Here is a 144179-nt window from a genome sequence, read left to right as displayed (position 1 = left end):
ATTTGAGATATTAGTTTCTCCACTCCTTAACATCATCACCCTGTTTCACCAACAGCACTGCCACCCCGGCCCTCCCCTTACTCCTCTCCCCAAACACACACTCTTTCTGTGACCATTGCCCTTTGATATGGATGGCACACATTGGTTTGAGGATGACTAATGTATGCATGCAGAATCAGAGATGGTCCTTGGCTTTAGCTCCAAATAAGTTCTTGCAACTCATAGCAGGGTTATCGTTGTGAAAGTGAAGTATTCTAATTCAGAAGATCTGAGTATTTGGAAACTCAAAAAATGAATCTTTAAAGGAGAATAAGTCTAACATAAATTTTATATCATTTAACAGACTGAAAAGAAGAAACTACAAAGAGCTACCTTAACTTGACCTCTGCAAACAAGATGAAGGTGACTTGGGACTGAGGGAAAACAGATAGAAATCTCTGAACTTTTGAGACAGGGCCTAATATCCAGTAGCCTGAGGCTGAGAATGATAGGTTGGTTATGGGAGATGATTTTTAATAATCCAGCCAGACATGTTTCAGGCTATTGGAGAGGAGAGCTAGAGCCCAAGGAGATAACAAAGACTTTAGAGATGCCATCTGCTCCAGTATGAGTGGCAGCCATCAAGTAGAAATGACCAGGGTAGGTCTGGGCAGTGTGAACCTGAAACAGAAAAGGACTATCTCCACCCACCTCACCCTGGCCCTCAGCAGCTCAGGTCAACCCCTGACAGTTTTCTGAGCTCCCCAGGGGAGGTTAGAAGGGGCAGAGAACACACACAGAGTGTGTGCGTGTATGTGTGTTTTATTTTGTTTTGATTTTGCTTTTATTGCTTTGAACAGAAGTCTTTGAGGACTCATGTCTTTTTAAATGTATTCACCGTTATAGCAGATGTTGTTGGTGCCCTGCCCATACTATCCCAACACTCCCCATTCCTGAACATGAAGATGGCAAGCACCTGCAACTCTCCACGTGAGAGTTTTATCTCATCTTAGGAACAGGGCATGTGAGAGTGCCAGAAAATTGACATGCTGGGAGTACTAACCAGTCAATAATGTTGGAGTACAAGCTGAAGGTGTGTTCCACAGTTTCCCAGGGGTCCCAGCAGGATTGAGCCCCAGATATTCTCCATAGTGCCCTGTTTATTAACATACCTTATACTGGTTTTCACTCATCTTGTCTTGCTTTCCCGCTCCCTGACCCCTCTCCCTTGGAACATTCCCCATAAAAACCACATGCACACAAATCTTTTTCTCATAGGAGAACCCAGACTAAGAAAGTTGATACCAAGAGTAATTATAGGAAGCAGACACTCAGAATGGGATACTGATGGGATAGATGAGATAGCCCCATTACCGATAAGTGAGACAAGATTACCTCTGGCATTGCAGAGCATCACAATTTCTTAGATGTCACCTATGGTGGATTGAGAGCTGGAAACTGGAAAGTTATGTACTTGCTTATACAATAGTTTCAATGCTTGAGAGATATGGGGCACAGTTAGTTATGAGGACTGGAGAATTAGTTGGCTGTTGTTAACATCCACAGGAAGGAAAAAAAAAAAGACTCAGGTCAAAAATCCATCAAATTGGGGCATGGTATGACAACCAGAATGCCTCAGTGGCAGTGTTTAAGGAAACCTTCATTTCCTGCATTCAGAAAGCTATGCTAATGATCAGGCCCAAGATTTAAATTTAGGAGTGATGGAACTTCACAGAGGCTGATTCACAGCTTCAGTGTCTACTACACTGAAGTCAGGTCCCTGTAAACTAGGATGACTGTCAACAGCCCTCCCCCTACCCCCAATTCCTCTGATCCCTGGACCAGCTGTGGTGGGCCTCTCTCCTAGAAGAAGCAACCTTCCATTTTCTAAAGATTACCCAAAACTCTCACTGAAGTGAGTGACTTCAAGATGTTTTTGTCCTCCTAAAAACCTCTACCTTTCCCCAACTCCCTTCATTGCTTCTATACCTGTGTTTTCCAACCCAATAACCACTAGCCGCCCATAACTATAAACCAGTTAAAATGGAATTAAGTCAAGAATTCTTTTTCTCAGTCATACTAGCCAAATTTCAAGTACTAAATAGCCACATGTGGCTAGTGGTTACGATGTTGGACACTGTAGATTATGCATTTCCATTATTGCAGAAAGATCAATTGGGCAGGGCTGACTTAGACCAGAGATTGACAAACTTTATTTTAGAGTCATAAATTATTTTAGGCTTTGTAGGCCACCTGAAATCTGTTTCTACTACTCAGTTCCACCCCTGTAGCATGAAAGTAGCCATAGACAATACAAAAACAAATGGGTATATCTGTGCTTCTTAATTTTACAACAGTTTTAGGTGTCCAGCCTATGGGCCCTACTTTGCCAACCCCTGATCTATAACAAAAACTAGCATCAGATCTTAGCGTAGTGCAAGAAGGAAGCACTGAAAGAAGTCCCTGTTATAAATAGAAAGAGAATTATTATTTACCAAAGGGTTTATGTATACCAACATGTTTCAGGACAATATACCTAAGAATGTAACTTGGAGCTACTCAGAGAATATGAATATAAGTTTTGATGGGGAAGAGTGTATTGCTATGAGTGCTGGCATGATTTAACATCCTGGTAAGGACTTTTGTTGCCAGTGTTTTAGATTTTGGCCATTCTAATAGATGTGTAGTGGTATCTCACTATTGTTTTAATTTGCATTTTCCTGATGATGTATGAGGTTGAGTATCTTTTTATATTTTTATTTACTATCTGTATATCTTCTTTGGTGATATCCTGCTATCTGTTAATGTCTTTGACCCATTTTTAAAATCAGGTTTTTGTTTTCTTATTGTTGAATTTTAAGAGTTCTTTGTATATTTTGAATAACAGTCCTTTTCCAGATGTGTCTCTTACTATTTGGGGAAAGGAGAGTTACAACAGAAATACACTTCATTTAAAAACACACCCAGACCTAGCAAGGAAACCATGAGCTGTGGAGTTCAGAAAACTTCAATCAGGGTATTCAAGGCCACTGGCGTCTGACATTAGCCTGCACCAGAGATCATCCAAAAGACTGGGAGTCCTAATAGATCTAACTAGTACATAGAAATGAATTCAATCAGGCAGCCAAAATGGGGAGACAAAAAAAAAACAAGCACAAAATGAAAGAACAAAAGAAGAAGAGCTAAATGAAATGGACATAAGCAATCTATCAGATACAGAGTTCAGAATATTGATCATAAAGATGCTCAACAGCATGAGAAAAGAAATGGAAACTATGAAGGAAATTAAGAATGACATAGTAGAAATTAAAACAACAAAAACAACAACAATAAAACATTGGAAGGAACAGACAGCAGATTAGCAGAAGATGAGAATCGGATCAGTAAATTAGAAGACAAGGTTGAAAAAAATCATTCAATCAGAGAACCAAAAAGTTAAAAAAATTTTAAAACAGGAGGACAGTTTAAGGGAGCTGTTGAACAATGTGAAATGCAACACTATTCCCATCATAGGACTACCAGAAGATATAGAAAGTCAGCAAAAGGGCTAGAGAACCTGTTTGAAGAAATAATGCCAGAAAACTTCCTTAACCTTGTCAAGGAAAAAGTCATACAAGTTCAGGAAGCACAGAGAGTCCCAAGGAAGAAGAGTTCAAAGAGGCTCATGCCCAGATACATCATAATTAAATGCCAAAAATTCAAACCAAAGAGAGAATAGTAAAGGCAGCAAGAGAAAAGCAATCTATTTCCTACAAAGGAGCTTCCATAAAGCTGTCAGCTGAATTATCATCAGAAACTCCACAGGCCAGAAGAAAATGACATGAAGTATTCCAGGTAATGCAAAACAAAGATCTGAAACCAAGACTACTCCATCCAGCAAGGCTACTACTCCATCCATTCAAGACAGGTGGTTGAAATAAAGAGCTTTGCAGACCAAAAAAAAAGGCTAAAGGAGTTTATCACCACCAAACTAGCATTTCAAGAAATGTTGAAATAGAGAGAATGAGAAACAGGCATAAAGAAATAAAATGGCAATAGATAAGTACCTATCAATAACCTTAAATATAAACAGCTTAAATGCTCCAATCAAAGAACATAGTGTAGCTGAAGGGATAAGAAAACAATACTCAAATATATGTTGTCTCAAGAGACCCATCTAGAACAAAAGACTCACACAAGTTGGAAAAAAAAAACTTCTGGAAGACTTTAAAGGAGAGATCAATGACAATACAGTCATAGTAGGGGACTTTAAAACCCCACTGACTTTACTGGATAGATCTTTCAAACAAAAAATCAACAAGGAAACAGCGACTCTAAATGACACTCTAGATGAATTTAGTTGACATTTACAAAACTTTCACTCCAAAACTGCAGAATATGCATTCTTCTCAAGTGCACATGGGATATTCTCAAAGATAGACCACATGTTAGGATACAAAACAAATCTCTGCAAGTTCAAGAAGACTGAAATCATATCAAGCATCTTCTCAGACATTTATACCATGAAATACTATGCAACTGTAAAAATGAAGAATCCCTCACCCTTTGAGACAGCATGGGGGAAACTGGAGATTATTATGCTAAGCAAAATAAGGCAGTCAGAGAAAGACAAGTATCACATGATCTTGGAATCTAATGAACAAGTATCACATATATGGAATCTAATGAACAAAATGAACCAATGAACAAAATAGATCCAGAAACATAGAAGCCTGGAACAGACTGACTAATCTCAGGGAAGGCAGGGGTGGGTGGGTGGGTGTGGAGTGATTAACCCCAAAATTTAATGAATATATGCATAACCCATGGACACAGACAATAGTGTTGTGAAGGCCTGGGGGGAGGGATGCACGATGGAAAGGATTAATGGGGGGACATTTGTAATGCTTTCAACAATAAAGATACATTTAAAAATATATATGACTCTTAATGTGATCATGGTGCTGGACAGTATTGCTGCTGAATTCCTTGATTTCACAAAGTTGTATGGTTTTCTTATATATTTTGACATCAGTGATGCAAACTTTGTAATTTCTCACTGATGATGTGTGTTTTTTGTGTGTTTTTTTGTTTGATTTTATTGTTCAAAATATTACAGATGTCGCCTTTTCTCCCCATTGACCCCTTCCACCCCTTCCCTCCCCCTCCCCAGTCCCTCACCTTACTATTGTCTATGTCCTTGAGTTATGCACAGATGCATATAAATTATTTGGTTAATCTCTCCCCACTCACACATCCACTCCCATCTTCCCTCTAAGATTCCTCAGTCTGATCTATGCTTTCACGTCATTGAATCTTATTTTGTTCATCAGTTTATTAAGTTCTTTAGATTCCACATATAAGTGAGATCATGTGAGGTTTGTCTTTCTCTGCCTGGTTTATTTCACTTAGTATAATATTCTCCAGGTCCATCCATACTGTCCCAAAGGGTACAAGATCCTTCTTTACAGCTGCATAGTATCCCATGGTATAAATGTCCCACAGCTTTTTTATCCACTCATCTACTGATGGGTATTTGGCTTGTTTCCAGATCTTAGCTATTGTAAATTGCACTGCTGTGAACATAAGGTGCATATATTCTTTCTGATTAGTGTTCCAGGATTCTTAGGATATACTCCTAGAAGTGGGATCACTGGGTCAAAAGGCAGCTCCATTTTTAATTTTTTGAGAAACCTCCACCCTGTTTTCCATAGTGGCTGCACCAGCCTGTATTCCCACCAGCAGTGTACCAGGGTTTCCCTTTCTCCACATCCTTGCCAGCACATGTCATTTGATGACGTGTTTTTAATTGAAGATGGTGCTGAGCAATTAGATAATTGGATAATTATTTCTATTTCTCCGAGATAAGAAGAGTCTGATAGCACCAGTTATTATCACCAAAATTGTGTTGCACTATAAAGTAGACACTAGTCACCTAAAATATGACTAGTCTGAGATGCATTTTTAGTGTAAAATCTTAACTAGATTTTAAAGACTTGGTAACGTAAAAATAATTAAAGCATTTCAATCTTTTTCCATAATACCTGTTGAAATAATAACATTTTGGGTATATTGGATTAAATTAAATGTGTTCTTAAATTAATGTCATTTGTTTATTTTTATTGGTTTAAAGTGACTGCTACAAGATTTGAAATTCCATATGTTGCTTATATTACCTAATTGTAGAGCACTGAACTATAAGATTCTGTAGGAGTTTAGACATTGGTAGACAAGCATATGATCTGAATATCTGTCAAAAATAAAAGACATAAATTTCATTTATAGAAAAATCAATTTTTGTAGAAACAAGCTGTAACCTGAGAAAATATCATACCCACTACATGTGTCTTCTGGTCTGAAGCTGACAGAGGTAGCAAATATATTATCTGTGAAAGGTAGCTGCAATTGATTAGCACATTTGATGATGTTTCTGTCTTCATTTCCTAAAACCAATATCTTGTTGACTCTTGTTGATTATAAACTTCTGCCTCTAAGATCACTGATAACTTCCTGTCAGCTCCAATAACTATGAGCATCTGCTTCTGCTCTGAATCACTCAGCCCTTTAGATCAGCTCCCCCCACACACTTCACATGTTTTCCATTATGTCTTGCTGACCACCCTTGCCCCCTTGACTACTTCCCAGTTTGTGTCCCATCCTCCTCCTACTTGCTTACTTCAACTGACCCTCAAGGTATTTCCATCACACTTCTCTATCCTGGGCACACTTGCTCACCTTTTGCCTTCATTATTACTGCAAGCAATCTTTCCTCTCCAAACAGCCTTAAACTCTTTTAAGGTAAATGTGAATTTCCATGTGCCCCAGTATGCATTGGAATTCACTATAGTTCTTTGCTTATAACTTTCTCACAGCACTTATTATAATTCATTGATTGTATACATATTATTCACTTATTTTATCATTGATGCTAAATCCTACATTTATTTATTACAAAGTAAATGTCTAATTTTTTCCCTGTTTTCGTCATCTCCAAAATCTTCTCCAAGATATAACCAAATACAACATTTAGTACATGTTAGTCATTTAAGATTTATTGAGTGAGTCATTTTACCAGGAATTCAATAGCAACTGTGAAATTAGTTCTATTAGTAATATCTATGGAAAAAAAAAGTAACCACATACTCAAGGATTCAGATTTATCCAGCATACCACAATGATTAACATCATAGTCTCTGGAACCTGACTTGGTTTGAATTTCAGCTCCTTCATTTAAAAATATGTGAATATGGGTAAATTACTTATCCTCATAGTGCCTCAGCTTTCTCATTTGTAAAATGGGAATAAAAATATCTACTTCATGGGATTATTTACACATTAAATCAATTTAGAGCAGTAAAGCACTTAAAACAGTGTCTGGCACATAGATGCACTAAAATAGGTACACTATAAATATTTTGCAAATTAATAAATAAACAAAAAATACCCATTTCTAAATATTTCCCATTTACAATCAGCTGAATTTTGAACATACCTGAAGTAAATCTCTGAAAGTTTGCTTTCAAGGCATTAAAAAAGTATCAAAATTAAAAACAAGTAACCTTTTATTGCCTTTACAGCTGTAAAATAAGACTAAAATTTTCAAGGAGAAAATAGTTCAAGATACAGATAAGAGATAGCAAATACTTATGTCACTATACCACTTCCTTTGCCATATCACATATTCCTCATTAGTCACAGCATTGCTTCCTACTAAGCCCAGATGTGGCCTTAGATTCATTCGCAACACAGTGGTCCTGGATAGTATCTACCAGTTATCCTAAGAATGAAAATAAATTGTCATGACTGGTCTGCTGCTTCTTTTGTTTAAGGAAGGCAAAGCCAATCCCCAATTAGTAAAGTTATTATAAGTGATTTTATTCTTCACTGGAAGTCTGTTCATGAGGTATTGAAGCATGGTTTACATACAACTCTTCTCTATGAAATTACTATGACTTCTGCTTCTTTACATGTAAGGTCTGAAGCAGTCTATTCATTCACTCCTAAGATTATGTGAGGTTATATCACAAAGATGAAGGGATTTTCCAGATGTCATTAAAGTCCCTAGTCAATTGAATTTAAGTTTATCAAAAGAGAGATCAGCATGTGTGGGTTTGACCTAATTCTCTAAGCATTTAAAAAAATCTAGAAGTCAGAGTTAGAAGTTAAAGACCTGAAGCAGCAGCAGATACTCTCATGTTGGCCTTGAATAAGCAAACTGTCATGTTGTTGATAAAACCACCTAACAGATATTGTTAGACAGCCTCTGAATGAGAGCTTCAGTCTTCAAGAAACTGAATTCTGCCAACAATCAGTGAGTTTAGAAGTGGACACAACCCCATTTGAAACCCAGCTCTAGCCAATACCTTCATTGCAGTCTCCTGAGACCCTGAGAAGAGGATCCAGCTAAGCTACACCTGGACTCCTAACCCACAGAAACTGTGAGCTAATAAATTTGTCCTTCTTTTATCCACTAAATTTGCAGTAATTTGTTATGCAGCAGTAGAAAACTAATACAGGGTGTTAATACACTGTTTTTTTAGGTAAATGATGTTCTTTGGTTTGGTCTGTATACATATTTTACTTTTTAGTTGACCTTTAATGGGTAGCTTATGTCGTAGTAAATCACCTTTCCTAAATAAAATTTTTATATTTACCATGGCAGAAAAAACAATATAGAAATCCTTTAAAATGACTTCAGCTCCCTGGCAAATTGAGCTATTTGTCTCTTGATGCAATCTCTAAAGTCACTTCCCAATCCCAAGTATAAATTGACTTAAACTAGCTCCTGCCAAATTGTCTTCTCTTAAAAATTTAACTGTTAATCCTATCATTTTGCCTAACTGGGGCATGGGGAGTAAAACACTCCAAATGTTTTCCTTTGAAAAAAAAACTTATTTCCCTCAGCCAGAATAATTTAAAATAAAATTTTTAAGAATAAAAACGACACATTTCACCAAAAAAGAAGAGCCATATATGGCTTAGGCCAGTCTTTGGATGCTCAATCTTCTTCAGCATTCGATGGGCTTTTTTAAAATGTGAGTTACAGTGTTCTAATTCTCACAAGATTTTTCTCTTGGGGTCAATTTCTCATAACATCCTAAGTAAAAATTTTAGGTCAATTTTTTCATAGAAACATACAATAAGAGACAATGCTTAGAATCATAGAGACAGAATCAGAGACTATTTCATTTATTGATTCCATCTCTAAAGTATCTGTTTGAATGTTTCTGTTCACAGGGGATTCACTGCTCCCACGTCAGTCAATCTCTTCCAGTTTTAGGCAGTGATTATGAATAACTTACTAAAAAATTATTCCTTTGAAAGTTCTTAGTCTTTCTAACTAAAATGAATCCCATATTTAGTGATTAACTATAATGATGGCAAAAAATAGGTCATAGAACCTCATTTTTCTTATGTATTTCCATAGGGGAAATAAAAGAGTAAAATGTTCAATTTTTTTAACCACTGCTTGCATCTCTTTTTTCCCACTTGGTATCATTCTCAGACCTTGTGTTGGCCAGTCCAAGGCCCGAGACACTATATTAAAAATATAGTAGGCTAATAAGTAATCTAGTAATATAGCAAGTTGCTAAAATAATGGGCTAATTAAATACTTTTCAAGTTTTAAACCAATGGAAGATGAACCTATCTAAGGCAGGCACTAACTAAAATTTCTAAATTCTGTGATAAAAGCACCTACTCTGAATGAAAACATAGGCTACTTTCCATACATCAAGCAACCTAGGACAGTCCAAAGTGAGAGAGGCAAGAGTACATCTGTCATTTACCCATGTAAATAATATCTGTTTAGCATCTGTTATGCTCAAGAGAATATATTTGGCATCTCATGGAATGCAAGCATTTACAAACTACAAAATGTGATTATAGAAAAAGTTTTATGAAGACAAAATTGATTTAGCAACCCAACAAAAGACAGCATTATGAAAGAGTTATTTTACTCATTCCACCAATGTTTATTGTGTGTTTACTGTCTCCCTCTCTGAGGGGTTTTAAGATGTCCAAAGCAGTCCCTAAGAAATTTTAATTTCTTAGATTTAAATGAATTTAAAAATACATATCTCTAAATTGTGGAACATCTAAAGAACATATTCAGAATGTTCTCCAGATGCACACTGAAAATTCTGCCTTACATGCTATTCTGCTTATTTTTTGTAACAAATTTTAGGAAGGATTTGGGCCTTAAAGAAATTTGTCATTCTGGTATCACACCATGTTTATTATATTAGATTATATATTTGTATTTCTGAAAACTCTAACATTCAACTCAAGCATCTTACCTAAACAAGTCAAACACTGTCATTTCCATGTTGACCAGGACATATATCTGTTTAGTTTAACACACACATGCACACACACACACACACACACACACACACACAGTATGTCTTGAATTCTATAAAGTAATATGCTATTTTATGGTATAAATTCAAGTGAAAAATGCTCAGACAATAAGAGAAATAAGTAATATCACACATCTATCACATTTCTATGACATTTCTATGGTTTTTCAGGAAAGTGTTCTCTTACAAATAGACACTATTCTCACACATAATCAATATGAATGGCACTTAGTATATTAATTCAAAAAGCATGTCATTCATTGGTAAAGAAAAAGTTAGTACTTAAATTGGTAGCATTATAAATACAGATAAAATTGGTTACTAAAAATAAGAGTAAGTATATTTAAATAAATAATGATAATATTTAAAATAATTACGAACAATTGTAACAGCTACTATTTTTTATTTGATTGTATTTTATTTTTCCACCACTTATCTCTTCTATGCCCTCTTCCACTTCCATCCACCACCACTACATCTATTACTATTGCTGTGCTCAAAATGTTATCTTGCATTATTGCTCATTTATATTTTAACACTGTAAAAATATTGTCATTTAGCTCAGAGTAATTTAACAAAATTTCAAGATATTGAATCTGGGACTCAAACACAAATTATCTAAATTCAAAGGCCTCAAACCTACACTGTACTTTATATGGAAAAAGCTAAATATATTTTATATTAAAATGTAGTAATTATAAGAAATAAATAACTTTTGTTTTTTACTTTCCTACACTTGACTGGAAAATACATTTGAATCCCAGTTTGCCTGGATTTAGGAGCCCAGTCTGTCCCTTTACTAATTTTAAATAGAATTTTGTGATGGGAGCATTTGGGACGGAATTTCACAAATGGCCAGCTTCAATATAAATGCTTTGAACAATAGAACCATGTTACTGTTGACCTCTGGGTAAGGGAGTCACATCAAAATCATCTTTTAGCTGTACTTCAATTTTCCTCATAGTTTTATCACTAAGTTAATATCCCTTATAAAAAAATGTATTTAAATTATGGGAGTCTTCATTCTATTCTAGGATCATAGGCCACTGGAAAAAACAGCTAAAATCAGGGACTATTGTTAATGTACTTGTTATCTACAAGCCAATTCACTCCCCAGATCTCTGATTTACCATCACACTCACACACACACACACACACACACACACAATCATTGAACCTTGTGTGTTTGGTTTTGTCACCTGGAAAATGGGAATGATGGTTTGGGTTTAACATATTAAGAGTAATTTTTAATATAACATATAATATTGTACTTATGTCAAATTTGGGTAAAGAAACAGGCTGAGTGTGTCTTTCATTATATCAAGCATTTATTTATTCAAAAAATATTTAAGAAGTATATTTTAGATATAGGCCTGTTGAAGGAAACAAGAATGAGGTGGAAACAGTGAGGAATATATAAAGGTGAAACACAAGGAGACCCTGTAGAAGATGCTAAACTCGTGAATTACTCCAAAAAAACAAAAATAATAATAAAAATAAATCAAACACAATCTAGACCACATTACAATAGCTAATTTTAATTTAAAAGATAGTCTATTAATTATTTTTTATGACTGATGTGATTATGTAATTTTATATTTACTTTTCAAAGCGATAAGATTCAAAACCATGACAAGATAAACATTCTGACTATTTAAAAGAATCACCTTACTTAGTGAGTTTTAGATTCTTTCAGTTGCTGGGATATGAAAGGCCAAGGAAAGAATTAGTGTTCCCAAAACTGTTTGTGCCCACCCCTCCTTTCCTCTTCTCTCTAACAAAGTTAGTGAGAATCATGTGGGTCACGTAGGTTGAAAAAGGTCCTTATCACTGCCTGATGATCACTGTTCCAGCTGGGACAATGAGGGTTCGTCCAAAAGCACTGTTTCCTCTTTCCTATTGACAGGAAACCCTGCCTATGATGAGCTGCACAAGCTTCACTCAGTGCCTGAGCAGACAGCAGCTGGAGGCTTGGGAAGAAAAACCATCTCTAAACCTAGTATTTATGCAATAAAGTATCAAGTGTTGTGAGACAGACTTCTCCAACCTGTATAAAGAATTATGATATTCACAAAAGAACTTACATAAAATAGAAAATAAAATAATTTTTAGTCTAAGACAACTTGAAACTCGGAAACTTAGCATGTAAAGATCTGTGGTGAGGTTTGATAACAATGATAAATGTATTAAAATGGAGTAGCTCTTCTAAAGCATCTTCTAGAAATGGTTTTCAAATGCGTGAGTTCTTATGTTCAGTTTTAGAAAAGTGTATTGGATCCGATTCTAAAAATTGTTCTTAAAAATGTATTCCAAACTACCTTAAAACCATTACCAGGGGAACACTTAAAATGAAAAGTACTAGCAATTGAAGACCTGAATATGTGGTTTTCATGTATTACTTTTCAGCTATATTGCTTGAAAAAAATGCATTAATTATGAGACTTTTTTTTAGATACCTGATTGCAGACATAAGAAGAAGAAAATGAACCACATCTTTGATGTGCTTAAATTGAGAAGCCAATGAAAGAACATGAATGAAAATGTTTATTAGGTAATTAAGAATTTGGACCTAGATTTTGAGAGACAAGTCGAGGTTACTGAAACAGGAGAAAAAAAAAGGTCAAAAGATAAGAGGGTTGAAAATGAAGGCCCCCCCAAAATACCTACACTTGGGGGACAAAAAGAAAAAACAATTAATTTTACTGAATATCTATCTAGATAAAAAGAAAAACCAAAAGAATATAATAAACCTAGAGGCAGAGAGGTGACCAAGACTTAAATGACACAGTGGTCAAAAGGAAAAGAACCCTGAGCCGATCATCGAAATTGCTAGTTGGCAAAATTTGGACATTTGAGAAAACTATTTCAGTAGACTAGTGAGAGCAGAAAATAGATTGCCAGAAGAATGAAATTGCAGTGGAGAAAGTACAAATAGATGATTTTTAAAAAAATTGATAGGGAAAAGGAAGTGACAAAACCTCGAGAAGGGAGAAAGCTGGGAAGCAACTTTTCGCTCTTGAAAAAGGAAAGCTCAAGTGGTAGAAATTTGAACAAGGAGAAGGAAGGATAGCGGCCTTTATCCTCAAGGAAACAAAACTGTTAAAAAAATTAAAATTCCAAAGAACTGAAAATTAATGTTGGGCCATTATTTAACACATTCATGTAGGCCACACCAGTCAGCATTTAGGAATTCCCTGCCATTCTGAAACAGCCACCATGGGCTTAAGTCCATGATTCAGGCAATTTGCTGTTTATTTTCTTTTCCTTTGGTGGAAGTCTGAACATCCTGTGGTAAACCAAAGGTATCCCTGCCCTCTCCTGCCCTCTTTTCCCTCCAGAATCCCACACCCTTACTCCAACTATCCTTTTTTATATCTCAAGCTGAGTTTGTCTTGGAAATTCTAACCTAGCAAATTAAGATTATTAAAACAAGCTAGGAAAATACTTCTGGCAAGCAAAGAGGGGCTTATTCTACTGGAAACAGCAGCCAAATTTAAAAAGAGGGGGAGAAGGAAAGTTACAGAAGGAATGGAGATAAAACTTGAGTACTGAGAGCCTGCCTGGTGGTCCAGTTTCTTGGGTCAAGGAGCTGGTCCAAACTTGCAGAGCTAGCTGAAGTATAGAAAGCTACAGAGGCAATTAATTAAGTCACTGGAGGAGAAAATGCTTCCCAGCTTTAGGCCAAAACCCCTAGTGATGATAATGCCCTTTACTCAAAAATTGAATGCAAACATGGTGTTAGGTGGGGTCTGATGACTGTGGGAAATAATGCACTTTCTCAGAAATAGCACACAGGATGCAATTTTAACGTCCATGTACATTCTCTTCTCCCAGCATCAAGACCTTTCCCTGTCATCCCTTTCTGCTGACATCTTCCCCAACCTTAAAATCCAATTGCTACTTCCTTCATTAAATTTTGCAAAATTCACACACTAGAATCCTTTCATCCATTGATAGGAACTTACATCTATTTGGTCTGCACATGATGTCAGGAATTATGCAATGATGCTGGTATATTCCTCCTCTGCACTGCCCCTCTCTGCTCCAATCATTCTCTGACCTATATTTTACTTTGTATTTTTCAACTGTATAACATTTTTTCATTAACTGATATTATATCTATTTATTTGTTTATTGTATGTTTCTTCCTATCACAATATACAATCCATGAACACTGCGACTTTATTTCACAAATATGTGCCCAGAACTTTGAATAGTGCCCAATGCATTGTAGGCACGTCACCTACAGTCCTTATCACGCACTGCTTTGTATGCTTACTTATGTCCTAATTTAGCATACCCATAGAACTGCCTGCTCTCCAGAGACAAGCTTCATTCTTCAAATTTCCTCTTATACAATTTCTATGACTTGAAGATAGTGGCTTTTCATCAAATGTTTATTGAGTTGAAATTGAACTTTCCTATCTTAGTTATATGCAGTAACTAGATTTGTTCCACAGGTAAATCAAGATAAGTGATTTTTTTCTCTCAGCTAAATGACTATAATGCAGGACAAAGAGACAATAGTGTATCTATAAAGACAAGTGAAACTGCTGGCTGGAAAGAATCTAAACAGAATAACAAGAGGACATTCCAGGAGGAGAGGACAGTAAGAACATCAGTACAAAATCAAAAACAAAAACCACAATCACAAAAACCACAAGTATAGAAAATAAAAACCACAAGTATAGAAACAGGGAGGTTTAGAAGTCAAGGAATAGACCCATTTTGCTGGACACACTGACAGCCACTGGCATGGCAATAGATATTGGATGGTTCAATATTCACCAGAGCAAGTGAGTTCTAAACTATGGGTTCTCAATGGCACAGTTTGTGACCTGGTTTCTTTATGTACTAAATTTCTATTGCTGCTGTAACAAGTTACTACAAACCTAGTGGCTTAAATTAGCACAGATTTGTTATCTTACAGTTTTGGAGCTCAGAACTTCAAAATGGGTTTTATAAAGGATAAAATTAAAGAGTCAATAAGTCGATGAGTTTTTTGTTATCTTCTTTTGTTGCCTTGGAACTTCTGAGCTCCAAACTGTAAGATAACAAATTTGTGTGGTTTTAAACCATTAAGTTTGTGATAACTTGTTACAACAAAAGGAATCTAGCACTTAGGAGCCAGTTCACAGTCTCTACAGGCCAACTGCATTCTGTGACTAGTGAACACTTCCAGTCAAGCAACCATTCCAGCCTCTTCTTCCTTCCATATACCTTTCTCTTAGTTTGACTTTTCCACCTCTCTCTTGTTTATAAGAATCCTCATGACTACATTTGGTTCATCCAGGTAATCCAGGATAATCACTCCATCTCAAGGTCTTTAGCTTCCATTTGCATTCATTTAAATCACATCTGCAATCAAATGTTTTACCCCTGAGCTATACCCTCCACACCTGTTAGGATGTCTATCATCAAAAAGTCAAGAGATAGTCCGGCCGTGCGTGGCTCAGTGGTTGAGCGTTGACCTAGGATCCAGGTGATCGGGGTTCGATTCCCAATCAGGGCACATGCCCGGGTTACTAGCTCAATCAATGACTCTCTCATCATTGATGTTTCTACCTCTCTCTCTCCCTCTCCTTTCTTCCCTCTGAAATCAATAGATATATTTAAAAAAAAAAAAAAGTCAAGAGATAACCAATGTTGGTGAGAATATAGAGAAAAAGTACCCTTGCACACTCTTAGCGAATATATAAACTGGTACAGCTACTTTGGAAATCAGTATGAAATTTCCTCAAGAAATTGAAAATGGAACTACCATTTGATCCAGCAGTTCCACTTCTAGAATATGTTTAAAGAAAATCAAATTACTATCTCCAAGAGTTCTGTACAGCTATATTCATTGCATCATTATTCATAACAGTAAAGTTATAGAAACAACTTAAGTGCCTGTCCATGGATGAATGGATAAAGAAAAGGTCATATATATATATATATATATAATGAAATATTATTCAACCTTAAACAAAGAAATACTTCTATTTGTGACAACATGGATGAATCTGGAGGACATAATGCAAAGTGTAATAAGCCATACAGAGAAAGACAAATAGTGTATTATTGCATGACCTCACTTATACATGGAATTGGAATCTAAAAAAAAAAAATCAAACTCATAGAAACAGAGAGCAGTATGGTGGTTGCCAGAGGGGAGGGAGAGAAATAAGAAGAAGCTGATTAAAAGTTACAAACTTTCAGTTATAAGATGAATAAGGTCTGAGATCTAATATAATGATGACTATAGTGGGTAATACTGTATTGTATAATTTTGATTTGCTAAGAAAGTAGAGCTTAAGTGTTCTCACCAAAAAACAAAATCAAAAACAAAAACCACAATCCACACACACACACACACACACACACCAAAAAGAAAGAAATTAAGAAAAAAAAAAGTAAATATGTGAGGTGATGTATGTGTTAGTTAACTCGATGGCTGGAATTCTTTCACAATGTATACATATATACAATCATCATATTGTATACTTTAAATACATTAAAATTTTCTCATTTATACCTCAATAAAGTTACAAAATAAAATAAACCCCATCTGTAAAGTCCCTTTTGTGGTGCAAGGTAACATATTCACAGATTCTGGGGATTAGAATGTAAACATCTTTGGGGAAACCATTATTTTACCTACCACACCATATAACCCTTATTAGTTCCCATTTATTCATCTTGAAAAGAAATGCACCTAGGCCTATGGACCAGCCTCCTGCTTATACTTTTTCACCAAAAAGAAAGAAAGGCCCAAGGATATCCTACTTGGCCAGAGGCAAAGCACCCAGCAGTCGCCACTGTGCCCGTTTAGTGCAGGACACTCGGCAATCACTCTATTAAATGCTCCACTAAAGACTTGAAAGATATCCTGATAAATAATGACACTGCATTTCTAGCAAGTAAAACTTAGTAAGTATGATGTTGTATTTTCTTTTTGTTCCAAATGCATCATTTCTGTGATACAAAATAAAAAAGTTCTAGAAATTCTGGCATCCAACTACTTTGACAAAAGCTGTATGGGGGTTTCTGTTTGGAGAGGTTTGAAAATATTATTAAATATCAGGCAAACTATTTAGAGATGGATCTGATGACTACTGTAAAGAAATGCCATAGCCCACATCACAAAATTACAACTGCTCCAAATACTATGTAATTTTCACTTTTATCCTTGGAAAAATGGCTTGAACACTACAGAAAGTGAAAATAAATTATTTTAAATAAAAAATAAAGTTTGTGTTTGGAAAGAAACTTTTGCTTCAGATAATGATTTTAACTGATAAGGAATCTGGACATTTTCTTTCCTTGAATGGTGATTCTAATTTTCCTTAATATTTTCAAGTTTCTCAGTAGAAAATGGAAAGTCTCTGATCACCATCTGTTTATCTCATATCCAATCTCTGCAACAGAAGGTTCATGACAACTTGCCAATAAAATTCTTGAGATAGTCAAGACATAGAATACTTGCAAAAGATTGAGATTTTTCATGGTTAAATTTCTCACACACAAACTCTCACTCAGAGTACCATTGAATTCAGTAACAGAGATCAGGTAAAACTAGAAAATGCTACACAAAGAAAGCTTTCAATTATTTATTCCATAAACAGACAGATTGCTGAGTTAAAATCTCTGACTCACTCAGGTGAGAGACAGAACTCCAAGCTTCCATTTGCATACATTTAAATAACAATTAGCTCTTGGCCGGTCACATCCAACTTAACACATTCCATAAAGAATGGAGATCCAGGCCTGCCAGAGAATATTATTTATGTTGAATTCATAACAATGACCCTTCATCCTGAAACCAAACAGAGTGACAAGAAAAATGTGTAGGATCCTTTCGGTTCTGCCACCATCATGACAGTCAAGAGGCACTTTCTAAAACATGAGAACTTATTTAGTAACTTTTTTCTGAGCACTTACTAATGTGCCAGAGGCTACACTAAAAACTTCAAATATGTCACCTCAGTACATTGTTTCAATTACCCTATAAATTACATCCTACTATCTGACTTTCTCAGATGGAGAAATTGAAGCACAGGGGTTAAGTAATTTGCCCAGAGTCAGATGTTTAGTGAGCTTGAAACCAGGATATAAACTCAGATAGCTTCTCTGGGATGTCCATATGCTCAACCACTAGGCTTTGCAACATTTATACCAAGAAGCTGCTGTTCCTTTATGAAGGAATCACTCTTAACACAACACTGAGTGGATTTTCCAGGAGGTGATGAGAATGGATTTACAATGATCTATCCACCCAAACTCAATCAGTCTCAAGGAACAATTTTGCAAGATGACTGGCTGAATCTGGATAGAGTTGTTGGTTCCAAGCCAGGGTAAATTTACTGGCTCACTTGAGAATGCATCTGAAACTTCAATTCATTAACTTGGTGCTTTAATGAAATAAACTAGTAAGCCATAGACATTGTTCCAAATAATTTATTTGATTGTGCAAAGAAAAGGAATAGTTAATTAAAAACAGAAATGTTCTCTTCTTTATAATATATACAAGATGAAACCTCATAGTTATATTTTTCTTTTATTTTTTTCCTGGAGCCAGCAAGTTTCCAATGATGCTCATATACTGAGTTCTATTAGTGAGAACTTCAACAAAGAGATAGGAAAAAAAATATGGAATAAAAAACATAGAAAAGAACCAGTCAGAAATGAAAAATGCATTAACTAAAAAAAAGAATACATTGCAGGGAATCAACAGTGGAGTAGATAAAACAAAGGATCAAATCAGAGATTTGGAAGAAATGGAAGCAGAAAACATCCACTCAGAACAGTAAAAAGGAAAAAAAAAATCCAAGAAAATGATAATAGTATAAGGAGCCCTCTGGGACAACTTCAAGCATACCAGCATTTGCATCATGAAAGTACCAGGAGGAGAAGACAGAGAGAACAAGAAACTGAAAACCTATTTGAAAAAATAATGATGGAAAACTTCCTTAATCTGGTGAAGGAAATAGACATACAAGTCCAGGAAGCACAGAGACTCCCAGATAAGACTAACTCAAATAGGCCCACACAAAGACACATCATAATTAAAATGCTAAAGGTTAAAGACAAAGAGACAATCTTAAAAGCAGCAAGAGAAAAGCAGTCACATACCTACAAGGGAGTTCCCATAAGACTTCTAGCTGATTTCTCAACAGAAACTTTGTAGGCTAGAAGGGATTGGCAAGAATTATTTAAAGTGATGAAAAGCAAGGACCTACCACCAAGATTACTCTACCCAGCAAAGCTATTATTTAGAATCAAAGGACATATAAAGAAAAAGCTTCCCAGACAAGAAAAAGCTAAAGGAGTTAATCATCAAACCAGTATTACATGAAATGTCAAAGGGTCTTCTTTAAGAAGGAGGGGAAAAAAATACATAAAAAATATAAATAACAAGATGGCGATAAATACATATCTGTCAGGAACTGAGTTGAATAAATAAACAAAGCAGAATAGAAACAAATTCATAGATAAGAGAACATTTCAAGGGTTGCCGGATGAGGGGGGGTTAGGTGGATGGGTGAAAAGGTAAAGGGATTAAGAAGTACATATTGGGGATGTGAAGTACAGCATAATATTGTAATAAATATGTATGGTGTCAGATGGGTATTAGATTTATTGGGAGAATCAGTTAGTAAGTTATATAACGTTTAATCACTGAGTTGTACACCTGAAACTAAAATAATATTGTACATCAACCATAATTGAAAAATTTTTTTAAATATATTTAAAATAAAAATAAATAAATAAATACACTAAATTCCCAAAATTATCATTATATTGCCTTTAAGTGACTAATTCTTTCAAAATGCCTAATAAATAGTTTAATAGTTCATTGTAACATTAAGAGGAAGTTCTCCAAGTTGCCACAAATGTTGAGCTTTCCTAAGTAATATAATTTCCCACAGAAACATCATGGACAATTCACTCAAATGAATGAATTGATTCTCCAAATAAAAAAGGTTTGGTTAAAGATAACAATGTACTGCTTTTTTAAAAAGTTGTGATGGCTCTGATAGATAAGAAAGAAACAAAAATGCCACTGGATTAGTGCCTGTCACATGACGAACTGTGTGTTTTTTTTCTCACTAAAGAATGAAACAATGAATCCCATTGTAACAATTTCTTTTAAAAGAAAATTTGCCACTCATTTTTAGGGTTTACCTCTCATTTGGGAATATGAAAACAAAGAAATTTACAGTGAAGAGCATGGAGCTCCTCTTCTCCTTTCCAAAATGTGAGCAATGATGCATCTATAGAAATAGACCTCTTAGAAGGAATTGGCAACCACCTGAGGACATAATTCCTGAATGTGGAAACTTCCTCTTGAGGGCCCTGGATACTTTGATATCTGGTGAACCTTTACAATTGACTTTGTAGTAGTGCACCATTTATATCCATAAAATAGAGACCAAGTATGTGAAAGTTATCTATGATTCCTATTAAAGTAAGTTTTAAAAGCAAGCAAAACAATAGAAAGAACGTTGTCAAGTACAATGGAGGCTTTTTCCAAATGATACAGCCACACACAGGGGAGGACTGAATCCATTTATTTTTGTTTTTATTTGGTACCATGCCAGTGATATCTTAAGATAAGAGAGGGAATAAGAAATATAAATCATTTGCAAGAGACCAAACTGAACAAGAGAACAGAAGAAAAAAAAGGTAAGAATGGCCTATGACCTCCACTGGCACCACCCCAAACAGGAAACACTTTTATTTTTTTCTTTTAATTTATCTTTATTTTTGAAAGTATTATAGATGACCCCCTTTTTCCCCCATTGACCCCTTCTACCTTGTACCCACCTCCTGCCCCAGGCCTTCACCACACTATTGTCTGTGTCTGTGGGTTATGCATATATGCACATAAGTTCTTTGGTTAATCTCTTCCCACACACCAACCCCCCACTCCCTAACCCCTCACCTTCCTTTTGAGATTTGTTAGCCTGTTCCAAGCTTCTGTGTGACTAGATCTATTTTGTTCACCAGTTTCTTTTGTTCTTTAGATTCCACATACAAGAGAGATCATATGATATTTGTCCTTCTCTGCCTGGCTTATTTCACTTAGCATAATATTCTCCAGGGCCATCCATGCTGTCCCAAAAGGTAAGAGATCCTTCTTTAAAGCTGCGTAGTATTCCATGGTGTAAATGTACCACAGCTTTTTTATTCACTCATCTACAGATGGGCACTTGGGCTGTTTCCAGATCTTAGCTATTGTAAATTGCACTGCTATGAACATAAGAGTACATAACTTCTTTGTGACTGGAGTTTCGGGTTCCTTAGGATATATTCCTAGCAGTGGGATCACTGGGTCAAATGGCATGTTAATTTTTAATCTTTTGAGGAAACTCCATACTGCTTTCCATAGTGGCTGCACCAGTCTGCATTCCCACCAGCAGTGTACTAGGGTTCCCTTTTCTCCACGCCCTCACCAGCACTTACGGTTCATTGATTTGTTGATGGTAGCCATTCTGACAGGTGTGAAATTATATCTCATTGTGGTTTTAATTTGCCTCTCTCTGATGATTATTGACCATGGGAATTTTTTCATATTTCTCTTGGCCATCTCTATGTCCTCTTTAGAGATGTGTCTATTTAGGCCCTTTGCCCATTTTTTTTTTTTTAATATATCTTTATTGATTTCAGAGAGAGGAAAGGAGAGGGAGAGAGAGAGATAGAAACATCAATTGTGAGAGAGACCTCATTAATTGGCTGCCTCCTGCACACCCCAGATTGGGGATTGAGCTGCAATCTGGGCACGTGCTCTGACCAGGAATTGGTCTGCAATCTCCTGGATCCTAGATCGATGCTCTATGGCTGAGCCATGCCTGGCTGGACTTTTGCCCATTTTTTAATTGGATTGTTTGTCTTCTTCTTGTTGAGGTGTATGAGTTCTTTGTATATTTTGGAAATTAGCCCCTTATGCAATGTACCCTTCGCAAATATGTTCTCCCATACCATGGGGTTATTTTGTATTTTGAGGATGATTTCTTTTGCTGTGCAGAAGCTTTTTAGTTCGATATAATCCAATATGTTTATTTTTTCCTTTGTTTCTCTTGCCCTAAATGATTTATTGGTAAAAATTCCACTACGTGAAATGTCTGTGACTTCACTGTCAATGTTTTCTTCCAGGATTTTTATGGTTTCACACATTACATTTAAGTATTTTATCCACTTTGAATTTATTCTTGTGTATGGAGTAAATTGGTGGTCTAGATTCATTTTTTTTATGTACCTGTCTTATTTTCCCAACACCATTTATTAAAATCGTATGATCATCTCAATAGATGCAGAAAAAGCATTCAACATCCAGCATTCATTTTTGATAAAAATTCTCAGCAAAGTAGGAATAGAGGGATCAAACCTCAACATAATTAAGGTCACATATGACAAACCTACAGTCAGCATCATACTCAATGGTCAAAAACTAAAACCATTTACCTTAAAAACAGGAACAAGACAGGTTGTCCACTTTCAGCACTCTTATTCAATATAGTACTGGGAGTCCCTGCAGCAGCAATCAGACAAGAAGAAAAAATTAAAGACATCCAAATTGGAGAGTAGGAAGTAAGTCTGTCATTATTCACAGATGACATGATATTGTACATAGAAAATCCTAAAGACTCCACCAAAATACTACCAGATTTAATAAATGAATTCAGCAATGTAGGACACAAAATTAACATTCAAAAATCAACTGGATTTTTTACACCAATAGTGAACTCTCAGAAAGAGAAACTAAAAAAACAACAAAGAGAAACATTTTTTATTGCAACTAAAAAAAATAAGATACCTAGGAACAAATTTAATCAAAGTTATAGAATACCTGTACTTGGAAAACTACAGGACACTGAAAAAATAAATAGAGGAAGATAATAAACAAATGGGAGAATATACCATGTTCATGGACTGGAAAAATTAACATCATTAAAATGTTTTACTACCAAAAGCAATTCAGATTCAATGCAATTCTTGTTAAAATATCAATAGCATATTTCACAGAACTAGAACAAATATTCCAAAAATTTATATGAAACCACAAAAGACCCCGAATAGCTGCAGCAATCTTGAGAAAGAAGAACAGAATTGGAGGGATCACTTTACCAAATATCAAACTATGCTACAAAGCCATTGTAATCAAAACAGCCTGGTATTGGTACAACAACAGACATATAGATCAATGGAACAAAACAGAGACCCCAGAATCGACCCATGCCATTATGGTGAACAGGAAACTCTTTTGATCTGTTTCTCAAGCCCCAGTGGCTTCACCTTGCAAAGCTTGCTCCTGTATAGAAGATGGCTGATTGCACCCAACTTGAACCTGCTGCACTCCTCCTGGGGGAGCTACAGTTGGAAACTCTGGCAGAGGTTGAGTGGTTTTTCTCTGGAATAGGGGCCATTTTTCATTCATTGAGTGCTTGACTGCACAGCCCCCAAGTAAGGGAACCATTAGCCTCATACTCCCAACTCCACTTTTACCACCATACAGAACTCATGGCCTGTGGAAAGGTCTGTGGGTCACAGCCAGCCTGGGCCTACTCTATAGCCTTTCTTTACAAGGCTCTGGAGAAAGACTAGGTAACCCTAGGGGGAGGCAGAATAGCTGACATGTAGAGGTGGATCTCACAGAGCTTAGGACCTTTTATATTCCTGACCCCATTCTAAGCTGGAAGAAGCTTACCCTTTTACACAAGTTGGCCCCTCCCACACACACCCAGGCCCAATAGATGCAGCCACAGTGCATAGTATGCCAGCTCTAAATAGGTAGCTCAGTGCCAGTTACACACAATATCTGACATCAACCTGTACCTGAACCCCACCAAGTTGAGCAATAACCAACACAATCAGTGGTGGGATTTGGACCACACCAGAGCTCAACCCAACTAGTGACATAAGTACACACCCAAAAGGGGATTCCAACAGGCACCAAACCCTGCTGTGAACAACTCAGCCTGTGGGCAACCACTGCACAGTGACTCATACACAGAGATCGAGGTTTTTCCTTATAGTAAGCCTGCCTGAAGGGTTTGCTGAACCCATGAAAAGGCCAACTGCATTCAAAACTCAACTACAATGAAAGGGTGCACATACCCTCAAAAAACATTACTAGACCTCCAAGCTCAGGAGTTCTGGAAGATTGTGCCATGGAGACCAAGATACCTACATCATAAAGCAATCACAACTTTGGGAGTCAAAGCAGATCTACTCAATACACAGACAAAAAAAAAAAAATGGAGAGACAAAGAAATATGCCCCAAATAAAAGAACAAGAGAAATTACCAGAGAATAGAATTAAATAAAAGAGAAACAACCAAAATATCAGATGCAGAGTTTAAAACAATGGTTATAATAATGCTTAAGGACTTCAGGGGAAGAATGGATGTTTTCAGTGAGAACTTAAAGAGATAGTAAGCATTAAAAAGGACATAGACACCATAAAAAAGAACCAGTAAGAAACAAAGAATACAGTATATGAAATGAAGAATAAACTAGAAGGAATCAACAATAGGTTACATGAAGCAGAAGACTCACTAAGCAATTTAGAGGACAAGATAACAGTCAGCACCCAAAAAGAGCATCAAAAAAAAAAAAAAAAAGAGAGAGAGAGAGAGAGAGAGAAAGAGAGTGAGGGAAAGTAAGAATTTTAAAAATCAGGAAAGTCTAAGGGATGTTTGAGATAGCATCAAGTGTAACAAAATGTACACAATAAGGGTACAAAAAAAAGAAAGAAAGAAGGCACAATGGATAGAGAAATTGAAGAAATAATAGCTGAAAACTTCCCTAACCTGGTAAAGGAAAAAGTCACACAAGTTCAATTCACAGAGAATCCCAATTAAAATGAACCCAAAAAGGCTAACACTAAGACACAGCATAATTAAAATGCAACAAGTTAGAGACAAAGAGGCAATCTTAAAAGCAGTAAGAGAAAGACAGTTAGCTACTGACAACAGAGCTCCCATAATATTGTCAGCTGATTTCTCAACATAAACATTTCAGACTAGAAGGAATTAGCATGAAATATTCAAAGTGATGAAGAGCAAGAACCTAAGACAAAGACTGCTCTATCCAGCAAGGCTATCATTTAAAATTGAAAGCAAAATAAAGAACTTCCCAGACAATAAAAAGCTAAAGAAGTTCACCATCACCAAACCCATATTGCAAGAAATGTTAAAGGGCCTGCTTTAAGAAGGAATATGTGTATGTGTGTATAGAAAGAGAGAGAATTAAAGAATAAAATGGCAATAAATATGTACTTATCTATAATCACTTTATATGAAAACAGCTTAAATGTTCAAATCAAAAGAAATAGGGTAGATGAATGGATAAGAAAGCATGATCCATACTGTCTACTAAGACCCACCTCAGAAAAAAAGATACACACAAACTGAAAGTGAAGGGATAGAAAAAAATATTCCATGCAAATGAAAAGGACAAAGAAGCTGGGGCAGCAATATTTATATAAGACAAAACAGACTTCAAACAATGGCCATAAAAGAGACAAAGAAGAGCACTACATAATACTAAAGGGATTAATTCAACAAAACTATATAAACTTTGTAAACATACATGCACCCAAAAGAGGAGCATCTAAATACATAAAGAACACCTTGGTGGCCATTGAAAGATCAATAGCAATACAGCCATAGTAGGGGATTTTAACATCCCACTGTCATCACTGGATAGATCTTCCAGACAAAAAATCAACAAGGCAACAGTGACCTTAAGTGACACACTGAACCAGATGGTCTGAATTGATATTTACAGGACATTTCATCCCAAAGCAATAGAATATACTTTATTCTGAAGTGCATATGGAATATTCTCAAAGATAGACCACATACAACACAAAATAAGTCTTAATAAATTCAAGAAGATTGAAATTATATCAAGCATTATCTTTGACCACAATGGGATGAAGCTAGAAATCAACTATATTAAAAAAACCTGAAAAACATTCAAGGACATGGAAGCTAAATAACATGTTATAAAATAATAAATAGGATAACAATGACATAGAGAAAAAAATCAAAAGTTACCTGGAAACAAATGAAAATGAACATGTAACAAACCAAAATCTATGGGCCACAGCAAAAGCATTCTTGAGAAGGAAGTCCAGAACAAAGCAGGCCTACTTCAAGAAGCAAGATAAACCTCAAACAATCTAACCCTACATCTAAAAGAACTAGAAAAAGAACAATAAACAAAACCCAGAGTAAGCAAAAGGAATAAAATAGATTAAAGTGGAAATAAATTGCATATAGACTAAAAGAAGAAAAAAAACAAAACAGAGATGAAACCAAGAGCTGGTTCTTTGAAAAGAAAAACAAGATTGGCGAACCTTTAACCAAAATCATCAAGAAAAAAAGAGAGAGGACCCAAATGAATAAAATCAGATATGAAAGAAGAGAAGTAAAAACGGACATCACAGAGATACAAGGAATTGTAATAAAATACTATGAACAATAATATGCCAACAAATTAAAAAACCTAGGCTAAATGGATAAATTTCTAGAAATATACAATCTTCCAAAATTGAATCAGGAAGATTAAGAAAACCTGAATAGACTGATTACAACTAGTGAATGGAAGCAGTCATCAAAACAAAAAACAAAAAAACTTCCTTGCAAACAAAAGCCCTGGACTGGATGGATTCAAAGGCAAGTTTTACCAAACATTCAAAGAAGAACTAACACCTATCTTTCTCAATTTATTCCAAAACATTCAAGAGGAGGGAGGACTTCCAACCTCTTTTTACGAGGCCAGCATTAGCTTGATATCAAAACCAGATAAAGACACTACAAAGAAAGAGAATTACAGACCAATATCCCTGATGAACATAGGTGTTAAGATCCTCAACAAAATATTAACAAATCAGATCCAGCAATACATTTAAAAGATCATACACCATGGCCAACTGGGGTTTATTCTGGGGATTGAAGGCTGGTACAATATTCACAAATCAGTAAACATGGTATATCACATAGACCAATTGAAAGATACAAATCATATGATCATAGCAAAAGATGCAGAATAAAGCATTGGATAAAATCCAGCACCCTTTTTAATATATATATATATATATATATATTATATTATTGATTTCAGACAGAGGAAGGGAGAGAGAGAGATATCAAACATTAATGATGAGAGAGAGTCATTGATCTGCTGCTTCCTGCACTCCCCTGCAGAGGATCGAGCCCTCAACATGGGCAGGTGCCCTGACCAGGAATCAAACCTTGATCTCCTGGATCTTAGGTCAATGCTCAACCACTGAGCCAGGTCGACTAGGCCAGTAGCCTTTTTTTATAAAAACTCTCTGCAAAATGGGACTAGAGGGCTCAAACCTCAACATAATAAATACCATATATGAAAAACCTACAGGCAATATTATACTCAGTTGGCAAAAACCAAAAATGTTTTCCTTAAGATCAAGAGCAAGACAGGGATGTCGGCTTTCACCACTCTTATTCAGCATAGTACTAGAAGTCCTAGCCACAGTGATCAGGCTAGAAGAAGAAATAAAAGGCATCCAAATTGGAAAGGAAGAAGTAAAACTATCATTATTCACAGACGACATAATATTGTACATAGAAAACTCTAAAGACTCCTCCAAAAAACTACTAGATCTAATAAATGAATTTGGCAAAGTAACAGGATGCAAAATTAATATTCACAGGTTGGTGGCATTTTTATACACCAATAATGAACTATCAGAAAGAAAAATTAAGAAAACAATCCCATTTACAATTGAAACACAATTAAAAAAAAAAAAAAAAAGGTTCCTAGGATTAAATTTGAACAAGGAGGTAGAAGATTTGTACTCAAAAAATTATAAGATACTGAAGAAAGTATTTGAGGAAGATACAAATAAGTGAGAGCATATACTGTGTTCATGGATAAGAAATTAACATCGTTAAAATAATCTACAGATTCAATGCAATTTCTATTAAAATATGAATGTCATATCTCACAGGTATAGAATAAATGTTCCAGAAATTACATGGAATCACAAATAACCCCAAATAGCCTCATCCATCTTGAAAATGAAAAACAAAGCTGAAAGTATTACACTACTTGAAAAAAAAACTATGTTCCATGCCATAATAATCAAAACAGCACGGTATTGACACAAAAAGAGGCATATAAACCAATGGAACAAATAGCAAAAAAATAAACCCACGTCTTAATGGTCAATTAATATTTGAAAAAGGAGGAAAAGACATACAATCGGGTAAAAACAGTCTCTTCAATAAATAATGTTGGGAAAATTAGACAGAGCCATGCAAAAATATGGAACTAGACCACCAACTTATACCATACACAAGAATAAACTCAGCATAAATTAAAGACTTAATTGTATGTCACAAAATCATAAAAATCCTAGAAGAAAACAAGGGCAGTAAAATTTCAGACATTTTTTGTAGCAATATTTTTTTCTGATATATCTTCTTGGGCAAGAGAAACAAGGAAACAATAAACAAATGGGACTACATCAAGCTAAGGAAACCAGCATCAAAATGAAAAGGGGATCCACTGAATGGGAGAAGATATTAATCAATGATACATCTGGTAAGGGTTTAATACCCAAAATTTATAAGGAACTTACACAACTCAACCTCAAGAAGACAAACAACCCAATTAAAAATGCGCAAAGGGCCCTGACCAGTTTTGCTCAGTGGTTAGAGCATCAGCCCCAGATTTGATTCCAGCCAAGGCCACATACCTTGGTTGCAGGCTCCATCCCCGGCCCTGGTCAGGGCAAGTGTGGGAGGCAACCAATCAATGTATCTCTCTCATATCAGTTTTTCTCTCTGTTTCTCCCCCCTCCCTTCCAATTTCTCTAGAAAATTAATGAAAAAAATATCCTCAGGTGAGGATTAAAATTAAATAAATATATAAATAAATAAATAAATAAAAATAAATAAATAAATAAAAATTAAAATGGGCAAAGGACCTTAATACACACTTCTCCAAAGAGGACTTACAAATGGCCAACAAACATGAAAAAATGTTCAACATTAGTAAACATCAGACTTATGCAAATTAAAACCAGAATAGGATATCACCTCACACTTGTCAGAATGGCCTTATCATCAATAAATAAACAATCAACAAGTGCTGGTGAGGTTGTGGAGAAAAGGGAACCTTAGTAACATATGGTGGGAATGCAGACTGGTGCAGCCTCTGTGAAAAAAAATATGGAATTTTCTCAAAAACTTTAAAATGGAACTGCTTTTTCACCAAGGGATCCCACTTCTCCGAATATATCTGGAGAAAAAACACTAGTTCAAAAGAATATATGGATCCCTATGTTAATTGCAGAGTTATTTACAATAGTCAAGATCTGGAAACAGCCCATCAGTGGAAAAAAAGCTGTGGTACCTTTACACAATGGAATACTACTTAACAGTAAAAAAAAAAAAGAAAGAAAGAAAGAAAGAAAGAAAGAAAGAAAGAAAGAAAGAAAGAAAGAAAGAAAGAAAGAAAGAAAGAAAGAAAGAAAGAAAGAAAGAAAGAAAGAAAGAAAATCTTGTTCATTAGATTCCACATGTAAGTGGAGACAGATTCATGGATAGAACAGCTGTCAGAGAGAAGGAGGTTGGGGGCTGGGTGAGAAATATAAAGAGATTAAGCAAAGAAAAAAAGAGTGATGGACACATACAATAGTGTGGTGATTGCCAGAGGGAAGGGGTTGGAGGGAGGTAGAAGAGAGTAAAGGAGGGATAAATGGGGATGAAAGGAGACTTGACTTAGATTGGTAAACAAACAATACAATATACAGATGATGTATTGTAGAATTTTATACCTGAAACCCATATAATTTTATTAACCAATGTCATCCAACTAAATTCAATAAAAAATAATTTAAAAAAATAAAATTAGTTAAGTACAAAAAAAGGGAAATCTTACCTTTTGCAATGGCATGGACGGACTTGGAGTTTATTATGCTAAGTGAAATAAGCAGTCAGAGAAAGATAAATACCATATGATCTCATTTATATGTGGAATCTAATGAACAAAAAAATATAAAAGTATGGATACATGGATCAGTCTGACAGATGTCAGAGCGGAGGAGGGTGGGAGGCTGGATGAAAGAAGGTGAAGAGACTAAGCAAAAAAACATACACACACACACACACACACACACTCAACAGTGTGGTGATAGCTAGTGAGAAAGGAGGATGGGGGGGTAGGTGTAGGTGGGCAAAGAATGGGGGGGGTGATCGAAAGAGACTGCTTGGGGGCACAGTGCAGTGTGCAGATGATGTTTTATTGAGTTGTACACTTGAAACCTGTATGGTTTTGTGAACCAATGTCACCCCAATAAATTCAATGACAATTAGAAAATAAATAAATGAATAAATAAAAATACATAGAAGAGGGAAGAGAATAAATACACTGAGATATTATTTGAATTTGCCTGTGAATGATATGAGTGATTACAATTCTTTTGATAATATAATTATACATGATTTTTATTTTCTTCTTTACAAACTTCTATATTTTTCATTTTTGTACACAAAACAAATATTACTTTTTTGATCAGAAAAAAGCAACCTCTTTTAAGTGGTAGTAAGAAAGCATCCATAGGTGACAATAAATAACAGGGCATGGTATGTTCCAATAAACTTTATTTATAAAATAGGTGGCCAGACTGAAGGCAGTTGGTTACCATCCCCTGGTTTACATTAATCAAGATTTATAATCCTGAGGTAGGGAATGGGTGAGAAGCTATTGATGATGTGAGCAAAACTGGGATTCCAATAACAAACAAGAGGAAGGGTGCAGAGTTGGGATAAAGGGGAAGCTCATTATCAGGTAGATAAACAACAAAGACTGATATTATCATTAAAAAAATAATCACTGCATCACATTTCTCTTCCAAAAACCGGTATCATTTTGCTACTCAATGAAGTAACAGAATCGATATTTTTAAATCCTGTGTGCACTTTGCTTGGATTTTAACCAGACATTTGTCTCTTTATCCCTTGCCATTTTCTTTGCTCTTCTACATATCTAACCATCTGTCACTGACTAAAAACTTCATTTTCATTATCGTTGGCCTGAAAACTTAACTTTTTAACTATCCAAGTGTATTAGCTCATATTTGCCTTCTCTGTTTAGTCTAACAAATGCCTTTAGTTAGTATTGTTCTATAGTTATATTAACAATTAATAAGATCATAATTTTAAATCTTCATGAAGGTATAGAGAATTGGTTTATAGATTAAATTATTCAAAGCAAGACTGTTTATGCTTTGGCTATAATGAAGGCTGTTCCTCCCCATGCAAAAAATAACCAGGACTTGCTCTTTTCTTCCAGTGTTTTCCTCTGTCCCTGTGACAAGACCAGATGCTGCAAAAATTAAATCCTTTGTTAGCCACACATGGCTATCATCACTTGGGAAGTAACACTTCCACAGTAAGGCTATATTTGAAACAACGGGTTGTTCAGTTCAAGGGCGGCTTTAAGTACCAGGCATATTTAGTTAAGTGAGAATAAGCTCAGCACTTTTTTCATTATTGTGGAAAAGTTGCAAGTGTGCAATTCAAAGTTAGAAACTTAATCATACAAAAGGAAATTTAGTAATATGAAGCAAATCCCTTGTACATCAGTTTACCAATTCTTCCTGTATTAGTGAAATTTCACTAAATAAGGTTTATTTGTCAAAGTCATAAAGAAAAATCATGAGAAACAATTCTTTATTGGGAGAGAATCACACCAAATGCAGGAAAGACTTGAACCTGGGTTTTTCAGACCCAAAATTAGTGTTGATATTTAGGATATTGTATAGATTGCGTGCCAGCCATCTAGACACAACTTGAGAAATAATAGTGCACAAAAAATGTGAGGCATTTTCAATCTGCAAATGATCTCTTTTCTTATGAATAGAGACATATAGAGTATCATACTCTTAACTTTTTGTTGTTGTTTTTGCTTTTTTTGGTTTTGTTTTATGTCCTTATGGATTTCAGAGAGAGGAAGGGGGAGGGAGAGAGAGAGATAGAAACATCAATGATGAGAAAGTCATTGATCAGCTGTCTTCCACACTCCCCCCACTGGGGATGGAGCCCGCTACTTGGGCATGTACCCTGACCGGAATCAAACCTCAATCTCCTAGATCACAGGTCAATGCTCAACTGCTGAGCCACATCGGCTGGGCATACCCTTAATTTTGTTTTGTAAGTTGCTTTTCACATTGCTGGCTCCTAGTTTTTTCCTACCCTGCAAAGATTTTGCTGTTAGCATATTTTTATTAGTGAAATACAACCCATAAAGAGCAAATTCCACCAGGAAACAATAGCAGTGAAGATTTAAGATTGCCTGAATCTGAGGCCAGCCACAGAGAGCATTCTATTATCAACAGCCAAGTGCATGGCCTTCAAAAGGCAGTTTCTGAAACAAGATACCTCAAAAGAGAGTCAACACAAGAGAAGTGATTAACTAGAAGCAAGCAGCTCAGGAAAGGAATACTAATTGTAATGGATTTATAAGCTTACTCAGCTACATTAGTAGGAAGCTCTATTTCCTTGCAAGTCTCTGGCTTGGTACTACATATGATCATGAACTTTATTTATTATTTTTTCTTATTAATTGAGAAGCAAGCTAAAAAAGCACGGAGGGAAATCTAAATTTACTAAAAATAAGAAGTTGGTATGCCATTGTTTCTTTTTCAAGGCAGCTGTTCTATTTCATGCATATAGTTTCTTTTCATCTATATTTCAAATACCAAAGATAGACTGATAAGATTTCTAAAACTAAAGATAATTACACAGTTACCAAATATTTATTCATCCATTGTCATCTATATTTTTTTATGGTAATTGGTCTTGCAAAGAAAAAATAACACAGTAAAACATGACAATAAAATCTGAAGTAATTATGACAGTGTAAAGGCAATAATTTAAAAATGCTTCTTGTGGGCTCCAGGTGGCTGACATATAGGCACCCTATGAAGGAAGGCAGTGCTAATTTTGGAGTCAGACTATTTGGATTCTTATATTAGATTATTCACTTTTGTACAGGCCATGCCATGCTTTTAAGAGTTTTCTGCAGAGAGAACCAACATGTACATGCCTAGGTCAATAAAAATGAGCTCTGAAAATAAGCCAGCATTCACTATTTATCTAAGGATCTTTAATGAGCCCATGTTTGCCTCACGATACCTGACTACACGTTTGGTAAAATCCAGGATACAAAAGGTAAAATGAACATGTTAAGTACAAGTAATCTCATTTGAATTATCAAGACTTGTGTTTTAGCACCTTAGATCTGAATGAATCATAAATACTAATGGTGAGAGCATGCAGTGGTGCATGCAGACTGGACCAGGAACAGCAGCCTCTGGAGGATAAGCACTTTGCAGGCAGGTGGAGATAAGTGATTAAGGAACAGCACTTTAGACAGAACACAGCCAAGTACAAACTTTACACTGTACATGATTTTGCCATGGATCAGTTCCATTCAGAGAATCATATGAATATCAATTCATTGCAAAAATAAAATATTTAGACTATAATTTCTTAACAATAGGAAATTAATTTTCTCACATAAAAGGCAATCAGTAAGTAGACAGTTCGAGTTGGTCAGTTCAGGGATTCAATGATGTTATCAAGGATCCATTCTTCCCTTCAGGGTGGCGCCAATGGTTCCCCTAGTAGTCCAAAATAGCTGCAGCAATTCCACAGACTCACTACTTTTACCAACTTAGTAGATTTTGTTGAATAAATCTTTCCCCATTTACTTTATGCTCTTAGGACAATTTCCAGAAACTTTAAATAATTCTTTGTCTTTTAAATTTTTACCAGTGAAATTGTTTTTTTCTGGGGAAAGAGTCCACTAGGCTCCTTATTTAGCTATACCAGAAGAAGACCCACCTGTCAAGGTTTCTTTGGACTAGGCTTCAAAATGGTGCATAATAACTTCACTATATTCTGTTGTCAAAATTAAGTCATGAGATCAGCCTTAAATTCAAAAAGTGAAGGAATAAACTCCACTTCCAGAAGGGGAAACCCAAAGCACAGGTTATAGATACTAGGAAGTTTAGATAGCTGAGACCACAGTCAATTCACTAGTAGGAGAAACCCCTCTGAGGTTTTCTTAGTAGACTTCTCCTCTAGCCCACACAGGACTGCATCACATGCCCATGCCCTAGCTGCAAGAAAGCCTGGGAAAGCCAGAGTCTGACATTTTCAGGTCCATAGTGACTTTGCCAATGTTGAGAGATAGGGAGAAAGTGGCTGTTTGGCTGGCAACCCATAGTGTCTGCCAAAACGTACATTTTTTAACCTCAGTGTAAGATGGTAGTTCTTAGTACTTAGTTAAGAATGGGATTCCGCAGTGTCAAATCTAATTAATATAAAAAATTTATTCCAAATGTAGAAATAAATATTCTGATCCTCTGATGCATATGTTGGAAGGCTTGTGATAAGATACTGGGTTTTAAGATAAGGAAACTTACATTAAATTATATTAAGCTATTGGGAGCTAAGGAAAAGAACAGGAGAAATGTTTATTTGAATATATTTTCAAAAAATTACTATCTAGTTGGAATAAACTGACTTGCTACATGACATCAGTATGGTGATTGACACCACTCCATTATTTGTAGGATTTTTTTGTGCCCCTTCTAACTACTACACAATCTGCTGAGTGTTTTCAGTATGAAAATGCACTTGGTTATTATTTTCCTCATTTTTTAAAAAAGAAAATAAATGGAACTTCATATAAGTTGATTAACTGGTTTAAGTTAACCCAGCTAATAAAATCCATCTTCAAATGTATGTCAATCAGATTCCAAAGTGTGAAATCTTTCTACCATGTTATGCCCTCCTTACAAAACACATGTGGCTTTAAAGCCATAAGGAAAAAAGAAATGACATCACCGTGATGATACCATTCCTTAAGTTTTGTTCTGTCAGCTTTTAATAACTAAAGGGTCACTAGAAGTCATGATGACCATATGGACAACGATAACATTTGTGCCAAAAGCACTGTTTGTAATCAACACATTTCACTCAATACAGGAACATCTTTTCATTGCATTCATTATTAAATTTTTTTGTTGTAGTTGTTTAGTATTCTACTACGTGGATGTAATTTATTTTAAAGTGTATTTGCAGAGAGACATGTTCACCAAAATCTATTTCTTCTATTGCCTAAGAACGCAGCTGGAGTTTCCCAGCCTCCCATACTGTTGGGTAAGCATAGACTGTGTCTGGCCACTGAAACACAAGCTAAAGTGATCTATGCCACTTGAAGGCTCGGCATAAAGCATATTCCATTTGGCCTCCATAGTCATAAATCATCCAAGGGCAGAGGATCTCCTTCAGAGGACTCCTAGGTCTCAGAAAATGGAGAAATAATGAGATGGAAGGGGTTTGAGTCTTTGAATAACCATATGGATGTGCACTCACCAAATACACCATTTTGGAATTTGTGTGAGTAAGAAATATGCTTTTCGGTATGTTGGGTCATAAAAATTTTGGATTTCTTTTTTGTAGCAATTAGTGTTATTGTTGTTACTTATTCTAAAAAATACATGAAAAATGTTTAGGAAGGCTTTGTTGTAGCTAAGTTTTGATTAAATATCTAATTATTTAATTAGAATATAGTCTTAGAAATAGAATTTCTGTGTCAAAGAATACAAAAAAAGCTTTGTAAATTGCCTTCCAGAAAGTTTGTATATAATTTAAAACACCTACCAGCAAATCAATGAGAATTTCCTTAATAATTTACTTTATTACAATTCAATAGTGTTTTCTAACACAGGCAGATAACTTCTGTAAGGAATTTGCTAAGATTTTATGTTGACATTTCTACTAATTATTTTTATGCTGTAAAATAAATCTATGTAATATATCTATCATTTATTTATTTCAAAGATTAAATGTCATGCAATAATATATTTTTTTAAAGTTATAAAATATAAGATAATAAAAATACAAATTAGATATAAAGTTAATTTTATACAAGTAAAATTAATAGTTGTAGTACAAAATGTTTGCCCATGTAATCTTTAGATTTTCACTTTGCTGGACTATCATAGCAGGTGTTTCCCTTTTATAGTTTTTATTGGCTCAAAATGAATGCAAGCATTGGTTCAAACAAAGGTGAGAAAGTGAAATTTAAATGGGGAAGTGGTAGAATACGCACTAGAAAAGAAAAGGACATAGATCTATCAGTTGTTTGTTTTGTTTTCCTTTTAAAACTGTTGCATCTCTGCTCCTGGTTTGAAACTTGGAGCCTAGAAACTTTCAAATGGAACTTCTATCTCCCCTTGGGAGCTGCAGCAAGCCACGGTAGACCACAGGAACCAAATACCTCATCCTATTCATACTGGATCACATTTCACCATTTCTGACACATGGAATACCTTTGGAGAAGAATATTAATGATCATTGGGAGATAACACTAGTCACTTGGGGAAACAATAATTAAGCAAGTGATATTTTACACAGACTACCTAGATTTGTAAAATGTTTAGAAGCCAAAGAAAGCTTTTCCTGAGGCTCTGATCATTTTCTTATTTTAGGATAATACAGCTTAATTCTGTAGAACTCTCAGATGTAGTAAAATAGTCTACTTGTACCACGTTACAATTGTTTTTTTAAATCTCTGTAACTTTATTTTTTTTCTATAAATTCTGGAGTTATATAACATAAGTGTTATCTCATTTTAAAATATATGTTTTGTTCTCACCAATTATAGAACAAATGAGTTAGTGTCTTACAAGTGATCATGAAAGATGCTTAGAGTCAAGAGGTTCAGTGTGACATCTTCAGTAGGACGTCCAAGGCCCCTATAGTTGGTAGCAGCCACAGTGCTAGCCATAGGGCTGGAAGGCACCCCTTGGACAGAGGCACAATCATGCCTTACTGGCTAGAAGATTCTTTCACCACTTTGGTGGGCTGAAGAGGAGAAGGGTAACAAGTACCTTAAAGAAAACTAACTCTATGCTTCCAAAATAGAATATGTCCTGTTTTGTCCTAATCATTTTTTTTCTTCCCCAAATCTCATGGCTATCAACCTAAAACACTGAGGTACAAAACTAAGAACAAGGAGATAAAAGATCATGTATATTTGTATATTTTATTCAAACTCCTTGTCCATGGTAGTATTAGTGTTCAACTCCTTTTAAAATGAGTCACAATGTGTCTTAATATAACTGATGACTGAATGGATTCCCCTCTGGCTATTTTAGAAGGCCCATATTTCTGTGCTAAATTATCTAATATGTCAAATATTTGTTCTTCTATAAGAGATTAGTCACTAAAGCAAACAGTCAAAATGTTCCTCCAATAGAGGTTTCTCTGGTATAGGAGATTCTCATCTATAAAGAAAATAACAAGCACTCCCCAAAGAACTGTCCCAGGATTATCCGTGCATACATCAGGAGAAAAATCCCAGAAATACTGTGCCAGCAATAGTATAAAATATGTGAAAAATGGGAGATTCCAAGATGGTTGCAGAGTAGGTGGAGGCTGCATCCACCTCCTCCTGGCTCCAAACCAGGTTTACAGCTAAATTACAGAGCATAGAGACCAGTAAGAAGGGTGGAGATGTGGAAAAAGATAGTACACACACACAGATGTGGCAGTTGCAGAGAAGCTGGAGGAATACTGCAGCTGCAGAACTCCCTCCCCACAGGAGCTTGGGGTCTCAACCCCATGCCGGAATCCCCAACACAGAGCAACAGAGATAGGAAGAGGATCAGGCATACCATCTAGTGGTGAAAATCACTGGGGATTCAGTCCACCTGGGAGACTCAGACCATACCTTCCCAGGGAAGAGTACTCCTATTAGTATAGCACCAGCCTGGGGACTTCACTATCTGGACTCCCACGGCTGGCCAGGCCATGCTGCCACACTTGGATAATGCAGAGACTTTCAGGGTAGCTCTACTTTCTGGGGAGGCTTTTGGGGAAGACCCAGACAGTGACTAAACTGTTTGGATTGGGAAAGAGGATCAGTTTCCTCCACTTCACAGGCAAAGCCAGCGCACAGTTGTAAAAAACGATTATGAACAAATATACTGAATGACAAAATGGATAAATTTCTAGAGACATACAATCTTCCAAAACTGAATCAGAAAGAATCAGACCACCTGAATAGACTGATTAAAATTAATGAAATTAAACCACTTATCAAAAAACTCCCAGCAAACAAAAGTCCTTTATTGAATGGCTTCACAGGGAAATTTTACCAAATGTTCAAAGAAGATCTAACAACTATCCTTCTCAACTTATTCTAAAAAGTTCAAGAGGAGAGAAGACTTCCAAGCTCTTTTTAAAAGGCCAGCATTATCCTAATTCCCAAACCAGAGAAAGACACTAAAAAGAAAGAAAATTACAGGCCAATATCCCTGATGAACATAGATGCTAAAATCCTCAACAAAATATTAGCAAATTAGATCCAGCAATATATTAAAAAAATCATACAGCATGACTGAGTGAGATTTATTCCATGGATACAACACTGGTACAACATTCACAAATAAATAAAATGAAAGATAAAAATCACATGATCATTTCAATACATGCAGAAAAAGCATTTGATAAAATCCAACACCAATTTTGGATAAAAACTCTCAGCAAAGTGGGGATAGAGGGATCATGCCTCAACATAATAAAGGCCATATAGAACAAATCTACAGCCAACATCATATTCAATAAGCAAAAACTAAAAGCATTTCCCTTAAGATCAGGAACAAGACAGGGATGTCTGCTTTTAACACTCGTATTCAATATAGAAATGGAAGTCCTAGCCAGAGTGATCAGACTAAAAGAAGAAATAAAAGGCATTCAAATTGGAAAGAAGGAAGCAAAACTGTCATTATTCACAGATGACATGATATATTGTACGTAGTACATAGTAAACCATATCACATTGTACATAGTAAACCCTAAAGACTCCACCAAAAAACTATGAGAAAAGTAAAAGAATTCGGCAAAGTAGCAGGATACAAAATTAATATTAAGAAATTGGTTGCATTTTTATACACCAATAATGAACTATCAGAGACACTGAAGTAAGAAATTGAGCAATATATAAATAAGTGGAAGCATATACTGTGTTCATGGATTGGAAGAATTAGCATCAGTAAAATCTCCATACTACCCAAAACAATCTACAGATTCAATGCAAATCCTATAAAAATATCAATGGCATATTTCACAGATCTAGAACAAATATTCCAAAACTTTATACAGAACCACAAAGATCCCAAATAGCATTAGCAATCTTGAGAAAGAAAAACGAAGTTGGAGGGATCATAATACCTGATATCAAGCTATACTGTAAGACCACTGTAATCAAAACAGCTTGGTACTGGGAGAACAGGAATATGGATCAATGGAACAGAACAGAAAGCCCAAAAATAAACCCACACTTTTATTGTCAATTAATATTTCACAAAGGAGGCAAGAGCATGCAATGTAATAAAGACAGTCTCTTCAATAAATGATGTTTGGAAATTGGACAGATACATGCAAAAAAAAAAAAAAAAAGAAAAGAAACTAGACCACCTATTTACACCATACACAGAATAAACTCAAAATGGATAAAAGACTTAAAAATAAGTCATGAAATCATAAAAATCATAGGAAAAAACATAGGTAGCAAAATCTCAGGCATCTCTCATAGCAATATTTCTGTTGATATATGTCCTCAAGCAAGAGAAACAAAGGGAACAATAAACAAAAGGGACTACATTAAACTACAAAGCTTCAGCAAAGCCAAAGAAACCATCAACAAGATGAAAAGAGAACCCACTATATGGAGAACATATTTGCCAATGAGACATCTCATAAGCGGTTAATTTCCAAAATATTTAAAGAACTTATACAACACAACCCCAAGTATACAAAAAAAAAAAAAATTAAAAAATGGACAAAGGACCTGAGTAGACATTTCTCCAAAGAGACATACAGATGGCCAATAGACATAAGAAAAAATTGAAAAAATGCTCATCGTCACTAATCATCAGAGTGATGGAAATTAAAAGCACAATGAATACTACCTCACACCTGCCAGAGTGGCTACCATCAATAAATCAACAAACAACAAGTGCAGGTGAGGATGTGGAGAAAAGGGAACCTTCATGCATTGTTGGTGGGAATGTAGACTGGTGCAACCACTGTGGAAAACAGTATGGAATTTCCTCAAAAAGTTAAAAATGGAACTGCCTTTGACCCAGCAATCCCACTTCTGGGAATATATTCTAAGAATCCCAAAACACCAATTCAAAAGTATATCTGTGCACCCTATGTTCATAGCAGTGTTATTTACAATAGCCAAAATCTGGAAACAGCCCAAGTGCCCATCAGCAGATGAGTGGATAAAAAAATGGTGGTACAGCCTGACCAGGTATGGCTCAGTGGTTGAGCATCGACCTGGATCCAGGAGATCATGGTTCAATTCCTGGTCAGGGCACATGCCCAGGTTGCAGGCTCGATCCCCAGTCGGGGGCGTGCAGGAGACAGCCGATCAATGATGACTCTCTAATCATTGATGTTTCTATCTCTCTCCCTCTCCCTTCCTCTCTCTGAAATCAATAAACATATATATATATTTTAAAAAATAGTGGTACATTTACACAATGGAATACTACACTGCTGTAAATACGAATGAGCTCTTACCTTTTGTGACAGCATAAATGGACCTGGAGCTTATTATGCTAAGTGAAGTAAGCCAGTCAGAGAAAGACAAATAACATATGATCTCACTTATATGTGGAATCTAATGAAAAAAATAAACTGACAAAATAAATAAAAACAGAAGCATGGATTCATGCAACAGACTGACAGGTGTCAGAGGGGAGGCAAGTGTGGAGGACTGGATGAAAGAAGGTGAAGGGATTAGCCAAAGAACATGTATGTGTGACCCATAGACACAGACAACAGGGCAGTGATGGCCAGATGGGGACAGGGAGGTGATGAGGGCTCCATGGAGATGAGCAAAGGGGAAGAAAATGGGGACATCTGTAAGAGTGTCAACAATAAAAATAAAGTTAAAATAAAATAAAATTTAAAAAAATAAAAAATAATGTCAAAAATTCTAAGGGAGCTGGATATATTTACTTTGCTGTTTTGAATAAAGACTATGTTAAATGAACAATTTAGACTTTAATCAGAGAAAATGAGTTATTTTAAAGAATGTAATGACAAAATACTAGTTCAGGAAGAAATCCATTGAAAGAAATTATTTAAGAACAACTGCTAAAGAGCTAAAATACAAATTGGTGCTTAAATACAATATTGAAAATGCATATGGAATGCTAGATTTTATCATTGTAGTATAATTTTTATAAAATTAGAACTCTCTGGATAATGCTTGTGGCATTGCTATATTCACATCAAAGAGGTAAATTTAAAGAAATGTTTGATGAGCATTGAAATGTTGGAGGACTTAAGCTATAAATGAAGATTAGTATAGCAACTAACCAGAAATTTTTTAAAAAAATGCATAAATGCCATTAAAATGAGGAATCACTTAAGGTGGCCCATAGAGGGATGTTAACAAGGAATGGTGATTGGAAATCATGAAAAGGAAAATTGAAGAATAAACACAAGAAAAGTTTCCTGACAGTCAAACTTTTTTAGCCTCTAGGGAGTCAATGGAAAATCCATCAATTAGGTCACATTACACTGTTTAGAATATTAACCAAGTTTTGTATTTTCAATCATCAACTGTGCACTCTGGAAAAGTATGTGTTCTGACCCCAACAGCAGAGTTCTTTAGGTTTTATTTTTTGTTTTTTTGTTTTGTTTTGTTTAACAAATCTTTCATCAGTAGCCAGGAAGAATTACTAACAATGACAAGGAGCCAACATAGAAAAGAGATGTAGCCAACTCTAACCTCCAATATCAGTGGATATATGAATCTACTTTATTTTCTCAGAAAAAAGATATTGATAGTTAACAAATGATTTGTAAATAATTCCCAAGATATTATTGAAGCTATAATTTCTATAGCAAAAAATAAGAATCCATACCAGTAGCTATCTCAATTCTCTAAAATGTATTGATTAAATAGTTTTAAATTTTCATAATTAATAAAGGAAATCTGATCTCCAATTCAAATCATAGGGACTTTTATTTCTTGACAAGTGAAGTGACATTTCCTTCATGATTAAGAAAGTTCATCTTACTCTGTTTAAGAGTTAAAGTATACCAGATAGTCTATCATTAGTTACCATCTTATTTCAGCACAAATATGTCAGGTTACAATTTAATATTAATATCACTAATTATTAATGGCTTGATATCTAATAGCTCTGCTTGTTCTATGGTGACAGTGGTCTCTATCACATATTTCATAATTTTTATTAAGCAACACTTCAGAAGAGTTGGGCAAAGGGTTTCTTACCCCTGTTAAGACTATGTGTGGATTTTGTGGAGGAAAGATCTGCCCATTTTCTCCCTGTTGCAGGCTGAACTACTAGTCCAAATATTTTCCATTAATATTTGCAAGGTCTCTTGCCAATTTGGAGATGAGTAGCTACATATCCAATGTGGTTCAGGTTTCACTTGTACACATTTCATCTGCATGACCAATTACTTTCATTACTAACAGAATCTGAGCTACTAGAAAAGAATGAGATTAGAATAACCTTTCCACACGTTCTTCTCTCTTCTGTGAACATTCACTATTTTCCCACCCAAAATGATTATTCTGTATACATTTTCTCAACTTTTTTTATGGATCACCCACTATATTTAAGCCACCCTGTAGCTCATTTAAGCCATACCAAGCCTTTCCCTTTACAACTGCTGTTCCCAGCAAGCTTGGAGTCCCCTTTCTACTGCTGATCTCAAGGTGAGTTTTGTCCTTCTAGATGTGGAGCTAAAATTCATTCCCACCTTTCCCTGTCTTACTGGGAGTGGGGGACGCATAGAGATGACTAATACACACACACACACACACACAGAGCACAGTTCCTTAGACACAAAGAGACCCTGAGCTATTTGTCTTTCTGATTGTCCTATGGATTAGGGAAGAAGGGAGATGCAGAGGAAGAAGCATGCTAGGTTTTAGGATCCTAGTCTGCTTCTACTCAGAGCAGAGAGTTTATGTTCTGAGATCAGCCTGTACTCCTACTCGTTTCATCACCTGGAATGCCAGAGTGATCTCAGCAAGCATCTGTGTCTGTCGAGATGCCATTGGAAGGGGCTCTATTTGTTCATAGAAAGAGGATAAGAGACTTGAAGCATAAAAGTCTCACACCACTGTGGAAACAGTGCATAATGTGGAAGCATAGCATAAAATTTGCTTTTCTGGAAGGTGTATTAGGATGCACTCATCTACAAGAAATAGTAAAACTGGTTAACCAGGGTTTAAACAAATGGGAAATTATTTTTATTAGATAATAATTTAAAGTCTGGTGGAATGGGTTCAGTTGCTCAGTGATGTGATCACTGTTGTCTGATTCATTTACCCTTTTCCTCATGATAACCAGATAGCTGCCACAGCTATAAGCAGTATATCTCACTTGAGCAGAAAGAACAGGTGGATGAGGGGAGATCCCAACAGATGTCTGCTTATCTCTCATTAGCCACATAGCTACCCTCAGTTCTAAGGGAGGCTAAGAAAGCAAGTATTTCATTTTTTTTCAGTCTCTATAAATGGGGTTGGAGAGGAAGAAAAAGCAGTGTCTCTTGCTGAAAGGATTCCAGGCTTAATTTAAACGCTAAATTTCAGATGAGGAAACTGACATTATATATATATATATATATCATCATGTTCATTCTTTAATTATACTGTATACACAATATGACTATCATAATTACACCCCAGCCTCATTTATTTTTCCCTTTGGAATTTCAGATGGCTCCTGCAAGCCTATATGGCCAGTTAAAATCTTTATGTGTACTTCGTTTTTCCTCTTGCCTCAAGTCGTCCTCTAATTCTCACTCTACGTAACGAGTCTTTGACTTTTCTCACAGAACCTTTTGCTTTTCTAGTTATTCATCTCTCTCTTAAATCTGCCTCCCCTGGAAGCTGTGTAATCTTTCTCAAGACCACACAGTGTGTTTTGTGTGATGATGGTGGACAGATGTGATTTTTCCAGTGGGTTCTTTTTGCTTGCTTATTTATGTATTCTTCAGCCTTCAGTCTTTAGTCTGGAACAAAAATGAATCTGGGCATTCATTTCTCTAAATTTATATGGAGGTGGTTTTTCATTAATTTGAAATGATTTCTTAATTATACAATGTTTTTAATATCTTTATTGAAAATCATAGAATATACTAGACAAGGTTAAAAGACATAAGTTTATTGTTTAAAAGAAGGTTTTTGAAAAACAAGACTATAGTACTGTTTAGCAATAACTTATTTTTCACAGAACAGTTTTTATAATATTTATGCAAAATGAACACAAGTAAAAGTTTCACACACCCATGCATCAAAAAATTTCTAATTATAGCCCTGGCCAGGTAGCTCTGTTGGTTAAAGCATCATCCCGATACCCCAAGGTTGTGGGATTGATCCCTGGCCAAGGCACTAATAAGAATCAACCAATGAATGCATAAATAAGTGGAACAACAAATTGATGTTTCTCTCTCTCTCTCTCCCTCCTCCCTTCCTCTTTCTCTCTAAAATTAATAAATAATAAGGCCCTATAGCTCAGGGGTTAGAAAACTGGTCTTGTAAAATCAATCAATAAATTTTTTTTTTAATGTCCAATTATATTTATCTTTGTTGAAATGGCTGTTTTATGTTAACAGAGAATATTTGGTCCAGAAGAGAGTTTAGTAGTTACTTTACAGATGTGGATATGGAACCCATAGAAGCTGAATAATTCACCCAAGTGTTTATACAAAATATCTGAATAACTGTCAAAACATATTTTATTCCATATTAGAAGGAAAGTTGTGAGGCATTTCCTATATTTGTTCATTATCATCCCAATGCAGAAAAGTTAGCTATCTTTGGTATATGTGCCAGGTTAGTGTAATCAATGATTATTAACATATGTCTTAATGTCGAAAACCTAAGAACTGATGCTATGCCAAGGAAATCAGGGTGTAGACAAAAGAAATGTAAGGAATGCAGCCTCACCTTTTAAAGTTTTTACCAGAAACTATTTCATGAAGAAAACACTTGTATTGATATAAAAGGTTTATTTTAATTTAAGAGTATGTGGGCAGGAGATCAAGCAATGAAGGTAGCTGAGCACAATAAATGGAGAGAAATAACATAAATGCAAAAGAAGTTGTTTGTCAACCTTATGCTGACTGCCAGAGGGAAGGGGTGTGGGGGAAGCAGAAGAAGATAAAGGAGAGATAAATGGTAATGGAAGTAGACTTGCCTTGGGGTGATAAACACAATAGAATATACAGATAATATAGACTTGTGTACCTGAAATCTGTATAATTTTATTAACCAATGTTACCCCAATAAACTCAATTTTTTTAAAAAAAAGAGTTGTCTGTAAATCTGGCTGCCCCATTTTATTTTCTATTAGATTCTCCTTGGGCTTCCATTAAGTGAGTGGTTGATTGTGGTGCCAAATAACAGATAAGAATTGAACACCTCTAAATCCCATTCTTCCTCCACCTACCACATCTATTCTCAAAATGCCACCTTCTATTTACCCTCCCCTCAAAATTCTCTTCAGTTTAAAATAGTCCCTTAGAGGCACAGAAAATGGTGTTTCCAGTGTCTGTTACTTAGATTGGTTGTTTATATGCACAGATGTTAGCTATTCTCCTCATTATTTCTCACATCATGACTTCTCTTCATGTTTATTTCTCTGGTTTCACATCAGCAGTGTGGTATTATTTCTCTAAATAAAGGAAATGTGTCAAAGTATAATTTCATAGTGATCTCTGCTAATTTCCTTCTTTGCCCTCTACCTTGTCAGGCTGCTCAGTTCTAGGTTACCCTATATTCAGTGGGAACTTTTCAAGGATTCTGGGTAATAGCTAGCTGAAATTTTTGTGTGTTATATTTGGCACTATGCTAAGTGTTTTTTATGTATTATCTTATTTGGGCCTTAAAATAACTAGTGAGATATGCACTACTATTATCCCCATTTTTAAGATGAGGCAACTAAAGCAGGAAGAAATTAATTCACTTGCCAAAGATGAATCATAGAGCTTGGAACTGAGCTTGAAGAAGATTAACTCTAAAACTTGAATTCTTACCCAGTTCCAAATGTTAGTGTAGGGAGCTAGATAGTAATAAAAGAAGAGAGCAAAGGGAATCAGACATAATAAGTATAATCAACTGAGGAACATAAGCCTGTTTAACCAGGAAACTGCAGCTTCACACACTTCAGGGGATTATAGCTTTGTCCCTCTAAGGGGATTAACAACCCTCTCTCTCTTCCCATGTAGGGAGCAGCCCTTCCTCCAGTACCTGATTATCCAGGGGAGCAAGGGTGGGGGGTGAGAGAGCAAATGCACAATAGAAGTCAAAATGTGCAGGGGGAAGTGCTTCTATGAGGTATGCCAATAGGAGTCTGTCTATCCTGAGGAAAGAATGGATTGGTTAGAAGGCAAACCCAGCACAAGCCCAGTAAAGCTTGGGAAGTTGACTGATTATTTTAAAAAAGTATCTGGTCCTTCCCAAGCCCTAGATATTATATATTCAGCTAACAAAGACCTTCTCTCTGTCACCCAGTAACACCTGCTCACTCCTGTTCCTTCACCCCCATTCCTCCAACCCCATTCCTTCATGTGTTTTCCCTGTAGCAACCATACAGGGTTAGCAGTAACCTGGGGCCCATAGCAGATCTCATGAGCTCCAAAAAATTAAGCTTTAATATGAAGCAGAAACTCTGGACATTTGCTTTTTTTTTTCTTGGCCTTAATGAAGAAAAGATTGGATTTTTTCCATGGTGGGATGGATGGAGATGGGACATTGGAAACCCAGGGGCAGCCTTCTATTTCCACCTGAATAAATCTTACCACACCACAATCTCCAGTACATGGGTCCCTGGAATGCTCTCCTCCACTGGTAGCAAATATATCTGTGGTCTTTTAAGAAAATATCAAATCTGTTCAAATTGGCTTTTGAAAAATGAGAATAAAAAGCAAAAAACAACAGAGGACATATTCTCTCACCCTGCTATCCTGCTCCTATAACCCAAGTAGAAAAGAAACTTATTTAAAAATCACTAATGTACCAGCACCCATGCACTTTTCTTAAATTCATTATAATATTTGAGAAAGCCTTTTACTTTTAAAAAAGAATTATTATCAAAGACTATGTTCTTATCCAAATGTAATATTTTTCTATTTCAATCAAGGAATTGCAAGTTATCATGTTGGGAAAAGAATTCACTTACTCTCATTCATGGAATTCACTGTTATTTTTGAGGTACCCATTGGTTGGAACCCAGGTAGGGTTTCTTTCTTTACAATTTTATTGAGGTATAATTGGCATACAATGAACTACACATATATGAAGTGCACATATATGAAGTGCAACTTGAAAAACTGTGGTATATGTATACATCTGTGACATCATTACCCAATCAAAATAATAAACACATCTATACTGCAAACATTTTGTTGTGTCTTGTTATCTCTTTTTCTGCCCCATCCCTCCCAGCAACCACTGATTGGCTTCATGTTACCACACATTGTTTTCTATTTCATAGAATTTTATATGAATGAAATTATATAGTATGTACTCTTTTTTTGTCAGTCTTCTTTCACTCAGCATGCTTATTTGAGATTCATCCATGTTGTAGTATATATCAATAATTTGTTTTATTGGCTGTATAGTGTTCCATTGCATGGATATGTCATGCTGTGTTTATCTATTACTAGTTAATAAACATTTGGGTTATTTCCAGTTTTTTTATTTTTACAAGTAAAGTTGCTGTTAGCAGAAGTATATAAGATTTTATGTGGATAGAGGCTTTCATTTCACTTGGATATACTTAGGAGTGGAAAGACTGGATCACATGGTGTGTTTAACTATTTTTAAAACTGCTAAATGTTTTCCTAAGTGGAAGTGTATCAAATGTACCAGTGTTTGTACACTTTAAAAAAATTCTTAGCATAAGTGTACATTTTCATAAAGTGTACATTTCCACTAACAATATATGAGAGTTTGGTATAAGAATAACCTTGTTTTTCACAAATCATGATCATCAAGATCCAAGGAATCAAAGTTCTAGAAAATATATTGGAACACAAGATGGAGGTCTTCGATTTCTTTCTTGGTGATGAATTCTACTACAACTTGCATGCTCATCAAACTTAACGCAGCATGCCATTTCAGACTTACCTTCAGGACCTCATATTCAAATACCTAATTTACAAATCACCCAGTCACTCACATTAAAAATCCCAAGTCATTTTTGACGCCATGTTCTGCATTATACTCCACATATAAATGCTAAGTCCTGTCTTTTTAACATCTTAAAAATATTACTATCTACTCTATGTCTCTCTCCTTAGCTTAACATTTCATCATCCTTTGTAAGAGTCTTTTAAATTGTTACCCTGGCTCCAGAATTGGACCAAATCCATCCTCCACACATTCAGATGGGGAAAGATTTAGAATAAAAATCTGACCGTGCTATTCCACCTAACTCACAAGATGAGGTTAAAGCTGCCATTGCACATGTCGCCCTCCAGGTTTACCACTCACTGTTCTTTATTCCACTGAACTGCTTGTACCTTACTCACATACTATGCTTTTTTGCCTCCATGCAATAACACATTCAGTCTACTCTCTCTAGAATGGCCTCCTGCCTACTATTCACCTAATTTACTCACCTCCATTATCATGCCCAACAGTAAGTCTTCCTTAAATCCTCAGGTCAGGTGAAGTTCTCCTACTTGGTAGTTCCATATTTTCATGACCTCTTCTATTACAGCACCAGCAGACTGTTTTCAATTATGTTTAAAACCACCACCACCCCTTGAATATGATCTTTTTAGCACAAAGTTCTTTCTATCTCATTATTGCATCCATGGTGCATAGAGCCATGATTAGTGCACAGGGGACACTCAGTAAATCTAGACTGAATGAACATAAATTTCAAGGTCTGAGAGATTTGGGAACAGAGGACTTGAATAAAGTTCTGGGATTTTAGGATATACTGGGCCACAAATATAATATGAGTAGAGCAGGTACCTCCAAAAATCTGCTGTTAGATTCATTTTGACATAGTATGCAGGTGTTCTAAATTTAAAGTCTGTGTAGATTAGAAAAGATTGCCTGCCTCCACTGGAAGTGTTTTTTGGTTATTACAACTTGTGCATTTGATATAATTTCACTGAATAAATTTGATTTTCAAGAGTAGCAGCACATTGTCACAATAAAGTTATCACATAGCAAGCTTCTGTAGGAGTCTCCCAGAATCTTGTTCATATCACCCAGCTCCTCAAGAAATAGAAAATTAAGACCCAATTTCCTTAAGGGCTTTTGAACTTTATTAGAAAATTATGTGAAAATTGAAAGGTTAAGGTTGGCCGCGTGTGGGCAGGCTAAATAAGCCATCTCAGATGGTGAATAAAGAAAAATTGAATTTATTTAAGGAAAAGGGGGCTGGGAGATATCCAAAGGGAAGGGTTACACAGCACTGAATCAAAGGGTATTGGGTCCATGACGGCAGCAAAAATATACCTATGATGATGAAACAAGGAAGAGCATAGAAGAAGAAGCAGGAGAGCCTAGGCTGGGTTGCTTTGGCTCATTGAGAAGTCGGAGAGGGGGACTTGGAGACAGGTGAAGGGGGTAAGCCCGGGACGAGCTGCGGCTGTCCATTGTTCCCCGGGTTGCAAGTCTCATGGGGTTCCCTCAGAGGGAAGAAGGGGGATGGAGATGGTGCTGACATGCTCCCCTGTTAGAGGGTACATGCTAGGTCTTTCGTCCTAAGTGTATTTATCTCTTTCTTGCAGGTGGGAATCTTAGGGAAAGACTCAGAGAAGGGTTTTAGAATATTCATCAGCTTTCCAGGTGTGCTCTTTCGGGGTTGTGGTCTCCACTGATTGATAAGTGCCAGGGCAGGGGATCACTGGGCAATATAGCTGGTCCTGAGGCAGCCATAGCACCACTTACCTCCTTTCGCTGCTTTTCTGGGCCTGGAGCTGAAATACAACTGAGGCCTAGATGTTATCTTTAGGAAGGAAACACTCAGGGGGTCTAAACTACCTGACCAGCGATATGCTGGGGAAGGATAGGTTACCCTGGGGACCAGGTTCTTGTTTTCCCAGTTTTGCCCTTTGCTAGGTATCTGGGGCTTCCTGCCCTGGTGAGCTTCTGTACCCGGGTTTCAGTACCTGGGTTTCTGTAGCTGGCCCATCTAACAATTTCAGTAGGTAATAAAGTAATCTTCTGTGATCTTCACTAAAATATCTACAATTTTATACATTAATATACTCATTAATCAAATAATTATTAAAATTTTTTGAATTAAAAAGGTTGGGGGGGAAAAAGTTGAGTTAGCAGAAAGAGAGGCTCTCCACCCATGGGAAAAAAATGTTTAACACTTTAATGAAGAGTAGCTAATTTCATCTATTAGGAAACTCAGGGAATCTATTTTTTTACAAAAATATCTTCACAGTCCCTTTGAAAAGCCCAGTGGGAAATGTTGAGGAAATGAGACTTTCCTGTTTCTTCCATATGTAGATGATTATCCAGCTGTGTCTCCAATATAAGAGTGCTGGAAAATTCTTTCAAAGAGTTCCTTGCAACCCAATATCAAAGGAAATTTGCATGTTTCTAAAACTATTGTTCTTGTAGCTAATGAAAGAATTATGAGGGTTCTCCTGTTTTTGTCTCTAAGTATGGATAAATAGTTCAGTGATTTAAACCTACAGAATCTCCTTGCAGACCTTTCTCCTTTAATGATGACTGTATCATAAGCAAAGAAACTTTTGATGAGAATAAGTTTACTTCATTTACTTGAGGACAAAGGTAACTCTAAAATCTTTGTTCTACTTGTATTTCTAACTATAATCATGTTTTTTAGTGTTTTGTAAGATTTTATTAATTACTCTTTTTAATATCGTTTTGAATCTTTTAGAACTTGTTTCTTCTGTGAATATCTAAGAAAAAGTATGTCACAGTAATAATGTCATACTTTCCTTTGCTGAGCAAAATATATCTTACTCTTGTATTACACAAAATATATGTTACTCTTATATTACACATACAGGATTGGGCAAAAGTCGGTTTACAGTTATTTGTATGGAAAATAATAGACTAATTAATAAATAGTAATACAAGAATAAACTGTGTTTCAAATACTCACAACTGTAAGCCTACTTTCAACCCACCCTCCATAGATCTAAAGAAGTTTTAGGCAATCAGTCCAGGCTATTCTGTTTCCAAAGAGGACTGATGAGGCTTGAGCTGGTGACATCATCAAGACAAATATTATGGTGGCAAGATGGAACACAGTATTTGAGAGATTAAAATAGGGCAAAAAAGTGGTTGTATGCTCTGACTTCAGCACTGTGACCACCAGGCTTTCTCTCTTGGATGGGTTACTTCCTCAGAAAAATAAATGTTTACCTCAGTGTTAAATTGAAAAGTTCAAAACCATTGGGCATTTTTTATATAATGTTAAGAAATACAAGGAAGGGTAACAGTGCGAGAGCAAGTGATGAAAAAATAAAATTAATACATGCTAATAAAAAAGATGAAACTTTCTAAATGAAAGGAAATGAATTTAGCCAAAAAATGATTTAATGTAAAATAAAGAAGTTTAAAACATTGAGATGCATATTGGTATGAGATATTAAAATGTAAATCATCTTTAACTAGAAAAAAAAAATTATAAAGTTAAGAGGATAAAACAGGATGAGGGGCCCTAGGCCTAGAGAGAGCTGTGGGTCAGAATTAGAAAGATGTTCTGCAATTTAGAATCTGGTAATTTGAAAGAAAATTTGGCATCTGAGAGAGATAAAAGAGGGAGGGAAGGTTAAATATTTTTCAACAAACACTCCTAGATCAGGAATTTATGTGACTAGGTCATGATACATAACTGAAGTTTTTATATGAGTCTAAAAAGTTGTGACTAATTTCTTTATAATTTTTATGCTATATTTCTGTTCATGAAAGTAGAACAGTTTTGTCACCAAGTTTTAATAAATGGAAAGTTTCCCACAGGGAATATAAAAAATACATATTCTTCCACTTCCCTTATTTGTTCACAATTAAACCCTGGCTTTGCCCGGCTGGGCGTGGCTCAGCAGTTGAGCATAGACCTAGGATCCAGGTGATCAGGGTTCGATTCCCGGTCAGGGCACATGCCTGGGTTGCGGGCTCCATCAATGACTCCCTCATCATTGATGTTTCTCTCTCTCTCTCCCTCTCCTTTCTTCTCTCTGAAATCAATAAAGATATATATATATAAACCCTGGCTTTATTTCCCATCTATTATAGGACTGTGAGCAAATTACCAAGCCTCTCAGTCTTGATTTCCCCACCTGTAAATGGAGAGACTAATAGCAGCTATGACAAAAAGTTGTTATAATGATTAAGTGAGATAATACAGATAAACTGCTGAGCCCAGTGCCTAGAATGTAGGTAAGTCCTCAGTAAATTCAATCCATTGTTGCCTTTAAGATTACAGAGATATTTCACAGGAACAAAGTAGTGACCTGCATAGTTTGTCAACCCATGAAGGGAAAACATAACCAATGTGACAAAAGCAGGTAAACATTAGTTTCCATCAAACTGTGGTTCTAGTTGGTGATAGATTCTATGCCTGTGGAATTCAGCTGACCAACTGAACAAATACCATTCCCAATAAATGCACTTGTCTGCTGTACAGAGCAGCACTCTGTTGAATGGTGTTATCCAGTAGAACTTTCTCTGATGATAGCAATATTCTATTCTTTGTGTCTAATAATGTAGCCTCTTGCTACATGTGGTTATTGAATAATTGGAGTGTGAGTGGTATAGGTGAGGAATTGAACTTCTATTTTACTTTATTTTAAATACAAGTAGCCATATGTGGCATGGTTACCATTCTGGACAGCAGCCCACAGAAAAATACAAATAAACAGCATACTGAAGTCATATATTTAAAACAAACTTTTTCTTTCCTCACTCTACATTATTCTAATAACAAGTAATTTTTTAAAGGGTAATTTCAAGTACCTTGCATCACCCTTAAGTTACAACATACTACACCCCAGCATAGATAAATGTATGTGTTTAAATCAGCTAACCTAAACCTTAGCATAGCTGCACTTCCTAGGTCTATAGTAACAGACTAATCCTGAAGGATTTACTCAGTACTTATAACAGAGATAAGCTGAACATAAAGAATATACTATTTACTTGTTGAGATACAGTGCCAATTACAGAAGCAAATAAATTCCTCTAGCTCTGTGTATGATAATATAAATCTAGGGTTCCCTTTCTGGTAATGACTGAGGAGCTCCTATTGGATCAATCCTCCTGGAAATAACAACTCTACACAAAAAAACAACTACTTGAAAATACTGGAGAGCAAGTCAAAACAGGCAGAATCTGGACCTGGGGGAGAATTTACACAAAGAAGGATTCAGCACTGGGTTTCTCATTTTTACAGACTTTTGTCTGGAGGCAGGATTTAGTTTGACTCAGTGCTGGGTGTCTAGAACACAGCTAGAATCCAACAGTCTCTCTGAAGTAAAGAATGAGTGAACACAGATCAAGTGAACACAGCAGCTGGAAAATGAATGGTAAATCCAGAAAAGGAGAGAGCAAGAGAAAGGGAGCTCCAAATTTGAGTGCATAAATGCTACTCAAATTTCTGGCTGTGCCCTGCACTGTACACACATAGGACAGACTGCAAGCAGCCCAGTTAGGGCAAAAAGAACTAAATATGTACTTTAGCTCTTGCCCATTACAGGGAGACAGCTGAAAGTGTGTGTCTAGCCAAGTTTATTTCCTGCTAAAACCAAAAAAATGAACACTCTTTTGAGGAATATAAGAGAATCTCAGAGTCTCCAGAATGCATAATTCGTAAAGTCCAATATACAGTTCAAAACTCCTAGATGAATAAAGAAATAGGAAAACACAAACAATACTCAAGAAGAATGTCAATGAACAGAGACCCTGAGATGACCCAGATTTTGGAGTTAGAAGACAAGTATTTTAAAACAGGTGTTACAACTATACTCAATAAAGGAAAATATGCTCATGATGAATGCGTAAAAGTAATAAATGTCGGCAGGTAAATTCAAACTATAAGAGAGTAGCAAATGAAAATTCTAGAAAGGATTACTACATATCTAAAATAAAACTTTACTGGATCAGCTAATAAGAAGATTAGAGATGACAGATGAATTTTAATATTTATTTAATAATTTTGAATAACAGAAGTCAGTGAACTTTAATATAGAATAATAAAAATTATCTAATATAAAGAAAAAGAAAAAATATTTTAAAAATTCAATAAAGCCTTCAGGATCTGTGAGAAAATAGCAAAAGATTTTCTTATATTTGTAATGTGTTATCCCCCACTTCCCAGAAGGGAGAGGGGAGAGATAATGGGGCAGAAAAAATATTTAAAGAAATAATGAATAAAATTTTCTCAAATTTTGTCAAAGATATAAAGACTCCAGAAACTCAGCAAATATCAAATAGGAAGTAGACACACATGCACACACACACACACACACACACAAAACCCTAATAAATGAAAAAAATAATAAAATATAGAAAGAGAAATTTCATAGTACACACATTATATTTTATACATTAACACATCATACATGCATACATATCATTTGGTGATGTGTGTATCATCACATTGTGTATGTATTGTGGCACACCTTATTTTGTACTTAGCCTGCCTTCCAAACCAAACTGAGTGTTTCTTAAGGATAAAGATTTTATTTGTCTATTTACTCTAGTTCCTGGAACACAGTACAGGATAAACATGCATGAATGGATGAATAAATAAAGTGTCCTGGTTTAAGTCACAAAGAAATTTAGTGGTAGAGCTAGAATTAATGATTGTTTACTATTTCTCCCTCCTTTAATTCATCTTCTTTCCTTTACCTAATTAGGATACACAAACTTCCCTCGTAGAAATTTTGAGATTTGTTTGCTATGTGAAGTGAGAGTTTAACTGTTGACTTTAACAAGTAAAAGATAATGTTTTATGAAACTAATCTCCATGTTAAGCCACTGAAGTCACCTTAATTAAAAGAGAGTTTAGGTATAAATAAGCTATATACAAACTTGACCTCCTAACTGGGAGAAAAATTAAAGTTGAACTTAATAGTTCTACCTGTACATTGTATAAGTAATTTCCAAAATACAAATCATTCCCTTAAAGGGAAACAAGAAACATTCTTATTATTGAAAAGCTATCTTTAGAATATATTTTAGGTACTCAAAAACTTAAGGAGAAATTCATGTATAGGAAAGGTAATTCTGTGTTCTTAGACAAGATTAATACTTGTGAATAATTAATAAGTCACATTAGTAAGAATAAAAATAACTAACACTTAATATGTAAAGTATGGGCATTTTGCTATGTTTTGCATACATTGTTTTGTTTTAGCCTCTTGACAGGTCTCTAAGGTAAATACTATAACTATTCCCATTTCACAAGTTTTGAGAGCATAAGTCAAGTGTCCAAGGTCACCCAGTCAGTAAAGGCTGAGCCACTACTGGCACCCACTGCCTGGCCTCCAAGCCAGGTCCCTTCACCACTAAGCCATACTAGTTCTATTTTTCGAAGTCGGCTTTACCTTTAGTCCAGGACAAAACAGTCTCTCCTACTGGCACATTAAGACATGCCCTGAGCCTCACAAAGTGGTAATGAGAATATAAAGAAGATCGTACTGTTAGGGCAATAAGAAAACAGGGAGACATAAGTCTGATATACTTAAAAAATGAATCATGAAGACATTGCAGGAGACTGTTCAGGTTAGATGAATTTTGTGAAATAAAATTCTTGAAACTTTAAATTGTGTATACATTGTAGTTAAGTTGAGCTCTTGGTTTTAATTTATGAGTACATTTTATTTAGAATCGCAATTGTTTTCATAATATAGCAATAACAAAACTGTCACTCTGAATAAACAGGAATATATGTTTATGCTGTACAGCAACTTGTTCCAAGGAGTTATTAAAAGTGTAAACCAGGCTTTACAGAAGACAGAGGCAAGAGGAAAGCATGTTACTATCTTATCCTGCAGTTGTAGATGAAGATACCAAAACAGGCAATTGCCTGCCAGGCATATTATAAACTATAATTGGAGGAAACTAAATAAGGAATCAAGATATCATGCCAATACTTTAAAAGAAAACATATTTTTCAATATTTTTTTAAGAATGTCAGAGTAAAAAAACAATTAAAATTGATGGTCAGCCCGGCCGGGTGTGGCTCAGTGGTTAAACACTGACCTAGGATCCAGGAGATCACAGTTTGATTCCTGGTCAGGGCCAGTCCCCAGTCGGGGGTGTGTAGGAAGCAGCCGATCAATGACTCTCATCATTGATGTTTCTATCTCTCTATCCCTCTCCCTTCCTCTCTGAAATCAATAAATATATATATATGTATGTATATATGTATATTTGTGTATATTTTATTTAGAATCACAATTGTTTTCATAATATATATATGTATATATAAATTTGATGGTCAATATTCTTATGCTTTGCTAAACTTTCCAGAGTGTGTGTTTGCTTTCCCAATTTGCTATCTCAGAGTGTTTTGGATTAGAAGACTTTCCTTACTAAATTTAAAGCAATAATGAAATGTTAAACTGCAGAAGTATTATTTGGCTTTGTTTGGGGGAGCAATGTTGCTGTTATAAACTTTTCGATAGAAAGTTGTTTTTTTCTTTCAGCACTTTAAAAATGTCTTTCCACTGTCCTCCGGTTTATATAATTCTAGATGAGAAATCTGTTATAATTTCTGTCTTTGCTTCTTTGTACATCATGTCTTTTTTTCTTTTAAATATGTCTTTATTGACTTCAGAGAGAGGAAGAAGAGGGAGAGAGAGAGATAGAAACATCAATGATGAGAGTCATTGATTGGCTGCCTCCTGCACGCCCCCTATTGGGGATCGAGCCCACAACCCAGGCATGTGGCTTGACTGGGAATCGAACCTCGATCTCCTGGATCCTAGGTCGATGCTCAACCACTGAGCCACGCCTAGCTGGGTCATGTCTTCTTTTTAGTTGCTTTTAAAATATTCTCTTTCAAAACAAAAAATATGGCAGACTACTCCTCAGAATCAGGGCTGGCTCATAGATTTGAGTCACAGGGAAGAAAGAGGTGTTCTGACTCTTTAACTGGTTGTGACAGCAATTTTCAACCGGTGTACTGAAAGAATTTTTAAACATGCATTAGCTGACTATTTAGTCAAGGGTACTGACCTCTTTTCCCTTAGATTTTTAAATAAAAAAATGACAACAGCCAACACAACAATGGATGTCCAGTGTGAATGAATCAAAATTATACGCTGTTGTTTTTTGTCAGATTGACAAAAAACATATTTTTTGGTGTGCTGCAGAATTTTAGTACTTAGTTTATGTGTGCCATGAGATGAAAAAGGTTGGCTTATAACCAACGAAGTTTTATTTCTCCAAGTTCTGGAAGCTGGAAGGCCAAATTCAGGTGTCAGCATGGTCAGGTGAGGGCCTTATCCCTGGTTCATAAACAGTTGTCTTCTCCCTGTGTCCTCATGTGGTAGAAGGGGTGAGGGAGCTCTCTGGGGTCTCTTTCATGAAGGATCTACTCTCATTACCTGATCAGCTCCCAAGGCCCCACCTCCAAATACCTCGGGGAACACAAACATTCAATCTATAGTGCTGCTCCTCCTTCCTCCCTTCCCTCCATCCTTTCCCCCTCCATTCCCCACCACTCCTGCCTTAAAAAAAAAAAAAGGTTGTAAATCTCTGGACTGTGACAAGGGCTCTTGGCTAGAAACCCATGGAATAAAATAAATAAAATATTCTTTTTCAGTGGTTTTCAGAAATTTGATTATGACCCACATTGATGTATCTCTGTTAGCATGTGTGTGTTCATACTGCTTTGGGTCCATTGTGCTTTTAGGACCTGTGCATTTATAATTTTCACCAAATTTGGAAAATTTAGAGCCATTTTTCTTTATTTTCATATATTATTTTTTTATTCCTATAAGTTTTATTTGGTTCTAATTTTTATTGTTGACAGTATTACAGATGTTCCCATCGTCCCCTCTGCCCACCTTCACCCAGCCCCTGCCCCTTGGTTCTTTTTAATAGTTTACATTTCTGTCCTTACTATGTTCATGTTTTTAACAACTTTGCTAATTCTAACACCACTGTCATTTCTCTGCTTTTTCTACTGACTAACTTGTTTTCTCGTTATGGGACCCATTTTCCTTCTTCTCAGCTTATTAATTTTTTATTGTACACTGGATATTTTGAACATTATGTCATTAAGTGCTTTTACGTTGTTTTCTTCCTTTACAGAGTTAAATAAGTTCTAGACCAGTTTCATCAACTTTGAGGTCTATTTGTACATTTTGCTAGAGAGGGTCTAAAATAGCCTCCATTCAGGGTGTTAGTTAACTCCTGCTTCTAAGGAAGAACTTCTGGGGTCTTTGGTACATTTTCCAGATGATGACCAAGAGCTCTCCATTCTGGGTTGTCAGAACTCAAATGTCTCCCTTCCCTTTATTGAGCTTTGGGAATATTTCCATTTATAGTTCCATGGTCATTCTTTGTTCATCTTTGTGAAGCTCTGTTCTACGCATGGACAGCCTAGTCCTTGATAAAGACTAAATCCCATGCACATTTATGGATTTTTTTTCTGATAGAATGCCTCCCTTTCTAACACTCTGGCCTGTAACTTCCAACTGCCTCAACCTCACCAGACTGATTTCCATCTTCTCAAGTCAGCAAGGCTTCCAGGAACTGTTTGGGTTTCCCTTTCTGTGCACACAGCTGGTAACTGACCTTGGATAGAAAGCCAAGAAGATCATAGAATTTATAGTTACTTCCCTTCTCACAAGGATCACAGTTCTGTGCTGCTTGTTCTCTAACCACCAAAAACAGCTGTTTCGCTATTTTGTTCAGTTGTCTAATTGTTTACTATGGGAAGTTAGAGCTGGTCTGTGACGTTTTGTTCTTTAACGTAGTCCTGGTACAGGATTCATTCCTGGGTGGGACTATATGGTGAGTATAGACTCAGACTAGGTAGAATTTATGTAGCATCTTCGTCCATAAATTGCTACCTGAAGCAATGTGCTGTAATTACAACTTGAATGTTTCAACAAAGACATTTACTGTCATGTCATAACTTGTTGTGAACAATCACCTCTAACTGAACACTAAGCTCAAAAGTCCCATACATCCTAAACAACAAATATGACCATTTAAAATTAATTTAATTTAAAAGTCATTTTATAATAAATGTATTATTCCAAAGAAATTCATAATTTTAAGTTACACACACATACATATACATTTATTATTATAGTACAAATAAATTGTCACTTTGTTTCACCAGTGTGTACATGTATGTACCTAAATTGTGATGGCTCCATTAAGAATGCTAACCTACTACAAAATGTCATCTGATTATTTCTAATACTCCCGAATGGATGCCACCAATATTTTCATTTGACCAATTTTCATTAGCTATAGTCATCTAGTGGCAACATCCTCTTTCCCACCATTTCAATGAATCTTACTAAAGAACCTTAAAATTGCTCCTAATGGTGATGCCCACCAACCCTAAATTTGTGCCAAGTAGGCTGATTCCTGCAGTTCTCAAAAACATTAAACTTTGGGATACCAAGCAGGACTGAATTTCACAAAAAGTCAAGGAGAATGATTCCCAGAGTAGTTCTAATATGACAGAATTTTACAAAGCTTTTCATGAAAACAGCTTGTACAACTTCTAGCTCTTCCCTTCTCATTCCAAGGGCCCAATTCTAGTCCAAAAAGCCAATATGCCATGACATCCTTCCATCCTCCTGCTTGCTCCATTTCTTATGATTCCCATCCTTCAAAACAAACTTAGAGCTTGGCAGCAAAATAGAAGTTCCATGCATACCAACAGATCATAGACACACTGGTGTGTGTGTGTTTGTGTGTGTGTGTGTGTGTGCGTGTTGACTGAGGAGTTGGAGGAGTGTTACAGATGTTTTATACAGCAGAAATATCTGCATCTCAATCCAGACAGTGAAAAATATCATTTATAGTGTATTAAATACTCACTGAAATTTCAGAGGTCATAAAAAAGGTGCCCAAATATTTTACATTTCATAATGTATACATTTTATTTTTCAAATCCCTTTAACATTGTCAAAATCCCAAGGACTCTAAAATATCCTAAAATAATTATCATTTTAAGACACTTAGAGTACGAATCTGCTCAATAAGATATCATTTTAATACAAGTGACTATAATGGGTTAAAGAATGCACAAGTTAGAAGAAAACAAAAACGTGGAAAATACATTAGAGACAATAACTCTTGGAGTTATTCTACAATGCCATAATTAAAGTAGATAAATACCAAAATTCATCATTCTATGTAAAATATGGAGAACATCTAACATCTGTTTTGCAAAACATATACACTGCTTACAGAAAATTTATTATTCATAAGAATCTTTTAATAAAGATTAATTAATTTTATAATAAATGTATTATTCCAAAAAATATTAAAATTTAGGTTACACACACACACATACATATATACAAACTTATTCATAATGTTAGTGTTATATTACTGTTAGCCACAATCTGGTAAATAGAAACTCCAAAGAAAACTATAGTCATTTATTCACCCACGGATCTAAGTAAATCAAGAAAATGGGAATTTATGATAATATATATTGTCTTAAATATAAGCAAGCTTAGTACATTCATACTAAAAAACAAAATAATTTAATTGATACAATCAGGTTATGACAAGAAAGGTCATCACACGATTAACTGTAAGATTGCTGAAGAACTGGGAGGACAAGAACACAAGTACCCTGTTCTGGGTTTCTCTACTTCACTTCTCATGATCAGCTGGCTAGACACCAGGTTTGCTTCATCCCATTTACAGTGTAATTTGGAATACTGCCCCTTATCCGATCCACACCAAAAGCTCGCTCCGGTCACAAAAATACACCACTCAGATCTTCTGCTATTAGCAACAGATGGCCCTAGTTGCTGCTTTCTGAATCTGAGAACACACTTCCCACTGATCATCCCCAGACAATAACTGAGCTTGGGAATACTGAGACTAATCAAAGCTTTCTTATAACTCTGTCACAGTCTGAGACTGTTCCTAACCAACTCTTCTTCCCATCCTATCTCCTTCATATTGCACTGTGATCTGACCAATATCCCCACCACCTCGAGGCTTCCTTTCTTTTTTTTCTTATAGGCGTCCTTTCCCCATTTTCTCTTCCCAGAGGCTTAAAAGTGCTGAGCTCAGCTGCATAACGAGTTCAGGTTGGGTGAGAAATATGCATTTCTTTGGTATAAAATGTAAAAAGAGCAACTTTGAAAGGGGAGTTGGGAAAGGAAAATGACAGATGAGTTATCAAGCAAATTGATTTTGTCAGAAGATATATCGAGGTGGAACAAATGAAAACTGATATCCTTAAAATTACTTTTGCTCATGTCCCCCTTGGTAAGCCTCCAAATATTCCCAGTAGAACCATGAATGTGATTATACTTGTCTTAGTGATAGAGATGAGAAAAACTCCCCACTTAACTCTATGAAAATCTGTGCAACACCCTGCCTCTACAGGGAATGACCCCAACCCCCTTATCATAGGGATGCTATTTCATGTAATCATCAAGCTTTGTTAAACTATGAATTTTAAAAATTTAATTTGGCAAAATTCCAATTACTCAATAGTTGATGAAGTTTATTTTTTGTGGATATCGGTTCAGTTATTTTCTTAACTTTAAGACAATTTAAACCAGCCTAGCAAAAATGAGCAATCAACTGAACTAGTTGATAAGCAAATTCTCAATGAGCCCAAACCACATACTCAACTTTGTATTAGGTACTGAAGGGACTCAAAATAAACAAGAGGCAAAGACCTTGTCCTCTGAGAGTTGCAATTTTCCTGGAGAAAATAATATATTGCCCCCAGAAAAGATGTAACTAATAAGACAGTACACTATAACTTAATATAATATACAGGGTGGGACAAAAGTAGGTTTACAGTTGTGAGTACACAAAACACAGTGTTTATTCTTATATTATTACTTATTAAGTATTGTATTATTTTCCATACAAACAACTGTAAACTTACTTTTGCCCCACCCTATATATAAACATAATACAATCTAATGCAATATAATCAATACACTATAATTTAATTGCTACATGACAGATCCAGGGGAAAGACATAATTATAAAATATGAATTATATGAAAGAAAGAACTGTCACAGTTGAGAAAATATTTTGGGATAAAATTATTCAAATTTGCATTTTAGAAATCCAATATTGCACCCGAAAGGCATATATGTTGGCTAACATTCTGGACAAAAAATGAAATCTATAATTAGCAATCAGAAAAATTACAATTAATGAGTGTGATGATCTAAATGTTTGTGTCCCCCAAAAATTCATATGTTGAAATCCTAATGCTCAATGTGCTAGTATTAAGTGGGATTTTGGGAGATACTTAGGTCATGAGGGTGGTGCCTTCATGAATGGGGTTAGTGTGCCTATAAGAGAGACCCCACAGAGCTCCCTAACCCCTTCCACCATGGAAGACAAAGCAAAAAGAAATGTCTATGAACCAGGGAGCCCTCAGTAAACACTGAATCTGTGAGTGTCATGATCTTGGACTTCCCAGCTTCCAGAAATGTGAGAAATAAATTTTGTTGTTTATAAGTCACCCCATCTATGGTATTTTGTTATAGCATCCCCAAAGGACTAAGACAACGGATACACTATAACTTAAGTGTTACATGACAGCAATCATCCACTAGGATGACTATGTTCGAGAAGATAAATAACAAGTGTTGGCGAGGATGCAGAGAAACTAGAATACTCACACACTGCTGATAGGAGTGCAAAATGCTGCAGCCACCTTGGGAAAGTTTGGCAGCTCCTCAAAAGGCCAAACATAGAGTTATGATATAACCAAGCAATTCCACCCCTAGGTATATATACAAGAGAAACAAAAACATGTCTCTACAAAAACCTGTGTACAAATGTTCATAGCAGCACTATTCCTTATAACTAAAAAGTGGAAACAACGCAAATGTCCACCAACTGATGAATAAATAACATTACTAGAAGGAAATATTATTCAGCAATAAAAAGGAACAAACTACTGATTTGTGATGCAACATGGATAACTTTTGAAATATTATGCTAAGTGAAAGAAGCTGGTCTCTCTCACACACACACAGAAGACACAGATTGTATAAATTCCTTTATATGAAACACACAGAATAGGCAAATCTATAGAGGCAGAAAGTAAATCAGTGGTTGCCTAGAGCTGGGGAGACGAAAGGACTGGGGGATGATAGCTAATGTGCAGTTTCTTTTGGGGTGATCAAAATGTTCGAAAATTGATTGTGGTGATGGTTGCACAACTCTGTGAATCAAAAACACTGAATTGTAAGCTTTAAATTCATCAATTGTATGTTATGTGAATTATAGCTCAATAAAGGTGTTACTTTAAAAAAATAAACCTAAAAATGTCTAAATATTTTTTCATATGAATTCCATATTCCATTTAGACCATTCTCCCAAATCCTGCAAAGTACATGTATTTTCTTCTACTCTTTTAGTCCAGTGTTTCTTGAGGCACTTCAAAGCTATTTGGGCTGAACCTGTAACAATGTGGGTGGTCCCTTCCCTCCCTGTGCTTAGGGTCAGCCCTCCTCCTTAGAGAGGCATGAGCCACTCCTATTGACTTGGAACATTGTCCACCTATTTCCCCTTCTTTCCTTTGTTGTTGAAGAGCTAGCAAAGTTCTGGCTACTAAGCTTCAAAGGTTTTAGTATTAATTCTCACTTTTTCTTGCTATCAACTGCAGAAGGCACTGAAAAATAATCCTAAACAATAGTTCACCTACAATATACTTTTATTTGCCTTTGAAATAATTTATGTGCTTTTTATCACAGATTGAAATTATTAATTCTATTTTGGATGTAATATCAGAATTCTCAGAGCATAACTGCTCTTACTGAATAGAGAGTTGAAGGAAAACTATCTGATGTATATCTAGCATTCAGGGAAAAACAACTGCAGAAATGCAGATAATGAAAGGTTTATGGTTTTATCCTTTAGCTATTTCCAGAATTATATCAACACCTCAGTTGTGTCAAAAAATAAAGCATGTCATACAAACAAATACACCTTAAACATTTTATTTAAATTTTTATTCAAATCAGTGTACTACCTCAAGCCCGGAGACCAAAGTTAATACCCCATCCACTTACCAGAAAGAGTCAGGTACAACCTGACATGTTGGGGGGGGGAAACCTGGACCGAGACTTGGATTTACATCCTGGTCCTAACATTTAATAACCATGGAAACTTTCTGTGGGCCTCAGTTTCTTTGTTTCTAATATCAGTATAACTATCCTGTCTTACAGGATAGTTCTTAGCAGCAAATGTAAAAGTGTTGAGAAAAAAAGTATGGAGAAAATCTAAAAGAAGTAAACAATATTAAGAATTATGAGTTGGGTGAGAGAATTGGACCTCATTCAGTATGAGGTCACATCCACTACTTTCAGTTCTCTTATCTGCAAGCATTGACTCTCTGAGGAGGGTAAAATATATTGAATATCTTTTCTGGTAATGGCAGAGCTAAACACTTTTTCCTGCATTTTATTTCATTCATATGTCATTACCATTTTACAATGAAGAACTCAAAGATAAGAGAGGTTGAGTAACAGTTAGTGATTTTTAGACCAGGAATTAAAACTCATGTTTTTTGGAGGGAGTGATTCTTCTTTCCTTGATCTCCTGAACAACCCCCATTTCTTTAAGGCAACCAAATTACAGTGTCCATCATCCATAGTCCCTGGAAATTAGGAAAGATAGTCAGAGGACTGTTGTCGAGCTTGATGGCAATAGGTTCTAATTTTCCCAGGACAGTCTCTGTCTATGCTGGTTGTCCTGATGTAATATCAACAGAAGCCTCCTTTCACTCTCAAAAATATTTTGATCTGCCCAGCTGGCATGGCTCAGCGGTTGAGCATCGACCTGTGATCTAGGAAATCGAGGTTCGATTCCTGTCAGGGCACATGCCCAGGTTGCAGGCTCGATCCCCAGTGAGGGGCATGCAGGAGGCAGCCCGTCAATGACTCTCTAATCATTGATGTTTTTATCTCTCTCTCGCCCCCTCTTCCTTCCTAACTCTGAAATCAATAAATAAATACTAAAAAAAAAAATTTTATCTGGACCTGAGATGCTAACACTGTCTTTACATAATGAGGGTTAATCAGAATCATCAAGAAATTAGATCAGTGCTTCTCAACTGTCATCAATAAACATCAAAATTGTAGTTTGTAAATGTCCCACTGATTTATATTTTTAGAAAACATTGTATGCAGCTAAGCTAAGAGAGAACATACATGTCTGGTGAAAATAAAAGCCAGGTGAGTAATTAATCTTAAGAGAGAGCAAAGACAAGAGAAATAGAGAAGCCATGGATATGTAAGTGAAGAATTGTAATACTGGACATGTCAACATATTCAGAGAAAAACAATCTTCTCACTCATAATAAGATCTTTAAAAGACTTTGTAAAAGCAAGATGTCTTCTCTAACACAATATTCTTTCTTCTCAGGAAGCAAGTGGAATAAAGAAAATGCATTTTACACTCCACAAAGGGACATTTTAGCTATGTTGATTATTTTGGCTCCTGTGTGTTCCTGTGAGTTAAGTTTCTCCAGTGACCAACACCTTGAAAAGAATATTAGTCTCAAACAAATACCTGATTTTGCTTTTCATCTACTTCCTGATTGTAGGAGGGATCTGTCACCTTTCACTCTTCACCTTGTCAACCTTAATATTTTCTTCTATTCTTGTTGAATTATCTAATTTTTTAAATTGTTTTTTGCCACTTAAAATCAAAGTTGTATGTGCACATGCTAAGCATAGTGAGCAACTGGAACGCTCATTCACTGCTAGTGGCAATGTAAATTAGTATAATCACTTTATAAAATTGGAAGCATCTACTATAATTGAACATACATTTACCCTTTAACTCAGCGAATCCTCTCCTAGGTATAAACCCAACAGAAACTTGTCCATATCTGCACCAAAAGACATATTCAGAAATGTTTATAGCAATATTATTTATAGCAGCCCCTAACAGGAAATAACCCACATATCCATCAACATTAGAGTGGGTAAGCTGTGGTATTCATATAATGAAACACCATACAGCAATGAAATGAGACAAAATGAAAATGAAAAAATGACTCCTCTATACAACATGGGTGTATCTCATAGTCATGTTTCATAAGATGAACTGAGTGTATGAAAAGAGTGTATTATGGCCCTGGGCTGTGCGGCTCAGTGGTAGAGCATTGGCCAGTACACCTTAGGGTCACAGGTTCGATTGCTGATCAAAGGCACATATCTAGGTTGCAGGTGATCCCAGGCCCAGTTGGGGCACATGTGGGAAGCAACCGTCGACGTGTCTCTCACATTGATGCTCTCTCTCTGTCTTTCTCTTTCCCCCTTCCTCCCTTCTACTCTCTCTAAAAATCAATGGAAAAAATATCCTCAGGCGAGGATTAACAAAAACAAACAAAGAGAGCATTATTTATGATACCCTTTATGTAAAATGTAAAGCAGGCAAGTCTAATGCATCTTGGTAAAGTTCAGTTACTCTGGAGGAGGAGATGAGAGTAGTGACAGACATAAGATAAGACAGATTTCTGAGGTCTGGTAATGCTCCACTTCTTGATCTGGGTGGAGGTTATAGAGCATCTTTTCGTTGTGATAGCTCACTGAGCTGTACATTTACGATTTGGTCAGATCATATATATATGTGTGTGTGTATATATATGTATATATATATATATATATCACTTTACATATGTGTGTGTTTAATATATATATATATTACTTTAACAAGGATATTCATCAAATTGTGGGCTCCTTTTTTCCCCCCACAATAAGTCTAGTTAACATCCATCACCACAGTATAAGCATTTTTTCTTGTGAGGAGAACTTTTAAGATTTACTCTCTTAGCAACTTTCAAATACATCATACGGTATTATCAACTATAGTCACTGTGCTGTACATTGCATTTCCAGGACACATTTATTTTATTACTGGAAGTTTGACCACCTTCACCCACTTCACCACCTCCTCACCTCTGGTAACCACCAATCTGTTCTCTGTATCTATGAGAGGAGTGTGGTTGGGAGAAGGGTGAAAAAGGTGAAGGGATTAAGAAGTACAAATTGGTTGTTACAGAACAGTCATGGGGATGTAAAGTACAGCATAGGAAATATAGTCAATAATATTTTAATAACTATGTGTATATGATGTCAGATAGGTGTGAGATTTTATCAGGATGATCACTTAGTAAGTTACGTAAAGTCTAATCACTAGGGTATACACCTAAAGCTAATACATTGTATGCCATCTGTAATTGAAAAATAAAATTTATTTAAAAATAAAAAAAGAATCTATTTTGTTCATCAGTCTATTAAGTTCTTTAGATTCCACATATAAGTGAGATCATGTGATGTTTGGCTTTTTCTGCCTGGCTTATTTCACTTAGCATAATATTCTCCAGGTCCATCCATACTGTCCCAAAGGGTATAAGATCCTTTTTCTTTACAGCTGCATAGTATTCCATGGTGCAAAGGTCCCACCACTTTTTTATCCACTGTCTTACTAATGGGTACTTGGGCTGTTTCTAGATCTTAGCTACTGTAAATTGCACTGCTATAAACATAGGGGTGCATATATTCTTGGTGTTTCAGGATTCTTAGGATATATTCCTAGAAGTGGTCTCATTGGGTCAAAAGGCAGTTCCGTTTTTAATTTTTTGAGGAACCTCCATACTGTTATCCACAGTGGCTGCACCAGTCTGCATTCCCACCAGCAGTATAGAAGGTTCCCCTTTCCCCACACCCTCCCCAGAACTTGTCATTTGTTGATTTGTTGATGGCAGCCATTCTTACAGGTGTGAAGTGATACCTCATTGTGGTTTTAATTTGCATCTCTCTGATGATTAGCAATGAAACTAATGAACAGAATAGATTTAGTGACATAGAAACATGGATCAAACTGCTGAATCTCAGAGGGAAGGAGAGTGGTGGATGGAGGTGGGGAGAGATTAATGGAAGAATTTATATGCATATATGCATAACCCCAGGACACAAACAATGGTGTGGTGAGAGACTGGGGAGGAAGGTGGGGCAGGATGGAAGGGGTCAATGGGGAGAAAACGGGACATCTGTAATATTTTGAACAATAAAAATTAATTAATTAAGTTAAAACAAAAAAAGAGAGAGAAATGGCTAAAGTAGTAAGTAGGAAGCAGACTTGAAGGGTCTTACAACCAAGAAAAGTCATTTGATAAGGGAATGGAGAGCATCAAAGTATTTAAGCAGCAGAACGACCTTGAAAAGCACTCTGGCTACAGTGTGGAGGGAGGATAGCTACAGTGTGTGTACAGGTTGGAGGTAAGGAAATCAATTTGGAGGCTGCTGCAGGAATCCAGGAACTAATAAGAGCCTGAACTAAAACAGTAAGGAGAGAGCGGAGGGAAAGAAGGGAATTAGAGGCATGTGAAAGCAGGATTGACAAGGATTGGTGACAAAATGCATATGGGGCTAAGAGAAAGGGTCATCCCGAAATCCCTGGTTTGAGCAGCTCAATGAAGGTACATTTTCTAAGATAAGAAATATAGGAGGAAGAAGAGATCAGGGCAAGATGATGATACACCACTTATTTGACATGTTGTAATTCAAGTGTCTATGGGACAAGCCAAACACATGTTAAACAGGCCTGGAGCTCAGGAGACACCCCCACAGGGGCTTTAGTTCAGTTAAGAAAAGATTTATGGAGCCCGGCCAGGCGTGGCTCAGCGGTTGAGGTCGACCTGGGATCCAGGCGATGGGGGTTCGATTCCCGGTCAGGGCACATGCCCAGGTTGTGGGTTCAATCAATGACTCTCTCATCATTGATGTTTCTATCTCTCTCCCTCTCCTTTCCTCTCTCTGAAATCAATAAAGATATATTTAAAACAAAAAAAGAAAAAGAAAGATTTATCGAGCACTTGGAGTAAAAGGTTGGTGCTCAGAAATGTCAGTATCACAGAGGACTGAGAGATGAGTGTACAAGTCCTATAGGGACCCACACAGGGAAGAAAAAATACTAGGTTTTAAACCTACAGTTGTAATGACCTAGTGATCCCACTCCTAGGTACATAAAAATAAGATAATGTAGTATTCTTGCTTTACCCTGTACCACTCAGAACCCAGACCATGTGTTACACTTTAAGTGTGATTTTTGAGACATGGAACAGGTTCAGAGAAAAAAATTATAATAAATATTTGGAAATAGTGAAATGTGAAGAACAATTAAAAGAAATCAATCTGGCTAGAAAAGGGACTCAGTAGGTTCAGGGGGTGGTGTTTAAAAACTACATTCAAACACATTAAGAGCTGACATTTTACACTTAAAGAAAACTGTAGAAGGCAGAAGATGACTAGTGCGGAGAGAGAGAGAAAGAAAAGAAGGAGGGAGAGAGAGGGGGAGGGGGAGGGGGAGGGGGAGGGGGAGAGGAGAGGAGAGGAGAGGAGAGGAGAGGAGAGGAGAGGAGAGGAGAGGAGAGGAGAGGAGAGGAGAGGAGAGGAGAGGAGAGGAGAGGAGAGGAGAGGAGAGGAGAGGAGAGGAGAGGAGAGGAGAGGAGAGAGAAGAGAGAAGAAGAGAGAAGAGAGAAGAGAGAAGAGAGAAGAGAGAAGAGAGAAGAGAGAAAGAAGAGAGAAAGAAGAGAGAAAGAAGAGAGAAAGAAGAGAGAAAGAAGAGAGAAAGAAGAGAGAAAGAAGAGAGAAAGAAGAGAGAAAGAAGAGAGAAAGAAGAGAGAAAGAAGAGAGAAAGAAGAGAGAAAGAAGAGAGAAAGAAGAGAGAAAAAGAAGAGAGAAGAGAGAAGAGAGAAGAGAGAGAAGAGAGAAGAGAGAGAAGAGAGAAGAGAGAGAAGAGAGAAGAGAGAGAAGAGAGAAGAGAGAAGAGAGAAGAGAGAGAGAGAAGAGAGAAGAGAGAAGAGAGAAGAGAGAAGAGAGAAGAGAGAAGAGAGAAGAGAGAAGAGAGAAGAGAGAAGAGAGAAGGGGAGGGAGGGGAGGGAGGGGAGGGAAGGAGGGGGGAGGGAGGGAGGGAGGGGAGGGGGGAGGGAGGGAGGGAGGGAGGGAGGGAGGGAGGGAGGGAGGGAGGGAGGGAGGGAGGGAGGGAAGGAAAAGTGAGAAAGAGAATTTTAAATAGATGATACTGGCACAAGTAATGAAGAATTTTATAACAAACATACTTGGGTTGCTTTATAAAATAATTCCCCTTTGCTAAATATTCCAACACAGGCTGTAGGGTCACTTAATCGAGTCATTAATGGATGGTCACTGATCTAGGACCTCTAAAAATTTTCCCAACCCTGAGATATTGTTAATGAGACTGTGACTGGGAAAAATAACATTTTGGAAAAGAAGAGATTAAGGAAGCAAGAAAGAGAGAGAAAGGAAGAGGAGGGAAGGGGAGGAAAAGGGAAATAGTTCTACCATGGAAACACTTTCTCTGGCAGGAAAAAACACTGAAGAAACTTAGGGGGAAATAAGATCCATGACAGGAGTGTGAGCTTCTAAAGTAGGTTTTAATATCCTAAAACATATCTCTAAACCTAAAAGGAACTTAACTACATTTTAATATTTTCCTAAAGGACAGTCCAACTCTGATAATTGGCATCTTATAGTTATAAATAATTTAAACCTAACAGTCATTCGTCAGCTCTCATTTCTTCTATTATATTTTTAATGAAAAATACTTGTAATATATGCAAGTGAAATTGGATAGACTTTTACAAAATGATAAAATAATGACTATTTTTTTGGTCCAAACATTTAGCTATTTTGCCCTCTACTCCTTCAAAAAGTACTTTGCTTTCAAAATAAGATTCTTCAGCAAGAAAGAGAGAGAAAGGAGGAGGAGGAAAGGGGAGGAAAAAAAACTGTAGCAATTTGAGTAGCACGCCCTTTAAAGCAACAGTCCGCAAATTCTACTATTTCCAAGTGAAGTAGTTTTCAGGATCAGCATGTTTTACTATCTAAGTTTATTTTCAATGACTTGTTTGTTCAAGAGCTTCCAATGATCACAATAGTTCTTAGAAAGGAAAAAAACATACTTGTTGGTAAATTGTGAATGTATATAGAGTGATAACAAGTGACCAGCATTAAGGAGGAAATAGTCACTCTGTCTATTTGGCAAATAATTGTTATCATTTCCCAAAAGTTAGATGGTGACATAAATACAAATGTTTTGGGAAACAGTGTATATTTCAATGAAAACTTGTTTCTCTTAAGGTTAGCATGATGAGAGTATCCTGAATGCTCTGAAGGATTCCAATTTTTTAAATAAATTCAAACATCTACTAAAATTGCTTTTTTGAAATAAGACACTTATTTGCTTACTAATTGTTTAATTAAAGAAGAAATATCTTATTCAGACACACAAGAATGTTCATAGTCTTAATTATAATGTATTTAATAGGGTAACCTTTTAAATATCTACCTTTAGATCCAAACCTCTCACTGTTCTGAACAAGGAACCTAGAAGTTAATAAGCAGTTGGCAGATAGTGAGGGCTTACCTAGGCGTCAGTGGCCCAGAATGAATGGATACAGACACTTAAATTGTCTAACCTATTTTATGCCCTTAAGTAATGTAAAAATCTGCTTTATAGTTTCATGTAACCACAGAACAAAAATAAACACTCTTTTAGTAAACTTTCTGGAAACAAAATTCTTCCCAGATATTCACTGATAGGAAAATATAATCTAAAAGTTCCATGAAGCCCCTTGGCTGCATCCCAGTCTTGCTCTTTGCAGTTGGAGTCCCTTTGCTCTCTCTCCCAGGCCACTCTCTCAAGCAGTAGAGGTCACCTCATAGGCGCCACACAGCAGTTAAGAAGAACCAGGTAGAAATCATTCTATGAGTTTGTCCTTACCCTTCTACTGGAAATATGCAATAAGCCAAAAGCTTATAAAAATAAAACAAAATAGAACAAAACAAAAAACTTCTTATCCTTTTATCTCTTGACTAATGTAGATTAGCTATGTTATTTTTTTTTTAATGAAATTTACTCTAAATGAAAGTAGAACATTTGTGAAAAGAATTACTAGAGAAAACAAAGACTTCAGATTGAGCTATGATAACATTTTTGTCCAAAATAAAACCCTTAATCAAGAAATCAACCTCCAGCTCTATTGTTTTAGTAAACGAGTAATCTTATTGTGAACACTTCAGTTAGTATTTGGAAAACATTTAACTACACAGCTTTGCAGAAGTATGTTCCCATTTGAATAGAGGAAGCTGTACTTATTAAGAGTTTAACTTGAAAGTTAGTGCTCATTGAAAGTTAATTAGTGCTTTTTTCATGTTCTGGAAAGACAAAATAGCAAAGCCCTATGGAGATATTTTATTATATACACAGTATTCCAGAAATCAGTGGGATATTCAAAATATGAAATAGGAACATATTTTACTTTTAGAAAACAAGGTAAAATAAATTTAAAATTAACTGTCATACATTATTTCAAATGAAAGTGGAATGGCTTATCCTATCAGCTCTAATCATGAATATAGACTTTTCAAGAGTGTACGTTCTTCCCCATCTATTTTTAATAGCAAAGTGTTTCCAAATAACAGTTAATTCTGAAAATTCTTGTGTATGAAAAGAGGTTTTGAGAGGCGGTGCTATTTGAAACAGCCAGAAGATTAAGTTGGCACCAATTACAAAAAAGCTACTGTGCCTTAATATTAAATTAAGAATTCCCTGGTTCACTGGTACAAGGCTAATTTTACCCAGAGTGTGGACAAAATGACAAGTGATAGGTAAGAAAAAATAAATGAGCAAACTTTCATTAAATGCCATTAAACTCTCTGGCACAATTCCACAAAAGTTGATTACTGAATAACTTTAATAACAGACTCTTTTTTACCTGTTCCTTTAAACATTTTTGTCCTGTGCATTGGGTAAAGGATAACTGCCAGGTGAGGGTGGAGTGGGGAGGAGATGAAAAGATATATTGATGAAGAAAGAGTAGGGGGTTAGGAGTTATGCAAGAAATAGTTTATGCAAAGCTCAGTCTCCAAAGCTACAGGATACTACAAGTTTTCCCAAATTTCTCAGGCTTTGTCCTTGCTGACAGCAAGCAAGTCTGGGAAGGGATACTTAAAGGAAGCAAGAAGTCAGTATTATTTTAATTAATAACAAATTTGCACAAGGCAGTTTGTAAAACAGACCCTGCCTAATATTGTATGTAAACTATACAAGAAAAAGAAATGGCACATTTGTAATTTGAAAAAAAGAGAAAAAATTAGATAGTTTTATTCATAAAAGTAACCACCTAGTTGTTCCACTAACAAGCCCATAAACTTCTCAGTTGAGGTCACCTAAAGATACTCAGTTGCTAAAGAGTATCAAACTTACTAAATTTTACAGTCCTGAAATGGAATCAAGAAATCCCAGATCTCTCTTTCAAACCGTCCTGGCCTTTGTGAGGGAAGTGTAGGAAGCTGCAAGGTAACCAGGGGCCTAGCAGCTTTTTTGATGGTCTCTTAATGAGGTATATGTATCCTTCAAATAATAACATCATATTGAAAAATTGTAACTAATCGATTGTAACTGGTTCTTCAAAAAATACTACGTGGCAAACAAATATCCTTAAGCTTAATTTCAAAAATCCTTGGAGTTTCTAACAAATTAGTATTACAATTCTGAGATTTCAGCATGGGTTTGTAAATAGACAGTTGGACCTTGATTTTCCCCTTTCCCCTTTAGAAATGTTTCAACATTGCCTTATGCAATGGTTTTCAGACCAGGAAAGGAGGGGAAGGTGATTTTTGGCCCCCAGGGACATCTGGCAATGGCTGGAAACATTTTTGGTTGTTATGACTGGGGAGTACTATTGGCATCTAGTGGGTAGAAGTCAGGGATGCTGCTAAACATCCTGCAATGCACAGGATAGCCCCTTAACAACAAAGAATGGTCTGGTCCAAAATATCAATAGTATCAAGACTGAGACAACCTGTCTAATCCCAATGCTTTAAATGTTATTAAACCATAATGGTGAAATGAAGAAATTTGCACAAGGCAGTTTGAAAAACAGACCCTACCTAATTCTCTGTGTAAACTATACAGGAAAAAGAAATGACACATTTGTAATTTGAAAAAGAAAAAAAAAAGAGAGAGAAAATAGATATTTTTATTCATTAAAGCATTTACATACAATTTTCAATGAACCAGAAAAATACCCCTCTTTCTTAGACACTATTCTGAGAATAGTGAGGAACAAAATAATTATAAACTATCCTACTCACAAATACTAATCTATTATCAAGCTGTTAATCTTTAAATATATTAATAAATCATCTGAAAACCAGCCGTCTTGTCAGAATCTATCATAACAGCCAGAAGATGAGTGCATTGGTATAGATTTATTAAAAAGGGGCCACATGCTAACCTGACTAGCTCAGAGAAGGTCTGCATGGCAGCCTTGCAAGCTCAGAGACCTAAAGTAACCACAAAGGATGGTCTAAAATTAGAACTTTTTTTTTAACTAAGCAGTTTATGGTGGGTAGTCATGTCGGTGGCCGGTATCGTCCCTGACAAAGGTCAGTCTTTACCTTAACTGAGGCTGTCTATTGTCATTTTGCACCTGAAGATAACATATCTTCAGAATGTCAAAGTAATTTTCCTTTTTCCAGACCCTGCAAAGCACAGGCACCACTCTGCTGAGACCTTATTGTTATAACAAATCCCCTTATTGTTATTGAGTTAATTGTTGACTGTTAACTATCCTGCACCCACCTAAGTAAAAGAAGTATGTGTCTATCATTTTACTTTTTATCCAAGCCCAGAGGTTTTGCCAGTTTGCTTTCTCGCTCCTCCATATCTACCACCAATGGATTTTATGTATCTCACGTACATCTCCTCTTTTGATTGTAATGTATAAAAGGTGCAAAACTACCATTCTCCAGAGCATTATCTCAATTCGCTGAGATTTTGCTTCCCAGCAATTTTCAACAGTTCTGGCTCAAATAAACTCACCAAAATTTTTCACAGGTTTGAATGTTTCTTATGTTGACAGTTCCCTTGGTCATAAGGCAATTTAAAAGTAAAATTAAAGAAGGCTTATTTGGAGAGTAAGCCTGTAGTGTGAAAGATACTAGAGTGTGCTCAGACATGTAACTCCAACCCACCTCCTCTCTTCTCCCTTTCCTGGTAGATCTTCCCTCTAGTTAGTGGAGACAAGATACCCTTTGCAATGGTAATCAGTGGTTGAAACTCCTTGAAAACAACAGTAGGTAACATTTTTCTAAGCATTTACTAATAGGATAAGCAAAATCATTTTGATAGCTCCTCTCAAAAATATTATGTATTAAAATGGTGAGTTGGACAACTAGGAACCTCACACAGACTAAACCCATTGGGGTGGGGGTGGGGGTAGGGTGCTCAAAAGCAAATTTGTAAATGAATGGATTCTTTCATACATCCTACTCTTCTAAGTTCTATGGTACATGCAACAAACCTAGATGAGTTTCAAGTTTTAGAGACACTTTTTCATAGATAGCTAACATTTTTCAAATAAATCTATAATCTAAACTGTTTCATTAAAACCATGTTAATTTCACCTTTTTGGCCTCCTAGCCCACTGCCTGAAATAATAATAAGACAATTGTGAAAAAAGTACTTTGTGAAAATGATTGCAAGTGTTTTACTAATTCCATGAGAAATGTAAATGGCATCAGAGGAGAGAAAACAACAAGGAAAGAAGCCCTAATGTCAGATTTTCAGCCACTGCTTAAGACCACTCTAACACTCAGGAATGACTTCTTTGGATGAAACATCTTAAAATATGAGGTTATAATTTAAACAAAAATAAATTTTTATGAAATGTTAGTTATCTGTAAGCTCACTTCTTTTCCATGTCCTGGTAATTGCTATTACAGATTTCTTTACGGATTAAGGTCTTCTAATCACTTTGATAAACAGTTGTTGGGCAAATTCTCTAGAAGAGTCCCAGTTCTCAGAGTTGACCTGCGTGGGTGGATAGAGGGTGCAGGGAAGGACAGGAGAAGCAATAAAGAGAATGTTTAGTTCATCACTTTGTAATTCTGAACATAAATAAAATTGGGAAAGAAAAGTAAGAAAGAAGGGAAAGGGTAAACAGAACCACTCCTGGAAAGAAGGAGCTCAGTGAGCATGAGATCCAAGTGTAACACTACAGTGTTTCAACACTGCCATCCATATGCGGCGGCCCCTAAACTTTTAACTTAATCATTAGGAATACTGAGGTTTGGCTCCAAAATATTTTTCCAATTCAAATCCTGTGTGTTTGTTTTTAATAATTGTTATTGTTTCAAAAATAGTCATTTTCTTTCAGAAGAGGTAATTCTTAAATCCAGTTCACACAAGGGGATTCGGTAGGTACAGTGAGTTCCGAAGGCTCTGTGTTCAGCAGCACATAAAAGGGCGCCCACCACGCCCTAGGCTCTGAGCAGGCTGCGGGCACCCCCTCAAATCTAGGACCCATTATTTAGCTTTTGGCAATTCTTCACTACTCCTTTTCCTCCCCAAACACGCATCTAAGTCCACCAGTCCTTAAACCCTTTATGAACACTCAAACCCGTCCTTCCGAAAGCTTTCCAGCGCGCGGTCACAGCCAGGCTCGCTCCTGCAGTGTGGCTCTCGCGCTGGGGGTTGTTCACGGTTCCCGCAAAGCCGGTACCGACGCGACTGCGGGAGTTTTTGAGCAGGGTCTGATTCAAAGGGAACTTGAGTTATAATTTAGGAAAAAAGAATCAGACCTTCCCTCCTGGTCTGAAACTGCAAACTCCTACCCAGTTCCGTCCCCTCACACACTGGGTGCGGGGACAGCTGAATAGCTGAGGCACCTGGCACCCAGGGGTGTCACGGCTCCTCACCTCGCCGCGCGACATCAACCACGTGGTTGTGGGAGCCTGCTGTGTGTTAGGGGCAATGTAAGAGTTTTACATGAATTAACTCAGTTCTCACGCAACAGCTCTGGGACGCAGGTACCGTTCCTCCCGTTTTATGAGGAAGCAGCTGAGGTTTCTGGGGGGGGGGGGGGGGGGGCTCACGCAGCGAACCGCGGAGACGAGGGGAGACGGGCTCCGTCGCGCAGACGCTGCACCCGCGCCCTGCACCTCAAGCCGCCTCCCTTCGCTCGGTCCGCCGTCCCCGCGAAGCCCGCCAGCTCCGCGCGTCACGGGCCCGGGGCCCCGCGCGGCGACCCAGGCCTTCCGGCCCCTCCCGTGGGACCAGCGCGGGTCCGCGTCCCCGTGACGCGCTTCGCCGCCCGGGCGGGTCCCGACGCGCCCGACTGGAGCGGTTCCCGGGGCTCCGGCCCGGGGGTGGGCGGGGACCCGGCGGGGGGCGGGGGGCGGGGGGCGCGGAGCGGGAGCCGCCCTCCCGGCCGGGCCGCGGGGCGGCGCTCGGGCGGCTCCCGGGACCGGAGCCCGAGGCCGCCGCGGGAGCCCCCGCGGGAGGCGGCCGCCGCCCGGGCCGCGCGGGGGGGGGGGGGGGGGCGCGCCGGGAGGCGGGGCGGGGCCGGCGCGAGGGAAGCGGGGGCAGAGCGGTCGGGCCGCGCCTGCTGCCGCCGCGCGGAGCCGCGATGGGGCTGGAGACGGAGAAGGCGGACGTCCAGCTCTTCGTGGACGACGACGCGTACAGCAGCCACAGCGGCGCCGGCCGCGCCGACCCCGAGAAGTTCGCGGACTCGGGCCTGGATCGGGACCCGAACCGGCTCAACTCGCATCTCAAGGTGAAGCCCGGAATGGGTCCTAAACGGAGCCTGAGGCTGCTCCAAGCTCCCGCCTGGCTTGAGGGGTGCGGGTGCCCCCTCTAGCCCTGCCCCAGCCCCAACCCCCCGCCTCCGGGCCGGCCGTGCGGGGGTCCGAGGATCCGGCATACGCCAGCCGGCAGAGCCAGGAATTCGTAGCCAGATTCCTGTGCGCCAGCCGTGACCCCAAGGGAAGGTGGGGCGCCCCGGGCAACCCTTCCGTTTTGCTCCCCCCACCCTGAGAGGCCCCGGTTCCCACGGCGGCAGGTTTGGTGACCGGTCGGAGCCCCCGAGTCTTGTTTCCGCAGGTGGACTTCGAGGACGTGATCGCGGAGCCCGAGTCCACGCACTCCTTTGACAAAGTGTGGATCTGCAGCCATGCCCTCTTCGAGGTCAGCAAATACGTGATTTACAAGTTCCTGACCGTGTTCCTGGCTATCCCCCTGGCCTTCGCTGCTGGAATTCTCTTTGCCACCCTCAGCTGTCTGCACATCTGGTGAGAAGGGGCACACCGGGGGTGGAACCAACTTTCTGGAATGTTCTCTGCCACACGCCACCTGCCACCTGCCCTCCCCTTCTCCCAGGTGGGCTTGCAGGGGGAAGAACCCACATCGGCTCCTGATACTGTGGCAAGAATGGGAGGCCTTGAAAGGCAGTGTGCTTTCTTTAGAATCATAGGTTGGAGGTGCGGAGGTGGAGAGAATTGTAGGTTGGGTTAGGAGTTTAAACAGAAGGAATGTCCCTCGGTCCTCGGATGTGATTTTCCTTTGAACGCTGGAGCCCAGCTGCCCGTGGAGATGGAAACCTGGAGGCCACATTGCCTGCCACAGGCTGCTGCTCTCTCCTGGGGCTGTGTTATGACTTGTGCCTGTGGTTTTGGGCAGGGCTCTTTTTTTTCATCGCCTTTTATGCAGTCTCCACCTTTGCTTGGGGTAAAACAAGAGTGATCTCTGAGCAGAATGCCAGGGACGAAATCACTGGGAAACGATGTGAGGCCTGGCTAAGCTGTGCTGTGGAGGGGCTGCTCCAGCTCTGCCAGGGCAAAGGCAAGGATGAGACCATGTGAGTGAAAATTCAGACCGCAGGGTAATGAAGTGAGAAGGCCTCCAAACTATTTCACCTGTACGGAACAACTCTAGTTATAGAAAAAATATATAGAAAACTGCTGGACATTGGTAGGATGCTTTGAGTAACTTTATTCACACTCAAAATGCATCATAAAGCTTTGGAGAACAGTTTTAAGCATTAAAAAAATTTAAAGGAAAATGTCATATTTTACCAAGAAGTTTTTTTTCTTGTTGATTTTTAAGTTACCCACTTTATTTAGAGGCAACAGTTGCCAAGCTTGTGCTTTAGGGCCATCGTGGTGAAATAATATGTAACCCCAGATGCCTCCATGCCTTTTCTAATCACTTTATATGGTATTGCTGCACCCTAACTTATAATGTGTTCCTTATTAGAAGTTACAAAATTATTCTCCATTTCCCTTTATCATCTGAATCAATTTCTTTAGTCAATTAGCTAGCTGTTTAATTCAATCAAGAAAATTTATTGAATGCTTAGTTTGTGCAAGGCACTGGGCCCAGGATGAATAAGATGCAGGATCTGCCTTCAGCTTCTTCACAGTACAAGGCAGCAGGCTAGGTATAAAGGTGGGTGCTGAGAAAACACTTAAATCTGTCGAGGAGGAGGGAGGCACAGGAAAGGCTATTAGAGAAAAGAGTCTAAAAAGGATAAATAAAAATTCACCAAATATGTAAAGGATAAACAATGAACATCAATTCAGTTTAATCACTGAAGATTGTAAACAACTATGTTGAAAGTGCCAAAAGATTGCCAAATGAGTGAAAACCTTTGCCTTTATATGTTAGCAGATCCACAAAGGCTAGGTGTATAGCTAGTTCATATTTTGATATTAGTACATGAATTTTTTTTTAATCCTCACTCGAGGATATGTGTGGGGCTTTTTGTGTCTTTTTATTTTTAGAGAGAGAGGAAGGGAGAAAGAGAAACATCAATGCGAGAGAGAATACTGATGGGTTGCCTCCCATATGAGCCCCAACCAGGGATTGAACCCACAACCTTTTGGTGTATGGGACAATGCTGCAACTAACTGAGTCACCCAGCCATGGCAACACATAGATTTTTTTTTAAAGATACCTAAATCAGCATATAAAATTTTGAATTCCTAGTGAACTAAAACCAGTCATCTAATCTCTATGTTAGTTTTCTCACTTCCAAAAATGTGAAAAACTGAGTAACCACATAGCATATTGTGAAATGTTGGCTATGAAGCTATTTGGAAATACAGAGTGCCATGTTTATAGTCAACAAAGCCAGGTTTTCCTAAAGCACTTTTGGAAGACTTGAAAACAAAAAGGTTTTCATTTTCTAAATGGTGGAAAGATATAAGTAAAACTACAATTAACCAAATGATGCTTCTCTCCCCCGGCTCTCCTGAGAATGATAGGTGTTTTTGTGTAGTGCTTCTAATGGTGAATCATCAAACCACTTCTTTTTCAGCCACATAAAATGTATTATTTAACTTCAGCTTGTTTTTCAGATTACATTCATGTGGGCCAATATTTAACCATCACACATTTGTCATCACACAGCTGTGATTGTGAGTAGAGAAGTAGCTTCAGACAAAAATGCTTAAATTAGTTTATACCTTGATAAAAATAGATTTATCATTAGTAGACTGCATGACATGATAAGAATGGATCAAGTAGAGGCTTTAGAGAAGAGCAAACCTATTCGAGTAAGCTCTGTCTCCTTTTCTTTTTTTCTTTTGGCAGCGAGTATGTGACCAAATCTATGAAAACATGAAATAGTAGGTCTTCAAACCACATCACATCATCACAACTGGTGTGATATTTATTTATTTATTTGTTTGTTTGTTTGTTTGTTTATTTTAACTGGTGTGATTTTTAAATTTTTTAAACAAATAAAAACAACAGCAACAAAAAACACCCTGAACTCAGTCTGGCGATGTTGTATCCTAGGCCAGACTACAGGTCATTAGGATCCAGGGAATTGGTTTGATTCCTCACCACAGTCAGACTGAGATAGCCACCATTTGGCAATTGCAAGTTATTGGTCATAAATAAATCATACCAAAGAAATGTGGCTGGAGCTCCCTTACCCCTTATTTTTTCTGGGATACAATTCAAATACCTGGTTCCACTGATGGAAATCCAGTAGTATCAGTCTCATTTTCCAGAAGGTTTTTTAAGATAGCAAATTACTGTGACAATGCAATCCACATGACACTATATTTAATACAAAAGTAAATAAAAGTCTCTGTCCTAAGAGCTTTATTATCCAATGGAGGGATATATAATCTTATAAGATTTATTTAAGAAGTTTTGGGCCCTGGCTAGTGTCACTCAGTTGGTTGGAGCGTTGTCCCATACACCAAAAGGTGGTGGACTCGATTCGCCATCAGGACACATACCCAGGTTGAGGGTTCAATCCGCAGTCAGGGTTCCTAGGAGAGGTAACCAATCTATGTTTATCTTTCACATCGATGTTTCTCTCTATCCCCCTTCTTCTCTCTAAATCTATTTTTTAAAAAGAAGAAGTGTTTAGGTTGGCCACATTGAGCCTCAACCATTTTGGGTTATTCCAAATTGCCTGAGTTTCTGAAGGGGTACTACTTAGGATACTGGGGGAAAAGTTTGTTTGATATCAGAGAATAATTGGATTCTTTGATCCAAAGTGAGAGAACAACAACTTTAAAGAAAATAACATTAAAATGAACTCACCACATCCTATGAATTAAAGTCCTCAAATGTGGGCTACTGCAGTCTGCTGAACTGGAAAATCCACTTTTGTTGTGAGTTTAATTCCTTCTTAGGACATGGACATCTAATTTATGGGGATAGAACATTTCTTAGACTGAGAGAGAAAGGAAAGTTAATTATATTCTGAGTGAAGTGGATTTGGTTAAGAAGCTTTCTGATCTGAACTTAAATCTTGTAGTATGTCAATTTGAGATTATTTTGTTATAATTGTTTTCATTATATATTCTGACTTCAAAATAATTCTATTTATTATAATGACAACATCATCTGGACATTTCAAGGGTGCATAATAATGTCAGTCCTGAAAACCACTCTAAGATTTCCAGGTCATACTTTAATTTGTAGTGATTTACCCAAAGCCACACATAAAATGAGAAACTAATGGAATAAGAAGTCAAACATTGCTGTCTGAATGAATTGAATAGTTTCAGTTCAACTAGTTAGCTCTGAAACACCTAGTAATTAATTTTCTTTAAAGATTGCTTCAAGTCTTTAGCACTAGAATAAAACACAAGATAAATATAATCTGTGTAGTAAGCAGTCAATATGAATAATTCAGTATCCTAAAATATTGCAGTCAGACAGTTGCTTGATCTTTCTTTCACTTTGAACTAAGTACAATAGACCTTTATTTAAATCACATTTTAATAGCAAGCCAAGGAAATCAACCTTACTTTCTTGTGCCCACCCAGGTAATAATAAAAATTCCATTGAGGCTATCAGCAAGGCCTGAGAATTCACAAATACTGTTTTGCTCAAAGAGCACTACTGCAACAGAAAACATTATTCAGATGGTGACATAGAAAAGCCAGCCTGAGGAATATGAGAATATGCAGTTATCTTAAGAAAAGACATATGAATAAAACAATTTCAGTATAGTCTAGTTTTTCTTGTCTAAGAGTTCTGATATAATTGCAGGGTTCTTCTAACTATACCATACAACCCTTTTCAGTATATGTAATTACTATGAAAAATTAAAAATATAAACCATAACAGAATGCTAAATTCACTTTACGTCAAACATTTACTAAGGGTCAAGGATGACCTCACTAAAATAATTTCCATTCTAGTAGGAAAGACAGAAATATAAGCATGTATTTATGATACGTTTTTATAAATTTGAGGATTAAGAAGTTTGTTTCAGTATGTTAGAGGCACACACACAAAGTATTCAACCCAGCTTGTCCTAAGGGGAAGGGAAGTTGAATAAGACAACAGGAAAGGCTACCAGGAATTAGAATCACAGGGAAATATGGAGAATTAGGCAGATTAATGTTTAGGAGTAAAGGTCAGATAAATTTATTGTTTGATTTATTTTTTGTTTTACTGATTCAGATAGCATACTGCCAATAGAAATAAGATTACTGTTTATCATTTTCCTGCCTCTTTATTTTTTAAGCAACATAACTTCTGTGTATCTTATCACTGTGTGGGTCACTTTTTTTTTTATTTGTTTCAAAAGTTCAACCAAATTTAGGTGAAGTAGGCCATTATATCTTTTCACGCATGTGCAAGTGTCAGTGGCCTTATTTGGTAACACCAATAATCCTTACACATCTCTTCCTCCATTCCAGGATTATAATGCCTTTTGTAAAGACCTGCCTACTGGTCCAGCCTTCAGTGCAGACAATATGGAAGAGTGTGACAGATGTTGTCATTGCTCCATTGTGTACAAGCGTAGGACGCATCTTCTCTTCTGTCAGCTTGCAACTGAGCCACAACTGAACACTGGGACCCAGGTCTGGAGATTTGGATACTGTAATACTACTTTGTTGTTATAGCATAAAGCAACTACTGTTCTGTTCATTGCCTAGCTATTCTCATTAAGAAAACTATTAAGATGGGCAGCCACATTTAGAAATGTTTATTGGCAATTTTTTTCAAATAATTATTTTATAATTAATAACCAAGGATTTCATATCTAACTTTATAACCAGAATCATACAGTAGGTTGGAAACACTGATTTTAAAGGCAAACGCTTTTTGCTTTAGTACAAAAGTATGTATTTTATCATGATGAATTTATAATAATCAAAGTACATTTCTCTCAAATACTACAATGGTTTTGTGCACAACTGCACATAAAAATATGGGATTTCTTATTTTTTTTACTCTGGAAGTAATACTTTTAAATTACCCTTGCAGATAAAGCCATAGGGATACTTAGTAATAAGATATACAAAGATTCTAGAAATTGCAATAATGAAAGCATACAGCAGTAATAGAGGCTATCAAATAAATAAAACAAATGTGAAAATTGATTTATGCAAATGTGTTCCTTAAAATAAGGTATTGTTAATCGACAGTCCTATTTAACAAGACATTTCATTTTACTGTATATTTTGTACTTAATGTAAATGTTGCTCTAATCAGATTGCTTTAAAGTACTTTTATTGTATTTGTGTTCTTGTTGAGCTAATATATAAAATGAGTAACTATATCTCCCACAAGGAATTTCTCTGCTGAGATTGCACTGCCTTGATTATGTAAGCATATCTATCTTCTTCGGGAACAGAATGTAAAAGACCAATGTACTTGCTTTTCCTTCTAACTTTCCAAGCAAAACCCTGAAATGTTTTATAACTAATGTTTATCTTAAAATAATCTGTATCTAATTCTTATTTTGTCTAGGAGATGCTTTCTCTCTTATAGTTAGAAATTAAACCTATATGCTGAATTCCTATTAATGTTTCACTTTACCTTCAAGTAATATTGGTGCTAATTGATAACATTTTACAATAAAGGCTATTTCTTACACTTAAGTACAATTTCAACTACAGTGATTCATGTAGAGAGACTTCTAAGAAAGTTGTCAATCTGTTGGGTTCTTGCTACTGAGCTATTATATATAAATTAAACACTAACAGCTATAAAATTTTAATATGTTGTGTAACATGGGTTTTGTTACACAGTATAGAATTATTCGTATCATTTTGAACTGTACAATCCTATTTCAATGTTATGAGTTGGTGTTGTTTTAAAAATCTCATTATTCCAAAATGATAGCGTACACAAACTATTTCTATGATGTGAGTGGTTACTAATTTACATATCTTAAAAGTATAAACATGCTCAAATTTCAGAATTACTATAAGAACCTGAATTAACATTCCTTTGAATATCTTAAAAGATGACAAATCTTCATTCAAATATTAATTTTATTTTTCCAAATTGCCAGGATTGGTGAAATAAAGCATGATCAAACTGGAATACTCTTGGAGACCAAAGCAAATGAATGATTAAATTATGAAACTTGTATTTTTCTGAAGGTAGTCTCAAAAGACACTTATAAAAACTGTCTTAGGCCATTTTAGCATCTGTAGAAAAGACCCTCATGATCATTACCTTAAGGCATTACCACTCATTTGGCAAGTTTTAAAGCCAAAATACATATACTTAGTCATATAACAAAACCAATTAACTTTTAACAAATGATAAATATGAGCTCCTTATTTCTGAATAGCACTGGATACTTTCAAAGTGAATTTTTATTGAGATTTGCCATTAACTATTTCAAAGACTGAAATTTTGTACCAAGTGGATCCAGGTTTCATGTGCAAGCATGTTTGTTTTTTAGCTGGGTGTGGGTGAGAGGTTCATGACTTGGAGACTTTCCGAATATCCATAATAAACTTTCTAAAAACCCATAGATACATTCATTGCTTTTCTTACATTAAATATAGAACTGATCAATAGACAACCTTTTCAAACTCATAATAAATTAAAATATACATGAGTTATTGCTTACTCAGGAATGTATTGGTAAAAAAATATGAGATTGGTAATTTAATTCTTTGTTTTCCCAACACTTAAAGAGGTCCCCTACTAATTTTTCTATCATTTGATGAATAGTATGGAATAGCTTGTTCATAAACCTACCATATTTCATCTTTATGAAATAAAGTCTCTTGCTAATCCTAAATAAACTGATATTTCTGTTTTCAATTTTTTAAATGAGAAACTAAAACAATATAAGTTACATGTTCTTGGATACTGGTACCATGAAGCCAGACTAGAGTCTAAAATTATTTTTGGAAAGTGAGTATGTGAAGAGTAGTTGCGGATATTGGCATAGATTTTTTGGTTGTCAGTTTATCTGGAAAATTGGCCAACCTCTAATAATAAAGCAGGTGTCTGGCTTTTAAAAATGCTCTTTATAGTTTCAAAGAACTTTGAAAGTCCTCCTTTTCAATCATTGTCCACATCCCATGAATTTATTTAGAGGCCTTTCTTGGGAAGCTGTTGGAATGTAATGAAAAGAGCCCTATCCTCAAGGCCAAGCATCTTGATTCCAGTTTCAGCACTCCTGTTACTGAGGTGTGTCACCTACTGCAAATGGTTTAATCTCGGGGGATCTTGATTTTCTTATCTTTAAGGAAAGTATTGAACTAAAAAAAAAAATTTCCAGAGTTTTCTAGCTCATTGTTTTCTGTGGCTTCAGTAGGATGAAGACTTGGCTATGTATATGCAAACCAATCTATCTGTTCAGTCCAGGAATTTTTAAAATCATGAATTTTCTATCAGTTAAAGGGTTGGTGTGCTATAAATATAATACATGCATTCGCTTTTTACTCTTCAGTTGATTGTGAAACTGTGTATGTGGCTTTGATTCTTTATGACAGATATTCCTAGATTTGTAACAATTTTAATCTTTATCATTGTGACATTTCCCCTCAAAATAATATGTTACTCTATATTTTAAATTAATTAAAATTTATTTTATTTGAAGATTTTTCTACCAAAATCACTGCTATAGTGCCATAATCATTGCTGTCTTCATCTTTTGCTAGCTAGTTGCTATAGCCTGCTTACTGGCCTCACTCCCAGGCTTCAATATGACCTTCTCCAATCCATCTTCCCCTTCAAAACAAAAGTGATCACATCAAAACTTCCATGTCATTCTCCTGCTTAAAACTATCAATTGTATGTGATTGCCCTTACAATAAAATCCAAACTCTTGAACAATATATAAAAGGCCTTCACTATCAACCCATTGTCATCTTCAGCCCTCACTGAAGTGCCCAGCTCTCTCCTCTCCCCATACCAGCATCACTCTTCTTCTCCTCATGGCTGGTCTAACCCCTCCTGTTTCTAAAAGTTTTCCTCATTAAGTGCCTCTTATGTGTCTTCATATAAAACCTTGTACAAACCCCAATTAACACTTACCACACAGTAAAACTAACCTTGTTAACTAACCCCACTAGACTGCTTAGTTAGATCTAAAAGCATGACTTCATCTTTGTTTCCTGGGATTCTGAAATGGTGCCCAGCACTTAGTGAGATCAATCAATCAGTATTTTCAAATGAATGACTATGTGAATAAATAATTGAAGAAAACTTGGGATTATTTCAGAGTCGGAATGGAAATCATCTTCTGACTTCATAATTTCCTTCATTTGCAAGAGGAGTTGAAATGTACTAATTCTAATAATTACTTCCAGTTCTCTTATCTGAAATTTATTTCACATCTTTGGGGATATGAAACACCTAATATTTAGAAACTTGTTTGGAAGCATACTTTCTGGCATTTTAGAGTGCTGCTATTTCTTTAACTATCCTATTTCCCATTTTGAAATTTATAATACTAAAACATTGTTTTAATAGCATTTTACATTTTAGAAAACAGATCCGTACATTGTCTCACTTAAATCCAGGCCAAATTAAATAGCATAATAGAGAAATCATATAAAAGCTCTATTTCTGTAGCTTGAAACTTTGTCATTTTAGAATGTTTATTTAAAATGACAATAGCTTAAAGAATTTTTACAAGGTTACACATTACTCTAAGAATTTTTTTTAAAGTATGTAGTGCTGCATTGAAAAATTACCATCACTAATGCAACTTATCACAAATCAGGATTTGGTATATTTTTCCCTTCAAGGTGTATATGTATCAGGGAGGACAAGGGAAGGAACCGGAGGAGGGAGCACAGGATAAGGCTATACAAGATATTCAGGTTACAGTTTTTAGGAATAAAAATAATTTGGGCTTCCATAGTTTAATCAACCTAATTCCCTGCCTCTCCCCGTTTACCCCTTAATAGCCAAATGAGCAGAAGAAGACACCTGTTGTATTTTTAAAAACATTTTGTGCCCACCCTTCAGCTACTTTCTTTGGACTGTATCTGAAACGCCACCATTGGGACCTTACACCTTGATGCTTGTTTAAGTGAAAGATACCGTTTGGGTGGGGTAACATTTCAATCTATTACAGCTCCATTACTTCAATGTGAATGGATGATCTGAGAAGGGGATATTGAAAAACCACATAAGGGACCCAAGCATGAGGGCCTTGGGCTGTGAACCATATGAGAGCACCATTCACTGATCAAAAGCATGCTACCAAACAGAATTTCAGGACAGCAAAGGGAAAACAGGAGTTTCCAATGATGCAATCTTCACTCTTCACAGGTTTGCTGTTGGACACCCCTGTCCCAAACTCCAAGTGAAGGGGGCAGTGGAAATTAAACAGAGATGAAAGGAAATGAAGTCAGCTAAAGGCTTTTCCATAAAGAAATGTTGCCTATGTCTTACTGAATAAAAAGGGCCTTGGGAAAAGGTGTGAGGACCCTGCTAGAATTATGTACCCTAAATGCAATGGTAGAAAAGCAAAATTTAAAATAAAAACTGAACTACAACTTGTGACCATCCATCTCTCTTCCTCCTTCCTTCTTTGTGCTATTGACTGTTGCAGTGTGTCTGTGGCAAAGAAAGACCATGCAGCAGTTAGAGAAATCAAAGGACACTTCAACAATTATCCAAAAATAGAACAGACACCTACCTGCCTATGGTAGGACATGTTAGGTTACTCAGCTTGGCTGCACAACCCAAGAAAGTCATTTTGCCATTATAGGAAAAGGTAGGCGTGGAGAATAATGAGAGAAAGGAAGAAACATGACTCAGAGTGGGAAACAGCACATAACCAAGGACAAATATTTCTCCCAGACATAACTGGATCAGGAAAAGATTGAAGAAACAGGCCATCTTTGGAGCATTCTTTTCTTTCCCTGACTGGGTAGCTTGTCACTGAGCACCTGCCTGTAACAAAGGGCGAGAGAAGGGCAGTAAGCAGGACCTGCTTCTCTAGCTGAATGGCACACCAGTACCAGCCAACTGCTGGCTCAGCTAACTGGGACAGTGAAACAAGGAATCATTTGGAAAGTTTCAGGGATAAACACACCATTTACCAGTTAGGCAAGTGGCAAGGATTAGCATGCTTCTTTTACAGAGCAGGAAACAGGTTGGAATCCTGTTCTCTGGTACAAATAATAGCCTTTACATTTGTTGATCATGTATTACCTGCTGGACATTTATTTAATCTGCACAATAATTCTATGATGTGGGTTCCATTATCATCTGCATTTTTCAGATGAGGAAACTGATGCTCTGAAGTTAAAGAATTTTCCCAAGATCACTCTGGGACTTGGGATTTGAGCCAAGAGAATCTGATACCAGAGTTCAAGCTCTTGATCACTACAGAGATTATCTGTTATTTCTAGAATATGTGTATAGCTATTCCAATGACTTGTTCTCCCTTCTTTTTCACTCATCATTCAGTTTTGTCACCTTTCACCCTCTGAGAAGCACCATTTTATCCCTTCTTCCACCAGTGGAGTCAACTCCATGTCCTCAGTGGTGAAAGCTCCCTCCTCACTCTGTCCCCTGCTAATGCTGAACCCTCCCCTAGCCCTATACCCTGCTTTCCTGGGCACACCCTTTCCTTCCCTATATGACCTGTGCTCTAGAGCCTACATTCCAGCTAATGTCAAAAAATAATATTTTCAAATGCCATTATTCCCATGTTTTGTAAATGTCATAAAATTTACTGCCTTTAACAAAGACTTTTAAAATATGTATCAAAAACACAATGATGATATTTCTCCTCAATACTAGACAACTTCACACATGAAATATAATTATAGTAATAATTTCTATTTAAACTAAGCATATATTTTTCTAGAGGCCATATTTTGTATGTTCCTTCATTTAGTTGGAAATTTATTGCCAGTTTGTACATCTTTTAATATGTGATCCAATCTTATTGTCAGTTATTTTATCTTGGAAATCCTAGGGAAAATCATATACAAATGTATTTTCCTCCTATGGGATAATGTGCTCATAATAAATTTTCAAAAACAGAAAAAATGGACTGAAGTAAACAATTATATTAATGGCTTAGTTATATATTGCCATAGGTTTTTACAATTTATAATTACAATAGTATGTGTGATGGTTTCTCTACACACTATCAGCATTTGTATGTATATATGTGTAACAGTAAAAATGTATATATTTACATTTCTATATAGACATATATAATTTTTACTAAGGTATTAGGTGATATTATAGAACATCACAGTATTCCATTTTATACATATAAAAATGTAACAAACATTCTTCTATAGTGTTAAAAATTTAATAAACATTTTTCTATATTATTGTGATGCCCATACTCATTTTTCCCCCTGATTTTTCATTCATATCTAATATAGTAATGCTCTCTGTTCTTTGCAGCAATGATTGCATTGGCCCCTATCATAGGGCATAGACTTTATGTTTCCCATCACTGACACGGGCTATCCACTCGTCCCCTCTTCCTTTCTTCTTTCTCCTCTTCACTGCCCTCATTCAGCTCAGTTAATTTAATATTTTAGATAGCTTTGAAGGGAAAAGGTTTATAATATTTTGCTATGAGACAAAGAAAACTAATTGGACCATACAATATTATCATAATACCTTTAGCACTTTATCTGAAATGATCTAGTTTAATATTCTTTCTGATTGAAACTTTATAAACTTCAATGCTCCAAAATAATCACCAAATGAAAATGCCCGTGACAGCAAATATTTTTTATGTACATGCTTTTCACAAAATGACAGAAGTAAATATCAAAATAGGCAGCAATATTGAAAATGAGAAGTCATGACACTGGAATATATAAAAAGAAGCATACAGTGCAACCAACCTTTCCTATCCAGTTTCTATACAACCTTGCTGAGGCAGTCACAGGAATAACACACATTATTTAGAGTTACATAATATAAACAAAATTAAAATCTCAAGAGTATCTAGCATATTCAATCAATTTCATGGACTCTGTGTGCAGAGGTCATGAAGGGGATGGAGGAAGGAGTGGGGGAAAGGGCATAAAGCATTGGAAATAAAACACACACAAAAATTTGTTATCATGTAGAAGAAACAAGTGAGCAATCAACTGATTTATATACATTTTATTTAAACAAGAGGAAGATTCTATGATGATTAAAAAGAACCAGAGTAGTTGGTATTATTTGTTCTAAAGGCGATTAAACTGCCACATGAAACATTAAAAAAATGTACAAAAAGGATTTTATTAAAAATTTTTTTTCTAAGAGAAAGCCTCAGTGGAGCTATTTTAAGTAATAATTTTATTAGAGTAGGCACACAAAAAATGTGATCATAAATATATTCAGACCAGGGGAAATGGCAGAAAAAAGATTGTAAAATATTCCTGGAAGAATTTTAAGAATGTTGAGCATTAATCTATTTGAGACAAATCAGAAGCAAGCAGATCCTGTGCTGCATAATGAACTAGGGTTTCATTTAAAGAGTTTATGATTCTTAGAGTTGAAGAAATACGCAGAATTAGAAAGGAAAATCCCTAGTCCTAAAATCTGCAATGAAGTCTGCCCAGCATGAAATGCTTCGCAGTGCAGGATGGGTTTGGGCTACTTTGAAGCAATCCCTAAGGAACAGAGCTGTCTTCCTAAAAAGTTAATAGGCCAGTGCTGCTTGCCTTGGGCCAGTACCTTAAGGGTGTGGTTAATATGAGAGTTTAATATAGCTGGGGCCCTTTTGTAGAAAAAAAATCAGCTTGGCTGCTGCCCAGTTTGTAATTCTTGATTTCACATTCCAAGAAGACTTCAGTTTATGGAAATTAAAAGAACTGCCAGTTCCCTGCAAGCAACTTGGCCACCTTAGCTTGTAGCATTCCCCCTTAAATGATGCTTCCTTCAATTTGCTTACAAATATTTCTTTAATAGTATGTCACTTCCTCTTGTGGAGTTGGTATTCCCAGCAAATCATCTAGGCTGCAGTTCTACTGCTCTTCCCATGATGTAAAGTCTCTTTTATGCATATATTTTGGGGGAGTTTTTCTTCATTTATGGTTCTTACATAGGACAGTGGTATTTGCTGCCATAACCTCTGCCTTTTAAGTGTCTTCAGGAAATGTTTATTTTCAAGGTTCCCCTAGATCACTGCTTCTCAGAGTTTAATGTGCATACAAATAACCTGGGGATGTTGTTAAAATGCAGGTTCGGATTCAGTAAATCTGGAATTGGGCCTAAGATTCTGGTTTCTAACAAGCTCCCAGGCCATGCTGATGATGCTGCTGCAGGTCTCCAGACCATACTTTGAGTAGCAAGACCCAAGTAACCAGCCTGAGCAAGACGTGGAGAGAGATGAAGATAAAGGGGTTTCAGGAAGAGAAAAGAAGAAGCTCATTATCTGATTATAAGAAAGTAAAGTTTTCTATAAAGACCAGACCACTTAATGACCAGTCAGTATGAACTTATGTATACATTTTAAACAGTGAAATACTTTATGATTAAGCATCATTGCCTCAAAGGTAGATAAATTTCCCCCAGGCAAAAGCAACTCCTGATAAATAGTTTATTTTCTAGGGAAAGGGCCAAAAGGAAAGACAGTTTCCTTTGTTAAATAATGGAGCTCTGATTTAAAGCCAGAAGGGTTACTACAAAACAATGAACTTTCATGGAAGACTCCTCCCAAATATTTACATTCATTAACTTAGGAAAAATGCAGAACTTTTATATATAATTTCATGTTACTACTCAGCAGTTAATATCATTTTTATTCTTTATAATTTCATTATAGTTAAATGTTTAAATTAATTATTTATTAAAATAAAATGTGGTGCTTCTAGTATGCTATTTAAACATTCTATTAGTTTACTATAAAATGGTAAATATATCAGATTATATTATAGTACATTATATCATACCATATTATATTATAGTTTGTTGTCCTATTGAGTTTTCTGAGAGTCACACTTAGGATAAGATTTATGGAGTTTCCATATTTTTAAAGGGTGGTCATAATTTTGTTTCACTTGACCAGAAGGAAATATAGTCATTGTCCACATGTCTAAAATATTATATTTCTTTCACTAGATGTAATGTAGTAATCTGTTTCACCACATGATCCCAATTTTTTTGAATATTGATATTATCAAGTGTTATGTTAATTTTTTTTCAGTCTTGGATTAGAGCTGTGATTATTATTTTTACTATTGATATAAATCTACCTAGATAAAAAAATTATGCAAAATATTTATTTACCTTTCATTTCATGCTTTCTGAATGTATTATCTCTTCATTATGTTAGTGTTTGGACTAAGATTCCTCTTTTTAAAGAATGCCAAAACAATTATTTTGGTAGGGCTACTACAATCCAGTTATTAAAATAGTCTAGGTAGGTAGATCACTCAATTTCGTGGCAGTATGTTTTATTTCTTATATGTCATCATGATGAGATAATGAATTGAACTGGAATTTTGCATGGGCTTTACACACAATTAAAAAAGAACTCAATGTGATTTGTGTTTATCATTTAATATTTTTTCAATATTTAAATATACTTGTATGCTAACAAATCAGATTGTGTTATAATTTTTTTAAAATATAACTTGTGGAGGAAATCTCAAAGAAAAATTTACAGATAAAAGAAAAAGCAAGTCTGAAAATTCTAAATACCCATTTTCAAAGAAAATTACAACTTTCATCAGATTGAGTTCTAAGTCCAAAAAGAGAATAACGGCAATGACAATAATGGTCAATGACAATGATGGTCTAATTTTTGAACGAAGAAAAAATTATCAACAACCTTGAAAACTCACATTCTGTTTTAAGGCAAGAGAATATATCTTGTGATCAGAACATGTCCTCTGTCGTGCATCATATTTGAGAATCCTCATATAAAAGTTTGCATTTAATTTAAGATTAAGGAATTTTTTTATTACCACTGTTTAGTGGAAAGATTTTTAATACTATATAAAGCTTTCTGAGAATGAAATAAAAGATGGCAAAAAGGTATATCTCAGAAGTTAGAATAAAACATAGAAAATTGAAAGCCAAAACCCAGCCCCTGATGACCAACATTTTATGTAGATTTGGGCTCTTCACACCTTGCTGTATTCACACTTTTGCCAGGGACTCATCATGAATTCACTTCCCCAACCCTTGACTTTATGTTGGGTCACATGACTTTCCTTGGCCAACAGAAAGGGGCAGAAGGGATGGTGTGCCATTTCCAAATCTAGGCTTTTAGGAGCCTTGCATATTTTTCTTTATCCCCTTGTGTAACTGCTACTTCTTGGATCATGAGAAGAACCTAACCTGACTAGCTTGCGGGTTCAAGCAGGATAAGAGACATATGGAACAGAGCCTGCATAGACCAGCAATGAGAAGCTGAGCTGCCCCAGTCATTTCAGTCTAGATCAGCTGAGCCCCAGCTCACCCAGTTCATAGATCTGTGAGAATAAATGGTTTGTTCATTAGAGCCACTGAGCTTTGTAGTAGTTTATTGTGCTGATTTACTATGGTAATAATTAATTGATACACCTTAAAATTCAGTTTTAAAATGTGTTGGATATATATGACAAAATGTGTTGGTCACGTCACCTTTCACTTTTAATTAACTGTAAAACTTCATCTGCACTGATTTTGTACTTAACTGAAAAGAATTGTATTTTTCTACACAAAATTTGCTACCCAAAAGTTTTCCCAAGAATTAACTTTATTTCAATTATATTAAATAACCAGAGATATTAATTTGGTCTTGAATAACAACAATTTGATAAGAAAATTGTAAACTGACATAGTGATAGCTAAAGGCCAGATATATTATTCCACTATCAATATTTTTATTTAATTAGAAGGATAAAAGCCTTAATGCAAAGCTATCGATGAAATATAAATATTGGCAGAAGTTCTAAAATTATATGTTTGGAATTTGACTTTGAAGGATTTTTATAATTCAGAAATACCAGGTAGCTCTTAAGAGATGTTACTGGCAAAATCTTTGCAGAACAGGGTTGAAGGAAAAGAAGAAAACTGGTGAATGATACTTCTGAAATGTTTACTGATGTTCTTTTTTAGATGCTCCTAGAGCCTTCCCCTAACCTATCCATCCCCAAGCCTAGGGAAAGATTGTTACAGCTGAAAAGTAGAGATGAGGAATTTCTTAATTCCAAAAACCTTGGTCCTGGTGGGATTCAGGGCATTAAAAAAAAAAAAAAATGTTGGGTGATGTACAAGTAACGTTTCCTGCTCAATGGAAAAGAAATTGGGAAAATAAGCAAAGTAATTTTTTACATACATATGTCCCTATCATGGGCTGAGATAAGTTAGGAGGATCTAAGAACAGAGATATGTGTACCTTCTGCTTCTGGGTAGGGCCCATGGAGGTAGCTACCTCCTGGAGTTTCTCTGTACCATGGCATGGTGTTTGTTCTGCTCTCTACACCACACTCACATGGGAGGCTCCATGATGCTGTGCCCTGCCTGCCAGTCAGATTCATCAGACTTGCACAGAGCCCCAAGAGAAGGACAGAAGTAGCAAAAGTGTCTCAAGCCTGAAGGGTCATGTGGAATAAGCATGAAGGACATTGTAGCAGTGTCTTGAATGAACCAATGACCAAGGACAGAATGATGTACCTATCAGCAAATCCAAGATACACATCACCACCAAAAAAAAGCCTCTTTTCAATAGATCCACCCAGGGATTCCTTGGCAATTCAGAGTCTCTGGAATGTAGAGCTGCAATAACAACAAAATTGAAGAATCTAGGAATTGACTGAGATGAAGGTTCTGCCACCTGAAGGAATGGGAGGTTGCAAAAGAAATTAAATTCAGTTACAGAAAAAGAGAAAGTTACATCTCACAAGGAACTTCAATAGTATCTATAATGTTTTCCACTTTTAAAAATTCTGAAGCAAATAAATCAAAATTATTATTTGAGTAAGCTTGATGGCAGGTGTTCATTATACTATTTGCTGTATCTTAGATGGTAAACTCTTTTACAATAAAAACACTTTAAAGTAAAATATATTTCTTCTAATCCTGAATCTGTGGACTGAAATTTGTACCTTTAATTCTTATCTGTTATGAGCTAGGCAGTATCTTCAGTACTTTAAATGTATCACCTCATTAAATGTTCACAGCATCCCCATTGGGTAGATATAAACTATATTTTTAACTTTTCAAATGTAAAAAGTGGAGCTAATTTTTAAAAACAGCATGAAAAGAATACTTTCTTAGCCACCTTGTTCAGAAAGATTTTTAAAATATAGAAATAGTTGTTGATTTTTTTTAGGAAAATATATATTTTTTAAAACATTTCAAATACTCAAAATGGAAAAGCTCAAACCAAGGAAGATTCCAGTGGGGCTTTCAAGCCAGAACAGAAATACGAAGGGATCAGGTGATAAAGCAAGTCTTAATCTAGAAAGCAGTATCTTTTCATGTATAAAATGGAAGATATGGAAGAAGTATGGTAGGTATGGGAAGCAGGCTGGAATGGAAGTGAATAGGGGTGACTAGGGGAAGGTGTGTGAGGTGATGATGGTGATAATTAGGGTAAATATTCAGCTGAACACACAGATTGTAAAAATACTGACATTTGTGTACTTGCATGTAAACCAGCCACTCTCTGAAGTTCTCCCCATCTCCTCCCCTCTCACCCTTCCCCGAAGGGCCCCACCCTCCCAAAGAGCCTGCAACTAGCCAGAAGGACTCTAAGGCACAGCTCCAGAACTGGGACCCAAGTCTGGAATGACTGCTGGGTGCCTCTGTCAGACTGGTTATTATTTTTTATAGTATATTTAGTAATAACCCTATTGATAATCTAAGCTAAACTCCCTTTTCTGAACTCATTAACAAAGCACATTTGGGCAGTCTCAGACTTCCAAGTGTTGGGAAGTGCTGGAAGAACGCCTGCTTCTTAAAACCTTGATACCATTTTAAGTGATCAAACCTTAGATTCCTAATCCTAAAGTGGGAGTTAGATGGAACCACCTAAAAGTATGAGGAGGACCTAGGGTGGTAGAAAGTGAAAAGGAAGCTATGCCATGGGGTAAGGCGTGCTTGAGAAGATGAAAGAATACAAAAGGCAACTAACTTCACAATCTCACTGGACTTACATAAGGATCTCATGCCCTGTAAATTGTTAACAGGTGCTAGTATTTATCAACTTTAAAATGTTTCATTACCCTACAAAACTCCTTAAGAACAAATAATATTCATGTATTTAAACTTCAGTTTTCTCATCTCTAAGATGGCTGGTTTCCACGATCTGTGTCCCTTTTAGCTCTATATTTTTAGTAACATATAATACGTGAGCTGACTTTTCAGGCTGCCTCTTAAAAAAAGAGGGCAAATGATTGCCATTTACCCATTTTTTTAGTAAATGATTTGGAGAAATTTATTAACTTGCCTCCAAGGCTAAAGTTATCTATGTGGGTATCAAAGAAAAAAACATTTTGTTTTTCTTATATCATCTATTCTTTTCAATTCTACTACTATGCTAACAATGTTCTTTATCTTTTCTTTATTTCTCATGAAGTTGGAGCCAATTCTCCAACTTGGCTATTATAACCACAATAAGATCTGTTTCTCTTTTGTGCCAGCTTCTTGTTGAGGCAGGTTAATGAAGATTTGTGGGTTTTACTCTCATTAGGAATTCATTTTGGCATTGACAACGCTTCACTGATCATTATGATTCCTTGTACTGCTGTTGATTCCACTTACACGTAGACTTCCCCAGTCAGGCTCCTTCCCCTCGTTTTAGTACTAGTTAAGCATTCACTCACAGGCCTCCCCAGAAAGTCTGTTTCTTGCTGGAATGCAGGACATGCTCTCTCCCTGTTCCTGTTGACATTTTTCACAGTTAAGATTACTCATCACAGCTGAAGACTGAATAACAATAGATGGGAAACGGTTCCACATTTTTCCATAGAACATAACCCCAACTTCTTTGCAGCCCACATTTACGAAGGAAGGCAAGGAGGAACAGACTGGGCACTACACAACACACTGAACCTCACACAACCCTTTTCTAGCATTTCATGTTTGTTAACACACAATTTGTTCCAAGACTATAGAAATGAAATTTGGTAGAAATAACATTTTTAAAAAACAACTTTTGTAAGATCTTTAGCATTCTAATGATGATTAGCCAGCATAATTAAAGTCATGTCAATATTTTCAACATCTTCCTTGCCACGTAGTTAAAACTGATCTGTTTCCAAAAATTGTATTACTTTTTTGCTATCAACGATAGGCTGAATTTTGTAGCTCTCCTTTATAGATAATCAACTCTAAGGGTTCCACTCCCCCTTTCCTCCTCTTTTTGTGCCTTCCCCACAGTCCCTTTTCTAGACAGTGCTTTTAATGTAACATGTGCCCCTTCAGGTATATTCCCAACTTTTTTATTTCACGTCATAATTTGACTTTTGATTGCATATGGAAACTTAGGTTAAAAAAAATCCTTTCCATTTTTGGATAGTAAATTTCCTGACTTATTTTATAGCCCAAAGTGAAAATGACTGATTATTGTTTAATTCATTTTGTGCTACTTTGTAATGAGGCACTTTATAATAAGGTAAAGAGAGAAGCCCCATATTCAGAAACAGATAAAATATTTTAATTACTAACAACTTAAAATATTTTATAACTATGGCATAACATTTTGACATAAATTTCCTTTGTTCCAGAAAAGATCAGTAATAAAATTACAGAAACTTTTAATATTTCATTTCTTATTTCAAATTATTTGGAAGACATTTCAGAAGCAGTTGGGAAACGTTAAATTATTCTGTATGCCTGCTTCTCCAAGTTTTCATCCACACCAACTTGACTAGACGTAAACCAGTGTCACCAAAGCACACTGCACATGCACCCACGCGGATCCCTCCTTGTGTTTAGATGCGACATGCATCTACAGGTTCCGAGCCATTTTCTCATCCCTCCCTCTGTGAAACAGGGAGATAGTTGTGTCTTAGGCAGCGATGGAACATGGACGATGAGAAGAAATGGCTTATAACGGCAGAATTCTTTCTAAAGCTCGGGTGGCCTTACTGGGATCTATCCTGCAGGCAGTGTCGGATCCCTCCGCTTCCCACCCCTGCTGGGAAGATGCACTGAGAAAACATTCGCTCTCCCACGCACGCCTCTTAGTGGTTCCTAGCCCGGGAAAATGTTGCCCCGGGTTTAAAACATCTGCCCAAGCAGCTCAGCGCTGGTGAAACGCTTTCTCTCTGCTCTTTGCTCCCAGCGGGAGCTCCCGCCCTTGCTTGGAGAACTTTGGGGATGTGCCTAGACCAGACACATCGCAGGTCCTAACCAACCCGGAGCGGAACAAACCCTTGGCGGGCGGCCAGGAGACTCCCTTCCAGCCACCGCCCCCCCCCCCCCGCCAGCTCCGTTTTCCCCCGTACAATACAAGATCTTTCTTCCTCTGTTCCCTTAAATCACAGCCCAGAGAAATCTCGGAGCCTTCGTCCGGCCACCGGCCAGCATGTCTGGGGGCAAATACGTAGACTCGGAGGTAGGCTCGGGCGAGCGCGTGCCGGCCGGGGGCGCGCACGGAGTGGCTGCTTCTGCTATCTGCCTCTCCAAATGCTCCGGCTGCTTTCCTCCCCAGCCCTCTCTCCACTTCGCAGCACTTCTCTCGCGCCGACGCTGCTGAGGAATGGGCCTGGGCGGGGAGGTGGAGGGGAGGCAGCAATAGTTTATGTTCTCCTCGCGGGAAGGAACCCTGCGGGAAAGGCGGTCGGATTCTGAAGTTGGGTCTCCCCGACTGAGGACGAGTTTCTAGATGGGTCCAGGCGCTGCCTCATTGCGGGACCCGCGGGTGGGAGCTCCTTCGCGCGCGGCCGGGACGGTCGGGCGACTCCCAGCCGGGCGTCCGGCCCCGCTGGCCCCGCGGCGCGCGCTGTTTGCACTTCGCAAAGCTCTTGGGCCACCTCAAGAACTCTTCCTGCATCTCGGCGCCAGGCGGGGTGTTTGAAGAGGGACGGACCTCCCTCCGCCCAACTACCACCACCCCTTCCAACCACCCTCCAGCCCGGGTGCGGAGACGTCGTTTTCCCAAACGCAGCCGCTGTGCCGCCACAGGCCGGCAGCCGGGAAGGGGCCTGAGGGTGGGCCCGGGTAGTCGTGCAGGTGAGATACACTAGGGAGTGAGGGGACCTGACACTTGGCTCCGCCTGGAGGTTGGGGCGTGAGGAACTGTAGCCACCCCGGGGGCTGGGAAAGCTGTGGGGGGACAAAGAGGGCAGAGAGTGTGGAGGACGCGGACAGGTGCCAGGGAGACGCTGCCGGGAAGCTACGAAACGGGGGCATTCCATGAGTGCGGGGGTTCAAGTTGAATCTTAAGGATGAAAGTGGAAGAATTATGGAGAGAAGGGGATTAGGCAGGGCCCAGGGATGATGCAGTGGAGTAGGTGAGGCACTCGGGGCGAGAAACAGAGGGGCTGGAGAGAAGTCAGAGGTCGGGTCGCGCGGCCGCGGGGTCCAGGCGGGCCCTTCGGGCGAGGCGGGAGCTGGGCGGGGGCCGGGGAGCGGCTGCGGGGCTTTGCGCTGACCCCTGGCGGCGGGCGCGGGCGGCGCGGGCTCCCTGCCTGGTGGGGAGGGGTGTGGTGTCTTCTCCCCGATTCTCTTAAAAAGCTTGCTGCGCCTGGGAGCTGACTGCGTGCGGAGCCACTGCTGTAGAAGCGGTTAGATCGACTTTGAGCCTGGAGGTTTGCTCGGCCGCCAGGCTGACTTCTCATCACTTGTTTTTCTTTTGGAAAATTTCTTCCGCCCGCTGGTGCCACTCTCTCTCGTGGCTGTCCGCCCTCTACAGGGACATCTCTATACCGTTCCCGTCCGGGAACAGGGCAACATCTACAAGCCCAACAACAAGGCCATGGCAGAGGAAATGAACGAGAGGCAAGTGTACGACGCTCATACCAAGGAGATCGACCTGGTCAACCGTGACCCCAAGCATCTCAACGACCACGTGGTCAAGGTAAGGAGAGATGGCCGGCCCGGAGGGGACGTCTCCAGAGGGGGTGCTGTCAGGGCCGGGACAGCCCCCTCTGGCCAGCAGCCTGTGCACGCTGCTCTGCCTTTGCCCACACAAACTGTTTTCTGGGTTTGATGCGCGATAGCTCCCGCGGTCGTCAGAAACGCCTCATCTCCCTCCCCCATCCTGCTGGTTAGTTCAGCTGGAATTTAGCTAACTGGAGCTTTGCGAGCGTTCATCTAACTGCACTCTTCTCCTGGCAGATGAACCTCCTTATCCTAGCCACAAGCCCTCAGTTCTTGAAAGGGTGAGATGGTTACGCTACACACAGGTCATGCTCTCTCGGGTCCCAGGTTGAAAGTCTAGTGAAGGGTGGTGCCCACTGCATAAAGAATTAAAGCAGCAAGGTCATTTCTAAGGTCTTGTGCCAAAGGTGAAAGCTGAAATACAGAGTGGGCATGTTCCCCTCAGCTAAAATTGAATAACTGAAGTGATTTTCTTAAAAATAATAAAGTGGGTCGAAATGCTTCCAACTAAAGACAAAGATTGTGCAAATATACATACATATATACTCAAATATATCCATATCTATGAAGGGCATTTTAACTGGAAAAACATGGCACTTGTGCACAGCTAAACGAAATTACAAAATCGAAAAAATGTGCACCTCTGGATTTCCCCCATAGACACCTCTAGTTAGATGTGGAAAGTTGCTTCTTTGGTGACTACTTGGATCTGCTTTCCCTGAGCTAATGGGACATTCCAGTTGGAGTTCCTTTTTATACTTTAAGGATGTACTTGGTGAGATTAAAAATAGGTTAATTGAACAGGTTGTTGGTCAAACTTAGATCTGACTTGGTGGTTAGTTTTTTATTTCAGTATGTTATTTAACTTTCACCCTTTCAGCAAATCAAGTCAGATAAATTTATTGTCTTAACCCATCTGGATTGTGAAGTCATGAGCATGAGCCATCCTTGGCAGAGAGTTTTCTTTGAGGTACTGGGAGGGCCAAGGAAAGTCCTGGCCTGGAAAATAGAATGTAAAGACTCAGTTCTGTACAACCCCAGAGCAGTCAATGGAGTGAACAAACAATTTCACCCACCAGGCCTCCTGTCCCTGGATGGAAGAAGCTGTAGTTCAGAGACTGTTCACATTTATGAATAATAAATTTCATATAGGGGAACAATTTAATCTGTAACTAGAAGGAAAATGTAACTGTCAGAATTGACTCTCTTGGCTTGTTGGTAGAAGGAAAAGGAAAGTTGGAGTATTAGCAGGTTTTTCTACTAGCCAGATCACGGAATATTTAAAGGCAGCAGCAAGAACAAAAGTAGCTTATAAACTGAAAATTAGAATTTCTATAAACTATTTACTAAAAATGTTACCTTAAAGGTGGTAAGGACATTTTTTGCTTTTTTCCCTTCTCCTGTAGCTTTGGACAAGGAGGAGAAATGCTAGGAAAAGAGGCAGATTTCAGAAAGGGCTGGCTTCTCTGGAGCCTCCCTGTTGTGCCACCACAGTGTGAGTGGGGTTCCTGGAGCAAGCAAACCTTCCAGATGAGTCAGAGAGGCCAGTAGTGTGGATGTGGCTCCCCACACATAGCATGACTAAGTTGAGAAAGAAAAGCCCGCTGGGAAAAGAGACTACAACGCAGATGGAAAAAGGGCATAACAGGCTTAGAGGAAATAGCAGTTTACAAAATAGCATTTCAGAGAGCAAGTATTGGGATCCTCATATTAAAGAAATTAAAAGGAAAAGTTAGAGCAAGCTCCTGCTGGCTGGAGAAAGCAAACCCCGCCCACTTGCTCATAGAACTGTGAGCAAAACAAGACAGTCAGACAGAAAAATCCACCTTGAGAAGAATTTCTTAGGCCCACTTACTCAGATGCCCCACTTAGACAAAACTTCAAAATGCACTGCAGAGAGAGAGAGAGAGAGAGAGAGAGAGACCCAACTAGTGCCATGTGCCAGTAGGGCAGAGGAAGAGGGCCTATACCCTACAGAAACTCCTAGGTCTTTGAGTACAAGCATAAACATAATGACAGAAACAGGGATGATCCTCTTTATGTTACCATGACAGTAAATAATGAATTTTCCTAAATTTTATTTTGCTGGCATAGATTTCTTAAAATAATAAAGACATCCAAAACTTCACTGTTAATGCATGGTAGCTTAAAACTTCACTTGCTAATAAAGAAACAGTGAGCAATTGAATCCACTACTGAAGGTGCCAAATCAGGTAGGGAAAGTTCTGTTCTAAAGGCAAGCAGCTCTGTAAAAGCAGCTCTGTCCAATTCTGTATTCACTAGCCACTTTAAATTTAAATTTCAAGTAATTTACATAAAATAAAATTTAAAATTCAGTTCCTCAGTCACTCCAGCCACATTTAGAGTTCTCAACACATGAGGCTAGTGGCTACCATACTGGACAGCATAGATAAAGAACATTTGGACAGCACCAGACTAGAGTGTTTCCTGCATTTTACAAAGATTCCTCTATGAAGTTTAGAATAACAACTGTAGATGGAGAAGAAATTAAACCCTGATGTACAGTGTGAGGAACAGCATAGTGTCATCTGCATAGTGTTCTCTCCATCCCATAAAACAGCTGTTTAGGGAGGGGAGGAAAACTCAGAAGCTGTGTGTGTCATGAAATTATATTTTAATAAGGTGTTTTATCACCTACTCCACTGATAATGGCATAAATTAGTCTATACCATTTAGTTCCACTGAATTTGTTTCTTATATTACTAAAGGTTTGTTGCTCCATAAGATGAGATATCTGTATAGATACTCATCCAAAAATAGTGGGCTATGAATGCTTTTTTAATTTCCTTTAATTAAAGTGATCACAACTTCAGACCCTTCTCCCTCCAAGATTTCTAGGTCTTCTTACGTCCACGTTTTCATTCATGTGTTTATTATGCATATATTTCGAATTTCTAGATAAATAAAATGGCTTCACATTTATGACTCTGATATCACATTAGCCATCAATCAATTCATTTATTAAAGTCTTATCATATGCTAAACACTGTGCTAGATACTACAAAAGGTAATTCCTAAAGTAATTCCTTGAAATCACAAAGATTAGAGTTATGAGATAAGATGCATACAGATGAAAAGTTCTAAAAAATACACACACATACAATATCACAACAGTTAGCCACTGCCAAATGGTAACTAATGGGTTCTTTTTTGGTTTGACTGCCAGGAAACATATAACTAGATTTTTAAGTTTTATTAACTCATGTTACTTATTCTTTCCCACATATGGATTTGAATTTTCACTTTCATTTTCAACTGGCATGCTGTTGTATGTAGCTGTTATTGTAAGCTCTCTCATCATCATTTTGGAAATAGACCAAATATATGCTATAATAAATCAAAAGTAAGTAGTATTGAACATTGCATAATAAGGTTTTTAAAAAGTGAATGGTATTATCTTGATCTTGGTAATCATTCTGCAATGTAGATGTAAATCAAATGATCACATTGTACACTATAAATATATATAATTATATTTGTTAATTATTCCTCAAGAAAGTTTTTTAAAGTGACTGGTACTACCTGTTAGGGAGACTCTACTATGGATAAGGCATTAGGGAGAAAGAAAGTGTATGCATTAGAGGTAGTTTAATGGAGAAGAGCATGAAAGAGATGCAATCTGAGTTGGGTCATAAAGGACAGATGGAATGCAAATAGCTAAGAAAAGCTAAGGAGGCCATTCTAAATGAGCAAAGCATGGAAATGGGAATGTCGCATTCAGGGCATGAGCCTGAAATGTTTAATAGCCCACTTTGATTGGAATTAGAGTTCCTGTGACAGAGTGGTGGTCATAAAGATGAAAAGACTCATCATGGCCAGATGGCAGAGTACTGAATCCATTACACGTGATAAGTTTAGTCTTTTCCAGGTCAGCAGTGAGAAGCCAGGAGCACTTCAAGCATAAAGGTGGCATGCTGAAAGTGGGCATTTTGGAAGATGACTGCTTAAGGCACAGGATTTAATAAAACATAACTAGCCTGGATGAGTAGAGAACAGTTACAATGTAATTGCATGAAATGAGGAGGACAGTATGAAGTAACATTGGGAACAAAATCACATAAGCACAACATGACAGAATTTTAGAATTAAAAGAGAACATAATGATTATATGAGGCTAATTTCCAATTCCTCTTCTTTAACATTAACAGGGATTTAAGGGCTAAAGAAGTTTAACATTTTATCTATGTTTTCACATGGTTACAGTCCAAAAAGATATTTTGAGGTATATCACAAGGGAAGAAAAGATAGATTGTGTGATTCTCATGGACTGTTGTTATGAGGGGAGAAATGAGTTAATTCTGATCTTAGTTCTGAGACAAATCAAGACATCTGAGAGGAGATCTTTGTTGGAAAATAAAAATATGCATTTGTAATTTTATTTTCTCAAGCTTGAATGTAATGATTCTTAAATATACACAAAATTTTTTTAGCAGTCAAGAAAAGGCATGCACATGGTAATCAGATCTGTCTTTGTTTCAAAATAACAGCCTCTGTGATCCCATTCAACTTGAAAGCATTCTAGATGATTGATGATTAATATCAATGTAATAGTAATTTTTAAGTTTATTTGATATAGCTATAATTAAAGCATAAGATTTAAAAGATTGGATTGTCTCAGAGCACTCAGCACCATGGTAATATCCTCTTCTGTTGAGACCATGTGTTTGTTTGCTTGTTTGTTTAGGAGATAATGATTGATATTCTGCCATATATGAGATCATGCATGGAATTCAGAATCCCTAGCTTATAAAAGAGCATTGTAGTTATCTTTGGTGGGAAATTATCCTCACATCACTGAGCAAAGAACTATACTAAAATGGGGGGATATTATTCATTTATAAGAATCTGAAACACTTTAAAGTTCAGCAAAAAATGATATATATTTTAAATGCTTATTGAAAGTCTTTTTTATCTTCTCTACCTCCTAATTGTGGTAAAAAAAAAAAAATTGAAGAATTATCTCCACTTTGGTTCTTACTGAATAGAATATCATATTATTTAAGACAAGATATACCAAATATCCTTGAATTGTGAAAAAGTTTGTGATGTGGGTAATTCTTCCAATTAACGGCAGTGATAGCTACATTTTAAAGGGGCTTAGTCCTGGCCTGTGTGGCTCAGTGATTGAAGCACTGAAGGGACTCTGGTTCAATTCTCAGTCAACGGCATATAGTTGGGTTACAGATTTGATCCCTGGCCCCATGAGGGGCACATGCTGGAGGCAACCAACTGATATGCCTCACATCGATGTTTCTCTTTCTCTAAAAATCAGTCGAAGTGTCTCTCTCACATCTCTTTCTCTTTCTCCCTCCCTTCCTTCCACTGTTTCTCTCTAAAAATCAATGGAAAAAAATATCCTCAAGTGAGGATAAATAAATAAATAAATAAATAAATGCCATAAAGTAAAAACAGCTGCAATAGTAACCAGCATCTGGAAAGTCCAGTATGCAGCCTGCCCACTCAAGTCCATAAAAATAACAGACACTTTCATATTCCAAATGAAATTGCTTTTTAGTTCACCCTAGTTTCAACATAAGCTGTCTATGATGAAATGGTCAGAGAGAATTGGTCCTTAGGAGACTGGGGCTGCGGGCACTTGTGGGGTTCTGGGGCTTTTCATGATTCAACTGGCTGGGTTTGCAGTGGGGAAAGGGCAGGGCTGCTATTTTCATACAAAGATGGTTTATGCCAAGAAACACACTCTTTCTTCTTCCATACTCTGGACCTTGCATATATATTATCTTCATTAGTGTACATAAGGATCCTAGAGAGAAAATTTGCATTTCTTTTAAAAGAAGTTTCTAAAAAATAAGCCCTCAACCCCTAGAAATATCCCTAATACATAGGTACTCAAAGGCACCCTGATAGAGTGGAAAGAGTGTTGTGCCAAAATAAGAAAATATTATTTGCAACTTTTTTTCTCTAAAACTTGAATGTAATGATTCTTAAATATGCAGGCACAAAATTCTTTTTCTTTAACAGTCAAAAAAATACATGCATATAGTAATCAGATAAGTTGGTTTCAACATAAGGGCCTAATGCTTTTGTGGTCTCTTTCAACTAGAAAATTTGGAATCCCATTAGTGTGGGACTGGACACCAAGGAAGGAGGGGTGAAGGATGTTAAAACAATAGATTTCTCTTCTGTAATCCCTGAGGATCTGGCTTATAAACAGGGAGCAATCTTGTTCAGGTATAATAAGCACCAGCCATAAAAATATTTTGAGCAAGCCATTTTATCTGTCTATGCTTCAATTTCTCCAACTATAAAGAAAAGAATAAGAGTCATTCTCATATAATTGGGTGTTTATATATCCTAGGTTGTCCCGTATAGACCAGTTAATACTGGTCAGCCCTGACTAACTATTAATAGTGCCCCTTTCACGCTCAGAAGTCCCAGTTTGGAAGAAAAATTATATGGTCACAAATGGATTGGCAATGATCTGTTACTGACTCCTATACCTGGAATGCACTGGAAGTCCCTACATACTCTATTTTTTAGCTGAATGGGCAAAATTTCCACATTTCTCTCCACTGCCCAGTGTTACCTCTCTCCTGCCCTTCATCACAGCCATCAAACTGCACTAAAACTTGGAGGAGGAGCTCTTAACCACCAGTCTACTCTATCCTCAGACCTTAGTTTCTTTCCTTGCAACACAGGGTTAATAAAACTGACACCCTTCCATCACATATTTTGTCAACTACTCATTCAAAGATTAAAATGTTTAAAATAGTTTAAACTATTTTTCAATTAGTTCAGGAAACAACAACAAAAATGGCATGTTTTCATATGAACCATTGTTTAGGGTGGAGGAAGTGTATTTTAATTTTGTCTTAAAGGAAATCTGCATGACCCATGTACTGTGCAACTACCAAGGGAATTAACTGGTAGAACAGATTTACACCTGCACAAAATACATATTTCCTGCCTCTCACAGGAACATGTTGATGTTTCAGATATAAAATACATCTTGTTTTCTTTATCAAAACTTGAGAAGATGTTTCTTATTGGCCATTATTTCAAAGCAGAGGAAGCTCATATTCCTAAAGACACAACTGAACTTCCTCTTAGCCACTGTGAGCTGTTTAGGGAATTAAGAGCCAGGCACTTTTAATTTTGTGGAGGCTAAATACATTTTGATTGTATATCTATATGCTTAATCTCATAGCAATTTAACAGTACAGTTTTAAAAAGTGCATGCAGCACAGTCGGGCATGGCTCAGTGGTTGAGCATGGACCTAGGATCCAGGCGATCGGGGTTCGATTCCCGGTCAGGGCACATGCCCGGGTTGTGGGCTCAATCAATGACTCTTTCATCATTGATGTTTCTATCTCTCTCTCCCTCTCCTTTCCTCTCTCTGAAATCGATAAAGCCATATTTAAAAAAATAACATAAAATAAAATAAAAAAATAAAAAGGTGCATGCAATAAATAAACCTTTCCTGAGCCCAGCAAGACATTACAATACAAATGGACATTGATAGATTCAATGCATCTAGAGACTGCACTGGGTCATCTCATGTATGTTGCAGATATCAAATGCAATTACATTTTCTTATTTACAATGATTAACTGGAAAATATTCTGATTTCTAGACCCAAGTCATGAGAAAGTAGGAGATTGGGAGGAAAAGAAGCAAAGATAAAGAAAAACTCACAAGGCCTCTTCTCCCTGTCCTGCCACTTGCTTTGTGCTGGACTGGACATTGCACATGCAAACATCAGGATCCCCACATCCATTACTTTGCACAGTGCTGCCATGTGATGACATGATCAGGCTCAGGCATTGACTGAGTATTAACTTACTACTCCTGCCCCCAAGAGGTTTAGAGTTTATCCGGAAGCACACATGTAAACACATCTGAATGAAGTCATGTAACGAAGGGTCAGCCAAAATTGGGCACAAAGCAGAGAATTTTCAGCAGTCTCCAAAGCCAAACACAAGTTCACCAGGCACTAGAGGCAGTAAAGGGGTCACTGTTTTGGTCCAACAGAGAGAACCGCAGGACCAAAAAGGCCCAGAGACCTGAGGACATTTGTCATGTTCTGGACACCAGTAACAGGTCATTGTGGCCAGGACAAGGGACACAAGCAAGAGCTAGATCAGCAGGGCCTTTGTGCCCCACCAAAGCATCTGTCCCCTTGCAGGTTACAGCAACTCACAGAGTTCTTTTTAGACCAGGAGGTAACCTGATGAGCTATAGCCTATACTAGTTAAAAAGCCTAACTTCAATGCAATGGGGAAAACCAAGTGGTGCTAAATGTGCAAGTGGAAATGAAACAGGAGAGGGACTGCTCCCTCCAACACTTTCTATAGGCGAGCTCAGGAACAGATTACTTACTCCTCCCATGGTCCTTTGCAAAGGGTGCTATTGTTATTACCCACAATCATATTCATTTTGTAGATAGAGAAACATAGGCTTAGCCATTTGCTCAGGATTACACAGGTAGGTGGTAGAGTCAAACTCTGATTCAGAGTTTCAATCCAGACAGTGAGACAGACCTCCAGGGCCCAGTTTCTTAAGCACTGTGCTACCGTGCCTCTCTTTAATAATTGTTTATGATCCAAGCAAATAGTGATGTCACCACGGTTTTTTTACAGTGAGTGGGAAGCATTTAGGAAGGGGAATTCTAGAAGTCATCTGTTTTGGGAGTGACAGGCCTGCAGTTCTAAGGCCAGACTCTAGATCCTGGCAGGTGGGTTGGGGAATGAGTAAAGGACCAATGTAAAGATGAAGGTAAAACCCTAGACCTCAAGAAATGTAGATGCTGGGTGAATTCCCAACAAGGCAGGAAAGATCAAGTCCCAAAGACCAAAAGTGGGGTACAAAGTGGAGTGTGGATAGTGATTAGAAGTGGAACATGCTCTCAGAACCAGATAAGCTGCAATGCTCACTTGTGTTGAATCGCCTGAGTCTTTTATTTCATTTTTCAGTCCTCACAGAGAATATGCTTTTTTTATTGATTTTGAGAGAGAGAAACATTGATGTAAGAGAGAAACATTGATCGGTTACCTCCCATACATGCTGCATCCGGGATCGAACCTGCAACCTAGGTATGTGCCCTGACTGGGAATCAAACCCACAACCTTTTTGGTATATGGGGTGTTGCTCCAACCAACTGAGCCACCCAGCAGGGGCTGAATCACCTGAATCTTTTAAAGCACCCTGATTGCCTAGGTCACCACAGCACCTGGGGTGCGGCTGATCCTGTGTGAATGTGGGTAGGTGTCAGAGAATGAAGCAGGTCCTGATGGGTACTCAGCAAGAACAGCTTCATTTAAGGTACTGTTTGCCTGTTGGATTTCTACAGGCATCTGTGCCATTACCCCAATATGTTGTAAAAACAGGAAACAATTGAGGAAAACCTTAGTTTTATGCTAGTGGGAGAAATGCATATTTAATTCTAAAAGTAGTTTCTCTGGAACTTCCTCCCTAGTTATAACATATTCGTTCTCAAAAACAAATGCCAGAAGTAAAGGACAGACTTAATAGTGCATTTTACAAGGTACTGTTAATCTCTCAGAACAATTAAAATGTTCCATCAATCCTAGCTCACTATTTGCCTTTTCTATATTATTAGCAGTAATAACATAAAACTGGAAATGGGCATACCAATATATGTCAAGGAATTGGAATTGCATTCATTGGATTTCATCACCAGTTATTTTGGTTAGATCAACAGACCTCTCTTCCTTGCTTGTTCCTGAGCATCAGGCTTTTTAGTAGGGAGAGAAATTGTTTACCAAACTGTTTTGGGTAATCCCCCCTGCCTACTCTAGTTATAAAGGTAGAAATGAGAGTCATTCTCAGATAATGTGCTTCCCAGAAAGGCCATACAACAAATACAGGTGTCCCTCCAAAATGCATGCACACTTTAACAGCTGATAGCTCAAATTTGAAAATGAAATGTATTTTAATAAACACTGTCTTTATAATTATTCAAAGTGTGTGTACACATTTGGGGGGGATACCCTATATTTAGGAAGCACTTACTCCACACCAGGCATGGAGTAGGTCCTGAGTCCTGGTGCCCAGGAGCCTACCTGACAGAACCATAGCCACCTGCCAAGGCTCACCTCAGATATCTGGGCCTCCCTAAGCCTTCCCTGGCAGCCCCTCATCAAAACTGGTCATCTCTTCTCTTGGCTTCCACCACATATTGTTTTTATTTCTATTTATTCAAAACCTTCTAAGTATTCGGCTTCTCTTCCCCATGCCTCTCTCCCCACTTCTCTTCCTATTTCATCCCTGAGTCCCTCAAAGCTTCCCAGTGCCCACCGCCGGGCGCCACACTGCGTCTCGTTAGAAAATGGACACCAAGTTGAATCTGCTGAAAGTAATCTGAAATTCCTCTTTAAGTAACTGAAGGTCACCTGTAAGCAAAGACAGTAGGATTCATTATTGAGTGTCTTCCTTTATCCCTTTTCTCTTTATAAGCCACATTTAAAATCTTATAAGAAAAAGTATATCCAAATAATTAATAAAGGAATCCAAAAGCATTCATTCTATTTACTAATGAAACGAGAAAATGTGTTCTAATATGTGTATATATTTATTAAGATTTTTGTTTTAATCTCCATTTTGAGGAGGACACAAATATGTGTGTTCGGTGACATCCCAGGGCCTGGAGGACAATGCTAATTTCCTAAGCATCTTGGAGCCAGGCAGGCAAATTCCCAGGATGCCAAGAGATGCTATCTGGCTGCTTCTTATTGCCCCCTGGTGCCAGAGGTGTGAAGGCTGAGAGTTGCTTCTCAGGCCACATGAGAACTCCCCTGCCAAGAGAGACATAAAAGACTCCCTGTTGAACCCCCCATGTGCTCCCAGACAATGGCAAACATTAGAGGAACATCTAAGTCAAGAGACATCCCTGAAGAAAAAATCTAAAATCTTCTATGCCTGAGGGAGACAACAGCTGTGAGTACCTGAGGCTCTTCCTTCTTTCTGGCTTTACTGCTTCTAGATGTTAATTGCACAGAGCTCTGAGATTTTACTAGCTGGGAGGCAGTGACCATTAATCCACTTTTCCAACAACATAGAAGTTTCTTTGTACCTCAGAAGTGGTCTCTCATAGATTTCAGATCGCTTCTACAAAAAAAAAAAAAAGAAAGAAAGAAAATACTTAAATGCCTCCAAAAGGGGTCAGACATTATTCACTTCGTTATTGATGTCTGTGCCAAGTGAAGGGACCATTAGCTCCTTTTCCAAATGTGTTTCTTTTCTCATCTCCTATGATAGGGGGTGGATTTACTGTATAAAATTAAACTTGTCAATTTGATGCCAAATAGTTATCCATCAACAAGCTAAGTATAGGAAATCAGGATCAGGATTCAATTAAGAATAGGTAGGACTCAGAAGCAGCCATCAAAAGAGGGCAATGATGTGCAATGTGAATCTCGGGTGTGACTGCATCTAATATACAGCCAGGACCACAGTTTTTGCACATGTAATATTTTATCAATGACTAGAATGAAAAGTTAAGGACTCTCAACTTACAAATGACACCAATTACAATGACCTTGTTAGTATCTGTGACAAAAACAACATCAAAGTGATTTTGACAAATTGCAAATAGCCCATAAAAATAAGATAAAGACCAGTACAAAGTAAGATAATGTTTTGTGAGCAGAAATAAAACATAGAAATACTGAGGAGGAAACAAATAGGTAAATACATGAAAAATAAGAAAATACCAGGAGAGGGTTATCATTTCTGTGGGAGCTTGTGATGTGGGAAACCAAGATGCTTGGTAAGCATGATTGTAATAATTCCACAGCCTCCAAGACACCAAGGTCTCTAGGGTGAAATCACTATTGTAAATTCATCCTTAAATGAATCCACCATGCTTCATACCCCTTGGGCAACAGGGAAACCCAAACTAAGTCTATTGATTGTTCCTGACCATTAAACATAGCAATAATTTAATGATATTTTAAAGGAAGTGTAATGAATGGAATCAAAAGGACAGATGTGATCAAAACAAATGTCATATATAAGATTCTCTGCTTTATTTGCTATTGGTCAGACATTAAAAGTAGATTCCTGTTTTGATCTTATGAGGGAGGCAGATGTGCTAGAAAGAGCAAAAGGAAGGAGATAAGGGATAAAGAGAAACCCCTTGCTATGCCTGGGGCAGGACTGTTTTGTCTGAATGATTTGTTAGAAGAGTCGGAAGGGAACATGGAATGACAACTGCTTATGGTTATTGCGAGGTTATTATGAGACTTATAAGAAAAATACCACTCAGACACAATCACCATTCAGACAAGGAAAAAAGAGGAAGGGGTGTACACTTTTTTTGTGTGTGTTAAGTTACATGGTAAAAGAAATTCCAGGTCATAAGTGGCTAATCCTAGGACTGTGTCACAAGAAGTGGTTTTGTAACAGTTGTGTGTTAAAATCCCTTACTTGTCTGCGTAACTTCTCACATCTGTCGGTGTGTAACAACGTTGACACAGCCTCATAACTAAGCATAGGCATATGTATGGACACTTCCCTCTTTTCCCTCAAGATACCTGGTTTGTTTGGGGCAAAGAGGAATTTATGTGGCAACTCAACTGTGACTGAGAATGCAAGTGGTAAACATTTGAAAGTAGAACACTGCAAAATGCATGCATTGTATGTACCAAAAGGTCAGTCTGAAACATCATCTTTATGGCAGGCTTGCCTCCACTCCCTCCTACACATTGCACATTCACACAGTTTTTCAGCTTGTATAAACCCCTGTTGTTACTAAATTCATGAGAGAGTGCAGTTTCTGGAAAGGGTGGCTGTTTTGTGACTTTAGACTAGTGGTTCTTTACTCTGGTGGCAAATCATCTGGGGAATGTCTATAAATAGTGTTGTATACACCCCATCCCTAGAAATTCTGATCGTATTGATCTATGGTGGAGCCCAGGCCTATGTATTCTTTTTTTTCTTTCTTTCTTTTTCTGAAAGCTCCACAGATGATGCTAATGTACAGCCAGAATTGAGCCTGGTTTGACTCTCAGAATAATAAAACTATGTGCCATCATAAAACTTTCAGGAATGTAACAGCCACAGTGAGGAAATTATTACTTCTCATTTTGGGGACTAAGCATTTTTATTGGGATATGATATTTGTCATTCAAATTCCCATTACCAAGACTACTTTCGGGAACTCTGCTGTAGCAACAGCATAAGGCAGACTCTGCATGTGAGGTAAGCCGCATGCTCCTTGTGCAATCTACTTGTTTTTCCTCTTTCTTTTCTCGTTCTTCTATTCCCTAAGAGGAAGATCAGATTGTTAGAGTGTCAGAATGTCGTCTCCACGCCCCTTTTCCTACCTTGATTCATGGCTCAGGCATACTAAGAATAGAGAAGACAACATGCACTGTTTTTTCCTAATGGTCCAGCAACATTCCTGTGTTGCCAGTGGTTACACGGTCTCACTGGACCTGGACACAAGCAAGTGTCCTTCATTTCTCCAGTGCCTGGCACAGAGAAGAGACCCCAAGTCACTGACAAGTGCTTTGCTGATGCCAGTCACTCCCCAGAGCAGATGGAGAAACTAAGCTTCAGAGGAAGAAGTTTCCAAGACACTGATACTGAAGGTTACTTTGGGCTTGGAAAAGTCACTGTAGCATCTAGACAGCAGTTTCTTCATCGAGAGCAATCAAGAAGTTGAACCTGAAGATCTCTGTCACTTTCCTTCTAAAATCTTTCATTCTAATTGACCAATATTCATAAAAGAATGGAAGCCTGTAAAAAACCTGCTTTTTAGACTTTACCAATTGTCATTCTCAATCTTAATATTCAGGCTGTTGGGCTTATTTAAGTCATCTTTGAAATACTGAGCTATCAAAGGATGGAATGCTGGCTGCAAATATACCACAAATAAACATTTGGCTGAAGATCAAGAGGGGGAGTCCTCTTCCTCTTCACATCTGGGCTCAGAACTCTGCGGTCTTCCCTGTTATTGCCCTCGCCTCCGAACTGGCTGTTTGTGTTCCAAGATGGATCAGAAAATCAGTACCAGAAGTTGGTTACGAGCTTTCAGTACTTTTTTTTTTGTAACCAGCCAATTCCTCTTAGTTCATTTAACAGAGAAGTGCATAATTGCTTGCAACTTTAGTTAAAGCAATGGTCTTAAACAGTTCTAGCTGGACAGAAAATGCTGGCTTTCTGAATGCTGACGGTTGTCACATTCGCCTGGTTCATGTGGCCACATTTCTGAAGCTCCTTTTTATTTTTTTTAGTCCTCACCTGAGGACTGTTGATTTTTAGAAAGAAGGGGAGGGAGGGAGAGAGAGAGGAGAGAGAGGGAGAAACATCTATGTGAGAGGGAAACACCAATTGGTTGTCTCCCATGCCTACCTCTATAGGGGATCAAACCCAAAACCTAGGTGTGTGCCCTGAACGGGAGTCAAACCCGAAACCCGTCAGTGTACAGGAAGATGCTCCAACCAACTGAGCCACACAGGCCAGGGCTGAAGTTCCTTTAACAGGCCACCTGTGAGCAATAGGATCAGATGACTGCAGGTCAGAAACACTGTTATTTTGAGACAGATTTTCCCATTACCCAGCTATAAAGAGTTAGTTTTTCTCTGACTTATATGAAGTTTAACATTGAGGACCCTGTATGATTTCAATCCCATCACTTAGCACCCTAGCTATATGATTCTGAAGGTAAACATAAAGTTGTTTGAATTCCAGACCTGGACATTCTTAGGGAACTCATCAGCTCCCTAAGCAAAGCTATGCCCAAATCTATAGGTTTGAATCCAAATTTCACGATAAGCAACAACTGAATTTACCTTTCATTTCATTAGTAACCTTTTGTCCACTTTTACCAAAATTACTGTGACTGGGTTAAAGTAAATGAATGCAATCAATGTACGCAATTACTAACTCTTAAGCTAGAAAATAACACATTCAAAACTTTCTTTTCTAAAGGAGATTTTATCAGGTTGGTGCTTGAGTATATGGGAAAAAGAAATATAGCTTAGCAAATGGTAATGTTCACTAAGTCATTCATTTATTCAGCAAATATTAACTTAGTACCTATTAGATTCCAAGGAGCTTACAGTCTAGTAACAAAAACAAACAAACAAAATTACACACATACATACATACACACACACAATCACAACATTAAATACAGGCTGGATGAAAAAAAAGTCCAGGTAAGAAAAACAGGTGAGAACCAGAAAGAAGTCTTTGAAAAAAGGACATTTAGGTTAAGACATTACAAAAAATTCAGAGTTTAGACAAGTAAAACATGATGGAAGAAGTGATCCTAGGAAAATCAACAGCAAATGGGAAAGCCCTGAAGTAAGAAAGTTCGTGGGCCATTGTCCTGGGAGAAATTACTCAAGATTCCAGTCTAAATTTAAGAGGTCAGTGATTTGGGAAGGTACAAGAAAGTGACTTCCTCTATTACCTTAAAAGTAAGGGAGTGTACTAGGGAAGGATACCTCCCCTCCATGGTAGTGATTCTTGAGTGAACTTCAGCAGCCAGAGGCTGTCTCTATTTTATTTGCATTGTCCCCTTTTCAGTGACATGTAGCCAGTTCATTAGCCCTGTCCTAGTTTTGTTTACTCATTTCATTATTCTATCCTCCAAAAGTAGGTGCTTCATAAATACTGAATGAATGAGTGAAGTTACAAGGCCAAGTACTAAAATTTCTGCAATAAACAAGAGAGCATTCTAGGCTATAAATATTTCTAATCCTCAGGTCCTATCTCATATCATATTCTGATTTTCTAGAGCAGGGTTTTTCAACCTGGGATAATTATCCCCCATTCCAGCCTAGGGAACATTTAGCAACATCTGGAGAAAATTTAGGAGGTTCTACTGGCTTCTAGTGAGTAGAGAACAGGAATTCTACAGTACACAGGACAGCACCCCCACTGTCACCCTAATGACAAAGTGCCAATAGTGCTCAGATAAAGAAACCTTTTGGTAGAGGTTGTGGGCTATGTCTAGAGAGCCATATAATAGGCTCTGATTATCTTTGCTTAGACCTTACAAAACCCTGTAGATCCTTTGAACACTTGCAAAGCAATGTTCAAACCTACAGAGATTTATTTCATTCATTTTCTATTTAGTTAACAAACAGACTCAAAGCACTGAAGGGAAAAATATTCCACTAGTGCAGTAAGACAAAAGCTACTAGTAACCCTACTTTGACCTAACTGAATAGTAGGAAACCACCTCTGCCATCAGGAAGGGAACTGTAGAAACTAAAAAGAAGTTAATAGTGTTTAAAGAGCTCTGGTTCAAACAAATGTCTATGCAGGCCAATTGGTAGCCTGAAAATGCTGAAGACATCTAATTTCTTATGTCTTTGATAGAATGGAAAGGGCTTTTATTTTCTTTAGTTTGGTAATTATTCATATTTATCCCAAGACACACCCAGAAGTTTAAAGACTAACAAGCTCCCAAGTGTAAACACAGAATTTTGTGAGCTAGTGAGGCCTCCAGATGAATCCTTACAATTGCATGTTTGGATAAAATAAGATTTCCATGCATTAAACATTAGGGCTGCCTCGGGCTACAGGGAGAGGGGGACTGACTGGGAGTGACTGATAATGTGTATAGAATTTCTTCTGAGGGTGTTGAAATATTCTAAAATTAGATTGTGGTAATCGCTGCACAACTCTGGGAATATATTAAAAAGCACTTTAAATGGGTGGGGGGAAAGAGGCAGGACTTTTCTATTTGGGAAGAAAATTCTTAGACTTTGAAGGCCTGTAGTTATTTCTCCTCAAGGATGGCAACATAAGTGCCCCTAAAGTATCCCTCCTCCCAGTTCAAGTTCAATGTTCCTACCATTAGTCCTTGTGTAGCCAATTTTGCACTGTTCACAGTTCCATGTCAATTGTTTGGTGACACTCAACATCAAACAAGTGCCACCAAATTGATACCAGAAGCTTGATGATTAAAAAGATATGCAGCCTGCTTTGAATGAGCCATCCACTTTTTTTTAAAGAATATCTTATTGGTTTTTAGAGAGAGAGGAAGGGAGGAGAGAGAATCATTGATGTGAGAGCCTAATATTGATCAGCTGCCTTCTGCACACCCCTACTGAGGATCCAGCTTGCAACCCGGGCATGTGCCTTGACCAGGAATCCAACCAGCAACCTCTCTGTGCATAGGACAACTCCCAACCAACTGAGCCACACCAGCCAGGGCGCCATCCACTTTTTGTGATTAAAAAAACTTGGTGCTTTTTGTGATAATAAAAATGCAAGACTGTGTGGGCAGGAGAGATGGTTCCAGGCTCCTGAAATGATCTCAAATACACCGAATGTGGCTTTAGGTTCCCGCATTGGATCTCCATAAGAAAAGGTGGGCAGCCTACGCGAGCAGTAGGATCCCTTGTACTGTTGTGTCATTGAGGATAGTTTTAGCTATTTCAGGGGGATGCGTATGTATTCATTTCCTAGGATTTCCTTAAAAAGGAACACATACTGGGTGGCTTAAAGCAACAGAAATGTATAGCCTCACTGTTCTGGAGGCTAAAAGTCCAAAATCAATGTGTCAGCAGTGCCATGCTCCCTCTGAAACCTGCAGGAGAATCCTTTCCTTGTCTTTTCCTAGTTCCTGGTAGTTTGCTGGCAATCTTTGACATTCCTTGGCTTGCAGCAGTATAACTTCAATTACATGGCCTTCTCCCTTTTTTGTCTTCACATTGCCATCTTCTTGTAAAGATGCCAGCCCTTATGGATGAGTGGCCCACCCTACACCAGCATGGTCTCATCCTAATTACATTGCAAGACCCTGTCACATTCTGGGATGCTGAGGATTAGGCCTGCAACATATCTTTTTGAAGGGCACACAATTCAATGCATAACAGAATTTAAACTAGGAATGTATATTTTTGTTTCGAAATAGGAAAATTTAGCTTAAAATTTTTAGGTATAGTACAAACCCTAGGGGAAGGCATACTCCTTTCTGAGAACAAGAGATGGAGAAACCTAATAGTTACCTTCAAACAAAAGGAAAGTAAAAATAAAGCAAAAGAAATTAATCCAAAGCAAATAGAGTTCCATCCACTTGGTGTTAGCATCTTCTCCCCAAGGCATATTTGGTCTCTTTGTGGCTCCTATTTATAATAAACTCTGGAAGCTGTCACGTTTGCTAGAGATGAGCTAATCCTTCTTGCTCACTTAAAGGGAGAATGAAAAATAAGCAGCCACCTCAATGAAACAATTTCAGGGATGCCAAGAGGTTCTCCTTTTCCAAAACATCTCCTCCGTCCTCCCAACACTGTTCCTGAAATCTCTGACGTTTTCCCACTTCTGGTTCCAGGCCCCTGGGCCAAAAGCTCCAGATGTAGCACTGACCATTGCCCCAGGCACTGCCCTAAACATTTTTCATAACTTATTTAATATACAGAACAATCCTATGAAGTAAGTACTGTTATACTTGCATTTTACAGATGAGAAACTAAGGCACAGGGAGGTTTAGTAGTATATGTGAGATCACAGCAGAGCTGGGATTCAAACCCAGCCCTCATGCTCTCAAGCAGGTCATCATATTGCTTTTCAAAATAGGAAGCAACACAATAACTAACCTACTGTTGTGCCCATCAGGTCCTCTCATCTAGCAGAGAATGAAGCCCAAGGCAACTTTTTGTTTCTCAAAGTGTCCTTCCCAGACCACCTGATTCAAAATGGGGGTAGGAGGTACAGATAGCTGGATCCTACCCTTAGAACACAATACAGAATCCCAGGAATCTTCATTTTAACAAACATCTCCAGAAAAATTGTTGAGTATATTAATGTTTCAGAAACACTGGCCCTAAAGGAATGGAATAAGGAAAAGGTACAATATTATGATAAACCAGGAAACATCAGGGAGAGGTGGGAAGGCAATGGGGACTGGTCAGTGAAAGGAACCAGAGGCCCTGGCCAGACAGGAGCTCAGCTGCTGGGAGTGAGAATAACATTGAACGTGGAGGTTTGACAGCAGAAGAAGGCTAGCTGCATCCTCTTGCTTGGATCACACACCCTTTCTTGGTGGAAACAGTTATTTGCTGAGACAAGGAAGGCATTTTCTATTAGTTTGGATGGGAAGCTTGGGTGCAGGCAAGGAGAGCATGTGGATTCAGAAATCCCTATGTGACTGTCTGAATGAGCAGGGTTGCATAAACAGAATGGGTGTGGGGTGAAAAAGGGTGGTGTGATGGCGGGAGAACTAAATGAGGAACTCAGAGACCTAAGTCCTGGTTTGGTCCAGTCACTGATTACAACCTCCCTGAGCCTCAGTCTCTTAGTCTGTAAAATGGAGAAAATAACACCTGCCTTCCAGGTCTTCACATACGAGATGTAATTTATATTATATGGCCTATGATATAAATTGCTGCTAGTCTAAATCTTCTGTAAGAGTCTACTCCATAGATGCCTGAAATTCATTAATGACACATAAAGAAAAGACAATTGGCCTTGCTCTGCATATCCACCTGCACCCCTGCCAGGAAATAAAATAGCCACCCAAATTCATTCGAAGTACAAATTATTAGTACACCTCCTTTTCTGAACTGAGGACACACACACACACACACACACACACACAAACATGAGAAAAGTGGATACTCGAGGCAACAAAGAACAAATTTACTCTCCTCACCTTCTCCCTTCCCTGTTGGGGTGCTCTGCCGATCCCCTACAGGCATGAGCCCAGCTGCTCCTCTGCCTCCATCCCAGCTCCCTCTTGGAAGCCCTTTCTCATCACACTCCAGTGTGCCCCATACTTTGGGGCCAGGTCTACACAACTGTAGTTATTTCCAGATCATTGGGACAAAACCCAAGCAAGCAAAAACATGCTTTAATCAATATTTTCTAAAATAATTTTTCCTTAAAGGTGAAGACTTCTGATTTGAATTTCCCCCTCTTTTGTGGGGCTTTCCATGTTACCCAAGTCATCTAAGTGATAACCAACTCTCCACTTAATTTTGGTCAGAATGGTTGTGGTTTTATGGAGCTATGGCAAATAAGATCATTTTGAATAAAATGGGATACCAAAAATTAATTAAAGTATACTTGTGATACCAGGCAAAAGATTCATAGGAGATACTATGTTGATTAGTGTAGTGTTATGTATGCCTACGTCTTTACAGTGGACACATAATCCTTTAAAATGTTATACATATTGAGGAAATATTTATTTGATAATTAATATGTGCATAGCATTAATAGGTATCACAGATGATACCAAGATGGGTACAAGTGTACAGACCTGCCCTAAGTTCTGGATTGGTCCACCCATTTGTTAGTTAAATGAATCTTTCCTTAATGGGAAAATAAAAGACTATTTTTCAGTCTTATTATGAAGATAACATAGAACTTCTCAAGTTTGTGAAGAGAAGCAGATAAGTGGGCACTATAAATGTGAAATATCATTATTCTAAAGCCTCTGTAATGTCTGGAAAGCAATAAGAGGGAGGTTAGTCCAAAGGGAGATACTCAAAGATTCCAGCTGGAGGCCCAGGCCAGGGACGGCAGATCCCTCTGCATCACTCATCCTGCACCCAACCCTCTTCTCTTGCTCACAGAGGTAGGTAAGTACCCACATTCTACCCTCTCCAGTTTGAAACCCTGATTAGTAATGCAACTTATCCCTTCCTCCTCAAGAGATAATCCTGCGATTTGTGCAAAGTAAATTGCCTAGTACCTGCCACCCCAAGGCAGCCCAAGAACATGTCAGTGTTCCCATCCAGGTTTGCATGTTTTCTAAGGCTGTGTGTGTGTGTGTGTGTGTGTGTGTGTGTGTGTGTGTGTCCCCTGGGAATCCTGGTAATTGCAGGCATTAACAACACAATCCAGGCCACCTGCTTTCAGTCAAGGCTGTAGGAATACTGCATCCCTTTCCCCCAGCGGAGCCAGTTTGGCCCAGTAAACACATGAGTATTTGCACTTGCCCCCGACAAAACACACTGGCATTAAAGCAAAGTTCCTGTGTTCTGGAAACATTCAACTGTGCTAGTCCTCAACCTTCTCCACACCCACACACTCACGCACAACATTGATTCTGCTGACTTCAAAGGCTGCTCAACGTGTTAGAAATATGCGTGAGAACAGTGAAGGAAGTTTGAAATGTCTAATCCCTCTTTATGTATGACTGGGTTTGGTATATACCTTAGGATTCTAGAAGTGCATATTTGATTTTTTAAAACCTGCATTTGTTTATACTGGGTTTAGAATCATGAAAATGAATCAAGGTTTCTACTGCCAACTTGTATGTTTTTCATAATAAATAATAGTCATTCATCCTTGTCCAATAATACATATTTATAGGCTTAAATTAGGGAAAGCTTTTCAAAGAGAATTTCCATTCATTATTCACCAACTTCCAGATGCCCCACACGAGGGGCTCCCAGAAAGAAGTGGGAAGCAAACCAGGGCTTCAAGGCATAGAGGGGGAAGCGCAGCATAGACAAAAACGGAGCTGTCACTAAATGGAAAGGAGCATAGCACACTTTTCAACTTTTGCATGAAGGAAAGGAAACATTTTGTTAAAAATACAGATTCCCTGGGCCCTACCCTGGATAATCTGATCTGAGTCTGAAATGGGGCCTAAGCACCTGCATTTTTAAGCACCCCACACTCACCCCACAGCTGATCCTTTGCCGCACTGTCCCTGCTGAGAGCCTCTGGGAATCTAGGACCCCTGTGCTAGTGCATTATAATCAGAAGTCCATATTCAGTGATGGGTTTTCTAGATGGAGCTGGCTCTTAGTCTTTGGTGTATACCTCAGTATAAAACCAAGCCGCTTCAGGTGTATGAACTAATTATATTACCAATGGCCTAACATTTTTCTAATATTCTGTTTGACATGAATTGTAAAAAGCTGAAAATGCTGTATTTCCTGCTCATATATCTCTGGACTTTGCTCCAGAACCAAATTCCTGGGTATTTACATACATTTATTATATACATTTTTCTGTAAGCATGAAAATTGAATTAACTAGTAGAAAAGAGCAATAAAATAGAAAATAAGAAATGATGATAAAAATAAAAGTGGTTGCTTTGTAATTAGATTGTATTAGTTTTCTATAGCTGCATAACAAATTACCCTAAAATTTAATGGCTTATAAAAACAAACCTTTATCATCTTACAGTGTGTCAAGAATCCAAGTGTGACTTGACTGAGTGGTCTGGCTCAGGGCCTCTCGCAGGCTGCAATCCAGGTGCCAGGGCTGGAGACAGCTCAAGGGCCCCTTAAGAGAGAGAGGATCCACTTATGAGTTTACTCCCATGACCAGTAGCAGGGGTCAGGTCCACCCAGGCTGTTGGACTAAGGGTCTCAGTTTCCCAGGGGTGGTTGGCCAGAGCCCTCCCTCAGCTCCTTCCACACAGGCCTCTCCACAGGACAGCTCACAACCTGGCAGCTGGCTGCCAGCAGAGCAAGCAAGCTAGAGAGCGAGGAAGGAAGCACGATGGATGCTTAGCCTTTTATAACCTGATTTTGGAAGTGACATCCCATCATTTTTGTCATATTATATTTAAAAAGAAATGTCTAAGTCGAGCCCACACTCAAATGAAGGGCATTATACAGGTCATGAATACCCAGAAGTAGAGGAGGGGGAAATCATTGGGAGCCATTTTAGATGCTAACACAGAATACATGCATTTGTTTCTTTCATAGGGAATTTGTCATCCTATTTATTTCTTGCTAAAACTAAATGTTAGGCAGCATATTCTGGAATGAAGTCTAGTACACTGGTTTTCAACAGGCGTGCCACAAGAATCTTTAAAACTTGCAAAACCAGGCTATTTAGTCAGGGACACTGACCTCTTTTCCCTTAGATTGTCAAATAAAAAAATTACAACAGACAATACAACAATAGCTGTATGGTGTGAATGAATCAAAATTATACCTATTTTTTTGTTAGATTGGCAAAAAATGTACTTTTTGGTGTGCCACAGCATTTTAGTAATTAGTTTATGTGTGCCATGAGATGAAAAAGGTTGAAAATCACTGGTCTAGTAGTGTTGAAAAGATACATTGAGGTTAGACATTGTACTCAGGTTTCTAAATGAGATGTACACTTTCTATGCCAACCGACAGAAAAGAGTGTTACTGTATCACTTAAGAATGCTTTCTGCTATAAGTAACTAAAAATATGAATAGCTGTGGCTTAAAACTAAGTGTGTATATGTCACATAAGGAAAAGTCTGGAGATGAACAGCTACTGGCATTGTTTTTACAGCTTAATAACAACAAAAGTAGCACCTTTTATTCTCTTGGCCTTTTAATCATACTTGTCACCTTCAGGTCACAAGATGACTTCTGTACATTAAGGCTCTATATCATATTCTAAGCAGGATTAAAGGAGCAAAGGGCCACAGTATATGTTTCTGTCTCTTTTCATAAGGAAGATAAAGCTTTCTTTGAAGTCTCATCCAACAGATATCCACTCAGGTCTCGGCTAGAACTAGGTCACATGCCTACCATGAACCAATCACTCATCAAGGAGACTAACATTACTATGGTGATCTAAACCAACTATAACTTATTTGTGAAACCAGAGAATTATTGCTATTAACTGGATAATGAAGATTCTGGGCAGAGAAATAGAACTGTGGATGTTGGGCAGGCAACACACAAGTCTTCAGTGAACATCTTGTGTGTTGTTATTTATGTGTTCTATATATCCAATACAATCACAGTTTTCACTAAGAGTCTAAAAAGGTATCTTTCCATAGAAACAGAATATGAAAGCATCATTGCTTATGAAATCCTAGATGTACTTAAAGTTTCCTTCTTGAAAATTCCTTATTCAGAAATAAAGTGTCCAGGTTTTTTAGACAAAAATGATCCATGTTTTTAAAACCTTGTGTACATATAAAAATTTTTTAAAAAAATATTGTCATCAGATACATATAAGATGAAATCTTCTGAGATTTACTGTATTAGCTCAGTATTATCAAAACACAACAAGACAGATTGCTTTTCCTGACGTCTGCTGCTAGATTTCTGTTAGCTTATGTTTCTGAAATTATAACATCATAAGTCAATGTTGCACAGAGGTATTTAATGTCATTTATAAAAATGTAGTAATATAAACTGTTGACTCCTTATAAAGCATCTATTAAGACACAGACATATCACTAAAGCACATTTATGTCTTTGGTCTTGAAATCTACATAATGATTCTTGCCAGAAGGACAACTTGTTCCATAGACTACAGAACAGAAAATCAGTTCTTGGAGCAGTAGCTCAACCTCATCTGAGGGATCCCATTCTAAGAAACTAAATGACACACGCACTTCTTGTGCTTTTGTTTGTTTATTTGGGGGTATTTTCTTTAAAAAAGCAAATCTCTAATTCCCGTTTTGGCTCAAATCTAAGTGAGCAGGTAAAGTTCTGGTCCAGCAAAGACCTGCCTCCTATAAGGCATAAGAGAAGTGAGTCCCTGAACAAATAGAACTCCAGAGTGATAGCTTTGATGAGGAATAATTAAACCAATGATGCACGGGAGCCATGAGCACATTGGGGATTGTCAGAGAGAGACACTATCATCCATTGAACAACAGACCTGCAGGACCCTTTGAGAGCAAGATGGTGTTGAAGTTCAGATGCAAGCAAGTCTAGTTGCCGTTTGCATTTGCTGTGGAATGTAGCAGCCAGGCTGATTGAAGATATGTGGTGGTAGCCGAAGCCGTGGTGGAAGAGCCCAAGACAGTTCCTAAGCCTGAATTCCAGTCCTATGTCTGCCTTTAAATGGGAAGGTATCCTTGATTCAGTCATCTGACAGCTTTGGCCATCAATTCTTCTGTCTCAAATGAGACTCCATTTCTTTAAGGATCCCTTCAGCTTGAAATATTTATGAATCTGCTGAAGCCACTATACTTAAATTGATATGGAATTTTGAACTGCGTTTAAATGCAATGACTGATTACTAGCAGAACTTTGTTGGGTTCAGTGAATTATCAGTATATGTCAAAAGATACAATAAGGGCATTTTATTTTATAATTCCCTCCTGTTTTTTACACCCTGGATAGATATACAGAAATGTCCATGTTCATGTTGTGAAAAGGACATTTCTCCTAACTTCACACAAAGATACCTTTCAAGTCATTGTCTCTTAGAAGGCAATGAGAGACTTACATGAGACTTAGAGATATGAATGGGATAGGTGGAAAAGGGATGTGTGAGAGAGATTAAGTTCCTAGGGAAGTTGTATGGAGCAGGGCTGTACCTAGGCCTGGGAATCAGGAAGTTACAGTGTTAATCTCAGCTTTTCCACTGATTCACTTGGGACCTTGAGAACGTCTGGCCCATTTTAATTGTTCTGCGCCTCAGTTTCCTTATCTGCCAGTTAGAGTGAAAGTCCTTGGCTGGGTGCCCAGGATTGTGAGAACATACTGTGCAGGGCCATGAAAATACAGTCAGTCCCCAAAATGGAAAGCATCCTAGTTACTAGATGTCCTAACCTAAAATGGAAATGTCAACAAGACTAATACCTTTAATAATCAAAATGTGAATGTTTTAGGAATTAATTGAATAAGAATACCATAAAGGGCTTGTCACCCTGGGAATATGTAATACATCAGACTTTAAGTAGGACAAGTTCCAGCCTTGCTACTTAGCATTTGGGTGACCTTGAGTAATTTCTTACCCTCCCACTGCATCCCCATCTGTATAATGGGGATATTGGAGTTCGTTTTAGAAGGCTGTGGTAAAGATCATTACAAATGGAAATTAATTCTTTTGAGCCACTGGTGGGGTTTGAATTCATAGCTACTATGTACTTTGCAGCTGGTAGTTTCTCTTACTACAGTTGTCACCCAGACAATCTTAGTCACCCAGAGCAAGGAATTTTTTAATGCTACTACATATTGAGCATTTACTGTATAGCAATGCTCTAACTCCATGCTAAGCACTTTACATAAATTATCTCATGTACCCTTCACAAAAACCTATTACTATTCCTGTTGCAGAAATGGAAGTAGAGAGAAACTAAACTTTATTTCTGGCTCCACTGTTTTCTTCACGTGCCTTGCTTTCTTTTCTCAGCTGCATCTAATTGGCTGTTCTCTTAAGCCACCTTATATTTTCAAGACTAAAGCAACAACTAACTGAATGTATTTATATAACATGTTATTTTTGTCATGTTGCTGTCCACCCCTGGAGACCTGCTGTAAATTCCCTTGGATAGTTGAGAATAAATCATGCTCACTGGCAGTTTCTGGAAAACACTGAAAAAGCAGCCATCTTGAAATTTTCTAAGCAACTAAAAGCTTAAGAATTTCCATTATTTTCATTGAAAACAGCATTTATATTTATGCTTAGAAAAATTAAGTTATTATCAAGAAATCTTATACACAGGCATATGTTCGTAGATCTCCACTAATAGTCAACGGTGTATATGACCATGTCGTGATGCTGTCCTCAAGCACCCTGCTGTGGAAATTCTTAGTTACCAAAAGGGTTCAATTCAGCAAACATTTTTTAATGTGCCTTTTAATTGTGAGATATTTGCCTTCAAGAAAATTTAAAAAAATATTTTTTTAAAACAATATGGTATTGAAGAAAGCATCTATATCTTTCAGACCAGATTCAAAACTCAAATCCACTTCTTATTTACCTGGACAATTTAACATTTTGAACTTCACATTCTATAAAATAGAAATAATATATTGCCAAGTTTCTGTGAGTTAAATGAGAAGAGTGTCTGATCATAACAGCCAGTCAACAAATGTTTGTGACTTCTCTTCCCTTGGAAAAGAACCTCAAGGCAAATGTGCTTAAAGTCTATTCTGTAAAGAGATAGGAACCCTTTGCTTCAGGAAAATCCTTCCAAAACTCCATTGGTAATAGATTCTTTATTTTCAAACAAAAGAAATGTGCTTTGTACATTGTACACTCAAAACATATATACCCATTTCAGAGCATTCATGGACCATCTTTTGATGCAAATTAAGAATGCTTGCTCTAATGTATTAATTTTGACTTCACCAAATCCTCTTACAAAACAAGGTTGTATTTTAAAAATAAAATTATTTCTGTATCTTGCAGTTCAATGAAGGAAAACAGCAGGCATTTATTTTTAATAGCTTTGGGAAAAGGCAGTGTTAGAACAAAACTCCATAGTAGGCAATTAAGTAAATTGCACAGAAACTTCATTAAATGATTGATCTGACTTACCACATATTTTGTACAACATTTTAAAAACACAAGTTAATGTTTAGTTCTGAGTCTAGATCTAAATGAGCAAAGAAAAAAATTAGAATGATAATAAGTCTATAAGTTCATTTACATAATTGTGGACATACCATTTTTACATATCACATTATTAGGACATTGGACAAGAGATCAAGAAACAGGATATTATAGAAAACATACTGTAACTATTGATAAGCATTATGAACTTTTTCCAAAAGATGTTTTATTGTGTTGACAGCAAGGTGGTTCCTTGGAACTGAGAGGCTCCATGGAATCACCGAATCCTGAGCGTGGCTGTATTGCTGCTAGCAGTAATCAACTTGTTTGAGGATCTACATTAGATCTCCTTTATATCTGTGAACACCAAGCAGTAGAGCTGGCTCTGTCCCACTTTGGGGAGTAATTGTTTTACCCAGTGCTTCAGTTTTTGTCTATATAAATTCCTCCACAGGGATAAAAGCTCTTGAGAATTAATTGTGTAGGTGAACATGTACTGCGGGAGAGAAAGCTACTGGGAAAGGGGCCATGTTTGCATTCTGGCCCCACATTTGTAAAATGACAACTTACCTTTCCAGATTGGTTTGAAACCCCAGATCACATGGAAACAATGCATGTAATAGCATTTGGTAACTCTTAAATGTTATGTGACTGCAAACTAATTTGATTACTACCTAGTGGTCACCAAAAAGGACTACTACATGATTTATTTGATGTGGACCACTGATACTTACATCTGTCCTTCAACTTTATTATTTCCTTATCTGTCAAGTAAAGTACATATAGTTAAAAAATGAAGCTCCCTCTTAACATTTTTTTAACTGCCTTCCTTTCTAACTTTCTTCTTGATGTTAATGTCACCTCTGTTCTCCCTAGAAGGCAAATTAAAAGCTCAAAGCTCATTTAGGCTTTTCTCTATCCCAACCTTGAGGTAACCAAGTCCTGTGGATTCTTCCTTTTGCATTCCTAAAATTCATTCTTTTTTTTTTTTCTTTTCTTTTCTCCATGGCCACTATTCCAGTTTTGGCCCTACCATCTCAAACTCGGGATACAGCAACAATCTCTCTGCCTTGAGTCTCTTTTCCCTTTTCCTCAGCCTCCACACTGCTATCAACTTAATCTTGATAAATGACTGCACTGATTGTGGCTGCAGGCTGCATTCTTTCTCTTCAACATCTTCAATAGACTTCCTACCCCCACTGTAAATAAAAAATATTGAGTCTGGCCTCAACAGTCTGGCCTTTCCAGCAGTGGCCATACAGGTCTATCTGCTTGTGACACTCACTGTATTATCCTTCCTTGTTCCTGGGTTCTTGCTCACACCATTTCCAAGGTCCCTTCTTCCTTCCTCTCCAAATCATAACCCATTTTCCAAGCCCTGATCAAGGCCCACCACCCCATGAAGATTTCTTGAGTCCTCACAATGATCTAATTTACTGAAGAAATTCTAATAGTGGAGTGTTCAAAAAGTCAATCAATTAACTAACTACACCTTAATATTGTTTGCATAGTTGTCTGAGTAAAGTTAACTTAAGTAGTGTAATTTTCTGAGTGCCTTGCATACTTATCCATGTTGCTAGGTTTTACTTGAAGGCAGGAATTTTATAATATCCATTTGGTTTCCCCTAGAACAGTGGTTCTCAACCTTTCACATAGTAAAGAAATACCTGAAGAAAATGTTAAAAGTCCTCCTGGAATCCACCCCAGAGATGCAACAAGATCTGGGTGGATCCCAAATATCTGTTTTTCCAACAAGCTTGAAGTGATGCTGCTGCTGCTGAGTACCTTCAAGCATCTCACTGTACATAAAAGCTAATGTATATTTATGGATGCTCAGTAGGGTTTTTTTTCTTTTTTCCACTATTTCAAGCTCACATACTATTCCTTCTTCCTTTTAGATTGACTTCGAAGATGTGATTGCAGAACCAGAAGGGATACACAGTTTTGACGGCATCTGGAAGGCTAGCTTCACCACCTTCACTGTGACCAAGTATTGGTTTTACCGCTTGCTGTCTGCCCTCTTTGGCATCCCAATGGCGCTTATCTGGGGGATTTACTTTGCCATTGTTTCTTTTGTGCACATCTGGGTAGTTGTACCATACATTAAGAGTTTCCTGATTGAGATTCAGTGCATCAGCCGTATCTATTCCATCTGCATCCACACCCTCTTTGACCCACTATTTGAGGCTTTTGGCAAAATATTCAGCAATGTCCGCATAAACGTACAGAAAGAAATATAATGACATTTCAAAGATAGAAGTATACCTGATTCTTTTTTTCCTTTTAATTTCCTTGATGCCAATATCAAGTTTTAAGTTGCTAGTACAGCAACAATATATGAGTGAATTTTCTTGGTTCATAACAAAGAAATCACTCTCTTAGTTTTCATAACTATTATTTGTCTCTTCTAAGCTATTTCATCTATTTTTTGGGTGGTCTGAATTTTTTAAACCCATTTAAAATGTTTTCCTTACATTTTTACTTGCATGTGGGTCATTGTTTTATTGGCTGAGTTATTAACCTATTCTTGAAAGATATTTTGAGAGAAATATGAAGTGCCTGCAACCTCAACTGCCTATTTTAAAATGTTGATAATTTTATGGTAAGGGAAGAATGCCAGGGTATGGCCATTGATTGTATAGGTATGTGGCTGGTTTTAAACAAATTCTTCCCTCACCATCTGAAGTGTTAGTGGGTTGCTCCCATTCATTTTAACGATCCAATGGAATCTAGTGATCTTTATCAAAGTAGAAAGCATACTCTGCATTCACACAATTTAATGCCTTACCCTTCTTGAAATTTTAACCTGTGATACTTTCTGTGCCTGAATATTTGTTACATAGATAATGAGGCTTAAGTGCCTTCCTGATCATCATATTTTCCTTCTCAAATGGACTCCAGCTGGTCAATTTTCATTAGGTCAGCAACCTCTGTGGAGACCAAAATTAGAAAATCCATTACTTACTTCTCCACACTTGTTTCTGACTCTGAGAACAGAGTTGGATGAAGCTCATGTCTGCACTTGATCACACAACATCTTTATCCATGTCAAGTATGGTCCACATCAGCCCCATGAAATGAATTAAGGTGGACAAATGGGCCTGAGTCCTATCTGGACTGGCAAGAGTGGAAGCCAACTTATCCTGCCCCTCATCAGCTGAATGAGGTCAGCATGTCTATTCAGCTTCGTTTATTTTCAAGAATAATCACCTTTTCTGACTCCAAACTAATCCATCACCAGGGTGTTTTAGTGGCTGAACATTGAGTTCCCTTTTCAGCTGATCAGTGGGCCTCTGGGGAGAGGCTTATAAAATGGAGGCCGTTGTGTGAGACTGTCAGAGTTGTTGCAAATGTGACCCCTTCAGAATAAAGCACTTGCAACCATCTGTTATGCTGTGACACATGGCCTCTCTCCCTGCCAGGAGCTTTGGACCTAATCCAAGCATCACTTTGCTCAGAGAAAAGATGGGGAAGAAGGCAATAGTTAAAGACTGAGACAGCTCTGCTGGAATAAATTAAAATTCTTCTAAACTCAAACTGAGGAATGTTACCTGTAAACCTGAGTCATACAGAAAGCTGCCTGGTACATCTAAAAGCTTTTTATTCCTCCTGCTCTTAAGATTCTGCCCTTGGGAAATTTATTTTTAACCTTGTTATGCTTTTACTTTTAGTTTCATACACTTGTTGGGAATCTGCTTGATGGTTTTTTTGTTTGTTTTTGCCTCTTCCAGTTTTCCTGACACTTTACTTACCAACTTGTTACCTACTTTGATCTTTTGCATTTAAAACAGACACTGGCATAAACATAGTTTTACTTTTCTAATCTGTATACATAACTGAAAATGTACTATACTGCATACTTTTTAAGTGTAAAGATATTTTTATCTTTACATGAGGAAGATCACTTGAGAAATTCTTTGTGATTCAATCTGTAAACTGTGTATCCCAAGACATGTCTGTTCTACATATATGCTTAGTTTCTTGTGCAAATCAAGAGCTGGTCCAAAAGATTGCTGAGGTTTTATATGCTTACTGATATATTTTACACTTTTGTATCCTGTAAAGGTTATAAGTCTACACAATAAAAATGTTAAACAGTTCTACAATAAGTTTTATTATTTTCCCCCAAAACAAGTGTATATGTGTCAGTGCTTGTGTGCATATGTGTGTGTAGTGTTGATGTACATAGTGTGTTATTTATAGGATGGTTGTGGGAGGTGGTAGTCTTCCACTTTTCAAGTATTATAGTCATTTAAGTGGGATCTTTCTTCTAAGGCCATCGCCATGCATGTGGTCCTTTAGATAAAAGTTATAATTCATACGAAAGATTTGTTAGCAGCTTACCCAATGCTTTATCATATGTCATCTAATTTGAGCCCCTAATACCTTTGTGTACTGGATATTAATATTCTCACTTAATAAACAACACATTCAGGGAGTAATGACTTGAATTTTGCAATGTCTTAACTGAATTTTTTTTTTAAAGGCACATTTTAGAACAAGTTATTTTTTTCGCCTTGGGTAAGTTTAAAATCAGAGCTTCTGTATTAGTCAGGGTTCCCCAGAGAAATAGAACCAATAAAAATATATGTATATCAAATATATATGAATATGTAAGGAATAATGTGTATTTAGGAGGTTTATTATAAGAAATTATTTTGCACAATTTATAGTGGTTAAGAAGCCTGAAGATTAGCAGGATGAGTTAACAAACTGGAAACTCAGGAGAGTTGATGATGTAGTTACAGCCCAAAAGCTGGCATGCTCCAAACCAGGAACAGCTGAAGTTTCAGTGTAAGTTCAAAGGCAGCAAAAATAAAAATTAAAAAATCCAGTTCAAAGGCAGGCAAGCAGGAGGAATTTCTCTTATTCAGGAAAAGTCCAGCCTTTTCATTCTACGCAGTCCTTCAACTGATTGGATGAGGCCCATCCACAATAAGGAGAGCAATCTGCTTTCCTCAGTCCACTGATTTAAATGTTAATCTCATACAAAAACACCCTCACAGAAACACCCAGAATAATGTTTGACCAGATATCTGGGTATAGGGAAAGTGAAAACACTTAGGCTTTCTCACCACCTTTCACAGCAGAAGGTTGCAGTAATGTAAATCTGATATAGCATAGTCATAACAGATGCCATGTTAGTTGACTAATGTATGACCCATAGTTGGTTGAGAGCTACTATTGTCCTGGCCCCTATAGGCCTGGCCCAAGACTTTCAGAGGTGCAGGTTTTGTGGTTTGTATGCCCTGCTGGCAGCCACCGGGAAGGCAGTTTCTCTGTACATCAGCCTGGCCATCAGGTGAATAAAAAGAATGTCTCATCCTCCTTCAGCTCGTGTTTCTTTGGACTGTCCCGGATCTAGAGCGAACCTCCCTGGCCCTGAGTGGCATTACATTTGGCATAGCCCTTGGCATGACACTTTTTTTGTCCTCTACATTGCACTGGGCATCCCAATCAAGTTGACATGCAAAATTAACCATCACAGTTTCCAAACAGAATTTTGCAAAGGTAATCTTCTAATTTCTCTCATCCTGAAATTCCTTTCATGTGGTCCTGCTCTTTGGTGGGCTCTCAAGAAAGCACTAAGGCTGCTTATTTAGTAACTCAGCCTGGTATTTATGTTGACCTAAAAATTCCATTTCTAGTATGCATTGTGGAGATGTGCTTCTGACCATAGCAACATTTGAGATTCTGGCCAAAGTCATTCCCCCAATTCAAACAGAATCAGTGAAGTGACTTTAAAGAAGGATTACCTTTCTATTGGTTTTAATATTTGAGTTTCTAAATGAATGTATATTAACTAAATCAAGATTTTATTTATTTATTTTAGTTCAGCCACACACATGAAACTGTTCCATTCTAGTTGCACAAATAACTACATGGCTTCAGACAACTTTTTTTTTTTTAATATATCTTTGTTGATTTCAGAGAGAGGAAAAAAGAGTGAGAGAGAGAAAGATAGAAACATCAATGATGAGAGAGTCGTCATTGATCAGCTACCTCCTACACGACCCCGACTGGGGATCGAGCCCTCCTGGGCATGTGCCTTGACAAGGAATTGAATGGTGAGTTCCGGGTTCATGGGTCAATGATCAACTGCTGGGCCACAGTAGGCATGGCTTCAGACAACTTTTACTCTATATTGAGAATAAACAGCTTTACACTTCACAGATTTTGTAAACGATAGTTACATAATAAAACACACCAGCTTACAAGAGTTGTACCCTGTCTGAATAGCTGACTCATACCTTCTCTGATGCAGGTCCTGATATTTAAATGTTTGGTTTATAAATTATAATTCATATTTATAAAATTGGGAATGGAGAGGAGAGGTAGAGAAAGACACACTTAACATAAAGAGTGAACAGCAATCATATGAAAAATTTATTAGTAATGAGGTAATAAAAATCAAAGCAATTAGACATCATTTTTGCCTAAGGTTGCAGTGAGCAAAAATAAAAATAATATCCAAATTGGTGAGGGTACAGGGAAACAAACACATTCATCGGTGCTTCGGAGCGTGCAATTGGTACAAGCCTTCTGGAGGACAATTACATGTACATATGATTGATCTAACAATTTCACTTACTAAATAAAAATAACAGAGGCATACCAAGGTTCATCATTAGTTTATTGTCAATAGTAGAAAATATTGGAAACAACATATTCAGAAATATGGAATCAGTTAAATAAAGTATGGTATATACATTTAATAGGCTACTAAATAGGCTTTTAAATATTTACATAGAAATATGTTTATAATATAATGTTAATTTAAAAAGTAAAGTTAAAAATTGTATGTAAAATATGCTGCTACTTTTTTGTTTAAAAAAATGGAGGGGTGGGGATTCAAATAATTACATCATTTCAAAGTGCCCATCAGGCATTATGTCATTTATACAAGATTTCAAAATGAAATTGATGTTCTTATTTTACAGATGAAATACAGATTTAGTGAGTCATTAATTATGTACAATAAGCATTGAAGCTCTTGTTTAATCCAGGCAAGTCTGACATCAAAGCCCTGATCCTTCCACTTTATCTTCTTGCTCTGTGTGAGTTCTGGGTCCTAAACTTTCCTCCTCTTTTTAAGGCTTCCTTTTCCTACTGGCTCATGGAATCATTTTGTGCACCGTGAAACACATAATAAGCAAGTAATGTGAGCAGAATTGGAGTAAACTTTAGCAATAGTTACATACTAGTAGTTAAAACTTATAATAATCTCTGCATGCCAAGCATTATTCCATACACTTTATTTGTTCTTTTTTTTTATTTTATTATTATTTTTTATATATCTTTATTGATTTCAGAGAGAGGAAAGGAGGAGAGAGAGAGAGAGAAACATTAATGCTGAGAGAGTCAGTGATCGAGCCCACAACCCGGGCATGTGCCCTGACCGGGAATCAAACCCCGATCGCCTGGATCCTAGGTCGACACTCAATAGCGGAGCCATGCCCAGCCGGGCTATTTGTCCATTTAACTTTCCCAATAACCCTATGTGGTATGTACTATCATTAGCACCTCAATGATTAGGAAATTTAGGCACAGAGAAGTCAAATAATTTGCCCAGGTCACACAGCGAATAATTGACATGGAATCTGGCTCAGAGTCTGGAATCTGAACCATTACAGTAAACAACAGAATTACTGTTAATGCCAACAATGTGAAAAATTAAATTGCTCTCACAGATTTACCCAAATTTTGATTTAAAGGTTTTAATATAATTTTAACTACATAAAAAATATTTAGTAATAGTGTATATTCAATTATATTTTAGTTTAATGACTTTTGGGACAATAAAATGACCAAGTGACAAGTTGATGTACAGACTCAAGGGTAGAAATTTCAATGATGGGAAGAAATGAAACTTTTAAAATAATAAGATGGCAGATGCCAGCTGAGTGGGGAATATTACACTCACCTCTTCCCAGGACCAAACTAGAATTACAACTGAAACATAGAGCAAGCAACCTACAACAAATTGAAGACTAGCTGAAAATAAGTTTTATAACAAATGATTTACAGAAGAAAACATATCCAGACTGGTAGGAAGTATGGAGATGTGAAAAGGGCTGGCCCTTCTCCTATAGAGGGTGACTGAGATTCTAGAGGGATATGTCAGCTGTGTGTGTGGGGGGGTCCTCCTGAGAAGCATGAGGTCTCAACCCCAAGCCAGGCTCCCAAGCTCATAGTACCAGAGGCAAGAAGAAGCACTCACATAACATCTGGCTGTGAAAATCAGCAGGGAGTCTGTCTGCCAGGAGAGACCGGGAGTCTGCTGGAGACACAGGCATACTATTAAAGGACCAATGCACAAAATCTCATTTGAAGCCACTCACCCTGAGCTCCAGCAGAAGGAGGGCAGAGCAGACTACAGTTATGTGAGGGGAGAATCTAAGGTTTGTGGCTCTGGGGACTGAGCTGAATGGACAGCAGCCAAGATGCCTGTGCTGAGTCACTCTCCCACACTGCTGATGCCACCTTTCTTGGGTGAGCACTCTTCTCCATATGGAATCAGCCTGGGGAAAGCAATAGTCCCACCCTCTGGACTCCCTGTCACCCCACCTTTCATAGTTTGCACCCTGCTGAGAGGTCAGCTGCCTGGGCCAAGGTGTAGAGGTCTGGGCAGTCTCAAGGGGTGTCAGTAATTGAGTTGTATAGCTTTGGGACAAGGGCGAGTCTCCCCAGTTTCCCGTAAAACTGACTAGCACCTCTCCCTCAAAAGAAATCCTCTAGCCCCACTATCCAGGCCCTGGCAGCCCCACCCTCCTAACTTCTGGTGGCTCCACCCTGCTGAGGTCTAGGCAGAATCTCTGACAGACTGAGTTATGTGGCTCTGGGGCGAGGGCCACTACTCCCACCTTCCCCCAAGGCTGACCAGCACATCCCTCTCATGGGAAATCCAACTCCCAGCAGCCTTGCCCTGCTGAGATCGGGCTCCTGGCATAATTTGAGAAAGACTGGGTTGTGTGGCTCCAGGATAGGGGTCATTTTTCCCTTGCAAGCATGAATGGTGCAGAGATCTCCCCTCAAACAGTAAAATCTTATTCTGTTTGAGCCTGAAAAACTCTGTGGCCTCAATTTGATGATTTGTTGAGACACCAACCCACCACAAAGGCGTGGGAAGACCCAGAAAGTAGCAGCTAGACTTGGTATACCCTGGGGCATTTGCTGAGTAGCCTCAAACTCAGCACAGACACCAAGTTTCAACCTGTATCAGTCTGGTGAACACCATTCGCCCCTACTCACTAGGTGACTCACTAGGAACCTACCTCATGCAACTCAAGTACCACCAAAGGTTTTTCTTTGACTAAGCCTAACAGGCAGCTGGCAGGCAGAGGTAGATCTTGGGGTGCCTTGGGACTTTCGCTGATCTTCCCCCGAGCCAGGTGCTGGTAAAAGTCAATCTTAGTGTACAGCTTTGTTCTTCCACTCACATCCAGCTCAGCACAGGTAGTCACAAATTATAGATCACTTTGGAGCTTCAAACAGATTTCCCAAGGCCAGTAACAGGCAGCATCTGACATTGGCCTGAACCAAAGGCTCTCCCAAATGTCCCCAGAAGAAACACACCCAGTGGCCATCTGTAGACAGCATCAGAGAAGGTCAACCTTCATAAGTGGCATATACAAAAATAAATCTCAGCAGGCCTCAGACCCTGCTGAGGCAAACTCTGCTTCATGTAGTCAGCACCCACATAGCAGCTTGTACACCATAGTTGAGGTTGATCCCTACAGTCAGCCAGCCTGAGGGATGACCCTACTCATGAATAGCAATCAAGAATCAATTACAACAGGAGGGTGCACCTAATGCACACATGGGGCATTCTTAGAGCATCCAGCTCAGGTGATCAGGGGGACTGTGCCACTGGGTCATCCTGCAGATCACCTACTACCAAAGGCCACCCTACAAAGACTAGGAGTCATAGCAGGTCTACCTAATACATAGATACAAACACAAAGAAGCAGCTAAAGTGGGGAGATAAAGAAAAAGGCCCAAAATGAAATAACAAGATAATTCTCCAGAAGAAAAGCTAAATGAAATGGAAGTAAGCAACATCAAATATGGAGTTCAGAATAATGATTATAAACATGCTCCACAGCATGAAAAGGGACATAGAAACCATAAAAAAGGACCAGTCAGAAATGAAGAATGTCATATCTGAAATAAAGAATACACTGGTAGAATAAACAATAGACCCAATGTAGCAGAAGAATGAATCAGTGATTTGGAGGACAAGGTAGAAAAGACCACCCAATCAGAGCAGAAAAAAACAAAAGAATTTTTTAAAATGAGGAAAACTTAAAGGACCTTTGGGACAACATGAAGCAAAACAACATCCACATCATAGGAGTAACAAAAGGAGAGGAGAGAAAACAAGGAAACAAGAACCTAGTAGAAAAAATAATGACTGAAAATTTCCCTAACCTGGTGAAGAAAATAAACATACAAGTCCAGGAAGCAGAAAGAGTTCCAAAGAAGATGGACCCAAAGAGGCCCACACCAAGACACATCATAATTTAAATGTCAAAGGTTAAAGACAATGAGAGAATCTTAAAAACAACCAGAAAAAGCTATTAGTTACTTACAAGGGAGCTCCAATAAGACTGTCAGCTGATATCTCAAAAGAAACATTTCAGGTCAGAAGAGATTGTCATGAAATATTCAAAGTGATGAAAAGCAAGGGCCTGCAACCAAGACTACTTTACCCAGTAAGGCTATCATTTAAAATTGAAGGGGAAATAAAGAACTTTACAGACAAGAAAAAGTTAAAGAAGTTTGTTTCCACCAAACCAGTCTCACAGGAAATGTTAAAGGGCTTGTTTGAAGAAGAAAAAGGAACAGGAGGAGGAGGAGGAGGAGGGAGGAACATAGTTCAAAAAAATAAAATTGCAATAAATATGTACCTATCAATAATCACTTTAAATGTAAATAGCTTAAATACGCCAATAAAAAGAAATAATGTAGCTGAATAGATTAGAAAATAAGACCCATGTATATGCTGTCTTCAAGAGAACCACCTCAGAATGAAAGATACACACAGACTAAAAGTAAAGGAATAAAAAGAGATATTTCATGCAAATAGAAATGAAAAGGCTGGGGTAGCAACACTTATATCTGACAAAATAGACTTTAAAACCAAGGCTAGAGTAAGAGACAAAGAAGGACACTACATAATGATGAAGGGAACAATCCAACAAGAGGATATAACCCTTGTAAACATTTATGTACTCCATATAGGAGCACCTAAATATATAAATCAAATCTTGATGGACATAAAGAGATTGACAGTAATACAGTTATAGTAGGGGATTTTAACACCCCATTGATATCAATGGATAGATCTTCCACACAGAAAATAAAAAAGGAAATGGTGGCCTTAAATGACACACTACATAAGTGGATTTAATTGATATCTTCAGAGCATTTCACCCCAAAGCAGCAGAATATACATTCTTTTCAAGTGCCCAAGGAATGTTTTCTAGGATAGGTCACATGTTAAGATGCAAAAGAGGTCCCAATAAATGTAAAAAAAATAAAATCATATCAAGCATCTTCTCTAACCATAATGCTATAAAACTTGTAATCAGTCACAAAAAGAAAACTGAAAAACACACAAAGACATGGAGGGTAAATAACATGTTACTAAACAATGAATAGGTTAATAATAAGATCAAGAAAGAAATAAAAAGATACCTTGAAACAAATGAAAATGATAACACAACACCCCCAAATCTGTGGGACACAGGGAAAGAAGTACATGAGGGAAATTTATAGCATGGCAGGCCTATCACAAGAAACAAGAAAAAGTTCAAATAAATCTAACTTTACACTTAAATTAACTTGAAAAATAACAAAAAACAAAGTCCAAATTGAGAAAAAGGAAGGAAATAATAAAGATAAGAGCTGAAATAAATGAAATAGAGTCTAAAAAAAAAAAATACACAATACAAAAGATCAATAAAACCAAGAGCTGGTTCTTTGAAAAAATAAACAAGACTGACAAACCTTTATGCAGACTCATCAAGAACAAAAGAGAGAGGACCCAAATAAAATCAGAAAAGAAAGAGAAGTAATAACTGACACTAAAGAAATACAAAAGACTATAAGAAACTATTATGAACAACTATATGCCAACAGAACAACAAGTGCCAGAGACATATGAGGAGGGAATGAATTGTCTGGCTTCTGGTTAGAAGAGCAGCTTTTCCCCAGACAGAGATACTGGCAGAGCCATTGTTCCTTTGTTGAGCCCTCCTCCACCATACCTGCAGGCATAGGCAGATACCATATCTTAGTCTGCATCAACATGACTACCCCATCATTCCTGCCTGAGTGATTCCTTGAGACCCTACCCCACCCAACTGATGAGCTCACCCAAGTTGCTTCCAGTGGTTTTCCATAAAAATGGCCTTTTTGGCTTGTGCTGCAGACTTTCCTAAAATCTCTCAAAGGTTCACAAACCTTAAACAGGCAGCATCTGGCCTCAGAGTGCTCCATACCTTTTGCTAAGCAGCTTTAAGCCTGGCACTAGTGGCAGTCAGGCTCAGTTGGTAGTTTAGCCTCTCCCAGGCATCTTTAATTCCAGTGCAATTAAAAACCATCTGCTGATCACTTTGTAGCTCCTACCAGCTGACCCCAGATAGGGGTTAGGAAGAAACTGAACTTGCCCTGTACCAGAGCCCTTCCTAAGAGGCCACAACATCAATAAACTCATTGGCTATCTTCAGACCACATCAGAGCACCACCCCACCACCTCCATAAACCCACACTCAAAGGACAGACTAGGCAGGTACCACAGCCTAGCTAAAGTGAATCCTGATCCATAGGGTTAGCTTCTGCACAACAGCTCTTCCATATAGCCACAGCCAGTCCTCAAAACAAATCAGCTTAATGGTGAATAATTTCCATTGAAGTACCAACAGCAATCAAGGTTCAGCTATAGCAGGAGAGCACACACAACCCAAGCAAAAATCACACCTGAACCACTGGGCTCAGGTGAACATGAAGACTGCACCACGAGGCTCCACAGGACATCTACTACATAAGGCCACTGTACCATGACCAGAAGACACAGCAGTTCTACCTAATATATGGAAACAAATGTAAGGAGGTGCCAAATGAGAAGACATAAAAAGATGCCTCAAATGAAAGAAGGGAAAAAACCTCCAGAAAAAGAACTAAACAAAATGAAAGCAAGCAATCTACCAGATGCAGAGTTCAAAACACTGGTTATAAGGATGCTCAACAAACTTAGGGAAAGAATAGATAATCTTCAGTGAGAATCAACAAAGAAATAGGAGACAAAAAAGAGATAAAAAAACATAAAAAAGAACCAGGCAGAAATTAAGAATACAGCATAGGGAATCAACAGCTGGTTAGATGAAGCAGAGGATCCAATCAACAGTTTGGAAGCAGAAAACAATTAGAACAACAAAAACGAAACAAAAAAATTTTTTTAAATGAGAATACTTTAAGGGACCTCTGGAACAACATCAAGCATAACAACTTTCACATCGTAGGCATACCAGAAGAGGAAGAGAAAGAGAGTGGGGTTGAAAATCTATTTGAAGAAATAATGACAAAAAGCTTCCCTAACCTGGTAAAGAAAACAAACATACAATTCCAGGAAGCACAAAGAGTCCCAAACAAGGTGAACCCAAAGTTGTCCACACCAAGACACATCGTAATTAAAATGCCAAAAGTTAAAGACAAGGAGAGAATCTTAAAAGCAGCAAGAAAAAAGCAGTTACTTACAAGGGAGCTCCCATGAGACTGTCAGCTAATTTCTCAGCAGAAACTTTGTAGGCCAGAAGAGATTGGCATGTAATATTCAAAGTGATGAAAAACAAGGACCTACAATCAAGATTACTCTACCCAGCAAAGCTATCATGTAGAATCAAAAGACAGATAAAGAGCTTCCCAGACATAAATAATAAATAATAAATAAATAAATAAATAAATAAGCTGAAGGAGTTCATCACCACCAAACCAGCACTACAAGAAATTTTAAAGGGACTTCTTTAAGAAGAAGAAAGGGGAAAAAAGGTTCAAAATATGAATAATAAAATGACAGGAACTACATACCTATCAATAATTATTTTAAATGTAAATCAATTAAATGCTTCAATCAAATACATAGGGTGCTGAATGAATGAATAAGAAAGCATAACCCAAACATGTGCTACCTACAAGAGACCCACTTCAGATCAAAAGACACACACAGACTGAAAGTGAAAGAATGGAAAAATATATTTTATGCAAAAACAAATTAAAGAAAACCTGGGGTAGCAGTACTTATATTAGACAAAATAGACTTTAAAACAAAGGCTATAGCAAGAGACAAAGAAGGATCCAGCAATTTTACTTCTATATTTACCTGAAGAAACCCAAAACACTAATTCAAAAAGACATATGTATCCCTATGTTCACTGCAACATTATTTACAATAGCCAATATATGGAAGCAAACTAAGTGTCTATTGATAGACAAATGAATAGAGAGGCAGTACATATATACAATAGAATATTACTCAGCCATAAGAAAGAATAAAATATTGCCATTTGCAACAGCATGCATGTACCTAGTGGGTATGATGCTAAGTGAAAGACAGAAAAATACCATATGATTTCACTTATATGTGGAATCTAAAAAAACAACTAAGTGAACAAGCAAAACAGAAACAAGCTCTTAGATACAGAGAACATTTTGATGGTTACCAGATGAGACAGGGGTTAAAAAGTCAAGGTATTAAAAAGTACAAATTGCTAATTATAAAAACAGTCACAGGGATGTAAAGTATAGCATAGGGAATATTGTCAATAATATGTTATCAGATGAGGGTAATCACTTAATAAGGTATATAAATGTCTGTACACCTGAAACTAATATAATATTGCATATCATTTTTTAAAAATAAAGAAGCTTCCTGGCTGTGGGGGTTCTTGCTGGCTGAGGGTAGATTGCTGTATGAGGTAGGTAAAGCCAGGGGCACAGGAGCAGAGTTAGAGAGGTATTTTAGAAAGAGCCAATGGTTGTTTTTACATACAAATACTAAAAACTCGTATTTATTAAGAAAAACCTCAAATATTTGTTTTGACTACTTTTAGAATCTCTGCCATTAAACAAAAATCAACTATTAACTAGAGAGGACTTAGGGAAACAACTTTATGAAAATCCCCATTTTTTCTGGTGGCTTTTAGAATAGCATCATTTGAAGGGCAAATATGTGACACCAAATTTTCATTTTAAGTTCAGTCATTTTAATTTACTTTTCACAAAATAAATGTGAACCTGTAAAAATGTATTTGTTGGATGGTTAGATGGATGGATGGATGGGTTGGTGGTCAGACTATACTAGAAACTATGAAGGCATAAGGTGCCAAATTCCTGCTTTACCACTAATAGTGTCATGAAAAAAGTCATCTAACCCATTCTGAAATAACAACATTATCAACAACATACTTGCCATTTTTTTCCCATTTCACTTTATTTTTCCATGCCTTTTTCCCCCATCAAAACTTTCTGCATTATATCCATTTGAACATTTTGATATGTCCAAACATGAGTTTTCCCAATGAAAAGTTTAGCAAGTACTACTGTAGATATTTGATATACATATATTCCTTACTTGAATGATAGCAAACACATGCTGATGCAGTTATTAAGAGGAAAAATCATTTCCCAGCAGCTGCTAATTTCATTCATTCCACTATGTGATGAGTCACTCAAAGTTCCACAGAGTTAAAAAGTTACAAGTGAGGAAAAAAGAGGTTTTTTTATTGTGATGAGAGAGGAGTGGGAAGAGTTAGACCTGGCAAAGTGAATACAGTCAACTGGAATGAGAATT

The 144179-nt window shown here is 37.5% G+C and overlaps 2 protein-coding genes across 6 annotated transcripts; both read left to right on the top strand.

Annotated features, from left to right (window-relative positions):
* Window positions 1–78022: 78022 nt before the first annotated feature.
* Window positions 78023–93722, top strand: CAV2 (caveolin 2). Of its 3 annotated transcripts, none has more exons than XM_081146617.1 (4): window positions 78034–78247; window positions 78574–78761; window positions 83646–83810; window positions 92368–93722. In XM_081146617.1, the coding sequence occupies exons 1-3, from the start codon at window positions 78098–78100 to the stop codon at window positions 83794–83796; spliced, it is 489 nt and encodes a 162-aa protein (XP_081002743.1). In that variant the 5' UTR covers window positions 78034–78097; the 3' UTR covers window positions 83797–83810; window positions 92368–93722. The 3 variants fall into 3 exon arrangements, with proteins under 3 accessions (XP_081002741.1, XP_081002743.1, XP_081002742.1); XM_081146616.1 differs by lacking the exon at window positions 92368–93722 and adding an exon at window positions 88483–90508; XM_081146615.1 differs by lacking the exon at window positions 92368–93722 and having other exon boundaries at window positions 78023–78247; window positions 83646–85720.
* CAV1 (caveolin 1) lies at window positions 83691–132432 on the top strand. Of its 3 annotated transcripts, XM_081146613.1 has the most exons (4): window positions 83691–83810; window positions 99609–99679; window positions 100979–101143; window positions 130225–132432. In XM_081146613.1, exons 2-4 carry the CDS (start codon window positions 99650–99652, stop codon window positions 130564–130566), a joined length of 537 nt encoding a protein of 178 aa, XP_081002739.1. In that variant the 5' UTR covers window positions 83691–83810; window positions 99609–99649; the 3' UTR covers window positions 130567–132432. The 3 variants fall into 3 exon arrangements, with proteins under 3 accessions (XP_081002739.1, XP_081002738.1, XP_081002740.1); XM_081146612.1 differs by lacking the exon at window positions 83691–83810 and having other exon boundaries at window positions 99373–99679; XM_081146614.1 differs by lacking the exons at window positions 83691–83810; window positions 99609–99679 and adding an exon at window positions 99688–100296.
* Window positions 132433–144179: the final 11747 nt, after the last annotated feature.

The sequence above is a fragment of the Miniopterus schreibersii genome (assembly GCF_964146895.1).
Source record: "Miniopterus schreibersii genome assembly, chromosome: 9".
Lineage (NCBI taxonomy): Eukaryota > Metazoa > Chordata > Mammalia > Chiroptera > Miniopteridae > Miniopterus > Miniopterus schreibersii.
The sequence above is the reverse complement of the archived record's forward strand: the minus strand, read 5'-3'. Positions and strand labels throughout refer to the sequence as shown.

What these genes read in the sequence shown, in the direction of transcription:
- CAV2 (XM_081146617.1), top strand. Translation starts at nt 78,098, where the DNA reads ATGGGGCTGGAGACGGAGAAGGCGGACGTCCAGCTCTTCGTGGACGAC. An exon ending in GGCTCAACTCGCATCTCAAG is followed by an intron (nt 78,248 to 78,573) that starts GTGAAGCCCGGA and finishes TTGTTTCCGCAG; the next exon opens with GTGGACTTCGAGGACGTGAT. An exon ending in CTCAGCTGTCTGCACATCTG is followed by an intron (nt 78,762 to 83,645) that starts GTGAGAAGGGGC and finishes CCTCCATTCCAG; the next exon opens with GATTATAATGCCTTTTGTAA.
- CAV1 (XM_081146613.1), top strand. Translation starts at nt 99,650, where the DNA reads ATGTCTGGGGGCAAATACGTAGACTCGGAG. An exon ending in GCAAATACGTAGACTCGGAG is followed by an intron (nt 99,680 to 100,978) that starts GTAGGCTCGGGC and finishes CGCCCTCTACAG; the next exon opens with GGACATCTCTATACCGTTCC. An exon ending in TCAACGACCACGTGGTCAAG is followed by an intron (nt 101,144 to 130,224) that starts GTAAGGAGAGAT and finishes TCTTCCTTTTAG; the next exon opens with ATTGACTTCGAAGATGTGAT.